The sequence below is a fragment of the Castor canadensis genome, chromosome 15 (assembly GCF_047511655.1).
Source record: "Castor canadensis chromosome 15, mCasCan1.hap1v2, whole genome shotgun sequence".
NCBI classification, from domain to species: Eukaryota; Metazoa; Chordata; class Mammalia; order Rodentia; family Castoridae; genus Castor; species Castor canadensis.
The window spans coordinates 69,333,532-69,477,710 of record NC_133400.1 but is presented as its reverse complement, the minus strand read 5'-3'; the positions used below and the strand labels follow the sequence as shown (position 1 = coordinate 69,477,710).

Sequence of the window (144,179 nt, the reverse complement as noted above, 5' to 3'; positions counted from 1 at the left end):
AGGGAAATGAAGAAAACAGATACTCAGATCCAGACTCCAACAAATTGAAGATAAACTATGCCAAAGAACCCAATGAAGCCCACAAGAATAATTTAAAAGAAGAAATCCTACAGGTAATCACTGAGAATTTTATAGAGATGATACTGGATATGGTCAACCAAAATGTACAGGAGACACTCAAGAAATTCCAAGACAACAAAAATAGAGAATTTGAAAAAGCACAAGAAGAAATAAAAGAAACCATAGAAGCACTGTATAAACACCAAAGTGAAACAAAGAACACGATTAATAAAGAGATAAATAAACTCAGGATGAAAATAGACAACATTAAAGAGGAAGTGACTCAGGATATGGAAAACCTCAGAAAAAGAATGAATCAGAATTGAAAAACAAAATGGAAGGCCAGTCCAGCAGAATAGAACAAACAGAAGACAGAATCTCAGACTCGAAGATGAAATGGTAATTAAAGGAAAAACCGAAGAACTATTAGTTAAATAACTCAAGACCTGTGAAAAGAAAATGCAAGAACTCACTGACTCCATCAAAAGACCAAACCTGACAATCATAGGCATTGAAGGAGAAGAAGTGCAAGCAAAGGTAATGCACAATACATTCAACAAAATAATAACAGAAAATTTCCCAAATCTAGAGAAATCTATTCCCATACAGATGCAAGAGGCCTCCAGAACACCAAACTGACCAGACCAAAAGAACTACCCCACGGCATATTATCATTAAAACAACAAATACAGAGACCTGAGAAAGAATATTGAAGGCTATAAGAGAGAAAAAGACAAACAACATACAAAGGTAAACCCATCAAAATCACAGCAGACTTCTCAACAGAAACATTAAAAGCAAGAAGAGCATGGGGTGAGATCTTCCGGGCACTGAATGAAGATAATTTCAACCCCAGGATACTCTACCCAGCAAAACTATCATTCAAAATAGATGGAGCAATAAAAGTCTTCCATGATAAGCAGAAACTAAAACAATATGTGACCACAAAGCCACCACTACAAAAGGTTCTTCAAGGGATTCTGCACACAGAAAGTGAAACCCAACATAACCATGAAAGGGCAGGCAGCACCAAACTACAGGAAAAGAAACAAAAGAAAGTAGAGAGTAACCTCATCTTAGGTATACACAATCAAACCTTTAAACAACTAAGACAACTAAATGACAAAAATCACCAAATACCTATCAGTACTAACACAACGTTAATGGACTTAATTCCCCCATCAAAAGGCACTGTTTGACTAAATGGATTAAAAAGAAAGATTCAACAATTTGTTGCTTACAAGAGACGCATCTCACTGACAGAAATAAGCATAGGCTTAGGATGAAAGGCTGGAAGAAGATTTACCAAGCCAATGGCCCCCAAAAACAGGCAGGAGTAGCAATACTTATCTCGGACAAAGTAGACTTCAAACCTCCATTGATCAAATGAGATAAAGAAGGACATTCCATACTAATAAAAGGGGAAATAGACCAAAAGGAAATAACAATTATCAACCTATATGTACCCAATGTCAACGCACCCAATTTCATCAAACATACCCTGGAGGACCTAAAAGCATATATTAACTCCAACACAGTGGTCGTGGGAGACTTTAACACCCCATTATCATCAATAGACAGGTAATCCAAACAAAAAATCAATAAAGGAATCCAAGATATAAAATATACAATAGATCAAATGGACCTACTTGATGTTTACAAAACATTTCATCCAACTTCTACACAATATACATTCTTCCCAGCAGCCCATGGAACCTTCTCCAAAATAGAACATATCCTAGGGCACAAAGCAAGCCTCAGCAAATATAAGAAAACAGAAATTATACCATGCATTCTATCTGATCACAATGCAATAAAACTAGAACTAAACAACAAAAGTAAAGACAAAAAACATGCAAACAACTAGAAACTGAATAACTCATTGCTTTATGAACAATGGGTCATTGGTGAAATAAAAGGAAATTAAAAAGTTCTTGGAAGTCAATGAAAATGAAAACACAACCAACCGGAACCTATGGGACACAACAAAGACAGTCCTGAGAGGAAAGTTTATAGCATGAGTCCATATATTAAAAAGACTGAAAGATCCCAAATCAATGACCTAATGCTACATCGCAAACTCCTGTAAAAACAAGAACAAGCCAATCCCAAAACAAATAGGAGAGAAATAATAAAAATAAGAGCTGAAATCAATTAAATAGAAACCCAAAAAAACATACAAAGAATTAATGAAACAAAAAGTTGGTTCTTTGAAAAAATAAACAAGATCGACAGACCCCTGGCAAACCTGACAAAAATGAGGAGAGAAAACACCCAAATTAGGAGAAGCAGGAATGCAAAACGGAGATAACAACAAACACCATGGAAGTCCAGGAAATCATCAGAGACTACTTCAAGAACTTATATTCAAATAAATTCGAAAATCTTAAAGAAATGGACAGATTTCTAGATACATATGATCATCCAAAACTGAACCAGGAGGATATTAATCACCTGAATAGATCTATAACACAAAATGAAATTGAAGCAGCAATCAAGAGTTCCCTAAAAAGAAAAGTCCAGGACCTGATGGATTCTCTGCTAAATTCTATCAGACCTTTAAAGAAGAACTGATACCAACCCACCTTAAATTGTCCCACAAAATAGAAAGGGAAGAAAAACTGCCTAACACATTTTATGTAGCCAGTATTACACTTATCCCAAAACCAGTCAAAGACACCTCCAAAAAGGAGAACTATAGACTAATCTCCTTAATGAACATTGATGCAATAACCCTCAATAAAATAATGGCAAACTGAATTCAACAATATATCAAAAAGATCATTCACCACAACCAAGTAGGCTTCATCCCAGGAATGCAGGGGTGGTTCAACATACGAATATCAATAAACGTAATAAGCCACATTAACAGAAGCAAAGACAAAAACCACTTCATCATCTCAATAGATGCAGAAAAAGCCTTTGATAAGATCCAACACCATTTCATGATAAAAGCTCTAAGAAAACTAGGAATAGAAGGAAAGTACCTCAACATTATAAAAGCTATATATGACAAACCTACAGCCAACATTATATTTAATGGAGAAAAACTGAAACCATTCCCTCTATAATCAGAAACAAGACAAGGATGCCCACTATCTCCACTCCTATTCAACATAGTACTGGAATTCCTAGCCAGAGCAATTAGGCAAGAAGAAGGAATAAAAGGAATACAAATAGGTAAAGAAACTGTCAAAATACCCCTATTTGCAGACGACATGATCCTTTACCTTAAAGACCCAAAAAACTCTACTCAGAAGCTTCAATCAATATATCATCAATAGCTATAGCAAGGTAGCAGGATGTAAAATCAACATAGAAAAATCATTAGCATTTCTATACACTAACAATGAGCAAACTGAAAAAGAATGTATGAAAACAATTCCATTTACAATAGCCTCAAAAAAATCAAATACCTAGGTGTAAACTTAACAAAGGATTTGAACGACCTCTACAAGGAAAACTATAACATTCTGAAAAAAGAGATTGAGGAAGACTATAGAAAGTGGAGCAATCTCCCATGCTCATGGATTGGTAGAATCAACATAGTAAAAATGTCGATACTCCCAAAAGTAATCTACATGTTTAATGCAATTCCCATCAAAATTCCAATAACCTTCATTAAAGAGATTGAAAAATCTACCATTAAATTTATAAGGAAACACAAGAGGCCATGAATAGCCAAGACAATACTCAGTCAAAAGAACAACACTGGTGGTATCACCATACTCTACTTCAAACTATATTACAAAGCAATAACAATAAAAACAGCATGGTACTGGCACAAAAACAGACATGAAGAGCAGTGGAACAGAAAAACCCAGATATGAATCCACACTACTATAACCAACTTGTCTTTGACAAACACGCTAAAAATATATGATGGAGAAAAGACAGCCTCTTCAACAAAAACTGCTAGGAAAACTGGTTAGCAGTCTGCAAAAAACTGAAACTAGATCCATGTTTATAACCCTATACCAATATTAACTCAAAATGGATCATGGATCTTAATACAGACCCCAAACTCTAAAGTTGGTACAGGAAAGAGTAGGAAATACTCTGGAATTAATAGGTATAGGCAAGACCTTTCTCAATGGAACCCCAGCAGCACAGCAACTAAGAGATATCATAGATAAATGGGACTCCATAAAACTAAAAAGCTTTTGCTCAACAAAAGAAATGGTCTCTAAATTGAAGAGACCACCCACAGAGTGGGAGAAAATATTTGCCAGCTACACATCAGAGAAAGGACTGATAACCAGAATACATAGGGAACTTAAAAAACTAAATTCTCCCAAAATTAATGAACCAGTAAAGAAATGGGCAAGTGAACTAAACAGAACTTTCTCAAAAGAAGAAATTCAAATGGCCAAAAAAACACATGAAAAAATGCTCACCATCTCTAGCAATAAAGGAAATGCAAATTAAAACCACACTAAGATTCCACCTCACCCCTGTTAGAATAGCCATCATTAGCAACACCACTAACAACAGGTGTTGGTGAGGATGAGGGGAAAAAGGAATGCTTATACACTGCTGATGGGAAGGTAAACTAGTACAAGCACTTTGGAAAAAAAATTTGGTGGTTATTTAAAAAGTTAAACATTTATCTATTATATGATCCAGCAATACCACTCTTGGGAAATACCCAAAAGAATGTGACACAGGTTACTCCAGAGGCACCTGCACACCCATGTTTATTGCAGCACTATTCACAATAGCCAAGTTATGGAAACAGCCAAGATGCCCCACTACTGACAAATGGATTAAGAAAATGTGGTATTTATACACAATGGAATTTTATGCAGCCATGAAGAAGAATGAAATGTTATCATTCGCCAGTAAATGGATGGAATTGGAGAACATCATTCTGAGTGAGGTTAGCCTGGCCCAAAAGACCAAAAATCGTATGTTCTCCCTCATATGCAGACATTAGATCAAGGGCAAACACAACAAGGGGATTGGACTATGAGCACATGATAAAAGTGAGAGCATACAAGGGAGGTATGAGGATAGGTAAGACACCTAAAAAGCTAGAGAGCATTTGTTGCCCTCAAAGCAGAGAAACTAAAGCAGATACCTTAAAAGCAACTGAGGCCAATAGGAGAAGGGGACCAGGAACTAGAGAAAAGGTTAAATCAAGAAGAATTAATCTAGAAGGTAACACACATGCACAGGAAATCAATGTGAGTCAACTCCCTGTTTGGCTATCCTTGTCTCAACTAGCGAAAACCCTTGGTCCTTCCTATTATTGTTCATACTCTCTCTTCAACAAAATTAGGAGATAAGGGCAAAATAGGTTCTGCCGGGTAGTGAGGGGGTGGGGGGGAGAGAGAGGGGGCGGGGTGTAAAGGAAGGGGTGGGCAAAGGAGGGAGAAATACCCAAACATTGTATGCACATATGAGTAAAATAAAAATTAAAAAAAAAGATGATGCTTTTTGACCCTAGGTGGGTCTGAGCATTATAGGGGGGATTAATGTAGCAGGAAGGAGGACCAGAAGAGAAACAGACAGTCCTGTGTTATGATAAAGTAGCAGGGAGGTAGGGATGGCATAGCAGAGAAATAAAACCTAAGAAATCCAAACATGAAGAAGGTCACATAGCACTGGGGCGGGGATAAAGTCACGTAGCATTAAGGTAAAAATAGCGTATAGGATTGCACGTAACCATATATGAGTTAGACCTTGCTTTTTGCTTCTGTGACCTGCTTTCAAGGGTATATAAGGTGAAACCCCTTGTTCTCGGGGCTCAGCCTTTGGACACGAGTCCACTGAGTATGTGCCAGCACAATAAAACATTGCTTCCTGCTAGACTGCCTCAATGTCCCATATCTCAGCTTGAGATTCCTGCAACAATCTCCTTTTCCTTATTTTGTTATTCTAGGCTGGAGATGTAGCCCAGCAGAATTCTTGTCTAGTATGTGCAAAGCTCTGGGTTTGATTCACAGCACTGCAAAAAAAAAAAAAGCAAAAAAAGTTAGCACTACAAATTTTTTTATTTCTAATAAATAGCATTTTTTTTACCAAAAATTTATCCAAACATGGAACTTCACCTTTATGCTATTCTTTTTTTCCAAAAATAAAAAAAATTTACATGCTATAAACTGAAATCTAAACTGACCTATCTTAATCATTCTTTAAGTCTTAGACCTGATACAGGCATTCATTTTTTAAAGAAAATTTCCATGAATGATAGTCAACAATATTGAAATACATTGCATTTGTATAAGAAAATGGCATAACAAAACCTACTGAAAGCTGTTGACTAATAGGGGATAGGAAGAAAAGGGTAAGGGAAAAGTAATAAAAGGGGTTAATCTGATTAAAGTACATTATATTCACAGCTGAAATACCATTGTGAAACTACTTTTAACCATGAATGTAGACTTAAAAATGAAGGACATGATTGTAAAACAGATCCTATGAGGGGGTGAGTACTTGTGGGAGGGGGGAGGATCAATGGAGGGGATAAAGGAAGGTGAATAGTTGATGTACTTTATATGCTTATATGAAATAGAATAATGAAACTTGTTGCAATCATTTTAAATAGGGGTTGTGGGGAGGGGGGGACAAGAGAGAGAGATGATGGAGGTGAACCTAACCAAGGTACAATGAGAGCATATATGGAAATATCACGATGAATCCCCCCTATACAACTAATATATGCTAATAAAAATGCTTTGATAAAAGTTTCCATGAGTGTTATTTCTGTGGAAAAAAATTAATTTACAAAGTAAAGCAAAACGTGGCCACAGTTGAGACAGTTCAATAGGGGAAGGGAATTAATAGAGGACTCCTAAAGTAAGGGAAAAGAATTATTTTGTGAAAATATGGTATAGGAAGATTTTTATCCCAATCTATTTTTTCTATCTTTTCCTACTTTTTAACTTTATCAAAATTTTAGGATGCAAATATCCAGGAACATATTGCTCTTAGACATTGCTTATTTGTCTAATATATCTATTTATTTTTCTTGTGGGCTATAATTTGAGGGGGTTGTGGACTCTTGGAGGTTTTAGTAATCAGTGATTATGTTGGTGCAAGTTGTTGGTTAGGAGCAGTCCCTTTTGCATAAGCTCATCAAAGAAAAATTTGAAATGAAACAGCTAAGCCTAAGATCCTATTTTAGCTGAGTATGAGGGAGAATGTACAAGATGGTCATTAAGTACTTCTCAATAGATGTGCTTTGAGAAAGTTTCTGGAATGCCACTAGCAGGCCTTTATGGTGAATGACCTCTGGGTAATACAACTGGGCTTGAACTGGGGGCATGGCTCAACTGGTAGAGCTCTGATCTTGCAAGTGCAAGGTTGAGGCATTAAGTTCAATCTCCAGTACTGAAAAAATCAACTGAGCTCTGTTCATTGTTCCCCTTTCCTTTGGATAAGCTTTGTTTGCTGAAGAAGAAAAGAGGGAAGACAGGTCCCTTGTCACTGTTGTCACCTCTGTCCACTGGGCTTCTGCCCAAGCCTACCCTTACTACTACCACCAGCACCATAGACTTCTGGAGCTCCAATATGATTACAAGAGGAAAGCCACACTTGGTAGGACTGGGTCTCCTCTGGGATCTGAACAAACCTTCCATCCCTGTTAAGGGGCCTAGAGTAGTGCTTATTTCTGGGTATGGAGAACTCACTGGGACAGATCCAAGAATGGTAAACAGAAGGGAAGGGAAAAGAAGGGTGATGAAGGATCTATATTAGCCAAACCAGTGAGGCTGTAGTAGGAGGTGGCCAAAGGCTTGCACCCATGTTTCTTACTACTTTTTCCTCTTCTTTTCCTTACAGTCTCTTGTTTTCTTTTCTCTATAGTCTCTTTTTTGTTTGTTTTATGGGTTTTTTTTCTTTCGACCTCTTCTTACTTCTTTTAATTAGTCACAATTTCTCATTCCTTTTTCTTGCTATACCTCCATTAGTATTATCAATCATCTTTTTTTTTCTTTTTCTGGTGATACTGGGATTTGAACTCAGGGTCTTGTACTTGCCAGGCAAGTACTTTATCTCTTGAGCCACACTCCAATCCTTTTTGCTTTAAGTTATTTTTTAGGTAGGATCTCACTTTTTCCCAGGGCTGGCCTAGGACTATAATCCTCCTACCTAGGCCTTCCTCATAGCTATGATGATTGCCTGGCAATCATATTCTTCTTTTTTTTTTTTTGGTGGTACTGGGGTTTGGACTCAGGGCCTCATTCTTGCTAGGCAGATGCTCTACCACTTGAGCCACCCCGCCAGCCCCCAATCATTATATTCTTTTTAAAGACCTACATCTACTAAATTTTTGTTTCTCTGATAAATATTTGGATGAAAGTGGTAGCAATTAAAAGGTAAGTGGTGTTTTAAAGTTACATATTATATATTTAATTTATAATTTAATTTAGCATCAATTGTTGAATTAAAAAATTTGAGTAAGACATTTGATTTTTTAATCAAATAGTTCACACACAAAGAACCTGTGTTGTCAGTGACATGATGCCAATTAGAGTGGGGACAGTTTGGGGTTTGGCTTTCCTATTTGCATTCTAATCTCTTTCTTGGAGACCACTCCATCCATGTAATTTGGGAGGAAGTGGCTGCTTTACTTTTGGGGAACTCAGGGTATAAGAAATATAAGGAAGAGGGGTGTGTGGAGCCTGTGATTTAGTCTTGGAGAATCAGATACTCTCTGGGACTATGAAGGACTATTATGAAACACTCAGAAATTAACAACAGGTTCTTACTATTGCATGAGTTTTGCTAAGAACTTGTTTTCTAACCCCTGAGAGCAACTTTGGTTTTTTGTTCTTTGCCCAAGTTCAGTCCCTCCAGCTTTCCAGGAATTCTCTAAGCTTTTCCAAAAATTCCATTTTACTTAATATAGCCAGAGTTGACTTTTGTTGTTGTGAACAGCAAAAAATCATAGCTGAAATACAAATTACTGCTTCTGATTCCATTACAAAAAATAAAATAAAAAATAGTATGCCAGAGCCAGGTGTGGTGGAGCATACCTGTAATCCCAGCTACCTGGGTGGCAGAGGCAGGAAGGTAACAAATTTGAGGCCTGCCCAGGCAAAGTTAGCCAGACCCTATCTCAAAAACTAAATAGCTAGCTTATTTGCTATCAATAATTTATTTCTACTTGTTTAGGCATGCTATTTCTTCGAGGGAATCATACTGAACATGATGCTATGTCCTCAGAAAGAGAATCTGGAGTGAGCAGTATTATTATTATTGATATTGTTATCATTGTTTTTATTTTACTATGGGGACATTATCCAGATTTCAATTATTTCATTAAACAGAGATGCCACAAATAGTCGAAAGCTAATGACTTAGAGCACAATATGGTATATTTTCAAAAGGAGATCATTTCTCTATGAATTTGATTATCAATTTGAACTATGAGTTCAGCTATGAGTACCAGAAAATCCAAAATTACAGTGGCTTAACCAAAACAAAAGGGCTGGGGGCATGTCTCAAGTGCTAGAGCAAGCTGGAGGCCCTGGTTTCAATCCCCAGTACCACAAACACACACAAAGTATCCTGGTACTCCATGATGACAACTGCCCAGGGTTCTCTTGAGTGGTTGTGTGCATCATTTGTTGCTCTTAGTACTTTATGGAAATATTTAATATTTTAAGCCAGTTTTTACATTTCAAGTAAAATTTAGAAAATTCAGGAAAATAGAAACAATAAGAACAAAAATAGTCTCATCAGCTAACTGCAACTACTGTGAAAAATTATTTCCAAAAATTATCTCCAAATCACTATAGAAATGTTTCTACTCATTCGTCCATCTCTCTATCTAAACATGAATCAGGAAGAAATTTTTTTCACTTGTCTTCCTTGTTCCTTCCTCACTTTTGAATATAACATTTGTAGCCAGTTTTATCAGGATTGTGATCTGTCAATTTAACCATAGACATTTCTACAATATTATCTACTAATCTCTGACATTTTGTTTGTTTTGTTCAATTTGCCGGGGAAAAGTCATTTATATTCTTGGGTTATATGTATTTGGTGGGGGTGGGGTGCAGTACTGGGGTTTGAACTCAATACTTTGTGCTTGCTAGACAGGTGCTTTACAGCTTGAGCCACCACTCCAGTCTTTTTTGTGTCAGTTATTTTTGAGATAGTATCTCACTTCATGCTTGGGTCTGCCTGGACCACAGTCCTTTGAAATTCAGTCTCCCAATAGCTATTGCTTGAGATGGAGTCTCTTGAACTTTTTGCCTGGGCTGGCCTCTAACTGAAATCCTTGTGATCTCAGCCTCCAAAGTACCTAGGATTATAGACATGAGTCACCCCACCCAGCTATGCTTGGTCTACATTTGCCTTTTACTTTCCATGTCATTTATAATGAATAATAAACACCTTATTTGCTTAATACAATAGAGAAAATTTGAAGCTAATATGCGGTGGTTTACAAACAATGTATTCACATGTAAGTAAATGTAAAAATGATAAAAGAAAAAAAAAAACCCAAACCCAAGTACTGGCAAAAAAACCAAAATAAAACAAGGCAGCTTATGTACCTTGTCAAGCTTACTAATGATGACCCACGCTTCTTTTACTGTTGTGTTTCTTATGGAAAGATGTCTTGGAATTTTTCTGCAGCTTTTAAATTTTGATCTACCATGCTATTTATTTTATTTATTCTTGTTTTACAAAAGATTTAAGATGGTTATATTTCAACTAGATCCTATGTATAATATGTTTAGCTAAAGTAGTTGATATATATTGAAACTGATAATTTTCTTGAATTATCATTAGTTGAAACTATGAGATGGCTTCAAAAAATACCAAACATACTTGATAAAAAATTGTTTACCAGAGTAATACATTTTGTTTGAAAATTTATTCACAATAAGAATTTTGTATTTTATATTTCCTTTTGTCAAAATTGTTTGCTTCAAAACAAGTGAAAGTTATATTTAAAAAACACAAAATTCTCTTTAATCCTTTATTACAATGAGAAATGTAATACACAAAAGAACACAAACATAAGTATATCTTAATGAATAATTACAAAGTAAATATACGCAATTACCATAGAAAATTGAGGAAAAAAAAAATTACCAGGCTCCGAAGCAATCCTCTCCAATACAAATCACACTTACTATCAATGAAGCACACAGTCTTTTGAATTCATCAGAACACAAAGTACTCATGACACTGACTTTTTCCCCCCAACTGGATTAGCCATAAGAAATAACAAAGAATACTGATTTGAATTAGCAAAGATTTTTGGCAGATGTGAATTAGGTAGCTCTTTGCTATCAATAACCTATGTCTACTTTTTAAGACATGCTATTCCTTCAAGGGAAGCGAACTTCATATTGAAGGTACTGATGTTCTCAGCAGGAGAAATTGGAGTGAACTGTGTTGTTGTTGTCATTATTGTTGTTCTTGTTATCTTACTATAGGGACATCATTCAGATTTCAATTTTTCATTAAATGCAGATGCCATGATTAGTCAAAACCTAGTAACTAAGAGCACAATATGGTGTATTTTCAAAAGGAGATAATTTCTCTATGAATTTGAGAGTTTACCAATTGGAATTACGTTCAGCTATGACTACCAGAAAATTCAAAATTATAGTGGCTTAACAAAACAGCACATTATTTTCTCCCTGACATTAAAAGATTTGGCAGTTGTCACTCTAGAATTAACATACCATTCTATGGTCCTAGGAGACCTTTTTGTTCTAGCATCCTTAGCACACAGCTTCTACTTTATAGTCTTATGTAGTGTTCAAACACCAGATATTCTCGTCACATTGTGGCCAGAAGGAAGAAGAAAGTAGAAAAGCCATTTCCCTTTTAAGTACATTTTATGTAAATTCCATGTAGTACTTCTTCTTGTATTCTATTGGATAGATGTGGCCACATCAAGCTAGCAGGGAAGTGAGGAAAATAACACTTTTTTTTTCTGGAGATAGGGAGAGCTACTAAAAACAAAAGATTCTACTAAGAAAGAAAAGGAGAAAAGATATTGGAAGAAGCTTCTTTGTGACAGTTTGCTTTTATATTTGTGGCATGCTACAGGTAAATTTTTTCACTATAAACAGGTTAATAGTCCTTCAAACATAAAAATAATTTTCATGTAAAAATATTTAAAAATTTAGCTTAGAATTTTATACATGAAATCTAATTTTCTGAATGTTTTAATGATTTAAGACGACTTAATGATATAAATGTTTCAATGATTTAAGATGGCTTTCGTTTTTTGATCTAGCTGATGAATATTCCTTTCTCTAGAACTATACTCTGTGCTGAAAGAAAGCAAAAGCCAGGCAGAAAACATTTCAAAGGAAAGAATTCTGTACTACAGTTCCATACCACCTGGCTAGAGGACAATACTCATATAAATGCGGAGGCCAGCCAGTGGACTCATATGTCCCTGCTGGGCTGGGCTCGGATTCAAGGACACACACCAGCCTCCATGTGCCCAGTGTGCTCTCTGCCACACAGTTCAGAATGCAGGCCAAGCATGGGCTTAACAGAATATTCCTGCAGAAGTCACATCGTCCTAGAATGATAGTGACCTTTGTTTAATTAGGAAACTGGACACTGATGAACAGAATTATATTTCTTCAAAGCATGAAGAACTGGGTACCTGGTAATTCCAACTGAAGATGGATTAAACTACAGTCTGGCTTCCTTGATCTATTTACCAGGAATTAAACTACAAACAAAATACCTGAATACGCAGGTTTGGAAGTTTTTGTAGAAGTGGATTCTATGATGATCTGATGGAACTTTCGAGTCTGTAAAGAGAATTTGACAGAGGTAAGGACTATGAACTGCAGGCAGTACAGAAACTCCAAGTGGACATAACTGTAGAAAGTATTAGAAACCTCAAGAATTTTACACTACTCTATAAGTAAATTTGCTTTAGCAAAGACCTCAAAATGGGTGCAGTCTCTAAAATCTGAGAGAACAAGAAGCCCCAAGAAACCACTTGCAGTCTTTTCTCTGCTTTGATTTAAAGACAGATAATAGCTAAAGGATGATAAAGAAAACTAAGGCAGTGACAACAATTGGGAGCTGAAGAGTTACATGTGGTCTACCTAGTGACACTATTTATTGGCAAAACAATAACAAGAATAAATTACTAAAGTAGGGCAGAGGATATACCTCAGTGGTAGAACATTTATGAAGCATGCATAAGGCTCTGGATTTTATCCCCAGTATAGGACAGAAAAAAAAAAGACTGAAGAATCATTAATTTGATTAATTTGTACTCACCCTGAGCAAGTGCCCTCCTGGTACTCTGCTGAGGCTGGGAATGGAGCGTGTTGCTCCAGGACTCCATCGATGACAATGGCTTCTCAATGGATGGGCCTTTGGACAAAATAGAGCATATGGGACTGGAGTACTGAGCAAGCAGTAACATACTTAGAAAGAAAGTTTAAAGAACTACCTCCAAATTCTTCCTTGATAAATATTGCCAGTTTACACAGCTTCTAGCATCATAAAAAGCAGGCAAACAGCCATTCACTCACAAGAAAAAACTAATTATTTACAGTATCTTGTAGATACTGTAGATAAAATTATGAAAAGTTTTCAATATAAGAATCAGATCATGGGCTGAGAGTGTAACTAAGTGGCAAAGTGTGTGCTTAGCATGCACAATGCCCTGGATTCAGTCCTTAGCTCCTAACACCCTCCCCGCAATAGCTTTCCTATTAAAAAAAAGTCGCTTACCATTGACAGGATTTTATACAACACCAAGTACTGTTTTGCAAAAAAGAAGTTTGCAGAAAATGTTTGCATTGCACAATGATCTGGATATGCTAGGAATCTGAATAGATGGGGCCTGAGCAACTGCTAATGTAGCACTGTAACTCTGACCTCCTGGGGTTGCATCATACTTTAGTTGGATAACTGGTGCTTCTGTTTGGGGGTGACTTCCTGGCATGATAGGGCCCCAGTGCTTCCGTTTTGGCTCTAGGATGCTCTCTTGTAATATTATCAGGGTTGCAAAAGGAAAACCTAAAATAGGAACCCAAAAGAAATATTATGTTAGTTCTTAATATGTGACTAACACGACCATGATCTGCAAATTACATTGAATATTGTGGTTTTGTGAACAGAGGTTGTTTAATATCTTTGGGGTTATCTGTGTTATTAGTCTGGTTCCTCATTTTATAATATGACATATAGTCAATCTATATTTTAAATTATGTAGTAATAATTCCTTGTAGTGTTTTTTTAAATTGTGGTAAAATATGTATCACAAAATTCACTACTAAAACCATCTTAAGTATAAAATTGAGTGGCATTAATTTATATTCACATGGCTGTGCAATCAGTACCACCATCCATATCTGTAACTTTTTTCATCATCCCACACTGAAATTCTGCACCCATTAAACAAGAACTCTCCATTCCCCTTTCCTCACAGTCTCTGACAAATACCACTCTACTTTTTGTCTCCATTAATCTGAATACTCTAGAATGATGTCTTCAAGTTTCATTCCTATCGTAATGTAGGTCAAAACTGCTTTGCTTACCATTGTATGTATAGCCCACATTGTGTTTATTCTTTTATCTATCACTATACACTTGGTTGCTTCTACATTTTGGCTATTGTGAATAATTCTGCTATAAACATGAGTGTACAGGTATCTCTTCAAGTTCTTGCTTTCTTTTGGGTATATGCCCAGAAGTAGAATGCTGGATTATATGGTAATTCTATTTTTAATTTTTTGAAGAACTGCCAAACTGATTCCCGCAGTGGTTGTACCATTTTACATCCACACTGGCAATGTACAAGGGTTCCAGTTTCTACATAACCTTGCCAACACTTGTTGCTTTCTGTGTTTTGTTTTAAAATAATCATCCTAATAAGTGTGAAGTGGTATGTCATGTGATTTTGATTTGCATTCCCTAGTGATCAGTGATACTGAGAATCCTTTCATGTTTATTGGCCTTTCTTTGGAGAAATGTCTGTACTTTCCCCCTTTTTATAACTTTTTTTTTCCTACAGGTACTGGGGTTTCGTCTTAGAGCCTTAACCTTGCCAGGCAAGTGCTCTACCACTTGAGCCATGCCTCTAGCCCCTTTTGCTTTGTAGTTATTTTTCAGTAACATTCCTGCTTTTGCCTGGGCTGGCCTGGACCATGATTCTCCTACCTATGTCTCTCACTTAGCTGGGATGACAGGTATGCACCATGACATTCAGCTTGTTTGTTGAGATGGGGTCTCACTAACTTTTTGCCCAGTTTGGCCTTGAACTGTTATCCTTCCAATCTCCACCTCTTGAGTAACTGGGATTATAGGTAAGAGCCACTACAATCAGCTAGTTTTTTTTTTTTTGAGTTATAGGAATTTCATTAAATATTCTGGATATTAATTTCTTATTAGTTATATGATCATAGTTTGTTAACCTTAGATAATGACTGAGAAGCAGTAGAAGAATACAAACTTTGTATAAGTGAACAAAACATCTGATAAACAAGTTTTGCTGGGCAAGGAAACAAGTAAAATGAATGCCAAAGTAAAGAATTATGACTGCTCATTTTTATCTCCTTAGTGTAGAGGTCTGGAGTTACCTGAAATTCTGACTTATTTTTCTGAGACCCCCCGCAACACCTACTTCAAAGACCCACCTCAGACAGATGAATGATTTGCCTTAGGCACCATTTCTCAAACTTCCCTCACTTAACGACTTTTGCCATATTCAAGTATCTAATTATTTTCTAACACTTGTCTTTAAATCCACTCAATTTTGAAAAATTAAGTTCATTTCAACAGGATACTTTAAAATCAATACTGGAAATGGAAAACCAGAATTGAGTTCTGCCAGTCACAGCACCTGACAAACACCAGTTACATCTTTGCCAACCAGGGCACCCATTCTGTTGGCCCTAGATGAGCAAGACCTCTCCCTATGGAGCCCAGTCACATCTGCCAGCGTGCTGGGGGTGGAGGGATGGGGAGTGTACTGAACAGAGGTCCTGGTTAATGACAGTTCATATTTGTGCACAGTCTTGTGGCCAGGGATTAGAGATGGCTGGACTCTTAATGTTCTTCCTTACCAAATGTTCATGCCATCCCAAATTTTCTTCCAAACTGTACTTTGGGAAACATTGCCTATAGAACACTTCCTGAGATTTTATCCTTGGGGAAATGCCACAGACTTTTGCAGAGCATAATCTGAGAAAGGGAAACAGAAAAGGGGGAAAGAGGCCCAATTGACCCAGCTGTCAGTCCTTGAACAGTAATTCCAACTCAATTGTTCTCAAACTTTGTGGTCTCAGGACTTTAGTATATTCTTAAAAATTATTGAAGACTCCAAGGAGCTTTTGTTTAAGTGGGGTTTATCCACTGATACTTATTATATTAGAAATTAAATCTGAAAAAAACTGACAAATACTTAATTCATTTAAAATAAACTAATTACACATTAACATGTTTTGATAAAAATAGATATATGTTTCTAAACAAAGCTGGCTTTGTCTACATATTTTGTAAATATCTTTAATATCTGATTTAATAGAACTCAGCTGGATTCTCATGTCTGCTTCTGTATCAAGTCTGTTGCAATATTACAAGTCAGGTAGCCTCCAGAAAGAGAACAAAAATCAAAGTAATGTCAGCATTATCATGAAAAGTTTGGTCTTCATAGATCTTCTGCAAAGACTTTTTTTTTTTGTATATGAATTCAGAAGTTCGGCTGCAGGTTCTGCCCTCCAAACCTACTATACTGTGTACTTCTAAATGAATTGAAGCAGTTTTCAAGTGTGTTCTACCTTATAACCCAGCTATACCACTCTTGGGGATCTATCCAAAGGAATGTAAGTCAACATACAAGAGAGATTCTTGCACAGCCATGTTTATTGTAGCAATATGCACAGAACCTAAACTATAGTAACATAATAGGTGCCCCCAAACCAATGAATGGATAAAAAAAAATCTGGTACCTATACACTTGCTCATCTAGGGCCAACAGAAGGGACATTATTAACAAGAAGAGTAACATATGCCATTTGCAGGAAAATTGATGGAACTAGAGGTTATCAAGTTGAGCAAGTAAATCAAGCTCAGAAAGCCAAGTATCACGTTTGCTCATGTGAGGGATCTAGACCTTAAATGATAATGATGATGATGATGATGATGATGATGATGATAATGGGACATGACCATAAAAGGGGGACTGGCTGATGGTGGGGGGCTGGAGGGGGTGGGAGAGGGTACTGGTGGGGTGAATATGATTGAAATACATTGTATGTACGAAGATAGCATAATGAAACCCACTACATGCTGTATGAAAATGGAGGAGGGGGGAAGAAGACAGAGGGGATAACAGATTATAATACAGGGGTGAATTTGATTAAGGTACATTGCATACCCCTATGAAAATATCACAATGAAATCCTTTGTACAACTAATATATGCTAAAAAAGAATATAAAAGATTATTTTAAGGTGTTGGGTTCCAAAGGGAACAAATAGATCAATAAATGGCAAGAGATTTTTTGGGCTTTCTTTTTGTTTTTGGTGGTACTGGGGTTTGAATTCAGAACGTCGCACTTTTGACCCTACTGCTTGAATCACATCTCTAACTTTGAATTTTTTTAATTCATTTTCATTCAATCTCAGAGTATTTCCTAACATCTCTTGTGATGTCTTTTGTTACCTGTTGGTTAAGTGTATTGAACTCTAGTTTCATTTCATTGTGGTTAGAGAAATTACCCAGTATAATTTCAGTCTTACAAAATTTTTTGACACTTGTCTTGGGGACTAACATGTTTAGTCCATATGGATTTGAGCTACTTTGAGATATCTTTTCCCACTTGTTATATTTTGGATGTCTGCCCTCCAAAATTCAGATGTTGAAATTTAAGGGTAAATCTGAATGTACTAAAGGTTGGACCTTCAAAAGGTGATTAGAACTAGGCACTGATGGTTTATGTCTATAATCCTAACTACTAAGGAGGCAGAGATCAGGAGGATTTCAGTGTGAAGCCACCCCGGGCAAATAGTTCTTTTTTTAACTTTTTTTATTTTTATTGTTTTATTATTCATATGTGCATACAAGGCTTGGTTCATTTCTCCCTCCTGCCCTCACCCCCTCCCTTACCACCCACACCTCCCCCTCCCTCCCCACCCCCTCAATACCCAGTAGAAACTATTTTGCCCCTATCTCTAATTTTGTTGAAGAGAGAATATAAGCAATAATAGGAAGGAACAGGGTTATTGCTGGTTGAGATAAGGATAGCCAAACAGGGAGGTGACTCACATTAATTTCCTGTGCATGTGTGTTACTTTCTAGGTTAATTCTTTTTTATCTAACCTTTTCTCTAGTTGCTGTTCCCTTTTCCTATTGACCTCAGTTGCTTTTAAGGTATCTGCTTTAGTTTCTCTGCATTAAGGGCAACAAATGCTAGCTAATTTTTTAGGTGTCTTACCTATCCTCACCCCTCCCTTGTGTGCTCTTGCTTTTATCATGTGCTAAGTCCAGTCCCCTTGTTGTGTTTGCCCTTGATCTAATGTCCGCATATGAGGGAGAACATACGATTTTTGGTCTTTTGGGCCAGGCTAACCTCACTCAGAATGATGTTCTCCAATTCCATCCATTTACCAGCTAATGGTAACATTTCGTTCTTCTTCATGGCTGCATAAAATTCCATTGTGTATAGATACCACATTTTCTTAATCCATTCATCAGTGGTGGGGCATCTTGGCTGTTTCCATAACTTGGCTATTGTGAATAGTGCAGGGCAAATAGTTCGAGACCTATCTTGAAAACCCCCATCACAAAAAAAGGGCTGATGGAGTAGCTCAAGATGTAGGCCCTGAGTTCAAACCCCAGGACCTAGGGGAAAAAAAGGTGATTAGGGCAAGAGGGCTTGTGAATGAGATTAGATGCCTTTAAAAAAGAACTTGATGTAGGAGGTTCATCTTTTTTTGTCCTTCTGCCTTCCACCATGTAAGGACACAGCATTTTGCCATCCTGGAGGATGCAATACAAGATCTCGTTTTGGAAACAGAGTAGCACTCATTATGAAACCAAATCTGCCTGTGCCTTGATTTTGGACTACTTAGCTACCAGAATTATGAGAAAATAAATTTTTGTTCTTTATAAATTCTCCAGGCTTGGGTATTCTGTAGTAGCAGCACAAAACACACTAGGACACCACCCTTTCACTTTCAATCCATTCGTGTCTATGGCTTCAAAGTGAATACGTTGTAGACAGGATCTAGTTAGAAAATGTACAGGGAAAAAAAACCAACTGTGTTAATTGGAGTCTAGTGCATTTACATTTAATGTAACTATGGGAAGACTTTACCATTTGTTGTTTTCCAAATGTCTTACAAGTTTTTATTGATCAATTCCTTCATTACTCCCTTCTTTTGGGGTAGAAAAGTGTTTTCTAGCACATCACTTTGATTCTCTTCCCCTAATTTTTAGTTATTTTCTTAGTAGTTGCCCTATCTTAAAACAGTCTACTTTGGATAGTCACTTAACTTCAGTGATATATAAAATCTTTTCTGCCACACTAGATACTCTCTAATGTTGCTACTAGCACAGACTACATTGTTATAGTTACCTTTACAAGTGTTCTTTTATTTTTTTTTCAGTGGATTTGAGTTATTGTCTAGTGTTCTTTCATTTTAGGTTAAAGGATTTCTTTAGTATTTATTGTAGGGAAGGTTTATTCATTTATCCCCCCACACCTTGGATGAAGTGGCTTTATTAGAGAAAACAAGGATTACACAGACTTAAGAGCTGGCATTGGGGCCCTTCCTCTTGCCAAAGGTGGGCCCAACATTGACAAAGTGAAGGTTGTACTGCATTCGCTACGTGATCTGGCCAGTCTTCTTGTTTTTCTTCTTCTCATTTGGCCACCTTAGGAGGCTGACCTCTCAATTTTCCAGAATGGGTCCAGGGACCCATGGACTTTGCCTCCAAGTGTGCAGCCAGCAGCCACCTCCAGAGTGGTCAGGGCCTCCACCCCACAGTGGGCAAGAGTGGCCTCATCCTCCAGCGGAGTGCCTGCCAGGAGCATAACTTGCTCTTCCTGGGCGATGCCCTCCAGTAAGTCCACATGAGCCTTGATCTGAGTGACTGTCTCCTGGTCTGTCACCTCAAGGGTGTGTAGCTCCTGGGTGTGGACCAAAAGCTGCATTTGGTGACTGAACTGCAAGCTCAGCAGCTGCTACCGCCAAGATGAAGTCAAGAAAGAGGAAGAAACTGGCAGACGTCCTCACAGCCTGCTGTGTGTCACGTCACTGCTAGGGAAAGTTTAATAGTGAATCTATCTGTTTTTTTCTATTTCTGGAAATGCCTTAATTTTTCCTTTACTTTTTTTTTTTTTTTGAGATAGGGGCTCCTCTTGTAACCCCAGCTGGCCTTGACCTTGGGATCCTCCTGCCTCCCAGATGGTGGAAGGCACACACCCAACTCTCCTTCACTTGAAGGCTAGTTTTGCTGGATATAAAATTCTGGGTTGACAGTTGTTTTCTTTCATTACTTTGAATATGTCATTCCAACAGCTCCCTGGACTTTATCATTTGTGATGAGAAATCAGGTGTGTATTGTACTAGAGAAGCCACTGGTATCAATGTCAAATATTCTGAGATCAGAGAAAAGATTGAAAAATGTTCATTAAACATAAATACAAAGAAATCATTTATAAGTCTGAGATTACTTCTTGGCCACACAGTGGCTCTTACCTATAATCCCAACTACTAGGGAGGCAGAGATCAGAAGGATTGTAGTTCAAAGACAGTTTGGCAAAAAAGTTAGTGAGACTCCATCTCAACAATAACAACAAAAAGTATGGTGGCGCACAGGAGAAGGAAATAGGAAGATCATGGTTTGAGGCTGGCTATGGAAAACAACATAGACCCTACCTGAAATTGAAGCCAAAAGGGCGGGTGTGGTTCAAATGGTAGTGGGTGTCCAGCAAGCACAAGACTTTGAGTTCAAACCCCAGTACACACACACAATAAAGATTATTTCCCAATGTGGTGATATTACTATTTTGAACAGGAAGAGTCTTAACTATAAAGGACCAGCGTATGCATTGATGTGTTTTGTGACTTTGATTGCTCACAATGAAACAGCTGTAGCACCCAAACACCCTCAGGTAGTATCAAAAAACATACAAGTGATAATCAAAAAAACACTGCCACACATTTCCAAATGCCCAATGCCCTGATGAAGAGCCAGCACTTCCTTTTGAAGAACCACTGCCTTGGAAAATCTATTTTGGTTATTTTATGGAGACAGACTACAGTGATCCAAAACATGAATAGGGGAGTGAAGAATAAAACCAGTTAGGTGTCACAGAAGAGACTTACTGGAAGTTTGGCTGAAGTGAGGAAGGTGATGGAGCAGTAATGGAGGTGGAGATGTAGGGTAGAGGAAACGTTTTATAAACACAGAATTCAGATCCAGGCATGGTGGCTCACACCTGGAATCACAGCTACTCAGGATGCTATAGGTAAGGGGATTACAGTTCAAAGGCCTGCACAGGGCAAAATGTAAGACCTATCTGAATAGTAACAGAAAGCAAAAAAAGGCTGGAGGGCATGTTTTGCTTGTCTCACAAGCACAAGCCCTGAGTTCAAACCCTAGTACCACAAAAAAAAAAAAAAAAAACTGGAGAGAGAAATATAAGATTGTCTGGTGCAGTGAGGATCCATTTGATCTTCCTGATCATGAGACTTCAGCTTGCAGCAGCATGTCAGTGCTCAGAGATACTGAGAGGTGACTAGTTGGGATAACTCAGGTTTGAGTTTTGACAGACAGAGCAAAGGGTTTACAGTACAGATCTCAATCTTGTCTGAACTTTAGTATTTATTACCTGGAAGAATTTTAAAAAATGGGCAGTTTGGTAAACCCAGCACTTGTCTCTGCTGTCAATAAATAAGTCAATAAGTAATTTTTACATGCTCTCTCGACTACATTATTTACATTATCCCTGCCTAGAAGTATACATCATGTACTGATCTGTGCTGTCCTGGAGGCTTTTACTCTCCTTTTCTACACGGTAACTTTTGTTGCAGTTGTCTTGTTTTCCTAATAATTGAATTAAGACCACACATCCAGAAACCTGAGAACCCAAAGTCTCTCCTTGTAGTTATGTGTCACAGTTAAAACATAAATAGTAGTGGATCATGTATGTGGCAGGAGACATTAAATTATTTATGCAAAGAGGGTGTGGAGGCACATGCCTGTAATCCTAGCACTTGGAAAGCCGAGACAGTAGGATTGAAAGTTTGAAGCCAGCCTGAGCTAACCTTGTCTCAAAAAATAAACAGAAATTAAATAATTTCACTTACTTTTCACAAACAGCACTGTACTCTCTCAAGCCATATTTAGAGATGAGGAAGCATAACTTCTGAGAATTTTCCCCAGGTAATGAGTAGTCAGTCAGAAACACAGCCAAGACTCTATATTATGCAATTGATTCTAAAACCCATACATTTAACCAATACACTACACTGAGTTTGAAAGGAAGACAAGGACAGAGAAAAAAAATTTAAGAAGTAGGTGAAGATTTCAGGGAATACACCCTTACTTTGTGACCTTTTGGAAATTGCAGCAAAACTTTTAAAAGCTCTTTTCACAATTAGAAGCTTGAGGAATTCTTGATTCTTCCATGAATAGGATCACATTAAAATATTGGTCCCTGCTGGTGGCATGGTTCTAGTAGAGAGAGTGCCTGCTTAGCAGCAAGCTTGAGGCCCTGAGTTAAAAGCCCAGGATAGCCACAAAAAAAAAAAAAAAAAAAAAAAAAGAAAGAAAGAAACCCCCTTGGTCACCTGCAGCCTATGAGCTGATAGTTGTTCTTCTTTTCCTCTATTGGTTGGTAGGGTGTTAATCTACTGGTGAAAATATGGATCTTTTGCTCACTTGCAAACTTGTTACCTCACTTTAGACAGCAATACAAATATTCTGCTTAAGATTTATCACACGGTGTGGTGGAGTAGCTGAAGTGGTAGAACTGCCTAGCAAGTACAAGGCTCTGAGATCAAACCCAGTACCACACACACACACACACACACACACACACACACACACACGCACACACTGCCATACATGCAAATTTATGTATGTTTTCTAAAGTTATCTCTTGCAATATAATATTCACTTACATTATTAGTAATAATCCAGCATTTTCTCATCTTTCTGAGGACAAGACTGGACTACTCTTGCTCTTTTAGAAAACAAGAAGAAACAAGTCTTTTGAGAATTCCACTATTTCACTGTTTTCTTTTTCATAATCAAATATTCATTCAACAAAAACTTATCTGACATATAACATAGAGCTTTCATCCTACTGGGCAACAACCAATAAATAAGTAACATTAAAATTAACATTACTTACATTGTAAATAAATAAGGAACACTATATGGCAAATAGTGTAAGAAAAACAGAGCATGGTGGGGGAGAGATGATGATGATGATGGGATATTATGCAGAATTTTCAGATCCTTCTGACAACTGAGTTAAACAGAGACCTGAAGAAATGATAATGTGAGCCAGGGTCCAAGAGCTAGAGGAAAATAGTGAAAAGCCCCAAGGCAGAGACATGCACAAGTAGAGAGGATAAAGTAGAGGGAAAAGAATAAGCAAGTAAAACAGTCATAGTTTAAGAAGCCAGAGGTAATGTGGATGGAAGCAGTTTACATAGGGCATTTCATATCATTAGAGAATTTGAATTTTATTCTGAGATAGGAAACCATGGGTGAATATTAAGATAGGATTAATACTGACTTGAAAGGGATCACTTTGCTATATGAGAGCAGACCCTGTGGGAAACAAGAAAAATGAAAGATTAATTAGGAGCAAATGATCTGGGTGTAAGGTGATGGAAGTAGAAAACAGATCAGACTCAGGATATATTTTGAAGGAATGCTAGTAGGATTTGTTGATAAAACTGATGTGAATATGAATGAATCAAAGATGACTCCACAGGTTTTAGCCTAAACTAGAAGACTAGAGATGTCATTTCCTGAGATAGGGAAAATCCAAGCATGTCTTATTGAGGGTGGGGGTTAAGATCTGGTTTCGGATATACTGTTGCCATACCTCTTAGCTATTCAGGCAGTGCTGTAGATTAAGTAAAGTGTAAGTGTAATATTTAAGTAACTGTAGAGGGCTAGAGATTCAAACTGTGGGTTTTATCCAGCCAGATGGGGCACTCTGGGATTAGAGGGTGGAAAATAAGGAGAACCTAATAAGGAACAATCATTTAGGAAGAGAAGCAAGAGAGAATAGAATCCTGACGAGCAAGAACAAGGGGCTTTGGGAAGAAGAAAGTCATTAGCTACATCAAATGCTGGTGACTCATGAAGTGAGACAAAATTTACAGAAAAAAATCAGGTTTGATATTATTTTTTTGGCAGAACTGTGGTTTGAACTCAGGACTTCACACCTGCTGGGTAGGCATTCTATTACTTCAACACCACCTCCATCCCTTCAGCTTTGCTTATTTAGGAGATAGGGTCTCATCTTTTTAGACAGGCTGGCCTAGAGCACACTCTGCTCCATTAGTGAGATGGTACATGTATACCACCATGTCCAGCTTTTCTGTTGAAATGGGGATCTGAAAACTTTTTGCTCAGACTGGTCTCAAACCACCATCTTCCAGATCTCAGCCTACCAAGTAGCTAGGGTGTGAGCCATCAGCACCAAGCTTTTTTATTTTTGGTGGTACTGGGGTTTAAACTCAGGACTTCATGCTTGCTAGGCAGGCACTCTTACTTCTTGAGACATGCCTCCAGATAATAATGGTCTTAAGGAGGTTCAGGAGTGTGGAAATAAAGTCTGTATGGGTTTGAGGGACTAGTAATAGTGGAGATGAAGTTTGTTTGTTTGTTTTTTAAGAGAATGCAGATCAGAGAGCAGTAGGATAGTATTTGGAGGTAAATACAAATCGGGAGTTTTTCTTCCCAAGATGGTAGCTAGTATAGCATGTTTACAGGGTGATGGAAGCAATCCAGTTCAGGGAAAAAAATAAGTGGGCAATTCTAAAAGTAAAATGCAATGCAATGCAATAGTCTCAAGTTTGGTCTTATATAGAAATGTGGGTAGTTTATCCATAGACACCCATGTTTCACTATATTCAGATGTAGAAAGGCTGGTAGGTACAAGGGTTAGGAGTAGCCAGAAGTTACTACTTTCTGATTTCTATTTTTTTAATATGTAAAAACAAGATAATGAACTTTAGGTGAGAAGGTATTGGTGGGTTTAAAAGTTCTGGAACAGGTGGTTAGAGGTAGAGTAGATGACTAGAGAAATGTAGCCCGCAGGGGTGGGTGGGTTTAAAGAACATAAGCTAACTTCAAAGTTAACACAGTTGATTTTCTCCACTCAAGTTCAGCTGTTCGGCTGCAAGCATATACTGCAGTAAATTAACTACAGTTGTAGTTTAGGCAGGGAGAAGAATGAGAGTATTTTCAAAGGATTTATCTAAGCCAGGCAATGCGTTAAAAAAAAAAAAGTATAATATCTGACGTGCCATTTAGGAAAGACAAATGATTCTTGTTATTTGTGGAAGCTGTTTGATAGTCATCATGAACACTGAACTGCTTCTAGGGTAAACACAAGGTTAAGCCCCTGTAAGCTTAACATTTTCAGGAGCTCATTAAACATATTAACTTGCTTTTGTTTGAAGACACATTATTTAAAACTTATCTAGCACATGAGTTTTCTCTTTGAGGCTTATCATTCTTACTCTGCTTGGAATACTAGACAGCTGAAACAGTGAAGTCTGAAAAGGACCGTTAACTCTGAAAGCTAAAGTAGTAAGGCAGTGTTACCTTGTTCAGTCTCAACTGTGAACATAGGTGTCAAATTAAAATTTCCACCACTTTGCTCACATCCATGAATGCTGGGAGTACATACTGATTTAGAGCCTTTAAGTTTTATCGTGTAGGTGAATTTGCACATATGGAATAAGGGTCAACTATACAATGCCTGGATTGTTCCCCCACAGTTCAGTCCAGTTAACTGTCTTTTGATCAATTGGGGTATCAGGGATGTAGTCATTCCTTCCTGTAGAAGGAATATTGTTACCAGTTCTGCATGATAATTACATATCATCTTATTGTGCTCTCCTGATTTTTCTTGTGTGCTAGGGATGTGACCCAGGGCTTCTCACATGAGTGCTCTACCAATGAGCTACACCCCATCCCCCTAATCTGGTGTTTTGTCATTTCAGATTGGCAATATTTTTCTTAGTTACTGACAACTTCAGTGGGCACATTAAATAGACTTTTACTGGTTTCCACAAACAACAATAATTTTAACATTTGGCAGGTGGATGTGACAAATAAGACTATGCAATTTTTTTCCAGTCAGTCGTGCTTTCACCGCCTCCCCCTCATCATTCAACTTCTTCATTAGACCTAGCAGTTTTACTTGCGGGATACCAAGTAAATGTTTTTCTTGAAACAGGATCTTCTATAGAACTCGTGATTCTTCTGCTTCAACCCCCAGAGTGCACCACCACACCCATCTCAAATAAATTGCTTTTTGATATTATTTTTTGAAGGGGTCTTGTTTCTTCTGATTTGTATCCTGTGTTGTCTCTCTCTTCTATTACGTTAAGCAGCTGTATATTTACATTTACTGCAAACGTTTTACTAAATTTAACTGAGTTCAGGGCAAAATAATAAATCACTCGAGTACCACCACTATCAAGAAAAGACTGTTGTAATTAACACTTCACCTCCCCGTATATCCAAAATACAATTTGTAGCACACCCCATGCCTTTATTCGCATTCACAACCTTCAAATTAATTTTTTCACCAAAGGACTTCAGGAAGGAAGAGGAACTACAACACAGAAAAATGGGAACTAACGAGAGGGTGGAGAGGGCACGACTGCGAACGGAAAACGTTTTTAAAAACAGAAAGAATGAAGTGTTCAACACTTGATTTCCAGGTCCCCTCTCCCCCTTGGTCTCCAGTCTCATCCGCGGCTTTCATTCGCCGCCCGTAGGGAGCGCCGCGCCCTCCTCAATCCGGGAGCCTCCATTTTGCAGCCGCCCAGGCACGCGGCCTTCTTGCTTTCGGTACCGTACCTCTCAAATCCTCCATAGTCGCCATTTCTCGCCCGGGAAGCCCGCTTTCCTGCACGCTTCCGGGTTGTGCGACTCGCGTCTAAAATGTCGTTGGTCGGGCTCGCCGCAGCCCGTGCTCCGCCGAAGGCGCGGCGCGACCACGGCGAAAGGCGAACGGCAGGTGCCGAGACCAGGGTTCCAGATCCCAATAGCGTGGCTCAGGGCGCGGGGATACGCGCGCCACTGCGCTATAGAGACATCCGCCGCTGTCCACGAGGCAGCTCCGTGGTAACCATCCGCCCATCGCCCAATTAGGGGCTTCCCGACCACCCCGCCCGAGCCCGAAGGGGCGGGGGCCTACGGCCGGAGCTCGCCGAAGGGCACCCTCCGCCCCCGCCGCGCCTCTGGGCGCACGCGCAGCTTCCGCAGCTCCCTTATTTAGTCCGCGATGGCGTCCCTCGCGCCCCAAGGTCCTCCTCCCGAAGACAGCTCCCGCCCAGCGCAGCCCGGGGCCTGTGGGGCCAGCCTCGAGGAGGCACCTGAGCACAACTATCCCTAAACTGGAACCGTAGTGGCCAGACTTGCCAGTGAGGAAAAGAAACAGCAACCGGAAAGGGCTGACAGTCGCAGGGAGGCAAGCCAGGCCTCAGAGGAAGAGGAAGGCCGGAGCGAGCCGAGGTTTGCCGAAGGCGGCGTTCTGGAGCCGCGCGGTGTGGGGAGGAAGGCCGAGGGTAGGAGAGGAGGGGCGCGGCGGAAACTGCCGAGGTTTCCCGAAGGCAGCAGCTCCCGAGTTGCCCGGATGTAGTTGGTGGAGCGGCAGCGGCGGCACCAGCGGCGGCGGCGGGAGGAGGCGGAGGAGAACCAGGCGGCGGCGGCGGCAGCGGCGGCGGGGGGAGGAGGGGAGGAGACGAGGAGGCGGCGGAGCAGAAGAAGAAGAAGGCCGAGGAGGCAGTCGCTCTCCGCGGGGCTGAGCCGGACGCGTCTTCTTACCCCCCCCTCCCCCCGGTTCGCGCTGCCGCCGTGTAGTTGGCGCCGCTGCCCCAGCTGAGAGTGAGCGTGGTGTCGACAGAGGGAGATGGCCCGGGAGCGCCGGCCCCAGTAACGGGGAGGTGCTGAGAGTCGCCGAGGGCTCGTCCGGTCCTGGTGCCGGGGCTTCCCCCCGCCCGCCCGCCGCCGCCGCCGCCTGCGCGCCCGTCCGCCCGCCTGCCCGCCCGTCCGCCCGCCTCTCGCGGCCGCTCCCCCCTCCCCGACACACACTCACAGGCCGGGCATTGATGGTAATGTATGCGAGGAAACAGCAGAGACTCAGTGATGGGTAAATTGTCTTTTCGTTTCGGGCCGGGCCGCAGCGGAGGCGGGGGGCGGCGGCAACGGGGGGGCTGTTCCTCCTTATCTGGAGCTGGCCGCGCCGCCATTTTTGTTGTTAACCCTGATCGGGATCGGGTTGGGGAGGAGGAGCGGCCGCGCGCGCGCGCGGGCGGGCGGACGGGCGGCTGGGCGAGCGGGGAGCCGATTGCGGGAAGCCGGCCGGGTTCGCAGCGCTGCGCCCTCCCGCAGCCCGGTGTGCGAACGGACGGAGGGACGGCGCGTGTGGCTCCGCGCCGGTACGTTGGGAAGGTCCCCGCGGGGAGGGCCGGCCGGGTGGCCGTTTTCTTCCTCTCCTCGCAGTCTCATGTCACCGTCTTTTCTTGCTGTGTTTCAGCTGTCACGACCGGAGGGGGGACTCGCAGCCTTACCAGGTACCAGCCGAGAACGGGGCCGAGGGATCGGAAGGGGCCGGAGGGGGAAGGGAGGGACTGCTACTCGAGCGCAGGCTTCAGAAGTCGCTGCAGGCCCTTCGGTGCAACAAACCCAAAGTAGCACCCGGCCCCTACCTTGACTGTCGGGGTCCATTATGGTTTCCGACGAGGTTAGCGACCTGTTTGACAGGTGGCTCCAGGAAGTTCAGGGGTTTTTAGGGAAAAATGAGTCGCAGCCCGGGAGGCCTGACTGGTTATTTGAGTGTGAAGGCAGCGATGGGATGTAATGATATTGGGTTTGAATGTGTATTTACTTCTTACTGGTAAACTGAAGTTAATGCAAAGGTATTACATTTAGATGAAAGGCCTAGGAGAAAAAGCTAAGTGTTTACAACTCTTAATTCAGTTGTAAACTGTTCTCTTTTCCTGTTTTAATTATTTGTGCCAGTAATTGCCTTGCAAGTGAAAGACTTTGTGTCTTGTATCAGTAAGAATTAAAATCGTTGGCTACTTGGTTAGTTCATTCCAATGTAGATGGTTCTAGGTGTGTAGGTTACTTTTTGTTTACTGCAGTTGTTTAAAGTTTTTAAAAATATGACTGAAGTGGTTCAACTATGGGAGAAGTTTTTAGCATCTAATCATTTAAAAAAATAAGAGCAGGTTTTTAACCTGATATTTTTGTTTTTGTTTAACTAATAGGAGGTGTTAAAACTCCAGTTAACACTAGAACCCCTGATGTCAAAACATTGTCCATTACATTTGTATATGTCAAAAGATTGAACCCTAATAAATCTGCCCTCTAAAACACAATTACCTATTGTAAAAGAGTCTTAAGATTATTTTCCACTCATGTAAGGGTAGATAAGTTAAATAAGAAATTGTTTGCACTAGTACTGTGTTTCTAGTTTTCTTTTTTAAATTGGTGGTGCTGGGGATTGGTGTTTCTCAGATATTCCTAGAAAAATCTGCCAAGGTGCTTAATTTCTTAGGTTTATAAAATAGAATGGGCTTTTTTTTCCCCCTTTAAAAATTTTTTTACATGTTAATCAGGAGTTTTACAATAACTCTTAAGCATTTAGGTTTTGTTTGAATAAGGGCAGAATTGAAAATGGAAATTTTAATAAGCTCATAAAACTGAATGAAGTTAATAAACCAAAATTTGTGACTTAATTAAGGGAGCTGAATTTGAAGTTTCACTTCTTTCTCTTTTTTTGGGGGGGTGATGTTTTACAGGCACTTAAGTATTCATCGAAGAGTCACCCCAGTAGTGGTGATCACAGACATGAAAAGATGCGAGACGCCGCAGATCCTTCACCACCGAATAAAATGTTGCGGAGATCTGATAGTCCTGAAAACAAATATAGTGACAGCACAGGTCACAATAAGGCCAAAAATGTGCATACTCACAGAGTTAGAGAGAGGGAAGGTGGTGAGTAGCTTTCTTGTTGAAACTTTCACATACATTTTTTGACAATATCTATAAAGCAATGGATGTAATATAAAATTTCCAGCTTGAGGAAGTTACTTTGTTGTGTCATCAAAATGTTTTATTTCTATCAATTTTTGATTCAGAAGTTACTGTAGGAATGTGATGGTGACATGAACATGGACTCCAGTGTCTGATAATAGGTAAAGCGTTTATGAAAACTATCTCCCAAGTGTTTATTAATGATGAGAAAGGTGCTAGACATTTATCCAAGAAAAGGAACTATTACCTTTTCAAGTAAAGGTTTCATATCCTTGAAACCTTTGACATCCTTGTTTCTCCTTCAGTTTATTTCCTAAGGGGTTCAAATCTGTTTGCTAATTATAATAAAGTATGCATTTTAAAACTTAATAGGTTTTCCAAGACAGTTCTTAGGTTAAAAAGCCTTTTGTGACTCAAAATTAAAATTTTGGGTTTTGTTGTAGACATTTAAGATCTTGTTTTCCATAATTTCTAGGCCTTATTAATTTAACTTTCATACTGTGTTCATCATAACACTCAACTTTTTAAAAGTTAGCTTTATTCTTTTGAGCAGTGCTAATTTACTTCTGTTACTGCTTTGCTCAAGCTGTTTGAGAATAAATTTCAGACTGGCTTCGCTCAAAATTTGCCAAAATAGCGTTTAATTTCTAAAGCCTGCATTAATGAATAAGCTAATTTCACTGAGGTAATTAAGGTATATTTTCTTCTACTCTGCAGATCTCATATTGCTTAAATAGGTAACATTTGAGTTACATTAATTGAAAACTTCTAGGGAAACTCAATAGAGTAGCATGTGGCTTTTTGCCTCTTACTTCTCAATGCTTTGCTTAGTTTTAAAAAATACCCTTCATTTTCTGGGTTTTTTGTTTTGTTTGTTCTCCTATTATTGTCTGGGTGTTTGTGTCTTGGGGGTTTTTTTTGTCTCTTAGGATAGACTCCACTGTACTCAGCATGATCATGTATTGAGAAACATTGGCCGCCTCTACATAATTATTAGGTTGAAGAAATTATTAATAGTTAGAAGATTGCATTGGGATGGAGTAATCTGGATAGTTGGTGAGGAGGAAAATAGTTCTGTTGAATATTATTTATATTATAAATAAATTTGTGTTATATTTATGTTATAGTAGCATAGTGTTTTATGGTATTTATGCAGGTAAACCAAATAAGAGTAGAAAGTGGGTTTGATTTGATAGCAAGATTAAACTATGTTTTCAGTTTTGTGGGATGCTTTTCCATAGTCGTACATGTAGCCTGAGATAACTATTGATCAACCAGTCTAGTGGATGTCATTTAAGTGTTAGCTCTTGGAGGATAGATTCTAGTTGTGCTGCATATACTATGCTTTATTTATTTTGAAAATTTTGGTTACTGTGACAAAATAGGATGTGGTTCCTCATCTTGAGTTCTTATTTTAGTGACAGACCCAATGAATGTACCCATTCCCAAATCCAGGAAGAAGTCAGTTTAGACACTCAAGAAAACTTCTGTAAAGGCTTTCATCTGTTTATAGCAAACCATGCCCAATCAGTTCTTTTATAGGTGAAATTATCCTATGAATATTCTGTTTTTCATACATCATACATTGGGCATCCACTGTGTACCAACAATTGTGTGATACTCCTGGAAGGCAAGATAAGATATGATCCTTACTATTGAAGCTGTTCTTCAGTACTTTTGACAGTGAATATGCTGCTTCCCTTTATTGTATTTGTTTTCTTCACTTTGATTTTCATTTTCCTTCATGTATGAACTCTCAAGTGTTTGTTGGCTTTTAATATCCATTTTATTTTCATCTTTGCTGATGTTACTTTAGTTCCATCTGTAAGAAACTTGTTACTTACTTTTCTAATCTAGTCATTTGCTAAGTTATGCCCCACTTTCTAGTTTGCTTTGGAGATGCTTGTCTGTCCTCTGGAACCTAAATAATACTGTAACTACATTTTTGTCTACGCTATGTCCATTTTAAAAAATAGCTTTTTCTTTATGCAATGAAGGAGTTATACTATAAAACAGGAGTTCTAGAGTTCAGAGTACATTTTTGAGGTTAATTACACCTTTTAAAGATATAAAATGCTGACTTTTTTCCTACTCATTTAATGCTTATATATTAGTCATTAGAGTCTGACATCAGGTATACACTTGTGTGTATGTATTTCTGTGTCTATGTATACATAGTTTTTTTTTTAATATATATTTGAAGGTAAACTTTTTCAAGTATGTGATTTTTATTAGACATTAATTCCCTTTAATTTTTTTATCTTTAAATACGAATTCAACTATGTATAAATAAATTGTGTAGTTCAAAGCCATTATCAAAAGTCAAATGCAGGGGATTTGTGTTATCTGTGCTTGGGCATGTATAAGCAAACTTACTGTTAGAATAGTTACTATGCTGGGCACCTGTGGCCCATGCCCGTAACCCTGTCTACTCAAAAGGCAGAGATGAGGAGGATCACAGTTCAGCCTAGGCAAATAGTTCTCCAGAACCTATCATGAAAAACCCATCACTAAAATGGGCTCAAGGTATAGGCCCTGAGTTCAAACCTCAGTACCACAAAAAAAAAGGTTCCTGTATTCATTAAATTAGTTACCTTGAATTTTTTTGTGGTTTATGTTCTTTGTTTTTGTTTAAAGACAGGATCTTGCTCTGTAGCCCATACTGCCCTTGAACTTTGAATTAACCCTACCTCAGCCACGTGAGTGCTGGAATTACAGTTGTGCACCATCACAGGTGGCTAGGATTTTTTCAGTCTAATGGTTTTAACTTTATTTAATAACTTAAAAACCAATATGCTATGATGTGTAATTTGCATTTTACAAAGCAAGTTAAACATGTGAAACTTGTAGTATATGTTTTCCTTAGTATTTAGGCATTGCTAGCATCACAGTATATTGTTTCCAGTAAAAACTGGATTTCTTTTTTGGCATCTTGGATTTCCATGAAGTGTTGTTTCAGATATAATGTATATATAAGGACATAAAGATACATTGTCAGAAAGCAAGGATTGAAGAGGATTTTTACACCTGTCTTTTATATTAAAATAATACTGTGATTTAGCATGTACACTTTAAAGAGAGAATTTATCCTTTAGGATTTCTTAAAGTAAATGTAGATTGTTGTAAATTAGAGATTATATAAAGCTACAGCTTGAAAGGCTTCTTGGTGAAATGTTTTCTTAATTTACTAATCTACCTGTAAATATAAAACCTTCTGTTTAAAAGTAACCAATAGCAAAAACAAGAAAAATCTTGAGAGGTTCCCTAGCTCCTATTTCCTTTTTTCTTAAAGAATCAGCCTACATAATTTTACCAAGTAACTTTAAGAATAATTGACAAATGAGCTTAGGAGGAGTGAAGGGTGTCTTATTGTAATAAGAATTCTATAAAGCTGTTAAAAAAAAGTTCAGTCTCTTGGGACTACCCTTTTTTCCCCACCATCATCACTCTCAGTAGTAGTGTAAGAAACTTACTAATATGTTTATAATACTTGTTAGAAGAATTGGGGGTGGAGGGGGCATAGCTCAGTTGGTTAATTGAAGAATATTATTACTGGTTCTTGAATTTGTGAGACTTCAGTAATTTACATTTGAAACTTTAGTGTAAAGGAAAACTACTGAGTTTATAGCTATATAATGAAGTTTTTATCTTGTCAGCCGTATTGCGGGAGAAATACGGAAGTATTTTCATCTCCTAATTTTCAAACATTTTATTACAGGTTGAGCATCTTTTCTAAAAATCTGAAATCAAGTCAAAATGCTCATCTGAAATCTTCAGATGAGGGATGCTCAACTGGTAAAATCTAATCAAACAATCCAAAACCCCAAAATATGGAACATTTCTTGTCCCAAGCATTTTGGGTAACTTAACATTTTGAAAAAAATTATACAGTGGGGACTATTTAGATACACTTTTATAATTCTTAAATAGAATTTTTTGTATTTGATGATAGACTGATAAATTGTACACCATGGCTGTAGTCTGCTGAAATAGCTACATAATGAATACGATACTTGCATTGCTCAAATAATCTACATTTCGAATGAAATACGCTTTGTATTAATAATGGTAGAAAGTACTATAAAAAATTTAAGTCTGGGCTGAAGGTGTCGCATATGGGTGGAGTTTTTGCCTTGTCCCAGTACTGCCAAAAACCCCACAAAAAAAACAAAACTTAAGTCTCACTTGATCCACATGTTGACAATGGAAGGTAGAACAGATGATATCCCTGTTTTAGCAGTTCAACAAATAGCAACAGTCTAGTCCAGAAGTTCTCTGATCTGGTAAATTCACTGTTGGAAACACTTACATACATTGAACACTTACTTTGCAGTGTGTACTACAGTATGACTTAGTTAAACCTTTATCTTTCATCCTCTTAATACCTTCTTCCAACTTCCCTTAGTGGTTATCTTGCCTAATTATAGTACAATTTTAAAGCCAGAACATAGACATTGGTGCAGTGTTTGTGTATAGTTCTAGGCCAAGTTGTCATATGCTTGTGTTCTGTTTTTTTTTAAGTTTTTAATTTGAAAGCATGCCACAAGTTTCACAAGGAAGAAGCTGTTATCCCCCAAAACACACTCACTCACACACACACTCTCTCTCTCTCTCTCCCCCTCCCTCCCTCCCTCCCTCCCTCCACTCCCACCACCTCCCGGGATAAGTCCACTTGTATATAAAGAAAATGCAGTAATTCATTCTTTGTAGTAGTAGGCAGACATTTATATTTTATTTCCATAGGCCAGTTTTTTTAAATCACAGGAAATTGATACTTTAAGATAAATAGAGTAATTGAAAGATTAGCAGTCTGAATGTTTCAGTTCTTTAGTACTTTTTTTTAATTTGTGCAAAATATATCCAAATGTCTATGCATGCAAATTGTGATATTTGAGCCCTTGTACTAAATTGTCTTACAGCTTGTTACCACATTTCAACATTTTTGGTATTTTTAGAGATAGTTATATTGTGTTTATGAATTAATGGTATTTCTGAAACATTTTGGAATGGTTCACTTTGACCATTTAAGACACACATTCTTATTTTGAACCATTTTCTTAGGTATGAAGTTTTTGGTGTAACACAGAATTTTTGGTTAGTAATTCACAGAAAGTTTCCATATTCTAGTTTCTGGTAATGTATATTTTGTTGTGCAAAATGGTTTTGGGACAGTGCATCATTGAACTATGGTGCTAGAAAGGATGAAGATGGAAATGAGCTGGGACATTTGGGATATACAGTAATTGTTGGCGATATTCTCCATTTAATCATTATAAAACCAATTATTTTAGGGTTTGATAATGTATCCTATGAGCAATCTCCTCTTTATGGTTTATATGCTTTATAATTTTCAAAGTCCTTGAAATACACCAATTTTCATTATTCCTAGTGTATTGATGAAATTATTCAATTAAAGTCTTCAGTTTACTATTGTGATACTTGAAAGCCAGAATCTATGTATAAAATTTTATTTCTACTTTCAGGTGTAACCATTTCTCAATATATAAACATAATCATTTTAGTCCTGGTTACCACCTTCTTCCTGGATTCTGCAAGAGCCAGCTGGATGCTATTATTCCTTCTTCCTTTTTGCTTCATACTTCACAAATAGCCAAAGTGATGTAATTTTAAAATGCCGGTCAGCTTATATCACTTGCAGACTGACAACTGTCCAGTGATTCCTTGTTACTTATCAAACGATATAAAAGACTGTAGTCTAAGTGGCTAAATATTTCATGTTTTCTGCCTGCCTCTGTTTCCCTTGTTCTTTTTTTGTCATATGGACCCTGCAAGACAAAAATTGTTTCTGTCTTAAGGGTTCTATATGTCATGTTCGTCCTTTCCGGCACGATCTTTCTGTATGTTCTCCTAGTGTCTACTTAAGTGTCATCCTCTGTGAGAAGCTGTCCCTGTCCTTTGTGACTACCCTGAAACATCATTGTCCTGCTTTGTTCCTTCCTTATACTTCATGTGACTTGATGTTTACTTAGTTACTTAAAAGTCACTGTTTTGCAAAATTGTACAATAGGATTTATAGGAAGTGGAATTCAGGAACCCAGTATTCAGAAAACATTGTCAGTGACAATCAAATTTTTATCAAGTAACTTGATAAAAATTGTAGCATGGTTTTGTATATTAAAGTAGGTAATAACACTACAGTAAATGGCACTTTTATCTTGACAGAGATCAGAATAGGTGCACACTTATGGAAGTGTGCATCCCGAAATTGGGTTACTGTAGAATGATAGATGGAGGATTATCTTGTAATCAGATGTGAAGTTATAACAAATGTGGGTGATGTGACTCATTCATATAATTAGTCAAGGTAGTGATAGATGTTTAAGGTGTATCAGTGTGCTTTGTGAATTCTTGTGCAGCTTTGTATAGCTGGATGCTGGTGTTCTCACAGGTGAAATTGCTCATATATATCACTGATTTGTCACTAGTGTTTGAACAAATAAGCACTTTCCCAATCGTGTACAACAGAACCATGACTATATTTCTGGGTTTTTTTTTTTCCTGTTTTTTGCTTACATTGAATATGAGCTCTACCAGAATAGGTCGTAAGTTTGTTTTTAATTCACCCTTGTGTCCCTGTTTAGAATGGTGAATAACACCATGTACATGGCTAGGTAGAAGAATGTTGAGATTGTTTTGGTTTAAAGGTGCAGTTGTCTGGAACAGTGCTTATCAAACTTGAATGTATGTACTGATTGCCTAGAAAATCTTGATAAAGAGTGTATTTTGGTTCACCAGTGCTGAGATAGGGCTCAAGAGTTTGTCATTTTAAGCATTTAAACTACTCTGCTGGCTTCTCTTGAACAACAAAATTGTAGAGCAACACTGTTGAGTGGGGATGTGATTTTAGCCATAGATGTAAACCATATGTGTATTTACCTTATAGTCTCACTTTAACAAGTAAAAATGAAATGAAATTAATTTGTGTATTTTATTTGGCCTTAGTATATTCAGAATATTCTCACTTAATAAATTATTAATAAGATAACTAAAGTTATTAAGTCTACTGAAAAGTCCTTAAACTCTTTTTTTTTTTTATTTTTCCTTTTTTTGTAGTACTGAACTCATGACTTCATGCTAGGCACATGCTCTACCACTTGAGCCACCCCTCCAGCTGTTTTTGCTCTGGTTATTTTTGAGAAACGGTCTTGCTTTTTGCCCAGGCTGGCCTGGACTTTTATCTTCCTTTTTTATGCTTCTTGCAGTAGCTGAGATGACAGGCATGTGTCACCATGCCCAGCTTTTTCTGTTAAGTTAGGGTCTTGTCTAGGCTGGTCTGGAAGTATTACCCTCTTATGGCAGCCTAAGTAACTAGGATTGCAAGTGTGAGCCACCAGCACACAGCCCAGTCCTTAAATCCTTTCTTTGAGATGTGTTTCTGCTTTTGTTTCTTGAGAAATTCCGGGGTTTGAATTTAGGACCTTGCACTTGCCCTTGAGCCATGCCCGTAATCCTTTCTACTTTATTATTTTTAAAAAATATTTTTTTATGTCCAGGCTGATTTGGACCTCAATCCTCCTGTTTGCTCTTCCTGCCATAGCTGGGGTGATAGGCATGCACCACCATGCCTAGCTTTTTTCCATTGCAGTGGGGGTTTCTTGAACATTTTGTCCAGGCTGGCCTCAAACTTTACTCTTCCAGATCTGTACCTCCCCAGTAGCTAGGATTACAGGCATGAGCCACCATGCCACCTTTTTCTTTTCTTTTCTTTTTTTTTTTTTTTCCCCTTATGGTGTTACTTTTCCTTTCTGTGTTACTATCTTAAATCTCCTTTATCTGAGTTTCACTTTCTTCATACAAATCTTTTAGACAGTGTGTATTTTATATTTATAGAACATTGTTTTGTGCTGGCCAGACTAGTCAGCATTTCATGTTTGTTTGAAGCATGTGATTGGTGGCTGTTGAATTAGACATTGTAATTGTGGAGAATATAATCACCTTGTTGGGTTATCTAATTTATTCCTATTTCTCTATAGAAAAGTACATTGCTTGAGTGCCCCCCATACTGGAGTTGAACTCAGGGTCTCACATGTGCTAGGCAAGCATTGATTTACACTCCAGCTTTAAAAAACATTTTTTTAATGTGTCTGATATCTGCAAAACAAGGTTGAAATTAATGGCTTCGTGAGCTATTTAGTGCTTCTTGTACTAATATTTTTCTTTGTTAGTACATACTCATAAAAAAAATTAAGAAATGCAGAAGGAGGGGAATAAAAATTGCCTCAAATCCTATCATTTAGAGTTACAGTTTTCGTGGGAGATATTTGTATTATACTTTTTGTTTGTTTTGTTTTTGGTGGTACTAAAGTTTAAATTCAGGGCCTTGTGCTTTCTCCGCAGGCACTCTATCACTTAATCCATGCTCCCAAACTGACTCCCCTTTTAAAAAGTTTATTTTTAGTACTTGCACAACAGGCCCAACAGATAATTGGTATTGACAAAACTAATTGGAGGGGACTCTCTGATAGTAGTTCTCAATTAGTGCTTAGAGGATATTAATACCTGCCTTTGTTCTTAAGTAATGAATGAAATGTTCTCTCTCAGTTACAAACTTTCAGTGTTTAAGTCTCAGCTCTGATACTTAAAGATACGTGACCTTACTGTAGGGCTAAATGAAATGTAAAAGCACTTGGGTCAGTACATGGACTATAACAGACTAAATTACTAAGCTTACTCTTACTCCTGAATAATTAAAATTAGCGTCAGATCAGTAGTCCTGGATCTCAAGCTGCATCTTCCTTTAGAGTTAGGAAAATACTGGGAAATTTGAAAATTGAGCACTACATGAGGGAGGTGTAGAAACATTCTGTGGGTATTTCCTAATGAGTAGGATTTCGAAATTTAGAAATTTTTGGGGATAGTTATAAGAGTTAAGAGCTTTGATTAGTTTACAGCAACAGTTCCCAAATTTGGCTGCTTATTAAGATTATTTGAGATGATTGCTATAGGCTGCCTAATACCATCTGAACACTGCCTTAATTTAGGTATTTCTAAACTGCAGGACTAGGGAGATTACACACAGGAACTTTGAACTAGACATTAGGAATGTAGACATTAGGGTGATTATTTGTCAGATTGTGTATTACTAATGTGTTCAGAAAAAAGATTAATCACCTTACTAGATTAATGTACTGATGCATGTTAATGCATAGTAAGTAACCAACTTAATAACCTGTGGTAAAAAATCATCTAATGTCTAGCTATATAGTTAATCTTTGGCTAGAGAAGTTTCTAATTGGTACTAGCAGCATGCAGGCTGTTCTATATACTGTATTTAGTTAGTATCTGCAGCCACCACTGTTAGATAAAATTATCTTAGGCACTCCATGCTCCCAATCATGAAGCTGTCCTGAAACAATTCACTAGTAAGCATCTTGACTTGTGTTTGAAAAATAGCCTTCACCCAAATCTGTGTATTTATGCTGACTTTTGGTGTTAGCAGTTTTATAAGTTTATCCTTAGGAGTATTTGTATTTTAAAAGAAACCTGGGATGTATGATTGATACATTTAGATAGGCCTAAACTTTATGTTGAGTTTTTGATTATCTCTAAATTTGTATTGGAGTATGCCAGAAGAGCATAACATAATAGCATCTTCTGATAGGTTCTGACTTATTCTATATTCATAGAATTATACTCAGAGAACTAGTCAGTTCTGGTAGCCCAAAAAGAAGTTCTTACAAAGTATTTTGTCCTGGAATATTTGGGCTGAGGTGAGGAGAGGATGCATAAAAATTTCTGCATTCAGTGTTTTGATTTATAAGAATAATTTTGCAAACTCTTCCTAATGTCAGAGGAATGTGTGCCTGTTGATGGTGAAAGATTCCATGTATTGAGAAGAGAGCTAGGGAAGTTTGGGAAATGGTGTGAATGGTCAGCATGCTCTCTTTATTGCCTGCAACCTGTGATTTGGCTGGTTTCTGTTCCTGCTGCTTATTAGCTCCTTATCAGTCTTTCAAAGTATTTGTGTTTATCATTCACAGATACTGAATCTCAGTTACCTTGAAACACCTAAATTATAAAGAATTAAGAGTTAAATGTCAGTATTGATTATGGAAAAATACAATGAAATACTTGGCCCCTCAAAATCTCACCTTTAGTTTGATATGTGCCAGTTTTGTTTTGTTTTTAACTGTTGAAACGTGAACTTTCAAAACTTAGCTGTTTACTTCATATTGGATAGGTTTTGATACAGAATTGGAGAGTAATCTTATTTTTTTATTCAAGGCTAAATGTAGTTTCAGTTTTGATTTGTGTTTTAGTACATATCTAAATGAGTTAGTTTTATAAACTCACCAATATTCGGCTTTCCTTTTGTTAAGCTTTAATTTTACTGGCTTTTAGAGTTGCGATGCTTTTATGTTTTTTTGTGGGGTGGGGATCTGAACCCAAGACTTCATACTCCCTAGCCCACTGCTCTACTACTGAGGTATACTCCCCAGCCCTGTAAATATTTTTTTGATTTTTCAAACATAATGTTTTTTCCCTTTGGTACAAACATCTCAGTTTAATAAGTCAACTTTTTATTTAATAATTACCTAACACAAAACTTTGATATTTTTTTTGGTTTTATAAAACCAATAGTATGTAGTATGTTTATTGAATTCTTTGTTTTTAGTAATTAAACCCATCTTCAGTGATCAAAGAATTAGCCTATGTTTGAGTGAAATGTTAGACTGTAAAATGGTTTTTTAAAATAAACATTTTGAGAATTGGTATCATTTTATACTCCTTACAATAAATGGGTCTCTTGTCCCCTGTCTATTTTTTTAATGTGAATATTGTACTGTTAACTTTAAAAAATCATTTTTTTTCCTCTCAGTATTTGTTTGTAAGAATGTGTGCAGTAAAAGCCATTTTCTGTTTTAAAAGCATTAACTTATTTTTGTAGATGCTGCAATGCTGTGTTATAGTGGTTTTCCCGCTAAATAGGTTCAGGATTCAACAATATCAGGTTGAGAAATTCAGGCTTACTGAGAGTTATGCTCAAGTTTTGATTTGTTGGCCAAAATATTTTATGAGATGGTAGATATTACACCTCTTTACTCCTTTCAACATCATTTACATTAATATCAATGGAGGAGGACACAGAAGCATATAGAGTTTATATTTTGTTTTGTGCAGTCTTTTCAGAAGACTCATTGGTTGTTGACCTTTTGGTCATTAACATACAGTCAACATCATGTTAAGGAATGACAAAATAAGATTAAAACTTACAATGTTGAAGGGTTGGGAATGTAGAGTGCTTTCCTAGCATGCACAAGACTAGGGTTCATCTTAGCTCTGAAAAAAGAAAAATAAGGAAAGAAAGAAAATGTTGAATCAGAAAACTGAATACTGATGGGATTCTGGCATCTGAGAGAAAGTTCCTATTGGGGGATGACCATATCTGTTTTTAATTATATGCTACTAGAGATACGTTATTGCTAACTTGGTGACATTTTCTCACTTTGTTGAGTGGAAAAACACCAGACTGGAGATCTGGATGTTGTGGGTTTTGTTTTGCTAGTTTTTTAGCACTTTGATTGAACAAATCATAACAACCTCTTTAACTGCTTTTTTTTTTTTAATCGTTGCTAAAAAATAAGGTTGAATTTGGTAATTACCAAGGTCCTTTCCAAATAAATTGCTTGAGAGCTATAGGAGAAACTTGTGAGTTTTTTTACTTTAATGTCTGCTTTTCAGATATTTGCTGTGTCCTTCTAACTCGTGTTAGCTAAAACTCCTTCCCTGCCAGAGTTAGAGTATTTGTGGCTTCTTTGTGTGGAGAATCTTGAAAAATTTCCTATCAGTGTTCATTTAGTAGTATTAATTAGTTTATAGAGAAGGACAGAACAGCAAAAACGTTACGTCCAGTTTGTTGAATTGAGAAATGAGGCTGTAGTTTAAGAGTGTTTTAGATACAAAAATCCTTTATTGTTTTTACTGTAGGTACTGTATATACTTTTATAAAATTAGGTGTGTTTATATAAAAATGGTAGTTTAGTTTGTAAGCCTAGTTGATACCACTTCCAATTTATTAAGTCTTAAATTGTCTACCAAAAACTGTTCATTTTCCACTTATGGAAAGAGCTATTCATTGTTGAGTCTTAAAATACTGGATATTAATCAAATGGTCAAATACTAATTTCTGTTTTTAGTGGGGGTTTTTTGTTTGTTTGGTTGGTTTTTTTTTTGGCAGCACTGGGGTTTGAACTTGCTTGCTAAGAAAGTGCTCTACCACTTGAGCTAGCCCTCTAGTGGGTTTCTTTAAAAATAAATAAATAAATAAATGAAAAAGACATTTCATATTCCAGAAACTGCTGTGTACTATTGTATTTTAAGTATATGTTTCTTTGTGGTTTTCACTTAAGATACTAATGGTGTGTTAAGTAGAACAAAGACTATACAGTTGTATGGTGCCATTTAAGGTTGAGGAGAGACTTAACTAATTTTAAGTTTAAAGTATATAAGTAGAGTATAAATACTAATAAGTTTGATTATTTTTTGATAGGAATATTTCAAAATGCACATAGCTACAGTGAGTAAATATTTGTAAAGATGTAGGCTTTTGTGGCTGTGGAATAGGAGAACTGAGGTTTGGTGAAAATTTTGTTTTCCACATCTTTATTAACATTGCAATGTGTGAGAGTTTCACTGACACTTTCATAATGCAGATAATCACCCCTTTTTAATCTTTCTTGCAGTGTTCTTAAATCAGTTCCGTTATGACCCATTCATACCTGTGTAAAGTACACTTGAATCATATTCTTCCTCCTTTGCCTTCTACCCCCTCCTGCTGGTGTCTTATCTATGTCCTGTCTTGTGTGTCCCCCTGTCCTGCCCATGCCCCCTCCATTTATTTTCATGCCTTTTTTTTTTTTTAAGATAAAGCTTCCACGTATGAAAGAAAGAGAAAGCCTGTGGCATTTGTCTAAGTCTGGCTTATTTTGCTTAACGTGATCTCTAGTTCTGTCCATTTTCCTGCAAATGATAAAATTTCCATTCTTCTTCATTGCAGAATCTCATTTTGTGTGTGCATATATGCACACACATTTATGTACATATGTGCCACGTTTCTTTATCCATTCATCTGGTTCTATAACTTGAACATTGTGAATAACAATGTGATAAAAATGGGTGCAGTTATCTCTGTTGTGTGCTGGCTTGCATTCCTTTTGGTAGCTCTGTTTTTAGTTTTATTTGAGGAAAGCTTTGGTGAAACTTATGATTCTCTTTGTATCTTGATTTCACTTATTTTATTTAATTTTTGACTCTTTAACCTCATTATCCTTACTGGTCCCCAATATTCATTGTGTCTCCTGTGCTGTTTCTCTGAAACAGTTCATGAATCTGTTTACTTTTTCTAGCTTCAGTGATGATACTTTCTTGCTTTATTAATGAAGTTGTATATTGTCCTTCCTCTTGATTCTCCACACTGTATCCAGACTCACCTTTCACGTAGTCAGTGCCTTTCTGTTGCCCATATGGGAAAAAACAAACATTTCAAGGACCAGCTAACTATTTTTTTTTATGTTCCCATCCCTTATGTATGCTTTAGTTCTTTGTAGTTGTCTTTCCTTAGGTATCTCATAATACTGTTTGTTTGTAGGCTACTTTTCTCCTCCAGTCCCTTTTTCTGCTTTTCAGTCTTCATTTTGGAAGTTAACTTCCTCTAACCATCCAACCCCAGTCTATATTACTTAGCCTATCCATTGATCTCATGCCCAGTTTATTCCTGGTAATTGTATTGTAATGTCTAAGATTGCCGTCTTCTCCCAAACCTGCTTTTCTAGAAACAGCCTCCCAATTGTTCAGGCCAGTAATATTGAGCCTCCTTCCTAACCTTTCTGCTTTTCTACATGTAAGCAGCAATCAGATCAAGTTACTCTGCTCAGATCCCTTTCAAATGTCCTTATGAGCAGGCTAGAAGTAAGGAAAGTTAGGGACTCATATAGGTTGCCCAAGGTTGGCTCAGACCACCTTCACCTGTCCGGGAACCACTCATGCCCCGCCCCAGTCATTGATTATTTGATGGGAATCACCTGGTTCTACCCTTGCCGTGGGTTAGTGTAGGTTTTAAAAGCACCTGAAAAGATAAGTCTGTCAGCAGACTCCCACCTGCGCCCCACCATGCATCCCTTTGTATTTCTTTTCCCTAACATTTAATAAACTCCCTTTACAACCACATATCCTGCCATGGATTTTTCTCAGTGGAACACAAAAATTTGGAATTCTTCTGATCACAGACTACACTAACACTGTTAACAATTATAGTTGCTCACAAGGCCATATACTGTTTGTTACTTCCCCCTACCCCCGCATTAAACCCTCTCTAATTTCTTGTCCCTGGATTATACTCTTTCACAGACCTTGTATTTCCTTGAGCATTTAAGTCACATTCCTGCTTCAGTCCTTGGCTTTCTTAATGTATATCTCAGATATATTCATCATTTAAAATTTTTGAAAATGTTATATAAGAAAAGTGGTTAAGAATAATTATTAGAGGACAATAGTATTGAATTTATTGGAATGGAATAACCAAGAAGATTATATAGTAACATGTGGAAATAATATTTTCTATCCAGTACAGGAACAGATTGTTGAAATGGCTTGATTTATCTTGAATTCCCCACCAGTGGAGAATTCCACTAAATTCCATTTAGTCTTAGAGACTAAATGTAGTGTAATTACTTAAGAGCTATAGAAGTTTTGTGTGTATGTAACAAAAAGTTAATATAGATTATGACGTATTCTGCCAGTGATGATCTTCCTAAGAGTTTTTAAGTACAGCTAGGGATATACTAGTTACCTCAGTTTCAGGGAAACATTTTAGTTTTTTCTTTTTTGGCATGATTAGAAACATTGTACCATTGTCTTTCAGAGTTCGGGTTCAGGATGGCTTGCTGTAGCATTACTTGAGGTGTTTTAGGAATACACTTGAAGTGTTTAGGAATACCATTCATTCCCACAGGTGACAGACTAAAAACTTGTGAGTGTTGGGAGTTGGGACCTGGATGTCTATATATCATGGTCCCATAGTCATGTTGATGATGTATATGAAAATTTGCTAACCATTCTTTGCTATCACAACTTAGGAATTAGTGGAATCGGGGAACTAAGAATTGAATCTGGTAGTATTGAGTAGTGGTAGGAGGTCTGGCTATGTTTAATATTTACATATATTTAAGTATATTTAAAACTTTAAAAACTATAATTTGAAGCCTTGATGATAATGAAACATGAGCACTTTGAAGTCTAGAGAAGTATAGTCATCTCGATGTCCGTGAAGGATTGTTTCTAGGACCCTCCCAGATGCCCACATCTAGCTGTGTTCAAGTCCCTTACGTAAGATGTCCTAGTATTTGCATATATCCTCCCATACACTTCAAATCATCTGTGGATTATTTATAATACCTAACACAATATAACTGTTCTGTAAATAGTTATACTGTTGTTTAGAGAATAATAGCAAAAAAAAAAAAAAAAGTCTAGTATATTCAGAGTACACATAGTACTCCTTCCCCATTTTATTTCTAGGGTACTGGGGTTTGAACTCCAGGTCTGCCGCTTGCTAGACAGGACCTACCCATGCCTCTAACCCTTTTCTGATTTTAGTTATTTTTGGATGAGTTTGTGTTTTTGTCCAGGTCCAGCCTTAGACTATGGTCATCCTACCTTCATCTCTCACGTAGCTGGGATTTCAGGTGTGAATTACCTTGCCTCATCTCTCTGAAATATTGACTGATGATTGATTGAGTCTTCAGATATAGAGGGCTGACTGTATCTTCTTTTTTTTTTTTTTTCTTCCTTGAAACAACTAATGTATTTTGAAACTAGAATAGGGACTGACTTGGAATTCTTAGTACTTTCATACCTTTTAATTCTTGTTGACATTTTACATTAGAGAACCTTCGGAATACTTACTCAAACCGTAGAGACCATGATAACCATAGTATTATGCAAAGATTTTTGCAAACCTCTACTTTAGGAAATACACATTTTTTAATAATGCCTTGGTTGTATTAGACATTTCTAGGTGTCTGTCACAATAGTGAATGGTTTTACATTAGTTTACATTTTTTAGCATGATCTGAATTGGGCTATGGTTAGGAGTATTTGTTCCCTTCCCCCTATACCCCCACCAGCTGAAATGACAGGTGGGTACCCCTGAACCAGCTTTTTATTGGTTGAAATGGGGTCTCAGATTTTTTGCCTGGGTTTGCCTAGAATCGCAGTTCTGCCTCCCAAGTAGCTAGGATTACAAGCTTAAGTCACCATGCCTGGCCAAAAAATTTAAGGTTAATAATTACTGTAGTTTTTTTTTTTTTTTAAATACTTAATTGGCCAAGATTGACTATATTAAAGGCACCCAGTGTGATGATTTGATAAATGCATATATTGTATAATTTACAGATTAACACATTTGTGCATTAGGTCCACAGCAGCAGTTGTTCCTATAACAGAAAGATTGTATCCTTTGGCCAGCATTTCCTCGATTCAACCCCTAACCTTGTTCTGTTTCCTGCTTCTGAATTCATTTGTAGATTCCACATATAAGTGAAATCATACAGTATTTATTTTTCTGTTTCTGCCTTCACTTAGCATAATGTTCTCCAGGTTCATCTATGTTCTTACAAATGACAATCACCTTTATTGTGATGTATAATACTCCATTGTATATATTAGTACATCTGTGTGTTCATCAATGAATACCTTGATCATTTCCATATCGTTGCTATTGTGAATAATGCTGCAATGAACATGGGGTGAAGATAGCTCTTAAAAATATTAATTAGTTTTTTTGGAAATTATGTGTGTATATATATACACATTTAGACACACGTGAGAATTCCTTATGTATTTTGGCCATTAACACATATATTAGACATTTGGTTTAAAGTATTTTCTTATATTCTGTAGATTACCTTTTCAAGTTATTTCTTGTGCATAGAAGCCTTTGGTTTAATGTAGTCCTACTTATTTTTGCTTTTCTTGCCTGTGCGTTTGGTGTCATATGCACAAAATTCGGACAATATATCCTTATGTTTTCTTTGAAGAGTTTTACAGTTTAAAACGTTACATTTGCCTTTTATCCATTTTGGGTTAATTTCTGTATATAGTGTAAGAGTCTAATTTTATTTCCTCTGCTTGTGGGTATCTAGTTTATCCAACACCATTTATATTTGCTTGGTGGTCCTGGGGTTTGAACTTGGCTAAGCAGGGCCTCTACCACTTGTGCTGCACCACCATCTCTTCTTACTTTAGTTATTTTTCAGATAAGGTCTGTTGCTTTTTTCCACAGTTGGCTATTATCAGAGGCTGTGCTACCAGGCCTGGTTTATTTTTGTTGAACTAGGTCTTACTAACTACCCTCGTCTGTCCCCCCCACCCCACTCCCAAACACACACACACACCCTTCACTCTCAAATGCCACCTCCTGAATAGCTGGGATTACAGATGTAGCCATTGCGCCTGGTTTTCTGGTACCATTTATTGAAGACAGTTTTTTTCTATTTCTCATTGTACATTGTTGGTGCTATTGTCAAAGATTAGTTGGCTAAATTTGTGAGTTTATTTAAGGACTCTTGTTCCAGTGATCTATGTGTCTGTTTGTATAATAGTACCATATGTTTTGATTTCTAAAGCTTTATAATACAGTTTTAAGCTACGAGAGTATGATATATTCATCTTTGTTCTTAAAGTGGTTATTTGGCATCTTTTGTGGTTGTTTACAAATTTTAGGATTGTCTTTGCAAAAAAATAGCACTGAAAGTTTGATAAGGATGTCAAGATTCTATAACAGGTAGTTATAAAATTGCTTTTGCTTAAAAAGCACTTATTCCTCACTTGGGCCTGCCAGTGTCCAAATGATAACTCAAATCAGGATAAGAGGTTGGCATCCCTACCTCTATTTTGTGTCTTGGTTTTGCTCTTAACTGTTTTTTATTCAATAGAAATGGCCTTTATCTAATAAAAACAGGTAATGTAGGTCATCACCTAATCTGGCTAGGGTCCTTCTGGTCATGCCTGCCACTTTTCCCCTGAGTCCATTCAAACTCCATCACATGGGTCCCAGAACTCAGATTGTGCTGTAGTCATGCCATCATCATTAGCCAGGCTTGCTGTTACAGTGACAGAGGGCTCCCTAAATGTCCTTCCATCCTTGCCTCACCCACTGCCTTTCCTCCAATCTCTACATTGCCAGTTCTCTGGCCCATTTCTCCTGCCAAGTTTGTATAGTCCTCTCAGGTTCCAGGCTCATCCTAGGGGCTTGCCTGGGGGAAACCAAGTGCACCCTATTCTATTATACTCTCTTACTCACTTTGTCCACTGCCCTTCCCCACCACTGGAATCTATGCCAGGTTTTTTAGTGAACCTTGAGTACCTTGTGAAATTTCTTGATAAACTGTTTGACATAATTTAATGCATTTTCTGTGCCATTAAACACAATATTGAGGCAATGTAATAGCAGTATTATAAAACTGTTAATATTGTACAGTATACAATATTAACTACATAGAGGCTATGAGATTTTCTTTATTAAAATAGCCAAAATCAGAAAGTAAAGGAATAGCTTCAAAATGGTGCTGAATTCCGAAAATTTTCTTTGGGTTGCTGCTCCTTCCTTCCTTCTGTTCCTCCTTCCCTTTCTTCCTTCTCCCGCCCCTCCTTGAGATGTTGGGAATTGGAGGAAGAAGAGAGCCCATAGCAATAGTCAATATTGACAATGGTGACTTGCATTAGGGTAAAAGTAATAGAAGTGAATTATGGGTCTATTTTAAAGGAATCAGCTGATGTTGAATGTTAATAACACCAGACTTTAGCTTGAGCAGTCGTAAGCTGGAATTCTCATTTGTTTGGATGAACAATACAGAATGAAAGGTTTAGGTATGGGGAGAAATCAGGGTTTTGGTTTTTGGCTTGCCTTACATTTAAGAGTCTGGTTTAGTATCCAAATAGATATTTTGAGCAGGCAGATGAATAGATTGGGTCTGGAGTCAAAAACAGATTTGGGATAGTTGGTATTTAAAATAATGGGAGACTTCATAGAAAGCAAATAAAGACCAGGGGTTTTTATTCTTTGTGTAATGGCCGCATAGCAGATTTTTTGGTTTTGCAGTCAAACAGTGCAAAATACAGATGCTTCTTGACTTAGGAAAAGAGTGTAGCCCAATAAGTCTATTATAAGTTTAAAATATCAAAGGTCAAGTACATTTAGTATACTAACCTACTGAATGTTGCAACTTACAGCTCCACAGTACACCATAATGTAGTGATCTTTTATCCTTGGGATGGTATGATTGACTGGATCTGCAGCACACTGCCACTGCCCAGCATTGAGAGAGTCCTACTCAGGAAAAGAATTTGAAATACAGCTTCTGTTAAATGCATATTGCTTTCACATCATTAAACAGAACCATAGTTACTTGGGGAACTTTATACTCAAATCTTCCTTACTGTGCTAAAAGAGCCATAGACAATATGTAAGTGAATGGATGTGATGAGATTTGACCTGCGCGCACCTATTGTACATAGAGAAAAAGTGAGTGCTAAGGACTGATCTTTGTGTTACTGTAATGTTTAGAAGTCAGGGGTATGACAAGGGAATAGCAAAGGAGACTGAGAGTGGCAAGCAGAGTAGGAAGAGAACCTAAAAGAGATTCACCTGAAGCCAAGTAAATAAAGCATTTTGGGATTATGTCTAGGTTTTCCAGTAGATTGGATTAATGTGAGAACTGAGATTTGGTGACCTAGAGGACATTGAACTTGAATTGAAGGCACGATTGAAGTGGGTTTAAGAAGAGGTTAGAAGGCTAAAACAGTGAATATAGCAACATCTTTTTTTTAGACATTTTGGGGTTTTTTTGCTGTGGCTAGTGTAGGATACAGATTAAAGGTAAGGATTCTTTTTGGTTTTCATTTTTTAATGATGGGAGCCACTGCAGCATATCGATACGCCACTAGAACTGATTCAGTAGAGAGAAAAATTGCTGAGAATCAGTTGCTGGAGTAATGCCACTGAAGTTAGTGTGCAAATTACAGGGCTAATCTTTAGACCAGAAGATTAATGGTCATTATTTGTAAGCAGTATTACTATTACAGTATACAGCATGTATACTATTTTGCCATCTACTTCATTATAACTGGAGAAATCACTGTTAGCAATTTTTGTTGGTGGGTATGTGGGGTTGAGTTAGGGCATTGCATTTGTTATGTAGGCATTCTACCACTTGAGCCATCCACCAACCTTTTTATGTGTTGGTTATTTTTGAGATTAGGGTCTCACTTTATGTGACTGAGCTGGCCTGGACTGTGATCCTCCTAATTGTGCCTCCCTAAGTAGTTGGGATGATGGTCATATGCCACCATACCCACTTTTTCTTTTTTGTGTTTTCTTTCTTTGAGACAGGGTCTCCCTAGTAGCTCAGGCTGCCCTCCAACTCACTCCTTCTGCCTTAGTTCACATGTGCTGGGATTATAGGCATGCACCACCACAACTGACTTTTTGTAGCATCATTCTTGCGAAGGTTTATTTGAGGTTGTAGTTGTTAAATACATGTCTCCTTACTGTTTTCAAACTGCAGCCTTGGATATCACCAGTTTTCTGCAGAGGAAGCTTTTCAGGCCACTGTTCAGGGCAAATTTCATTTTGGAGTTTAAGAATTTTTAAAGCCACTTCAAAGTATTTTAGCTTATATTTATTTTATAACATGGTAGATACCAAAGTTAAAACAATGATGTAAGGTGATGATCTGTTATATTAGAAATAAAACATTGTGAATAAAAGGAAGCCCCTTGTGTAATACCCTTTGTCAATCACATACCTTCTGGACCTTCCCTTCCCAGAATTGTCCTGATTATCATTCCCATGTTTTTGGTTTTGTTTATATTTTATTAAAATACATTTTTATAGATTTTGCTTTATTATAAATGGTATTTTTTTTCTCCTTTCTCTTCCTTCCCCCTTTCCCTTTCCTTTTTTTTGAGGGGGGCGGGGCAACTAAGATCTTGCTAGTCTAGAAATCACTATCCTCCTGCCTCAGTTTCCTGAGTGCTGGGATTATAGGCATGTGCCACCACCCTTGAGATATTTTACCTTCCTCCTCCTTTTTAAAGATGCCTTAAAACTATTTATGTTAAGATGTGCATTATTTTCATGGAATTTGATCCTGTGGGGGGAAGCAAGGATCATACAGCTAGGCGAGATGGTGAATGAAATAGAGATTCTTCTTTTTTTGAATCGGGTCTTTGGGAGCAGAGAGCCAGCTAGGAATTGACTATGATATATAATATGCTGTGGAAAATTGAGATATGAATTCTATTTTGTTACTAGATTTTCTTAAAGTTTTTTCCTCAAGGAAAATGACATCAATAAAATTTGGATTAAAATAGCCATCAGAGTTTTGTACAGCATTTTTCCCCCTTGGCAAATGTCTTTGCACAGAGTCAATGCTGAATAATATGATGATTTAATAAGTAATACAAGAGGAAATAGTTTGTGAATTTGATTTTTTTTTTTTTTTTTTTTTTTTGGTGTTACTGGGGTTTGAACTTAGGGCTTTACACTTCTAGCAGATGCTACCACTTGAACCACTCTGCCATCTGCATTTGAATCTACTTTTAAGAAAAACCTCTTAGGAGATAAGTAAGATAGAAAAATGTAATAAAGTTGTTACATTTCATTATAGGCCATGTTGGTATTTGCATTGTCAGATGTATAAATAGTATATTAATGTCAGTGTGAAAGTTAGCATTAAGGCATTTGTCTTCACTTACTAACTCTGTGGACTTGTTGTCATTTGTTTTTCTCTGTTTTTGAACAGTAAAATAAGTTTTTCACCACTCCCCAATGATTTGCTTCAGTAGGAAAGGAAATAATTTGTCTAAAAGCTGTTACTGTTTCTAGCCGTGTATAGGTAGTCAAATTTCTTTCAGTAAGAAACCTGTTTGGGCTCAGGCATGAGGAAGTTACAAAGAATTTTTATTTAAAATGGGGAGTGGTGGTACACATCTGTAATCCCAGCACTCAGGATTGTAAATTTGAAGCCAACCTGGGCTATGTTTTTATACCCTGTCTCATTTTAAAATAACAAACAAACCCTTGTACTTAGTTTGCTCTTTCAGCGTTACTCTCTTCAAGTAAAGACTTTTTCCTATGCTTGGGATATTTAGTTAACAAAGTACCTAATTTTGTATTTTTAATTTTGGCTTTTAGTGAGCTTTGAGAGATAAGTAGGAAAAGAGGGAGACAAATTGTGGCACTTTGAATGGATTAGAGCAAAGTCCTTTACTAGCTCATAATTTTCTTTTAAAAAACATTAAAATTTAATTGCTAAATGCTGTATTTTGTATACTAACAAGTTATGTTTGGGAATTCTACAATATGTCTTGATGTGAAATATCTTGAACCTTTTTTGGCATGTTTCAAATTTATAGCAATTTAATGTAACACATAACTGTATCCTGTCCACTTAAGGAGAATGATTAAAACATTCTTTATTAGAAGCTTACCTTCTGAAATGGCACCAAATCCATAAATAAAAGAACAGAAAAATTGAGGAATAAGAATACCAGGAAAGTGTCATTTTTGGTTCACTGACATGAGTGCCTGATATCAGCTAGAAGGCAAGGTGAATTTTGAAAACTTACAGTTTGCTGAGTGAAATTGTAGAGATAGAATAAGAGTAAGACAATCACAGAAGTAAGATGAGTTTGTAAAAGTGACTAATGTAAATTAATGGATATTTAAGGAATGTGAGAGGGACTAGTTAAGAGCAGTGACAAAAGAGCACCCCCCTCCCCCCCAGCAAATGTATCTTTATGATTAGGGGCAATAAGAAAATAGAACCACACTACCTGTACTTGTTAACAGTCAGGAATATAGAAGAAACAGTCACTGTTGAGTTTTAGTTACAGCTGTATGTTTTTAACTAGTAAACATTTAAGAAATCCCAAAACTGTTAGACTATGACAGATTTGTCTACAGTTACAGAAAATAGTTTAGAGGGATCCAGTATACCTTTCACCTAACTTGCCATAATAGTAACCTGTTCATAACCATAGAAGACTATCACAATCAGGAAGTTGACATTAATATGTCCATTGACCCTTTTCAGATTTTACCAGTTTAAATGCTTTCTGTGGGGTTATCATTTAGCTTCATGTAATTTTATCACACAAATAAAATAACATGACCATTGGTTTGATCAAGATCTCCCCTTGCCTACTCTTTGTTCTCTGTTTACTCTTCCTAATTATTCAGCTTGTTCTCAAACTATAATCTTTTCATTCCAACAATGTTATAAATAAGTGAAATCACATAGTATTAACTATATGAGATTGGCTTTTTTCATTCCCGTAATTCCTGTGAGAATTGCCCAGATTGTTACTTAGATTAATAGAATGTTCTTGGGCTGCAGTACTCTGTGCTTTGGATCTACTACACCCCCCCCCACACACACCATCCAGCCCTTAGATGAGTATGTCGTCCTTTACGCGCGCGCACACTCACATGGAGTTCAGAAGTTTTAACTCTCGTCTTCCCATTTGGCTAAACAGGTGCTGTACCACTTAAGCCACATCCCCTAGCACCTTTGGGTTTTAGTTTTTAGATAGAATCTCCTGCTCTTACCAGATTAGCAGGAGACAGAGCTAAGAGAATCACAGTTCAAGGCCAGCCCTGATAAAACAGGAGACCCTGTCTCAAAAAAACAAGCTGGGAGCTAGGCACTGGGGGCTTATGCTTGTATTCCTTGCTACTCGGGAGGCTGCAATTAGGAGGCTTTAGGTTCAGGCCAGCACACACAAAAAGTCAGTGAGATCCCATGTCAGTAGATAAAAACTGTGAGTGATGGTGCACACCTGTCAATCCAGTGACAGTGGGACTCCTAAGACATGACTGTAATCCAGACCGGCCTGGGCAAAATAACCAGAGCAAAAGGGCTAGAGGCTTAGCAAATGTGAAACACGTGAGTTGGAACCCCAAAAAAAGAACTCCAGACACAAGTATAAAATGGGTATTCTTTGCTTGCAGAAATACAGTGGGAGTGAGGAGGGTGAATATGATGGAAATAGTTCATATGTATGTATGTATGAAAAAATGAAACCCAGTAAAATTGTTTAAAAAGGGGGAAGGAGATAAGAAAGTAATAGATGGAATGAATTTTATCAAAGTATATTATATGCATGTATGGCAATAGCCCAATGAAACCTTTGTGTGGTTAATAATTGCTAATTAAAAATATTTTAAAAAAATAGTTGGCATGTTGTTGCAAGCCTTGGTAGAACTCCAGCAGCCCAGCAACTAAGAGAAAGAATGGACAAATGGGACTACATGAAATTAAAAAGCTTCTGTACAACAAAAGAAATGGTCTCTAAATTGAAGGGACCACCCACAAATGGGGAAAAATATTTGCTAGCTATACATCAAAGGACTGATAACCAGAATATTACAGGGAACTTAAAAAACTAAACGTTCCCAAAATTAATGAACCAATAAAGAAGTGGGTAACTGAACAAAGGAAGATGTCCAAATGGCCAAAAACCACATGAAAAAAATGCTCAACATCCCTGGCCATAAAGGAAATGCAAATCAAAATCACACTAAAATTCCACCTCACTCCTGTTAGAATAGCTATCATGAAGAACACCACCAACAAATGTTGGCGAGGCTTTGGGGGAAAAAGGAACCCCACTGCTAGTGGGAATGTGAGCTAATACAATCACTTTGGAAGACAGTATGGAGGCTTCTTAAAAAACTAAACATAGATCTTCCATATGATCCAGCAGTACCACTCCTAGGGGTATCCCCAAAGGAGTGAGACTCAGGTTATTCCAAAGGCACCTGCACACCCATGTTTATTGCAATGCTATTAGCAGTAGCCAAGCTATGGAAACACCCAAGATAGCCCACAACTGACAAATGGATTAAGAAAGTGTGGTAGTTATACACAATGGAATCTTATTCAGCCACAAAACAATGAAATGTTGTCATTCGCAAATAAATGGATGGAACCTGGAGAACATCAGCTTAAGCGAAGTTAGCCAGGCTCAAAAGGCCAAAAATTGCATGTTTGCCCTCATTTGCAGATTATAGACCTAAAACAAATGCAGTCACACACCAAGGGCAGAGTATGGGAGGAATAGGGAAAGAGAAGGAAACCTAAAACTTGAATGTGGCTGATGTGCTCACTGTAGGTGAGCTAATATAGTAATCTTAAACTGCAGAGGCCACTATGGGAAGGTGACTGGGAAATAGTGAAGAGGTTTGGTAGAGATGAACCAGTGTGGGTTACAGTACACATGTGCATGGAAGCAATGCTAGGAATCTCTCTGTACAGCCATCTCTATCTCTAACTAGCAAAAATGCTGTGTCTCCTTATCTCTTATGTTTTATCTTCAACAAAATTGGAGAACAAGAGGGCAGTGAGGTGGCCTGGAAGTGAGGGGGAGTAGGGATAGGGGGCAGGGCAGAGAGGTGGCCCAAACAATGTCTACACATATCAATAAATACAAAAACAATATAAAACAAATATGGAAGGGAAAAGGGCTTGTTGCAAGCCTGTATTGCAAGCTATGCAGTTCAAAAAAACCCACAAGATTATGTATAAAACACAGTAAAGCAAAAAGGTCTGGGGGTGCTTTGCCTAACAGGCACAAAGCACTGAGTTCAAACTCCAGTACCACCAAAAAAATTAACATTTGAGTTTTATTTTTATGCATGGCTGTCAACATTTCATTTTTGGGCTGGGGTATATATGTGTCTTCTCTTCATCCTCTTACTCTGTGGTTCTCCTTTATCTTTTGTTCACACACTCAAGCCTGTGTGTTGGTTGGTATGGTGCTAGGAATGGAATGCAGGGTCCTATACATATTAAGGGAAGCACTCTACTCCTGACTATCCTTCCCCAGCCTGATTCTTGATATTTTTGTCAGGATTTTGCATTTGGTTATCTTTTCCATTAAATCTGTTTCTCGTCTATAAGGATTATTTAATGTTTGAGATTTTGAAATAGTTTTTCAATAAACATATGCAATTAAGTCTGGCTGTAGATTTGAATTATAGAAGGAGTGTAGAAAGGAAGAGGAAGATAAATTAAAGGTTACCTGTAAATGTGATACATGGTTCCCCCTCCCCCTGCCCCGATCATATTGAGCTTCTGATTTTATTTTTAAAGAACTTTGTAGTAAGGCACTTTCATTTGTTTCTTAATGTTTATGAAATTGTTTTAGACAGTGTGGCATTGTTTACTCTCCCTTTAATAGAAAACTAGACAGACGGTGTCCAGTGTTAGTTTTTTAGTAGTTAACATCCAAAAATGTATACCTTACTGCCTCAACACAGAAATAGGATGACTAAGCATCAGAAGCAAATGGAATTTTTAAGTAAGTGCTGTTTTGTGTGTACATACCTCTTTAAATAATGCAATTAATACTGAAAGTATCTATATCTTTGCTACAATATGCCTAGCACAGACTCGGCAAGTGATCTACCACTGAGCCACATCACAGCCCACTTTTTCTCTCTTTAGTACCACATGTTTTTTGGGAAAACATCCAATTTATGTTATATATGTGGTGGAAGATAGAGTATTTTCCTTAGAAGTATCAAATAATATATTTTCAGTGGATATTTGCAAGTATTGTATGTCTTAAAACTTTTTTGCTTTGTATAAGTTATATTTTGCAGCATGCTAACTCTTACATCCCTGCGTGTGATGGATACTATTTGTCACCTACCTAGATTTTGACAGTAGTCTTTGAAGATTCTCTGTATCATTCGTTTTTAGATGATGCTATGTGGAGACCAGATGTTCCCAGAACATGACTGGACTAGATGTTGATCTTCAGTCTCTTACTGTTCTTGTTGCAGTAAGAGTGGCTCCCATTTTCATGCATTTATTTTATACTGACAGACCCAGGCACTGTTGTAATCCCAGAATTAAGTCTGTGGCAATGCAGGCAAAATCCATGTGCTTAAGGAATTTCTTTTCTAGTGACCGATAAAGTATATAAACATAAAAATTTTTTTATTGTGATTTATGCTATAGAGGGAAGTCAGGTACTGGCAGGTATGTGTGTAGAATACATGCTTTGGTTAAAGAAAAGCTTTTGTATAAGGACAAAATAGTTTCTGCTGCGTAGCGAAGGGGTGGGGGGGAGAGGGAGGGGGCACTGGGGTAAGGTGGGGGAAGGGGGGAGAAATGACCCACACATTGTATGCACATACGAATAAAATAAAAATTTTTAAAAAAGCTTTTGTAGAGGTTAACTAGCAAGTTAACACTTGAAGAATAAATAGCCAGTCATCTAAGGGAAGAATTCTGTGACTCTTTAAAAGTTGGGGGTAAAATTAGAATGTATTTTAACATGCTTTTTCATGATGTCCCTAGTACTAAACAGAAGCCTCAAAACTGTACTCAAAAGTAGGAATTTGAGAATTCCTTGTTAAGCTTTTGTGCTATTGGTCATATTGTTTCCCTTGAGCAGAGTTTATTCTCCATTTCATTGTACCCAGTTGAAATCTCTTGTGTTAGAAGATCTTCATGATTTGTCTCCTATGCTAATACACATAAGATATAAGAAGAGCATAACTATACAAACTTGAAGATTTCTTAGTGTTCATTTTCACCCCTTCTCAGATTGAAGAGCATGTACGATGTGCCTGTCAAAATTGAAATTTGCTAACTTGCTTAGTTAAAGAGTTAGAAGATAAAATTATTGGGAAACACCTATAAGGCATATCAAGTCTTGGTCTGTTCTCTTAGCTGTACTGTTCTTTAACTCTAAAGGCATCTGCTTAAGAGAAGGTAATGCTCAGTTTTTCAAATTTATTGCCTACTTACCCTTTTAGAATCTTATGATAATTAGTAAATTTTCTTAGAACTGACTTAAAATACTAACCTATATTTTTTCTCAGGAATACTTTCCATTACAATAATAGTAATCATTACATTCTTACTGTTACTTAAGACTGGATCTTGCTATGTTGCATAGGGTGATTTCCAACTTGTGGGCTCTAGCAGTCCTCCTGCCTACAGAGTAGCTGGAATTACAGCACATATCATCATGTAATTTTTGCAAGATGGTTTATTTCACTCTGCCAAAAATACTTAGGATACTATTTTTTAAAACAAGCTTCATTGGTGAGTATCGTCATTCATTTATCTCTGCCACTTTTATGTTTGTTCAAACTCTTGGCTAACAGTGCAATGTCCTTGATGGCATTTGTTTGTGACTGATACGAGTGCAGTTACAGCATTGTCAATGATGAGATTTTTTTGCAAGTGACAGATTGGTACAAGTCTAAATTAAGTGCTGTATCACAATTTGCATAGTAGTTACAGTCCTAGAAAATTCACCATATTGTCTTAAGGCAGGATTGAGTTCTAGGCTCATGATAATAAGCAGATATTTCAGACATAGATTGTTTCTTTGGTAAATATCCTATGCACAGTCGGTATCCTCTTTCCACTGGCCATCTTCATTTAGAGCAGTGCTGTCCACTGAGCCATGTATGCAATTTAAAATTTTCTAGTAGTCAACATCTGAACTTAATTATATATACTGTTTAGTCATATATATCCAAAATACTTAATCATGTGATCGGTATATAAACGTGACACTTTGCATTCTTTTTTTACTTTGTCTTTGAATTCAGTGTGTATCTGTTTATGGCAAGTTTTAATTCACTTAGCCTTGTTGCAAGTGTTTAGTAGCTATGTCTGACCTGTGGTTATTGACTAGAGCAAAGATCTAAAAATAAGTATTACGCTATATCTGACTGAATGCAAACCCATTGTTGACATACCTTCTAATCTATTCTTCCTTCAAGAAAGGTTAGGTACAAGTTTTGCTTTTCACCCCCAGTTAGGTGGTGTATAATTATTAAGTTGCAGAATGACATAGGTATATACTGAACTCATTGGTTCATGTGTGAAATTCTGATCCTTTGCAAGAAGGATCAGAACAACAAGTAAGATGATAACTTTCAAATGGGAAAACAGAAAAGCCATGCTGCTGCACAGGACAGGACTTGTACAGAAAACTGATTGGTTTTTTTGGCAGCACAGGGGTTTGAACTCAGGGCCTTGTGCTTGCTAGGTAGGCACTCTCACCTCGTGAGCCACTCCACCAGCTTCAGAAAATTCATTTTTGCTACCTTGTCCTTGCATATGTGTGTGGCAAGTTGCATTTTCTTATGTGTCCATTATAAACAGCATCAATACTCAGTGCTTCATTTCTATGTCCATTTCTTGAGCCCCAGCAAGTCAAGTTTCTACCCTAATTTTTCATATCTCCTGAAGCAGTCTAACCACACTATGCTTGCATGTCTGTACTATTCATGTTTTTGTTAGTGTTGCAGTTCCATAATTGAGCATTTTGGTTTGTTCCTACTCTATTTTTGTTGTGAGATTTATTTTTGTGCCAATGTATAGAATTTCAAAGTTTTTCAAAGAAAACATTATAGCAAAAATATTCATGATGCATATGTGACTTTTTTGGTGAAACTGCTTTATTTTAAAATGTTTATCACCTTTGGTTTAGAGTAATGAGCAGGGTCACAGACTATGGAAGGCAATGCAGCATGTATAGAAGACCCTTGGGAAGGCACTTAGGATGATACCTACTGAGTTTGATCATGATTACCAATATATTTTTAACATTGTTATCTTCTCAAGGGAGATTTGTTGTATGTCTTCTACTATTTGATTTTGTAATCCTGTATCTCACAGAGTGACTCAGAAACTGACCACACCAGAACCATCTTGAGGATGCTGATAGAAATGAAAAAAAAATCTCATTTCAAATACTGTGGATCAGAGTCTCTAGATTCAACCTTGAAAGCTACTTTCTTTTTTAAGCTATACTAGAATCTGAGATCCAATTTTGAACTTTATTCAGTCATAACTCTTGTAGCTTTTATTTGTTTCAGTGCATTTTGGGGGTTGATTGGTTTCCTTGAAATCTTTCACTTATACTTATACCTGTTCCCTTTATTAGTGGAAGGCACTAAGACTTTTAAGTTGGAGGATTTGGTAGTTAATTCTGGTGCTTGTCATACTCTGATATTTTGTTTCTGAGTAGAGTGAAAACTATCATTTGACCTTTTGAGAAGCTGCTTACATTTCCTATCTTCATTTAATCATACAGAATTGTATATCCCTCCTCTGCTTTCCCTCTAATATCCAAATTCTCAATACTTAATGGGAGGATATTTTGCTTAATGTCTGTTACTTCCTTGTTTTGGTATGTATTGCTATACCTTCAGACTGTTGCTCAGAATACTCTCCTAGGGCCCAAACTTTCTCAGGCCATAAGTTACACTCGTCTTAATGTTGAGCTCTAGCTTCTGATTTTACAGATGCTAAGCAGGGATTATTCTGCCCTTTAATACTGAAGACTTTGTTAGTCTCTTGTGTTATTACAGTACAATGGAAACTACTTACATGAACATTGTCCAATCAAGGGGTCAGCAAACTTTTTAAAGGGTGGAATGATACCTATTTGTAAAAAGCACAATCATTGATTGATAACGTATTTTAATAGTTTTTTTTTGTCTTTGTATATGAAAAAAGTGGTTGACCTTTTAAATAGTTCTAAGAAAGTGAATTTGTCTCTAAACTATATAGTATGACTTAGTTTTAAGAATATAGCACAAAGTAAATTATTTGTTACGTTCTTTAGCAATTAGTTGGTGGAGATCCAAGACTTTTCCTCCCCAGCATCATTACTTTTGAGGTTAATCAAATAGAATGGCCTATAAGTTGAGAGAGAATATGTTTAACATGATTGTGCACCAGTATTGGAGAATTGGAGATCCAGTCACTGGATCAGTCACTACATCAGTGTAGTCACTACTACCCTGATGCCAGTTTGATGTGGAGTCCCATTTTGTATCAGTATAACAATTCCTCTCCTGATGGAGCTTAGGTTCAAGTAGAACATTACTGTAATGTAATTATTGTAATGCTGGGTAATATAATAGATCTTTGTTAGGGCTCTATATAAAAGGGGTGGAGATACCTGACCAATGCTTTAAATATAAATCTTTAACCTTTGATAACATATATTAACGTGTGTGTGTGTGTACGTACGTACACATTTGGTAGTACGGGGGTTTGAACTCAGTGATTCATGCTTCCTAGGCAGGCGCTTCGCTGCTTGAGCCACATGTCCAGCCCTTTTTGCTCTGGTTATTTTGGAGTCTCAACATTTTGCCCAGGGTGGCCTGGACTATGCTATGTCCAGTCTCAGCTTTCCCTGTGACTTGTGATGACAAGCGTGCCACCCACACCCAGGTATTGATTGAGATGGGATCTCTTGAACTATTTTCCCAGGTTGGCCTTGCCTCCCAAGTAGCTAGGTGTCAGCCACTGGCACCTGACTTAATCACTGGACTTCTGTTATTCTAAGTCCAAGTTTTATGCATGGCTGTGGATAAGTTATTGTCCAGAAACACTTAACTCTTTCTCTTTGCCTTATTCTCTGCATTGTAATAATAAGAATATGAAACTTGCATTCTTATCCTAAAATACACAAATCGGTCATGGGATTGGATGCAGAAATTTCCAAAGGAAGTTTGTTCTGTAGTACTTTTTGGTATGACTCAAAAATCACAGTACCACCATTGCCCTAATCATGGAAAGGTGTGCATAATCTTTGCTCTTTTACCTGTGTGTTATTGCAGTTTATAATGGACTACATGAAGAACGTAAAAACAAAATATACCTCCATGATGCTTTGTAAGATAATGTAAGATACAGCTTTTATTACAAGAGTTAACTTTGTTTAGGCTAATATTGCCATGTTATTCAGAAATATATCTATCCTACTTTCAGTTCTTAAGGACATCTGTCTGGAATCTAAAGATCTACCTCACTATACCATTCTTCTTGTGAAACTTCTTCTATTTGGATTTGAGTTCTATTTAAAAGTAAAAGTTTATTCTTAGACTTTTATTAAAATCTCCTTATCTTGATTTTTTTTTTCTTTTCCCAAGTTGCGGAGTTTCTTTTTTGTTAAGTAGTCTAGATAAATTTATTCTGGAAGGTGTCTGTCTCTAAAAAATGAGTTCCCTTTTAATAACTGAAGTTTTCTAAATCCCTATGCTAGTGTGCCTTGATTATTACGATTTTTTGCTTACTATGCCATGTCCTCTGAAAACCCTTATTAATAGACCTAATAACTAACTGATGCCTTCTTATCAGGCTTGTGGAGTCTTAGGTCATTTTTTTCCAGAGGTAACAGCTTATTAATTGGAATGCCTGTTGGTAGTTGAATTTTTATTGATAACCACTAAAGTAAGTAGATTCCTGGGTCTTGACCTTGAGACCAGTAGACATCATCCATAAAGTACTTACGTTTGTAAAGTACTTTGCCTGTCATGTCTTTCAACAAACCTTAATTTGATCATCTTATAGATATATGTACAAACCATTTTGTTCACAAAGGTATGTAACTGTCAGAGAAGGTCATCTAGGCTTTTTTTCATATTACTCTGGTTCATTTCAGTCATTAACATTGGCCTTCCCTCCATTATTGTTGACATTATTTTACAGACAACTCTGAGTAGTGTATGAAGTGATCTAGTAGTCCATACTTGTTGTTTCTTGTTTTTATACAGTTGTAAACTTGATTTTAAAAATAAAAAATTGAGTTATATGTGAAAATGGAAACTTGGGGTAAAGCTTAATTAAGATTTTCTGTCTGTCACTTAGTGAGGGTCCTAAGACCACCCGTGCTCAGTCGTTTTCTGTGAAGTCTCATAGGACTCACTCTATAGCCATTATATCATGGTTGTAATAACGCTAAGAAGATCTGAAGCAAAATTAGCAACTGAGAGCCTCCCAGTAGCCTGTAATAAGAATGACCGGCATTCTTTCATCCACAAATATTATCAAAAGCTCAAGGCTTTTAAAATGGATTTGGCTAGTTTTATGGGTACCCTCTGCCTAGCATGTAACAAAAGTTTTGATTCCTAGTAGGAAAACATATTTTATGCATACACAGCTTAGGCATAATGAACAATTCTTATTAAAGTTGTTGGAATTCTTTTGAAATCCAGGTCCCCATTTGCCTCTGAAGGGCCAAATAAGTAAGCAGGCTTTTGTTAGGATAGCAGTCAGTCTCAGGTCTGCTCTGTTCACCTTTCTGTATACCTAACTTAGTTTTGACTTGTTTTGGGGTATTTTTTCCCTCTCATTCTGTTCACTTCTAAAGCATTTATTGTAGGATTTACTTCGTACTATATTTAAAAAGTGGCTTTAGGGTATTTCACATAAATAGCAAAGTGATATAAGTAGACAAACCATCAGGCTTCTCCAGCATCAAGCTTCTTGGGAAATTTTATTGTATCCCCTTCATTGTCCCTTATGTAACCATTGTTTGTACTTAAGTTATCCTTTTCATCTTTTGTGACATCAGTAGCTTTTTTGGATATTTAAATGTGCTTACAGTTTTACTTACAAGAGGACCCATATCCAAGTTTAAATCTTGGTGGCCGTTGCCATTGCTGCCATACTCTTTATCTGCAAGTTACTAGAGGATGTGTATTACTTATAAGGCAAAGTTAAGTCTCCTAATTTTGACCTCTCACGGAAAAGACTTATCCATATACTCTCTCTCTTCTGAATTCTAGTTGTACATATATCTGTTTCTACTTGGATATTTGAAACTTTATAGTCATCTTCTGTCTCATTTTACCTTTTATCCATTGTTTGTTGTTTATTGAAATAAAATCTCACTCATTTCTTCTCTTCCCCATTGTGACTCTGTCTGCTAATTCATGGGCCATGAGTTTATTTTCCCTGACTTTTCAGTTTTTAATTCTTATAGCTAGCCTCCATACCTTGCCAGCTCTGGTTTTAAACTATTAATTGGATTATGTTGCCTTGTGGCTGAAAATAAATACATAGAATGTAATGAAAATACCAGCATTAGACTTGTTTGTTGAATCTTTCTGAATCATTAGCCAGTGAGTTTTTGCAAGTTTGATTTTTTTTTTTTTTACCCTTGGCTTTTCTTAAAACAAAGAGAATCTGTCAATCCTGATGGTTATTGATGTGTAGATTACCCTTAAGACTCAAGAATTACTCTCAAGCAGTTTTTATGCAGAGCTGGCCCTGTTTGGGGAGATACTTGATGTCCTTGGTACTATCTTGAAAGCACTCCCCTACCTTGAGATTATCTTTTTAAAAACTTGATGCTATTTCATTTGAAAAATTGGCAAGACCATTGAAAATCAAGTTGGAATTATTTAAGAACTTGGAATATGATTCCAGACAAATTGAAGATAGTGACTTCTTTTTTATTAGTTGAATTTTTGTGTCCTTTTCTCTGTATGTTTCAATTTTTCACCAATAAAACTTCTTAAACCAAGAAGTTGTTAGAAATGATTTTTGCACATACAGTTTTTTTTCCTTTGGACAGTACTTGTGTTAGAACTCAGAGCTTTGCCCTTGCTGGGCAAGGATTCTACCACTTGAGCCTCATCTCCAGACCTTGTTCATATAATTAAAAAACATTTACCAGCTATGTGTAATGTGTTTTTAAACTCATACTGTCATAAATACTTCATCTAGTATAAAGTATGAATTATAGAGCCTGGTGTGGTAGAGCAGTGTAGCTATAAATCCCAGCACTTGGGAAAGAAGCTGAAAAAGGAGGGTTGACAGGTCTAGTTCAGTCCTAGGCTGCATAGTGAGATCCTGTCTCCAAAATTTTGATTTAAAAAAGTATGAATTACGAATATTCTGATGCTCATATAAAATGTTGTTTTAGTGATACTACAATAATGTGTAGTATGGTTAAAAACCAGATAAAATACAATTACAATTCACTTTGCTCTTTATTTTTTAAGGGACCAGTTACTCTCCACAGGAAAATTCACACAACCACAGTGCTCTTCATAGTTCAAATTCACATTCTTCTAATCCAAGCAATAATCCAAGCAAAACTTCAGATGCAGTAAGTATTATAAACATGTTCAATTTTTTAAAATTTTGCCTTGATGTGTTCATTTAATATTTCATTAGCATTCTTAGAGCAAAATTTTACATTGTTTATCTGAAATACAAAGAACTTCAGACCAAAACTTCTCTAACCAAAGTGGTTTAAGATTTTTTCCCCCATAGTACACCACGTATTTATAGTATGTATTTTACTTTTATTATCTGCTGTGTACTACATACTTCACCAAAAACTAAGGATAAGAAAATCTTGTTCTCAAAGGCATAAAAAAAGCCAATGTGTGATTTTTCAGAGTTATGGTTAATGAAGTAGCTGTTACTTATTTTACGTGTCATGGGTTCAAACGACATTTCTAATATATTCATTTGGCAGATAGTAAGATTCTAAAATCAGGCATATGCTAGGTTGTAAGCAGACATACAGAGCTAAGATACTATAGCCCATCTGAAAGGAACTTTTAGACCTACACTGGAGACAAAAGTAAAACAACACAGTTGGGTTAAAATTGCTTTGGGAAGCACTCAAGATAGAGCTTCCAGGTCAGACTAGTGAAATTCTAAGGTATAAGTAATGCTTCCCAGCAGTTTTGAATATAACTTGACTAACTGAGTTTGTATAGCATACAGAAGAATGAATAGTGCTTAGAAAGACATAGATATGTGAAACAGTATAGCATAATTGGGCCTAGTGACCCAAAGCTATAATCCCAGCACTGGAGAGACTGAGGGAAAAGGATCAGGAGGGCCATGAGTTCAAGGACAGCCTGGGTTCCATAGTGACACCATCTTCAAAAACCACCTAACCAAGCAACAAAAAACACATGTTTAAAGAACTCCGAAGTATTTTGATAGGGTAGAAAAGTAGTAGGAGCTTGGTTTCACTGAGAAGTGGAGGGCACTGGATCATAAAAACATGTCTTAATGAGTATGAGTTGTATACAAAGTCAGAACTATTATTGAAAGATATAACCAGTAAAGCATTCTCAGTTTTGCAATTAAATTATCTCAGGTAGCCCTTTGGGAAGAGAATGCATTATAAGGTAGAAACATTTAGAAGGAAAGCCATCAATATTATAGGTTGACAGTCCAACAAATTTTGCCTGGGATATTTGGTTATTCCTTAATTGGTAAGACTCACATGTTTTACTCTAAGTTTGAGGTATTGTTTTTGTAATGTCATGAAATTTGACACCTGCCATTGAACATCAGTATATTAAAAATTACCTCATAACTTGGAAGGATTTCTTTTTTTCTTAACTCCTGTGGATGGAAATAGTGTGGAGAAGATAGGGGAACGTTATTGGTATCTGATTATAATGTAGCCTGCAACTTATTTTGTTAAGTAATTTGTCAGTTAATTTGTAGTAGCGTAGTAGGCCAGTGTTCTGCAGGTTTTCACTTTGCCCAGGCTGTCCTATAACTCACAGTTGTTCCTCAACCTCCTGAGTACTGGGATTCTTTTTCTCTGGTGGTTTTTTTTGTTGTTGTTGTTCGTTTGTTTTGTTTTGGTGGGACTGGGGTTTGAACTCTGGGCTTTTCACTTATAAAGCAGACACTATTGTTTGAGCCATACGTCTGGTCCTTGTTGCTTTGGTTATTTTGGAGATGGGGGGGGTCTCTCAAACTTATTGCCTGGGCTGGCTTTGAACTGCAATCCTCTGGATATCTGCTTCTCAAGTAGGTAGGATTAAAGGCTGAGCCACTGGCACTTGACCATCTTTGGTTATTTTTTTTTGAGAGGGAGGGAAGAGACTGGAGTTTGAACTCCGGGCTTCACACTTGCAAAGCATACTGCTTGAGCCACAACTTCAGTCCTTCTTTTATTATTTTTAAGATAAGGTCTCGCTATCCCTAGACCAGGCTAGCCTCGACTACTATCCTCCTATTTATGTTTTTCTCTGTAGCGGGACAACAGGTGCTACCATACTTTTACAGACTTTTTACCCAGGGCTGGCCTGGAACTGCAGTCGTCCTGATCTCAGTCTTCCACATGGCTGGGATGAAAGATACACACCATTCATGCCCAGCTATTGTTTGGGATGAGATCTCAGGAGCTTTTTTGCCTGGGCTCACCTTGGACCAAGATCCTCCAGATCTCAGCCTTCCAAGTAGCTGGGATTATAGGTGGGAAGCACCTGGCTGTCTGTGAACTTTTTAAGTGTTCTGAAGGTTACACCTGAATATAAATTTAGTGTTTTTTTTTAAACACTATTTAGTTCAGCTGAGGATTTTTTCACCAAAATCAAAAGTTTTGGTGAAAAACAGTATGTTTATGTATTTTGAAGCAAAGTCCTTATCTTCTTCAGGACAGGTGATAGTTTGCAAATCATTATTTGAAGTACACGGGTTTAGTCCACACTAGTCTACTCTATGGAAGTGTCCATGGTCAGTTACCTTAAAGTCTCATTCTACCTTTCTGACCAATCTGATAACACCCATAAATTTGTGTAATTTAGGTAAGAGTTGGTGGAGAATGATTCTGAATTTGGCCTTTTGTGATTGGTTCCTAAAAGTTGGTTATAGATTACTTCACAAAGGTAGGGATCAAGAATTAACTCCCCACTGCTTTTAGAGCTCTTGACGCTCAGGGCTTGGTGTCCAGTACCCTCATTATTTTGAAATGTAAACACGAGAGTATAAACATACGGCAGAGTCTGTAGTGTTATTCCAATTACCCTCAAAATTATTATGGCATTTCCAGAGTCGGTGTGTTGATTTAATGCAAAAAATCTGTGTTTGGAAAGCAGAGCTTTTTGAGTCTTGTGCCGCTAATTAGTGTCATGTCCTATGGATAACTCATAAATTCAGCTTGTTTGGGGCAAGTCAGTGAGTAAGAGTTTATTTCCTCAAGCTTTAAAATTGTACTTGTCTGCACTGTTGTGAACCCAGAAGGATAGACTGCCATAGTATAGCACTATTTCATTTTAACCTAAAGCTCCTCTGAAAAACTAGTTAGAAGTTCAACTAAAAGAAAAGAGTTTTTACCAGATTTTCTGGGGCTGCCAATAAGGCACTTAACCGTTTTTACTTTTGGAGATTAGTTCTATGAAACTGGATTTTCAAATTTTTCTAATTAAATAACTGCAAGAGACCATATCTGAGAATTTTCGAAAGACCAGCTTTCGTTAGGAGAAAATTAATGATCTGGCTGTGTTTACATGAGACAAGGTTGTAGTTAATACCTGACCCACCTCATGAATGTTATTTTGTTTATTTTTGTGGTAGTAGGCCTTGTATTTGCTAGTCATGGGCTCTGCCACTTGAGCTACACCTATAACCCTCATCTCCTGAATTTTTAAAGGTGAAACAAATTCATGGCTTTAGAAAATGTTGATGTCTTTTTTCCATTAAGGAATAGCAAATACAGGTAGGCTCTTGTGTTATACTGTACTTGGTTGCTCTTGTGCCTTAGAATTTAGAACTGATGATCTCACATCGTATCAGTTAGCTGAGAATTGGTTACCCACCTCCCATACCACTGGGTTTCAGCAGTTAAAATGATAATGGGGAACTACTTAAATTCCTTCTAAAGTCAAGATGGCATTAATTTCACATTTTTCTTCCTGTGCCTCATAAACTAATATTTTTAATCTGCTTCAATTTTGATCTTTTATAAGGTTATACTTTGTTTAAAGGTTTTCATAGACATACAAGTGTTTCGAAATATATATGGAGATAATTAGATTCTAGATCAGGGTTACATATTTTTAATAAGCAATTTCACTTATATATGTTTTGAAAACTATTGATACTCTCAATACTTACTGTCAAGTGATTAAGAATAATTTCTAATTTTAAATGTGTATTTTTAAGCCTTTTGATTCTGCAGATGACTGGTCTGAGCACATTAGCTCTTCTGGGAAAAAATACTACTACAATTGTCGAACAGAAGTTTCACAGTGGGAAAAACCAAAAGAGTGGCTTGAAAGGTATTTGCTTTTAATGTAATTAATAATATTTCTTATTAATTCTACAGGCTAGCATCTCATGGCATTAAACATTCCAATTTTTCATTCCTTACAGTGAGATCTGTTCTTCCCTTCTGAATTTCAGTAACTGGCCCATTAACTATATTTTACATAATTTGTCTCTACTTTTTAAAAAATAAATAAATAAAGCAAGTCTTATTGGGTAACCATTACTGGGGTCTTGTGAGCAGTCAGTACATTTAACAAAATAATGTTTAATGAAATACAGGTATCATCTGCATATGTGGATCTTATAATAGAAATCTTTATAACCTCTGTACATGAGGTGCGGTTGGTTTTTTTTTTTTTGTTTTTGTTTTTTTACCTTGTATATAATTCATAATTGAGAATTCTCACTGTGGAGTTTGTAATATAAATAATTGGTATAGTTTTGCTGTCTGTGAGAAATATTAGTGTTGTGTTTGCTGTATGCCACCTCCCATATCAGTTAATTTACAGATCATGTTCAGCATTTTTCATAGACCATTGTGAGCATTTGGCTAAAGCAGGTACTGCAGAGACTCAAGCCCTCGATGTCATCTTTGAGTTTATTGTTTTACTTTTAGAGAACAGAGGCAAAAAGAAGCAAACAAGATGGCAGTTAATAGCTTCCCAAAAGATAGGGATTACCGAAGAGAGGTGATGCAAGCAACTGCCACTAGTGGGTTTGCCAGTGGAAGTAAGTATTAATTTTTTTTTCTTTGAAACATGATGATAGTTGATTCTTTCCTATCATTTATTTACTTGGTAAATTTATGTGTGTGTTTGTATATATGAAACATGCTTGGGTTCTTCTTATTTTGGATCTGTCTCCTCAATTTACACAAGTTAACTTCCTGAAAAGGGAAAGGAAGCACAGTAGAAAAGTATTTTATGAGTTTGTCACTCCTATAATGGCTGTGTGCAGTTGAATTGGTAAACACTAAGATTTCATGTTTTGAAGGATTCACTTTTATTTAAAAGGAAAAAGACATAAAGACCAATAGATGATCTGTTCTCCCTCAATTGTGTTCTGCTTTAAAGGTCACAAAATTTACTGGGTTTTAATCTAGTAATCCAGTCACAACTATGCCCAATAGTGACAGCAAAGTATCTACTGGCTTAACTGAAAAATTTACTTATCAGTGTATAGGTGGTTCTTGATTTAGGATTTTTTTGCTTTGTACTGGCATGAAAGAATATCCATTCTGTTTTTCATTTCCAGGATAGTGTTCAACAAATTACATGAGATATACAATATTTCATTATTGAAAAATACTTTGTTAGACAATTTTTATACATCTGTGTATTAAGCATGTGTCAGAGAGACAAGGGTAAGCTCTGGTTTTCCGTAGGTTATGTGTTATATGTATTTTAAACTTATATTTGTAACATACAGTAGGTTTATTGGGATGTAATCCCCGTCATAATTTGAGGAGAATCTGTATTTTGATGTTAATTTCACCATTATTATAGATCTATATTAGTCTAATGAGTTTTCATAAAATTATTTAAATGCTTACCATGGAAACTATTCTAGAACCTTTGTTTTACAGTGCTTTTGATCTATAAACCAAAATGTGAACACACCTTAATGTACTCTCATCATCAAATTTTGACGCAAGTGAGACTGTTTGAGTAGCATACATTTATGTTTAATTTATTACATAAATTTAAAGTTTCACTGAAGGTTTGTGGCTTCCCCAAATAAAATTTAAGTAACTTAGAGTTTTTGATTTAATTACGAGATTTTCACAAGAATTTTAAGATGGTGTGTTCTGGAAATTTTTAGCCTTAGGAGTTTGAATACTAAAGGTGTATTTTGGTCTTAGCAAGGGATAATTCTTTAATGGCAAAACCTATTTAGGAGAAACCGGTAAAATATAATTGTGTGTGACTGAATATTTAAAATATGTTACTTGGAATATTTAAGTTTTAAATTGATATTAGTGAAATTGTACCTCTTAGAAAATAGTGACTCAGCATATTGGAATTAGGAAATTAAAGAACATTGTATTTTAAGACTTTGAGACAGAAGGCTTGGGTTCTAGTCTCATTTTGCTTTTTGTCTTAAGTAACTGACTTTGTACGAGCAATTAAAAAAATGTGACAAAGGTTTTCCTCTTCAACTACACAAATAGCACCCAGTTATGGTCCATTGAGCAAATAGAGAAGGGGGCGGGCATAGAGCAGTGACAAATGGGTATAAAAATAACCTGTTTATAAATAAGGATATGAGTCGGAGGATCTAATGTTGTGTGCTTGCTAACTAGAGCATAGAGACAGGCAGCCCTAGACCCTGTAACGAGGCTTATGGTTCCCAAAGAAGAAAAAGAGCGAAGACTAGCATGTTTATTCTTTCTAAAATCTCTCCTATTTAAATCAGTCTTCTCTTCTGATAGAGTAAATGAGGCAAAAATTATGAGATCTAATTCAAGAAAATTGGTGGAGAAAGGAAAATCTTTTTTGTGTTACGTGGTAATCCCATGACCAGGAACATTTTGAGACATAATGCTTTTTTTCTGCATCCTTAAAAATGTGTGTAGAAATTACATGTGTGTATTTTGTGCCAAAAATGAGGTTATTTATTGTTTTAACCCATTCTTTTATTTAATAGTAATTGAGGGATAAGTTTCCATCTTAGTTTATAATTCCTTATTTGTTTTATTGCCTGTACTATATTCCGTGTTTGAATATTCATTTATTTATAAACAATTTGTTTCCCATGAATACTCAAGTGGTCTTAACATTTTCTTTTTGTCCACTGTCAACAAGGTTATGACTCCTATCTGCCCACTTACCTGAAGCTATATTCCTAGATACGCAAATGTTGAGTGAGTGGGTCTGTAACTGTGTTGAAATGTAGTCACGGATCAAGCCCTTTCTTGCTTGAGCTTTTAAGTTAGGATTGAGAACGGAACTGTGCTATATTGCTTTATTTTAAATTGGTCTACTAAGCCATAGATGTTGTGGTAGGTAGTAATAAAGTCATTGAGCCATGTAAGTGTTTAACATTGTCCAGAAAATGTTGGCTATGTTTTTCCTTATGTCCTGTCTTTTGATAGTTTATGGTGTAGTCTTAAAGCTTGTTCCTAACTAGCAATAAAAGGAACAAGAGTGGGATTGGGAAATTTTTATATGTAAAGTGATTATATCAGTGATGTCTACTACATCTGGAAAATTGCATGGCTAGAAATTTTAATTTGACACTAACTGCTACTGGATTGTTTTTTTTCTAATCCATGCCTTCTAGGGTGATTGCTCTTAAATTCAAAGAAACCTTAGTTGGGGTTTCTGATAGCACTAGTGACATTTTTGGATCGGTAATTGTTTAAGAAACTGTTGTAAACCTACCTACACCCAGTAGCAAGCCTTCCTTTCATGATACACAAAAATGTCCTAAGGGTAGAGGTGGTGCAAGTAGAATCACTTCTTTGTGTTGTATCTAAAGTTGTCAGTAGTAACAAACTGTTGCAGCTCCTAGCTTCCTGTAGTTCATACAATGTTGATGTCATTTACTTGATACATATTGACTGTAGCCACATTGTTAAGGAAGTTATAGTTCTGGGCGTTCAAGTGGTAGGTTTGGGTATAGTATTGTTCTTGCTACATCTGTCTTTAAAGGTTTCTGTATAGTAACATCCTCTTTGCATGAAGAACTGCCAGAATAAAGTTTTTAAAGTTTATGTCCATATAAGTTGATAGTTTACTGATGTGTCCAAACACAGATAGTTGTATTCTGTTGTGATGGTCCAATCTTTTTTTGTTAAAATTTTCAAAGATAATATGTATTATGTAACTTGCAACACTGAATTTAACATGTTAGGTAACTGTGAAGACTTGGGGCTTGGGGCAGTAACCCCAGTACTTTCTGTGAGGTTTGACATTGGGCAGTTGTGTAGTGGCAACTTTAAAACTGACTAAACAGTTTTGAAGTTCTTTTTTTCCTTCGTTTGTGTTGTCTTAATCTTTACAGAGGAGCTATGAATATAGCTATATAGCAGTATTCTACAGAGGGCATACTTTGGCAAAATTAGTCATATGTACTTTATTTAATATTAGGGCCTATCTGTACCTGGAGTTTAATTCCTTTGCTACTGAGATTAGAATAGAGACTCTCTGATAAATAATAAATTTGTTAACATTATACTTAAAATTTTTCTTTCATACTGTTCTGTTGAACATTTAAATGGTTGGCCCTGCTTGTTTCTGAGCTTATATTATTTTGTGCCATTAATTTGAAAGATCTGTTACTAATACAACCGCTGGTGATAGATTTTTCTGATTTATGCTGCAGATGAAGGATTTCTCTTTAGATAGCATATACATCATGATTTTATTACTCCTTATACTACAATGTTATTAAATATTAAATTTGTTTATTCAATACACAGTTCATCATAAGTTCAATTGTTTTAAAAAGATATCATTGAAGCCTTAGCATAAACTTACTTTAGAAAGCCTATTAATTAGCTACCTTAATATTAGAAATGTCAGGCTAATAAGGGTAATACTCCTCTGTAGTTGAACCACTGTAAGTAATTCATTTATTTTAAACACATTTAAATTTTTTATTTGAGTAAAATAACATGGTTTGTTTTTGAACTACAGTGTGGTTCTAAAGAATCCTAAGAAACCAATCTCCCACTTGAAATTTGAGAATAGAATAGTATTTATACTTAGTTAAAACTCCTCTTACAGCATTTTAATATTTATATTCCAGTGGTAAAACTGCAAACACTAACTGGGCTTGCAGTTTTTTAAAAAGAAACATAAGTACAAGTATGTTGCTAAATTAGCTGGTTTTAAAGACAGGATTCTAACCTAATCTTTTTTCTTCCCCCTTCTGTCATTCCAACATCTTTTTTTCCAACTGTGAACTAAAGTGGAAGACAAGCAGTCCAGTGATGCCAGTAGTTTGCTCCCACAGAATATTTTGTCTCAAACAAGCAGACACAATGACAGAGACTACAGACTGCCAAGAGCAGAGACTCACAGTAGCTCTACGCCAGTACAGCACCCCATCAAACCAGTGGTTCATCCAACTGCTACCCCAAGCACTGTTCCTTCTAGTCCATTTACGCTACAGTCTGATCACCAGCCAAAGAAATCATTTGATGCTAATGGAGCATCTTCTTTATCAAAACTGCCTACACCCACATCTTCTGTCCCTGCACAGAAAACAGAAAGAAAAGGTATGCAATTATTACTAGATGCTGCACGTGAACTGTAGTTTATGATATATTACATTATCTCCTGACTTAAATAAGATTTAATTATAAATTCTTTTTATGTCTTTTAGAATGTTACTACATAGACTTAGGTCCAGAGTTGGTCATATTTAGCTTTTTCTTTTGATATATAACTGTCAAGACTCAGAACTGTTTCTTGCCTTTGACTCTGGAGTCATGTACTTAATTTATAATATTTACCAGTGATGTAATAACTTTAAAAATCAAATAAGTATCCCATCATAAGCTCATGAAATGGTAATTTTTGTGTTAGTCTTTTTTTAATTCTCAGATGGAAAATTAAATTGAATATTCTAGCCATTTCATGTGTTAGTATGTAATCTTGATAGCTTAGTTTACAAGTTTTAATTTTCTGTTACTTAAAATTTGATGGCCGTACAGATACTTTAAAACTTACTATTTCTCTATAGCATATGTTTACTGGTTTTATTTGTGAATTAGAAAGCTTAAGTCATGAGGATCACATGGTAAAGGAGTGTTAGACCTTAAGTCTGAGGAGTACAGGTAAACATCACAACCCAAATTGTGTTGGTGACTCAGTGTTAATAACCATAGCATGTTCAAAAAAGTTAGAGAATTGTGGTAACAGCTACTTGAGAGGTGACATACAACATAAACAGTGTTATAAGTGTGTTTGCATAGGCCATTTACTTCATAGTGTGTTTTAAGAATATATGGAAATAACTGACATCATGCTCTGAGGGGAAAAAAGAATATAAGGAAATTAAAAGGCACACAGTAAGCAGATTATCCTGAGTAGACCCATTAGCAGACTGTCAGTAACTGTTCAGGAGTGTTTAGCTGTCCTGTGGGTTTAGGAGATGAGTCCTTAAGCCAAATCTATTGCTTGATCCATTGTTTCACATTGATTTAATTTGTTGACAAATTAAATAATGCAGTTTTTTTGCTTCTGATTTTCCCTTTGCTTCTATACACATTATTTAAATGTCCCTTGTTACTGTGACAATTTTGTGTTGCATATTACTAAACTATATGCTTTCACCATACAGTATAAAATATATCAATAGAAATGTTTATTCCAAAATCTGTTAAACATGGTTTATACCAAAATACATTGGTACACATCAGATTTACCCTGTTGAACAATTAAATTTCCTTACAAAATCCTCAAGAATTAAATTGGAATGCATTAATCTCTTTCCAAAGAATATTCTGGATTTTTTTTTTTTAGTTAAGATATTTTATTTGACTATTTGGTCATAGAAAAAGGTTACTTAAAAACCCTTACCAGTTTAAAAAAAAAAAAAGAAAAACCCTCTCAGCTTGGAGCAGCAGCCTCTGCCTCTAGTCCAAGTTACTGCAGGTTGAAGAGGAATTTGAGACTGACCTGATTAACATAGTAAAACCTCATCCCCCTACCCCCAATTAAAAAAAAAAAAAAAAAACCTATGGCCTTGTCCAAGTCTTCATTTCACCTTTGTGTACGTTTAACACTTTTTAGCTTTTTCCTCTTGGATTTTTTTTTTTCTCCTTGAGTTTTTGTGATTCTGTTCTTCTTTAGTTTTCCCAGTTCTGTTCTTTTCCTGTTCCTTTAGTATCATTCAGCCTTTTTTTCCTGTGTTTTGTTCTCTATCTTACTCTATCCTCTCTTTCTTGGTAGTCATTCTTTGTGTCTCATGCCCAAATCTTTAGTTCTACCTCACATTCCCTTGTATCCTTCTCTTTCATAAGTTCTTGGCATTTGTTACATTTCCTCAAATACAGTGTGTTTCCAATTTTACCCCTTCCCCACCGTTTATTCTTAGATTCTGTCAGTATTTGACAGCACTATCCCTCAAACCTTTCCTTGTTTTTCGACATTCTTACCTACCCACCCACCCTCTCTGTTACTCCCACCTTCCCTTTGCCATATTTTGTACTCTTTCTGTATCTCGTTTGTGTATATCCTTTCTCTTGTTGTCACTGTCATTATTGAAACTCAGCTCATTTCTCTGGAAAGAACTTGATTACTGCTATGCCTCTGTCTTAAGTAAGTCTGTCGTCTTAAAGTGGCATTATTATAAAATACTTAGATTGAATTTATCTCATTTCCTTGCTTAAATTTTTTACTGTTTTTCCCATTACACCAAAGGTTAAAATCCATATTTTCTAGTAAGATTATAGCAAATACTTGAAAATCTGGTTGCCATCTTGATTTCCATTCTTACATTCCCCATGTTTCTGTTGTTGTACACTTGTATATTCCTTAGAATATGTTACATTTTGAGCCTTTGAATTTAAAAAGGAAAAGGGGGGGGAGGTATTATTAGAAAATATTTGTATCTATTTTAGAAGTGAGGAGCCAGAAACTACAGTTCAAACATTGCTACATTGGAGGCAATGTTCATGTTCTCCCCCAAACCATGTGTTTGTACTAAAAGGCATCACAAATAATTATATCAATTTGGACATTTTAATTCAAAATTCCTGACAAATCACAGGTGACTCAAGTTTAAATTCCACAAATTGTGTTTGCTAAGCCAAATTTTCTACAGCAATTTTAAACTTACATGAAGAAATTTGACTGCCTTTGAATTGTTTGTTTTTATAGGGAAAATGTGCAGTCTTTTCAAGTGTTTCCCCTTGCAGTTTTACTTCCTTAAATAAATGGTAGAACAGTTTTCATGATTTCATATTATTGTCCAGTTAGTCTGAATTTGTGAAGTGTCCCTTAATTTCAAGTATGTTTGTTTCTCAGTGGACACACTGATATTTAAGTGAAGCTTGCTGTTGAATCTCCTAGTCAACATTGTGATTTTGTTTGTATTTTCCTTAACAGTTACATAATTTAGAACTGGGAATGCAGCTCAGTAGTAGATCACTTTGCATGCATGAGGTGTCCTGGGTTCTACGTGCAACACTGCATACAAACAAAATAATTAGATAATTTATGTTGGTTCAAATCAAGTTGGTCTGTTGACCTTAAGTGTTCATACTATGAGTAATAGTATCTTAAGGATGTTCGTGGGGGCACGCTGCAGTAAATAATATAAGAGCAGGATCTTTGGTTTTCTTTTCCTTATGTGCCTGCCTGTCCTTTGTGCTGTGTAAAATTGGTTGTAGATGGATAATCATTTGCAACACATTCATAGTAATGAATTTGTTGACGGTTATAGAAGCACATGCATTATTGGCCACGGTTTTTAAAATGTATTTGGAGAAAAGAGTGTAATACTCGTTATGCATCTAGCTAAATGGTCCCAGTGATAGATATAGATCTGTTTTATGCCAGTGTGTCATTTGAGAGAAAGAACTTAAGATATCTAAGTTCAAAGTTTGTGCTTGCTTGAGGGACAGAAGTGTAGAGAAACTATGAAGCTTTTTACTTTTGGAAGGAGCAATCTTGGTGTTAGATTAGGGTGAAACAAGTGACCAAACCCAGTACCCCATTTAAGTCTGGATCTGTTTATTCAAGTGACATTTGAGCTTTTCTTGGTGAGATTACTTTTGGATAATCATATCAAAGTAAAAGAGAAAACTGTTACACTAGAAAGTATAAAACTGATTTTTATCAGGTAGTACCCACTACTCTTAAAACTCCAATATTCCTTTTAGATTTGTGAAGTGACAAAACAGGCAAGAAATAAGGGTCCATATTCTTTGCTACAGCCAAATAAGTGTCATTGTCAGAATACTTTTTCATTTAGTAAAGTTAAGACTTAACCAACATAGGTAACTTTGAAAACAAAGTTGCCACAGAAGTAGACCTCCTATTCAGTGACTTCATGCTAGCTGCATGTGTTTTGGGGGGGTAGGGAGAAGGGAGACCAGTCCTTCATTAAGGTGTGAACTGAAGCTTCTCACCTGCTTTAGCATCTACCTCTTGAGCCATACCTCCAGTCCATTTTGCTGTGGTTATTTTAGAAATGAGGTCTCAAAAGCTATTTTCCCAGACTGGTCTTAAACACAGGACTACAGGTATGAGGCACTGGCACCCAGCTAAGACAAGTGTCTTTTATACCTGACATTGAAGTCCATTACATAGAGATGCCCAGTGATCTCTTAAAGCCCTGAGTTCAGGCCTCATTACAGCACACAAACACACACCCTCCCTCCAAGAAGGCCATTGACTGACTTGCTATAGTTGACCAGCCTCAGCCCTTAGTAGTTTGTTGTAAAAATACTTTTTGAGGTTACTAAATCTCCATGAAAAGTCAGAAAGATTGGCAAGAGTTAAGTCAATTATTTATTTAATAACTAAACATTAATTCAGGAATTTATTCATAGAAGTTTAACCACATTTAGTCATCTCTGCAAAGACGACATTTGAGCAGTGGGACAGGAGAAAACTTGATAAAATAATATTTAAAAACAATGCTTATAATTTGGGGTAAAGAAGATCTTAATTAAAACCCAGAATGTGTTTACCTTTTTAAAAGTTGATAGCCGTGCACACCTACCATGTACACCTAGCTACTCAGGAGGCAGAGATCAGGAAGACTAGTTCAGAGCCAGCTCAGGCAAATAGTTCATGAGACCCTATCTTGAAAGAACTCTTCACCAAAAAAAAAAAGGGGGGGTGGGGTGGGGCTGGTAAAGTGGTTCAAAGTGTATTCCGAGTTCAAACCCCAGTACTGTTAAAACAAAAAAAAAAGTTGATAAATTTCACAGTGTAAAAGCATTTAAAGCTTCTGTTTGTCATATAATACCAAGGCTGAAAGAAAACAAATTAGGAGGAAATGTTTTTGGAGAAATACAGTTGCTGGGAATGTGTAAGTTTATACTGCTAGTGTGGAGGTCATTTTAACTATCTGTAAGAAATTGAAAAATATGCCTATCTTTTGTATGCATTAGTGTGAAAAATATTTTCAGTTGAATAAAAATGAAAGTTGTAATACACTTACTTTGTGTTATAAAACATTACCAACATATTCATGTATATTTATAATGCATAGATGTTTTTGAAGAATGTGATTAACATTCATGATATATAATTAAAAGTAAATTAAAATGAAAGTTACAGATTTATAGGTGTTGCTACCTCATTACCTTGTTTTTCCTCTATTACACTTGCATACTTTTTCTTTTTTATCTGCTCCATGTCATCCTTGTAACACTAGTACTGTAACAGAGGAATAACAAACTGCCAGTCGTTTGGGTTCCACATGTTCACGTGCCTTGTTCAGTATAACCATACATGTCAAAACACCACAAGAAATTAATTGAAATGCAGTTATCACCAGTGTCTTTTTAAATCTGATATGTCACAAAAGTTACTTAACATACCAGAAAAATGGAGATTGGAAATAACTTTCAAATATGGTATGTGCTCACCAGAGTGGTTTGGAAGAGTGGTAAAACAGATTTCTGTTGTTTGGTTTTAGGTAGTTTTACTCCCCCTTCTGGCAAAGTTTGGAAATACATGTCGATCATTCATAATTAAAAGCACTAAGGATAGGAAAGTTGTTTTTATCTCTTAAAGCAGATAGTCACAGTTTAATAGCAGAGGATGACCTACTTATTTATGGTTCATATGAAAGAATTGGTTAGAGATCTGCAAGTTACTGAAGTGTCAATTGGGAAATAAAGTTTAAAGTACCTTACATAAAGAACAGTAGATATCCTTAAAAAGGTCATGGGCACATTGGATGCCCTTCTATTTTCAAAGACTGATCATGAAAAAACTATTTAAAGTAGCCAAGGTTTCTTAAATGCTTAGGTAATTTTATGCTGAAGGAATGAGAGTAGAATCTGATATTCTCCAGTTACAGTGACTTTGTAATGCAAAATATATTGTATTCTCTTATAAAATCATTTGTCTTTTACTGTTTTCAATGATCCATGTTTTCTATTTATATTCAGTTTAATATAAACCTGTGGACATTGTATTAAGTATATTGGCTTCCTCCTAACATTATTTATAGCTTAAATGGTTTTAGAAAATTGGAACTTTTAATTAAAGTTAGATACATGTCAAAAGCACAATCATGGTTAATTTGTATATGGAAAAAAAAAGTGGTTGACCTTTTAAATAGTTCTAAGAAAGTGAATTTGTCTCTGAACTATATAGTATTAGTTTTAAGAATATAGCACAAAGTGAACTATTCATTAACTTCTTTGACAGTTAGTTGGTGAAGATCCAAGACTTTCCTCCCCAGCATCATTGCTTTTGAGGTCAATGAAATAGAATGGCCTGCAAGTTGAGAGAGAATATGTTTAACATGATTGTGCACCAGTATTGGAGAATCGGGGATCCAGTCAACTAGTACACTGATGCCATTTTGATGCGGAGTCCCATTTTATACCAGGACTATTGAGTTAAATATAACAATTCCTCTCCTGATGGAGCTTATGTTCAAGTAGAACATTATTGTAATGTTGTAATTATTGTAATGCTGGGTAATATAATAGATCTTTGTTAGGGCACTGTATAAAAGGGGGCATACCTGACCAGTGCTTTAAATATAAACCTTTCTTTGATAGCATTTATTTACTTACTTATGTGGTACTAGGGTTTGATCTCGGAAATTTTTGCTTCCTTGGCAGGCACTCTACCACTTGAGCAACGCCTCCAGCCCTTTTTGCTTTGGTTATTTGAGAGACAGGGCCTCACTTTTAGATCACAGCTCTCCGATTTTAGGCTTCCCACTGATGCTGTGATGATACTTTCTGCTGTTGAGATGGGGTCTTGCAAACTTTTTTGCCCCTCACTGGCTCACATTCGTCATCCTCCTGATTTTAGCCTCCCTTGTAACTTGGGAAGACAGGTGCATGCCATCATGCCCAGTTATTGGTATAAATGGAGGTTTCAAGAATTTTTACCTGGGCTGGCCTCGAATTGCGATCCTCCTGATGTCAGTCTCCCACGTATCTACTATTACAGGCATGAACCACTAATGCTCGGCTGACCTTTGTAATGACACAAGGAAGACTTCTCAGACTAGGAAAAAGTAAGAGTTTTTTATACAGGTACAAGTATAAAGTTGGAGGTACAGCAGAAATCCAGATTTAACAACAGAAACAAGAGCCTAATTTCAAAGAGATTTAAAAATTAATTTAGTTTTTCATGCAGTAAATAACAATGTTTCATTCTGAATATTAACCAAGATGCACCCCTTCCCCCAGGACGGGGGCTAGTGTGTAGCTCAATAGTAAAGCACCTGCCTAGCAAGTGCAGAGCTGAGTTCAGTCCCAAGTACTGCAAAAAGAAAGAATGAAAGATACAAACTGCATGTTAAAAGAACCATGCCAGAGGTGGTGAAGCACATCTGCAAGCTCAGCACTTGGAGGTTAAGGCAGGTGATTTTTTTGAGTTTGAGGCCAGCCTGGGCTAAATAGGGAAACCCTGCCTCTTTTCCACCTCCTTCCCCCAAATAACCTTCAAGGGGTATGATACGAAGAAATCTGCAAATAAAAGTTACATTTCCCTCTTAAAATACAGTAGCTGACAGCAGATCTTTCATTGGGAAAAATTTTATTTCATTGAAGTTTGTTTATATTTGTCTATAAATCCATACATTCAAAACTAGAAATAAATGATAAGCCACCTGTCAGGCTCAAGGACCTTGTGTTGAAATGTACGCTTTATAAAAATGGAGATATCTTAAGCCTTCTGAATTGATCACTGTTAATCATCATGTCTTTGGAATGTACTTAAAGCAGCTGTAAGATCTATACTTGAGAGCTTTTATTTTTAGGTCTTTGACAATGACAGTAGTGTCTTAGAGAGACTGATAAGGGAATCCTTATTCAATAAGCTTGCAGGTAATTGCCAGCTTCTCTGGGACTATGAAGGTTAGTGAATGTTTAATTTCAAGATTTTATTGCAAATTCTAGTAAAATAATTATTACTCAAATGCCATTCTCCAGAAACTTACACATGATTTCATAACAACAGTCTTTAAATTCAGTCATATGACATACATACAGTCTTAAAAATTTGAAGGAAATGGGTACATATGGAAATTGCTTTAACAAATGTTCATATTTAGTCTTTTAATCAATACTGTAAGAGAATATACCTGAACATCATGCATAGTCTAGCCTGACTGTTGTCACGTTGAGGTCCATGTTTCTAATACTCTTTCCTACATTGAAGTCATTCTATTAATAAAATTCCATGATATGAAAATACCAGTTTGTCTTCATTTTCTTGTTGGTAGACCTTCGAATTACTTTTAGTTTTTAGGCCAAAATAATCATACACCACGCTGTTAAGATAATTGTATGTTTCTCTTGATTTATATGTATGTGTCTATGTCAGAGTTTCTCTGAGGGTATAAATCTATGAGCATTTACTGGGTGATGAAGTGTGTTTATCCTCACCCTTTCTAGATGATACCAAATTATATTCCAGTGTGGCTGTATCAGTTAAGTTTTCACCAGAAGTTTTAAGACATCTAGTCTTCATTATTCTTTGTGAACATTTAGAATTGTCATACTTAAATTTTTGCCAAGAAGGTGAGTCTAAATGGATTTTTCTGCTTTATTTTACATTTTTTAGTTACTAATGAAGTTAAGCATCTTTTGTAGTTGGTTTAGTATTTCTTAGTTTTGTTTTTTAAAGCCATCCAGTTTCTTCTGTGAAACATCTATTGTATGTTTTTGATTGTAGGAACTCTTTGAACTATTCATTCAGATTGATAATGCTTTGGGCTTTTTTGATTTTTATAATTGTGAAAATCTTCCTAAGGTCAAAGACATCTTTCCTGTAGTAGCATTAAAGAGTTAAATAAATGTACAAAAGTTAAATCGATAGTAATTTGGTTTTTATTTATCTGGGAAGGCATGTGCTGTCCTCCTGGCTATATGTTCATTTTGTTCAGGAACTTACAGAATCTTCAGGATTTATAATATCAGTTTGTCAAATGCTATTAGGGCTTTGATTGCAATTGCATTGAAAGTAATATAAATAAATTGAAGTTGCCGCTTTCCATGAATGTTTATATATCTTTTATTTCTAAATAATATGAAGTGCAGGAATTTTGTTGGATTCTGCCATTAAAAGGGTCTTTTTTAGTGGTAAGACTCTGTACTGTGTACTTCTGAAACTCAGATTACTATATAATGCATGAAAGTTTTAAAATATTGACCACATCCTCAACTTATGACCTTCAGTGGTGTCTGTCCTGGTAAGATACTAAGGCTTAAAACAAGTTATATAATCTTTCTTGTTCATTTCTCACCAATGAATGGGAATATTAAAAATGGCTACCTCGCATATTTTTAAGGTTCAAAAGAGATTATTTCTATTAGGTACCTAATGTATAGAAGATGTTACCGTGATTTTTGTTTAGATTCCTACATTGAGGTAATGGTTTGAGCCTTATTATCTCCTTTTTATTTAGAATCTACATCAGGAGACAAATCGGTATCACATTCTTGCACAACTCCTTCCACTTCTTCTGCTTCTGGACTGAATCCCACGTCTGCCCCTCCAACATCTGCTTCAGCAGTACCTGTTTCTCCTGTTCCACAGTCACCAATACCTCCATTACTTCAAGACCCAAATCTTCTCAGACAGTTGCTTCCTGCTTTGCAAGCCACGTTACAGCTTAATAATTCTAATGTGGACATATCCAAAATAAATGAAGGTAAACTTCATACTAACAGTTTTTTTTAAATGCAGTTTCATTATACAAAATTAATTTTTATATAATTCACAGCTTAGGAATGATTTTGTTTCCTTAAGTAGAATTGATGTAAAGAGGATTTATTAAATCCTCTTTTTCACATACATTTCTTTTGGATTTTTGTTTTACTTTATTTTCTTTAGGCAGAGTCTCACTATGTAGCTCAGACTCGTCTCAAAATAAAGATCTTGTTGCCTTAGCCTTCTAACAGCTGCACCACAGTAAACCTGTATGTAAATAATTACCTTGAGATTTTAAAATACACGAATAACTAGATGATTTAGAATTCAGGTAGTTATTTAAAGTGTTCAGGCAGTTACCTCAAAAAAGTCTGAACAAAAATGCCTGTGGTTTTAATTTGGAAACCATTCAGATTTAGACATTAAAGCCTAAGAGCTCTGCAAAATTTTCTGGATAGAATAATCAAATTCTCTTTGTGTACATTTTTGCATAGTAAATTTATTATTAAGTGGCTTAATTTTTTGTCCTAAAAGTAGAGCTGTCTTAGGCTAGTTGGTTTTCTTTTCAGGGGAGGGGACTACTAGAGTTTGAACTCAAGGCCTTGTGCTTAGTAGGCCAGGTACTCTACCACCAGAGCCATGCCCTCAGTCCTAGTTTTCTTATTATACTTAACTTTTTTGTATTTTTATTTTATTATGTAAGAAAACTAGCAGTTCTTTGGTTTGGTATGTAAACATGTTATTTAAACAGTTTGAGGAAACAATTACATAAGGATATGTCAATAATAAAAGATCTTATGCAGCAGAAATACAGGCTATTTCTAAGTGCTGGCTTTGTTATATCCATTTTTTAAAGATTGTTGAGATGGATATTGATATGTAGGGTTTGAGTAGTCAACTCATCTAAGAAAGCAGTCGCATGAAATAGCCATTTGTCTAGTAAATTCCAAATATTCTGAGCATTTTACAGATGGACTCTTGGCATAATCAGAAGTTCTAGTGTACACTCCAGTGATTTGAAAAAAATACGATAAATTTCATAATGTAAAGGAAAATACTGGCTTAACTTTATTGTGAACCCTTTAAGTTTCTTTTTTTCTACCTCAGATCATTCACATCTTTAGTTAGGCCCATTATATTATTTCTGTCTTCTACTCTCTTACTTTGAAAGTTCCTGTTGGGAACACTTGTGTTTTTCCTTGGTTCTCTTTGAGTTCCAGGCTGTTTCTAATGCCTATTGTTCTTTGGTTTCATGTGAACTTAGGAAATAATGTGTTTCTAGTTCTTACAGCGGCTGTGACACAAGCTTCACTACAGTCTATAATTCATAAGTTTCTTACTGCTGGACCATCTGCTTTCAACATAACATCTCTGATTTCTCAGGCTGCTCAGCTGTCTACACAAGGTATTCATTCCAATCATTAGCTGTGTCTAACATTGAATCTTTGTTTTGTTTTGGAATTTAAGGGAAAGTTTTTTTTGTTCTGGTTTTGTGTTTGAAGATATTAGTTACAACATTAATTTTATATTTGGTTTTTGTAGATTTGGTATTTACTGTATTATTACCCATCTTTTAAATGTTCCAAGCTTTGACATTTATCTTAAGGTGTTGCCATCAAATCTGTAATACCAGTATCTATTGAATTCAGAATTTAATTTGATAATAAGATTAATTCACTTCACAGCTGAAAGTAAACCATGGTATAACCTCAGTCTTTGTGAAACATTACATTTATTTGAAGAATTGAAGTTTGGTTCAGGTTAATGTTTGCTTATATTTGGAGTATAGGGTGCAGAAATGCTCACGTCCTGCCTTGAATTAGCTATTCCTCTTCTCCTAGAAGGAATCCTAATGGAGAGAAACACACAGGAGTAAAAGGGTCACATTATCAGAAAGCTGATAAAATAGGAATGCCTTGTCTGGAATGAAAATATAAGACACTTAGTCAATGTGGTGTCCAGTGAGGGTGTCACATTTTGATTTATTCAGATGAGTGTTCTTTGGGGAATATGGGGTGTGTAGAGTGATGCAGAAATCTTCATCAAATATATTACAAATTTGAAAGTAATTACTTCACCCTTTTACAGCCCAGTCATCAAATCAGTCTCCTATGTCTTTAACGTCTGATGCTTCATCCCCAAGATCCTATGTGTCTCCAAGAATAAGCACACCTCAGACTAACACAGTCCCTATCAAACCTTTGATTAGTACTCCTCCCGTTTCATCACAGCCAAAGGTATGTCACCTTTGAGGGGAATTTGGAAAAGAAATTACTTACTAGGCTTTTGGATTATTTTTGGAAAATTCATACTTCAGAATTGGCACCTCTGGGAATTGAGGTGGTGATGGAATAAGTGACAGAAGATTGATATCGACTGCAGTGGGGGGAACTTGAATCTGTGCTGATTTCACACTCTTTATGATTCTGTTCTCTCCTGACTTTAGGATTTGTGAGATGTATAGAGCTGAATAGATGGGATATACTGAGTATATAATATTTGTAGAATTTTTAGAATCTAAAACATAAGTCTAGTTTTATAGTAACATCAGAATTTGAAACAGGTCTTTTTGAAATACTGTTCCCTGTGTTTATCGAAACAATCTTAACCCAGAAAATTGCTCATCTATTCTTACTGAACTGCGAACAGGACTTCAACAATATTACAATCAAATTTTGTACCACATTTCAGTCTTGACCACAATTCATGAGTGAATACCAATTGTACTCATTCTATTTTTTTAATATATCCTTCAGTAAAACATTGAGAAGTTTAGAGTTCACTACATATTTAAGTTGTGATTTTGTTTTTTGGTTTTTTTTTTTTTTAACTCTTGATAAATACAGGGAGAAATTTTTTAAGTAGTTGTAAAACAATGGGCTACTTCACACTTAATGCCAAAGAATTCTTTATCAAATAAAATCCTAAGCAGAAGCATAAAAATAAAAATGGATTGAAACTGATCTTGAACATGGTAGTAGGTCAGCCTGTTTGGTCTTGTAGTTGTTCATCTCTTACAGCAATTGATCATGGGTTTTTAGAATCTAGATTGATTAATGTAAATTCCCAGTAAATCTTTTAAATTTTCTCTGAGCATAGCAGAACTATCCAAATTAGTTTGTGGGCTTTTTTTTTTTTTTTTTTTTAAAGATCATAAGCTGCTGGGCAATTCTGGCTCCTTGGGAGGCTGGGATCAGAAGAATTGTGGTTTGAGAACAGCCTGGGCAAAAAAGTTAGCATGACCCCAATCTCAACCAATAAGCTGTATGTAGTGGCTCTTACTTGTGGTTCTAGCTACAAGATTGTGGTCTGAGACTGGCCTGGGCAGAAAAGTTAGATCCTATCTGAAAAGAAAAAAGAAACTAAAGCAAAAACATCTGGCGTCTGCCTAGCAAGCGCAAGGCCCTGAGTTTAAACTCCAGTATTGCCAAAAATAATTCGTTTCTTTATTTTGCTTTATTCTTATTGCGAAATGAGGTATCTCTGCCTGACAATTTATTCCCAATTTGGTACATTTTTTTTCTTTCTTTGATTTTGTTAATACTTTAATAAGACCCCTTTGGGGATAAAAGTGACAGTATAGGACTGAATTTTCCAACATAAAAGGACTGGTGACTTCTCAAATTCACACAGTGATTTAGCTTCAGTGTGCTATTTGTATTATAGTACAAACAGATCACTCAATAAATAGTTGTTTATTTCTCATTAACAAAAACACAAAAGGAGGCTTGTCAATTGAAGGAAGATTTTTGCTCTAAGAGAATTATTAATCATCCAGAACAAAATTCCTGCAGCTTAGGGTACAATTGATTATAAAATGTACAAGTAACAGTAAGCCAAGAGTAATAAATACATCATATTAAAAAGAAAACTGTGCTTAAAATTTTAGAGAACTAATTTCTTCTGCTTTGTTAGTAATGTATTTTTATATGGCCTTAGGCCATTTTACTAAAAAAACTAGGTCAGTGTTCAAAATTTGACTTATCTTCTTGCTGTGTGCCTTTGGCAAGTTCTTTGATTCCATGAAAACTTCAGATTTCAATGTGCTTAAGATTATATACTGCATTTCAAGAGAAAGGTGTAGATTGTATTTGGGAACCTAACCAAAATTTACATAATTAATCTTATATCACTAATCTTACTAAGCAAAGTTAAGACAACTCTGTTACCTGAATCACTGGAGAATGGCACCAATAGGAGAATGTCTGCTTTTCTCTAGTTTCTTTGATATTTGTGTTAATAGAAGCCCATCTCACCAGCTTTTGACATTTCAGGTTAGTACTCCGGTAGTTAAACAAGGACCAGTTTCACAATCGGCCACGCAGCAGCCTGTGACTGCTGACAAGCAGCAAGGTCATGAACCTGTCTCTCCTCGAAGTCTTCAGCGCTCAAGGTAAGTTGATGTTGTATGTTGAGACTACATTATTTTCTTTTAATATGGCATGCTGCACTGTTTGAATATTATTAATATGCATGCGTAATAGAGCCTAATGTTGGAAGAATCCACATGTAACCTTATTTGTTAACAAAATTTTCAAAGACAGATGGTACATACAACAAGTAGATTATCTCTAGTAGCAGAGCCTAGATAGTGACTCTTCTTTACAATTTTACTTACACTAATGTATTGTACTAAGAATATGTGATGTTGTACAAAGAAGCATATGATTTTGCATTTTATTTGTTGGTGCCACATAACTTTTTAACCTCTTCTTAGCAATTTTGATTTGAGCATATGGATAAAACCAAAAGTCTCACTTGGGTTGATGTTTCCCAGCTTGGGGTATCAGGATTTCCTAATAGCTTCACTCTTATAGGATTGCTTTTCATATAGCCCTATATTGTGGTTTTTACCTTTTTTGTTCATTAACCATATAGTTTTAAATAAAATTTGTTGAATTTTCATTTGACTGATTTTCCTAGTTTTATTTCATTCAAGAGGTGGCAAAGTAATTCAACTGTTGTTTTTATTGTTGTTTTCTGAACAAGCATTTCAGAACTTACACATCCAAATGAGAGTTGTGTTCCCTTCAAAATAATCACCTTGGGAAGCTGTCTCCTTCAGCAATGTTGCCATTGCCCAGAACATTTTTGGGAAATACTTCTTTTAAATTGTCTTTAGAGGCTGCAGTATTATTTTAAATATCCTCAGTGATGAAAACTCTTCATCCTTTGGAAGCTTTAGTTTTTGGAAATAACTGAAATTCATTCAGAGCCAAGTCTGGTGAAGCAGGTAGGAAATCAACTTGGGTGATTAAAATTTTGGTTCTCACCACCACATATTCCAAACCATTCAGTTTTAAAAGAAGATAAGCAATCTGAGTGTAATTTTTTTTTGTCTTGTTTTGCCACTGTGCTATCCAATAAAATGTCAGTGTTTGGCTTTACAGTATTGTACTCTCTAGTTGAACAGTTAAAAAAAACCCTTTATCTAGATCAACATTCGGATGTGTCCTATATCTACAGCTATTACATGTGACTATTTATTGATAAATGTTTGTGGTATATACAGCCAACAGGTTCTGCCATCAAATTTAGAGAGTACAGTTCTTTTAAATTTAATTTCAGTGATTATGTTAAAAGGGCTCTCTTTCCCTAAAAGTGTATTGAGGTATATATGATAAAAATATACTTAGGATTGGTGATTCTATTTATTTGGTATTCAAATAAGATTTTTCTTAGGAATTTGGATATCTTTAAATTAATAGACAAATATTAAGAGACATTTTCTAGGTTATCTAGAAACTGTTTAAACACACTATACATTCAAGTCTGTTTTCTCTTCCAGTAGCCAGAGAAGTCCATCACCTGGTCCAAATCATACTTCTAGTAGTAATGCATCAAATGCAACAGTTGTACCACAGAATTCATCTGTCCGACCTACGTGCTCATTAACACCTACGCTAGCAGCACATTTCAATGAAAATCTGATAAAACACGTTCAAGGATGGCCCGCAGATCATGCAGAGAAGCAGGTATGTTTGATTCATGGCAAATTGCCATTGAGTGAGTAGCAAAAATTTCTATAATCCTACTTGTAGGAAATCTCATTCAGGCTCTGGAATTGAGTTGTATTAATTGTGTTATAAAATATTTGAGTACTTTATGAATGATCTGTGGTTTCACAAAATATTATATAACATAATTTTGATACACTATAACAGAGTAATCAGCATTTAGTTCTGTGCTTAAGTGCCTTGTGTTTTTGCTGCTGTTACTAAAGTTGTTAAGCAGTGTAGATAATGAGTTTTCTCATTTTACCATTTCAGCCCCTAAAAACAAATAGGATATCCCAGTGATATCCGGTGATGTGACTCAACGCCAGTCTGCTTTTTCCACTTAGTCACTCTTAATAGTATCAGGATCTGTTAGAACTATGAACCTTTTCTGTTTGGATGTGAGAAACCAGAGAACATTTCCAGTTACTGCCATTTGCCGCATCCTTCCTTAAATAACTGACTACCTGAGATGTTCTGAAGGTTCATAGAAATGATATGGTATATGTCATGACATTGGGACATAGTAAAGCTCTTTTATCAATATTATGCACGACCTTGCAAATTGACAGTCTCTTTTGTTGACTTAGCATCTTTTATTAACCACACGTTTTATTTTGTGTATGTTAATGCTATTTATATTTTGTGTGATCTTTAATTATAGGCTTCGAGATTGCGAGAAGAAGCCCATAACATGGGAAGCGTTCACATGTCAGAAATTTGTACTGAATTAAAAAATTTAAGATCTTTAGTCAGAGTATGTGAAATTCAAGCAACTTTACGAGAGCAAAGGTAAAATAAAGTTTACTTCCTTAAATTATGTGCAGTATGAAATGTACTCCCTTATTTGTGGGAGTACATTCCAAGACCTCCATTCAATGTAAGAAACCATGGATAGTACCAAAGCCAATAATATAATGTGTTTTCCATATTATTTAAGCATGTATCATACTGTGGCCTTAAGTTTTTCAGTTTGAATTGTAACAGCAAAATTAGCCTGATTTTTTTTTTTTTGATAGGGAAATACTCTTTATTAATCTCTGTGTACATTGGGGAGCACAAAATAATAGGTTGGTTAAGATTGAACAAGTTAATTGAATATAGTAGTGCATGCCTGTAATGTCAGAACATGAGGAACACTGGGGCAAGTGTTGAGTTAGAGGCCAGCATGGACTACATCAGAAGACTCTGTCTTAAAGTAAGTCTTTAACATATTAATGGCAAATTTCTGAAAAGTGCACTAAGCATTATGTTGTGTGAAAAACAAGGGCTAGGGGTTGACAGAGGGGCAGAGTGATAGAGCACCTGCACAGCAAGCATGAGGCCAAAAAGGGAACATAGGGTAAGAAAGTAATTGAGGGAGTGAATTTAATCCAAGAACAATTATATGCATATATGGAAATCACAGTGAAACCCCTTTGTACAATATATGCTAATAGAAAAAAGAAGACGTGTTGGTGGGGGCTGGGGGCTTGGATGGGGGAGTGGATGACACTTATTTATGCTGTAAGGAAAGAGCAGGGCTTGAGCTTGCTTAAGCAGTTTTTGAGAGGCCATCATTACTACTGACCAAAACAGTAATGGAGTTCCTGGAGCCAGGCACCATATGATCAAACTTCGAGGAGAGCATTGGCACACACCTGTAATCCCACATTCTAAAGAGGCTGAGGCCTCCCTGGGCTATTTAGTGAGATAGTCTCAAAATAAAACAGAGCTGGTGTGATTCAGATTGGATCACCTGCCTAGCATACAAAAGGCCCTGGATTCAATCCCCAGTTCCAGGGGGGAAAAGCCAGTTTCCCAAAAAACCAGTCACAGCATCCAACCAGCATAAGGAAGCCCCCTACGCTTTTATCTAATTATTTTTTATAGGATTGAGGTTTGAATTTGGGGCTTCACAATTGCAAAGCAGATGCTTTGTCCCTTGAGCCATACCTTCAGTCCATTCTGGTCTGGTTATTTGAGGTGGTGTGTCGCAAACTGCCCAGGTTTTCCTTAAACCTCAGTCCTCCTGATCTCAGCCTCAAAGTAGCTAAGATTATAAGTATGAGCCATTGTGTTTGAGTAAGAAGTTCAGAAATAAGTGAGTGAAGTTAACGAGGACAGGGACCATGTCATCAAGGCCTGTGGATGCTCATCTTGGTTTTGGCTGTCTTCAATTATAATACCAGTCCTTCCTTCTCTTCCCCAGTACTGGCTTGGGGGAATGGTGGGAAGGGAGCTTCCTCACAAGGGGTCCACATCTTGTTTTTAGCTCAGGTGAGTCTTCCTATGTGATGCCTATCACGTTCTGATCCTCCAGAGCAAGCTGAGATAGAGACAGTGAACTTCAAGTTCATTAATACTACACAAGTTCAGTGAACATTGAAATATCTAGGGGGAATTTCTTGCAATGTTGGTTGCTGTTTTCAAAGGGTGAGTATGAATTTCATTTACCTGCTTCACAGTTTCACAGATAGAAACTTCATTCCTACTATAGATCTTCGAAGTAGCCTCAGCATACAATGTTTTTCTTTCCTTATTGAAAACGTCCACCTTTTCACTTAAGGAAGAACTTTGCAGCTTTTATTAACATGATACCAGCTGTCGGAATCACCAGCATTCACTACTCTTGTGCTGTGAGGCCATTATATAATGAAATACAAGTTACTTGAATACAAGTGTTGTAATATTGCAAAGGTCAATCTGATAACCAAGATGGCTATTAAATGACCAATTGGGTGGGTACTGAATACAGCATGCTGTATACTGGACCAAAGAGGGTGATTTCACTCCTCAGATGGGGCAGAATAGACAGATTTTACCATGTCACTCAGAATAACATGCATTTAAATGTAGGATTTTTTTTTATTATTTCAAATTTTTGGACCGCAAGTAACTGAAACCACAGAAGGAGAAATAATGGTTAAGAACAGAACTATATTATCCTAAATTGAGCTAAGGAATATTCCTTATGAATATAATATTCCTCATGAATAATAAGACATCTTGATTTGATTTCTCTGAACTCATGATAAAGACCTTAAGTAGAGTTTTTTAAGAGCTAATTATAAATGCCTCATCTTCACTTAAGGTTAAATCTGTATTATTGAAGGTAATTGTTTTGGTTGAAATTTCAGATTAAACTATTATCCTTGCATCACCCATCAATTCCTTGGAAATAACAGAAAGGATTTTGATTAGCAAATATAATGATGTGTATCTGCCATCTTCTTTTTTTTTTTTTTTCCTTCATTTTAACACCATTTCTTTCATAATCTGGTATTTCACTTAAAATCTACATTACATTAAATAATAGTTTTTAATGTGCCTGTTATGAAATTGAAGATAAACTATCAATAGCTTTGTATCTTGTCTGTATATAATCACTGGATCAGAAGGAAGAGTTATTCTTGTTGAAACTATATTTACTAAATACCAAATTAGGATTTATAGTAAAATTTGAAAAGTAGAGGTTTAATCCTTTTCAATTACTAAAATATTGGAGGTAGGGTTTTTGGTTTTTTGGTGGTTTTTTTTGTCCCCCCACTGTTAATGGGGTTTGAACTCAGGGCTTTACACTTGCGAGGCAGGTGCTCTATCTAATGCTTGAGCCATACCTCCAAGCCCTTTTTGCTGTCATTATTTGGAGTTAAGGCTTGCTTTTTGCCCAGGCTGGGCTGGTACTCTCCTATTTTAGGCTCCCTAACTTTGACTGGGATGACAGGCATGCCACCACCATGCTCATCATTTTTCCATTGAGATACAGAGTCTCAATCTTTTGTCCTGGGCTGGCCTCAAACCACAATCCTCCCAATCTCAGCCTCCCAAGTAGCTAGGATTCTAGGTGTGAGCCACTGGCACCTGTCTTCTAGTAGTATTTTTTTAATATCAATTAGGATTCTTTTACTGTAGGATTGCTCTGGAAGTAATTCAAACATAAAATTTCATTTAGGCTTGCTGGACAGATTATTTAACTTCCAGAAAATTGCTCTGTTTATCATTGAGTCCTAAGAAAACAGTATACACGATCAGATATTAAGCCAGTATTTGATTATGCTTGTTAATTCACTGGTAGTACAGACCATAAATACTATGTAGTTCACAGGAGAGGATTTTATGAAGTCTCTGGAAATCTAATTTAATGGTGGGGTTTGTCTTATGTTTTGAATGTGTAGCATATCAATTCCAGTTTGATTTAGTTCCATTTTTAAAAAGAAAATGGGATGGAGTCTAGTGGATTGAACCCAGTGACTTTGGTGGCTAGTACACAGTCTCCCTCTGATGTACATCTCCAGTCCTATTTTTCATTTTAAATTGTGACATAATTATAAGTATTTATGGAGTACAGTGTAGCATTTCAATACATGTATACAATATATGATGATCAAATCAGGGTAATTGGTACATCCATCACCTCTACATTTATTCCTTTGTGTTGGGAACATTCATAGTCCTCTACTAGCTATTTTGTAATACACAATTTTTGTCTACTGTAATTATCTTGGATCCATTCTTATGTATGTGTATCTATATTGAGTGTTGCACTTATTGTTGTTAGCTTCTTACACATAGTTAGTTCTGGTCTTAGAATGCTGTGAGCTAGGTTTACCCCATGTTTAAATATCTACTTTTTTTAATATGACATTTAATAGAACAATAAGATTTAAATCAATTCTTAAAGTATTAATGAGAAATTATTAGAAAACTAAGAAATGTTCTAAAACATCATCCTGATCCTGTATAACATTTGTTCATAGTTTGATTTTTCTGTAACATTTATACATACACACAGATTCTAATAATTGCTTTTATTTTTCAGGATACTCTTTTTGAGACAACAAATTAAGGAACTTGAAAAGCTAAAAAATCAGAATTCCTTCATGGTTTGAAGATGTGAATAATTGCACATGGTTTTGAGTACAGGAACTGTAAATCTGTTGCCCAGTCTTAACATTTTTGAGCTGCATTTAAGTAGACTTTGGACCGTTAAGCTGGGTAAACGAAATGACAAGGGGTTGGGGGTCTGTGAGTCAATTCAGGGGAAAGATACAAGATTGATTTGTAAAACCCTTGAAATGTAGATTTCTTGTAGATGTATTCTTCTCGTTGTAAATATGTTTTGTAGAGTGAAGCCATGGGAAGCCATGTGTAACAGAGCTTAGACATCCAAAACTAATCAATGCTGAGGTGGCTAAATACCTAGCCTTTTACATGTAAACCTGTCTGCAAAATTAGCTTTTTTAAAAAAAAAAAAATTCGGGGGGGTTAATTTATCATTCAGAAATCTTGCATTTTCAAAAATTCAGTGCAAGCGCCAGGCGATCTGTGTCTAAGGATACAATTTTGAACCATATGGGCAGTGTACAAAATATCATGAAACAACTGTTTCCACACTTGCACCTGATCAAGAGCAGTGCTTATTTGTTTTGCAAGAAATGTTTTTCATTTCCTGTGTGTTTCATTTCCCTCTGAAATCCTTGACTGATTTTATCCATTTTTTAAGGCTCCCTTTTCTCCTTTCTTAAGGCACTGTTGCTATGGCACTTTTCTATAACCTTTTCATTCCTGTGTACAGTAGCTTAAAATTGCAGTGATTGAGCATAACCCACATGTTTGTATAAATTATTGAAATCCATTTGCACCCTGTAAGAATGGACTTAAAAGTACTGCTGGGCATGTGTGCTGAAAGTACATTGATTGCTCAATTATAAGGAAATGGCCCAATGAACATGGTATGGGAGGGGAAAGAGGAAACAAAACTAGTCAGATGTGAATTGTATCTGTTGTAATAAACATGTTAAAACAAACAAAACTGTTATTTTTCTTTTCCTTCGGTCAGTGCATATTAGAATTTGAACTATCTGGGTATTCTTTATCAGAACTGTTCTTGTTGAATATTTATACTTCATTGAAATCATTCCTTTAAGGGAGGTTTTGTTTAAAGCATATTAACAGAAAACTGTGTATAAGATATTTAATGAAATGTGAAATTCAACAAGAATGATTAAGTCATTTCCCAAGTGGTTGTCATTTGTTAAATCCTGGTTTACCTGTCTTGCTATTACGACATTTCATTTTGAAGGATGTTTGTGTTGTAGCTAACTGTTCAAGTCTGGTGCTGACTGCTGTTCTTAGCCATCACAAAACGCTAAATTTGTGTAATTGGAGCTTCCTGCTGTTATCTGGAAATGGTGGGGAAGCTCAGCTTTGTATATTGTTTCCTAAAGTATATTAAAATAAAAAAAGAAACTATTGCTACTATAAAATTACCTTGGCTTTTTTTTTCTTGCTAAAAATATTAGTCACATGACCTTTAAATCACAAGAGTTTATGTATGTAGAAAAATGTTTGATCTTCAAAATCGTATATCTGATGTAGAGTTTTGTTGTAGTTGGCAGATGTGTGCTTCCCAAACTGCCAGCACCAAGGGCCTATTTTTGATGTTTTCCATCAACATCAGTGTTATACTTTTTGAAATATGAAAATGTTCCAGTATAATTGAGAGGAAAATTTTTATACTGGAGGCTGAGTTTTTTCTTGTAACTTAATACTTTCAAAATGTAAGAAAAGATAAATGTCATGAATTGTGATGAACTGTTCATACCTCTGAGGTTGTTACCATTTGCTGAACTTCACTAGTACCTGTAATGAAACTCCAAAGAGCCATGTTAAGCTGAAAGCCTTACAGTATATTTTCTGCAAAGAAGTGAGCAGTTTTTAACAGAAGAATGTTTCCTGCTCACATGGCATCTTGACTTAATGAGTTAGGTAAATTTGCATTTGATTTGCTAATAGTTTGTCATTCTGTTCCTTTGTTGAAAACAGTGCTTATATCCCTAAATGAATTAGTCACATACATTTAGGAATAGACGACTAATTTGAAATTTCTTAGTGATGAATTTGTAAACACAGAAAATTAAAGTTTCCTCTCAATGTTTTTATGTATTTGATCCACTTTTGATTCTGTAGTAGACTTTAAATGTACTTTATAGACATGGTGTCTAGGGAACATCTATCAATATAGGCAACATAACCTGGGATACTCCTTATCTATTTGGCCTGCTGCCACGGATTTGAACATGTACCTTGGTTCAAATAATTGAATGTACAAATACTGCATAGCCCTAAAGAAACTTAGAATTATTTTTTCTGTTTTATAAGATTAGTAGCTTACTCAAACCTTCTTAATTATAACAATATATTTTGTAATTGGAGAGTGTTAGTCTTCTATCTAAAGAGCCAGCTCTCTGCCTTCCCCTTCTACCCTCTTTTTTCTATTTCGTCTAATTTGATTTTCAAACTTGGACACGGTTTTGAGCACAATGAAAACTCCAGACTCATTTTATTAATAGCCCATGTGAATGGCTATATTTTCCTTTGAATCTTAGCTGTTTCACACTTATAAAACCTTAAGGTGGAGGGATTTAAAACCTTGCAAAGAATGGATTTTTTTACCTGATTTCCAAAAGTTTCATGTTCAGTTTAAATACAACCTTATTTTAAGGGACTGCTTCAAACGGGAGAGTACAGGGTTGATAGTTATTCACTCTGTACCAGACTTGAACTTCAGGACTTAAAAAATCTGTAATTTAGATGTTGGATTTAAATACATAGATTTCTTTTCAATACCTGTAAATACAGCTATATTCTTGTATTTGTACGGGAGTGTACAAAATGACACAAAGTAATAAATATGTTTTGATTATATTGTGCAGTTATTTTGTAACTGTGTGGAAATGATCTAAGAATGCTAAGTTTGTATTTGAGTAAGGAAACTTTAATAGATAGCTGCTACAATTTTGTTTCAAGTCTATAACTTGTACTATCTTGCTTAGCATGCAAGAAGCCACAGGTTCTATCTCCAATACCACAAAAAAAATCCTGCCTTAAATTTGGGGTTTGTTAGGGTCTGTTTTATTTTGCTGTAGGCATCCTGATTCTTCAACTTTGAGAGTGCCCCAAAGTACATTCTGCCTAAGTGATGTCTTCCAGGCTCACATGTAAAAACTTCACTCATGTCAGTTACATCTAAATTTATGTCCAACCCTGATCTGAGTTCCCAGCAACAGTTTGGATGCTTGCTTCAATTTGTCAAGTTCTCAAAGGAACATGTGTCCCATTTTTTGTAATCAACACCCTTACTAGGTTCTCACCATTTTGCTTTTTTTTTTTTTTGTCTTAATACTTCAGGTATAAATTCACCCATAAACTGCCTTTTAAAATGTATTTCAGACCTAAGGGTTTGCCACTACCTCAGTGCTGACCACTCTAGTCCAATCTTCAGTTATCTTCTGACCAACCCATGCCTAACATTTCTGCTTCTGCTGTTAAGTACTTCCCAGATTGCCCCACCTTCCACCTGACCTACACACAATCAGTTCATAACAGCTGCCAAAGTGAAGTAGAAACCACACGATGTCTTTGTGCTAATGATAGTGACTTCAGCTCAGAACAGCACAAAGATTGTACCATGGTATTCATGTCAAAGCCTCTGAATATCTCTAAATTCACATCACACCAACCAGTTTCACCCTTGGTCCTTGCAATCCCTTCTCAGTGTTTTCATTTTTTAATATCTTACTGTCCAGTCATTTCAAATCTGTCATGATAACCTGTGTAAAAGAACACCATATCAGACATCCTGAACCCCTAGCCTGCGGAAAGATTCTCCACGCCACATTACACTGAGAAAGCAAGAGGGCTGCAGTGCCACCAGATAACTGGCTCCAAACCTGCTTGGGAGACATTCGGCAGACTTAACAGGTGAGCACCAAGCATCATGTTTTCCTCCAGCCTCCCCTAGGATAAACCAGCATAACCTCTTGGGCAGACTGACCCTCCACTCCCACAAAAAAAAACAACAATAAGCAACTGAAAGCTAACACAAGAGAAACGAGTTGCTGAACGTGCACAAGAAGGGTGGAAGAGCAAGGAGCTGATCTCAGCACCAGCTTTCAATAAAGTCTGGAAAGAAGGGCCAACAGTGGGCAGGTGATAAGCTGCTTCCTGAATTAGGGCAGGTAGCAGTCCACAAAGCTCATCTCCTGAGCCAGTAAGCAACATCCAAAGGCAAATGACACTGCAAAATTGAAAATCAGCAAACCACAATATGCCAACAGAAGGGCTAGCTGACAGATCACTGACCTTGCCCCAGAGAAAGTGGGTGAGGCAAAGAAACAAGCCCCCAGTAATCAAGCACAGTGAAAACCCAACTCCAAAGCAGGACAGCTGGCAGACTACAGAGCTGATGCTGGAACCTGAGGACAACATACAAACTACCACACCCCACTGAGGGAGGAGCTGATCAAGCAGCTTCCTCTGAAAGAGTTAGAAAAAAAAAAAAAAAAACACTACCCAACCACCTGCCGAGACTACCACAGAGCTTCTGTTTTAATACCAACACCAGGATTGGATGCTGGAGGAGTAACACCAGAACTCAAACTACGACTGAAACTATTGTTCCTGAACCTGGAGTTTTTTGTTCTGTTTCTTGTTTCTGGTGTGTTTGTTCATCTCTCCACATTGAATTTTTTGGGGTTTTTTTTTGTTGTTAGTGTTATTATTGTGAATTACTAAATACTGAGTTACAACCAGACCAGGGACAGAAATAACACACACACTTAGCTACAAACCCAATACAGCCACAAAACAAAATTAAACCAAGGGAAAGAAAACAGGTGACTGAAACCACCAAGTAACCTATCAAGAACATAGTTGCACAGTACCACCAAGCACAGTGAGCGATGGGAAGATGAAAACAGGATGGATACCATTCTTCCCCCACAAAAATACAGGATTCAGAGGGAAATGAAGAAAATGGATACTCAGTTCTGGACTCCAACGAAACGAAGATAAATGACACCAAGATACCCAAGAATGCCCACAAGAAATTTTGCAAGTAATCACTGAGAAGAAATTCTGCAAGTAATCACTGAGAATTTCATGGAGATGTTACATGGTTAACCAAAACATACAAGAGGCACTCAAGAAATTTCAAGACACCAAAAAAAGAATACCAGAAGACAGAAACAAATAAATGAATTCATAGGAGCCCCAAATAAACACCAAAATGAAGCACAACACTGTAAATAAATGAAGATGAAAATGGGTGATAATAAAGAGGAAGTGACCCATGATATGGAAAAACTCAGAAAAAAGAATGAAACAGATGCAAAGCACAATGGAAGGCCACTCCACCAGACTAGGACAGAATCTCAGAACTTGAAGATGAAATGGAAATTAAAGGAAAAACTGAAGAGCTAATAGTCAAACAACTCAAGACTTGTGAAAGGAATATGCAAGAACTCACCAACTCCATCAAAAAACCAAAACTGAGAATCCTGGGCATTGAAGGAGGAGAAGAGGTACATACAAACAAAAGGGATTTATAGTATATTCAATAAAATAATAGAAAATTTCCCAAGCCTGGATAAAGCTATGCCCATCCAGGTACAGGAAGCCTCCAGGACATCAAATAGACTTGACCAAAATAGAACTACATCACAACATACTATCATTAAAACAAGCACAGAAAATAGGGAAAGAATATTGAAGGCTGTAAGAGAAAAAAACAAATGACATACAAAGGTAATCCCATCAAAATCACAGATTTCTTAACAGAAACCTTAAAAGCAAGAAGGACATGGAGTGAGGTATTCCAGGCACTAAATGAAAATAACTTCAACCCTAGGATACTCTACCCAGCAAAACTATCATTTAAAATAGATGGAGCAATAAAAGTCTTTAACAATAAATAGAAACTAAAGCAATATATGACCACTGAGCCACCACTACAAAAGATTCTTCAAGGAATTCTGCACACAGAAAATGAAAGCAAACCCATGAGAGGACAGGCAACACCAAACCACAGGAAAAGGAATCAGAGAGTAACATTAACTCAGCTACACACAAACTCTCAAACAAAAACAACTAAATAACAGGAATTACCACATACTTACCAATATTAACACTGAATATTAACAGACTTAACTGCTCCATCAAAAGACACCTTCTGGCAAACTGGATTTAAAAAGATCCAATAATCTGTTTACAGGAGACCTATCTCATTGACAGAAACAAGCACTGGCTTAGGGTGAAAGGCTGGAAGATTTACCAAGCCAATGGTCCCTGAAAACAGGCAGGAGTAGCATTACTTACCTCAAAGTAGACTTCACACTTGCATTGATCAAATGAGATAAAGAAGGACACTCCATACTAATAAAAGGGGAAATACACCAAAAGGAAATAAAAATTATCAACATATATGCACCCGATGTCAGTGCACCCAATTTCATCAAACATACTCTGAAGGACCTAAAAGCATATGTAGACTCCAACACAGTGGAAGTGAATTTCATCAAACATACTCTGAAGGACCTAAAAGCATATGTAGACTCCAACACAGTGGAAGTGGGAGACTTTAATACCACTGTATCACCAAGTGATAGGTCATCCAAACAAAAAAAATCAAATTCTAGAACTAAATTACACCATAGATCAAATTGACCTAGCTGATGTCTACAGAATATTTCATCCAACTTCCACACAATATGCATTCTTCTCAGCAGCCCATGGAACTTTCTCCAAAACTGATCATATCTTAGGGCACAAAGCAAGCCTCAGCAGATACAAGAAAATATAAATAATCCCATGCATTCTATCTGATCACAATGGATTAAAACTAGAACTCAACAACAAAAACAATAGTATTCTCCGCTCTCGCGCAGGCGTGGCAGCTGGGCTGGAGATCTGTGGGGGCTCTGGAGAGGAACTGACACCGCCGGCCACGATGATGCTGGAGAGCGTGGCTCGTCCTGAAGGTACAGCTCCCGGCTTATCTGAAGCAGCTCCCAGTCCCAGAGAGCATTACTGGCTTCACCCAACTCACAGTTTCAGAATGGCTTCGGTTATTGCCTTGGTGTACTTGCTCTTCTTGGCTACCTTGCAGTTCGTCCATTCCTCCAGAAGAAAAAACAACAGAAAGATAGTTTGATTAATCTTAAAATACAAAAGGAAAATCCCAAAGTGGTGAATGAAATAAACATTGAAGATCTGTGACTTACTAAAGCAGCTTATTGTAGGTGTTGGCATTCTAAGACGTTTCCTGCCTGTGATGGTTCCCATAACAAGCACAATGAATTGACAGGAGATAATGTGGGTCGACTCATACTGAAGAAGAAAGAAGTATAATAGTAATAACTTAGGGTTGATTCAATTGTGTGCTGTAAAATCTTACAATATTTTCTCATTGTTTATGTATAGAAAATCTTTGAAATGTTGGTCTTAATTATTACTACTGGTTGAATTATTTCTGCCAATGTACTGTCTTGCTACACTACTGCTTATATTTGATACTTTGTATATTCAGTCATTTATAGAGAAATTGTCAAGCCTCATTCTGACTTCAGAGAATTAATGTATTTTCCAGCAATAAAGTCAATAATTATTTTAATTAATTGGGGATCTAAATTTTGGCAATGGGTCCAAAGCTGTGTCTCTGAATATTAACTCAACAGAATATATTAACAGATTTTAATTTCAGGAGAATATATACTTTTTAAATTTTCCCTACATTTATAATATTGTTTTTCATATTTTGTTTTGACCATTGGAATGCTTTTAACTCCTTTTGATTTTCTATACTCCATTCTTTTTAGTTGAACTAAGGAAAATATTGCCATGAAGAATTACTTGAGTTTACAGAGATAAACTCTGCTTTATAGAGGTTCTTGTCTCATTAATATGAACATCCCGATTTCAGGGAACTGGATATAAAAAGTTCCAGTGAGGAACTCTGTGTGTGTGTGTGTGTGTGTGTGTGTGTGTGTGTGTGTGTGTGTGTGAGAGAGAGAGAGAGAGAGAGAGAGAGAGAGAAGTCTTTAACACAGTGACAGCTGGGGTGGCAACAACCTAAACTTATGGCTGCCTCAATTTGAAGGTCAGTTTGAAATATAGCATATCTGAATTCAGATAAAAATAATAAATAGGTTAGTGATCAAATCTGTCTTTTCTCTGGCCTGGAGGCGTGGCTCAAGTAGTAGAGCAAGTGCAAAGCCCAGTACTTCCAAAAAAATTTAAAAATTGTCTTTTTTCTTTTTAATAGTATAAGCCATTAAAATAAAATTCCAAGTAAACTTACTGGAGAATCCTTAAAACATTGCAATTTTTAGTCTACAATTAAGGCTCTTCAGTTTTATTTTACATTATAATTCTCATATTAATAGCTATCCTTCAGTCTATCTATTAAAGGTACACACCATTCAATTCACTGTTTTTTTATATGAAGAAAGTATAGGAGGCAAACATTTAATCCTTCTTCAAATAAGAAAGCTAATAGTAATTGAGCATCTATAGTATCAGACACTACTCTAACAAGCATGTTTCTTGGATTTTGAATTTATTACATGTAATGTCAGTAAGTTCTATGTGATCCTAACTTTCTCATAATCAACAGCAAGAATTTTAAAGTTAGAGGTAGAAACGTAGCCTGTGGTTTTCAAGAATGTGCATGTCCAAAATTATTGCTATTCCCAACTGTCAGTGGGGAGAAATATAACATTGTCACTTCTAAAGAACAAAAACAAAAACAATAGTAAAAACCATGCAAACAGTTGGAAGCTGAACAGCACATTGCTTAATGATCAGTGGGTCATCGATGAAATACCAGAGGAAATTAAAAGTTTCTTGGAAGTTAATGAAAATGAAAACATGATCTACCAGACACAGCAAAGGCAGTCCTAACAGGAAAGTTTATAGCCATGAATGCATATATTGAAAGGACAGAAAGATCCCAAATCAATGACATAATGCTACATCTCAAACTCTTGAAAAACACGAACTAGCAAAACCCAAAACAAGCAGAAGGAGAGAAATAATAAAAATAAGATCTGAAATTAACGAAATAGAAACAAACAAAAAAAATACAAAGATCAATGAAACAAAAAGCTGGTTCTTTGAAAAAATAAACAAGATTGACAGACCCCTGGTAACCTGACTAAAATGAGAGAAAAAACCCAAATCAGTAAAATCAGAAATGCAAATGAGAGCTAACAACAAACACCATGGAAATCCAGGCAATCATCAGAGAGTACTTTGTGAACCTATATTCCAATAAATTTGAAAATCTTGAAGAAATGGACCAATTTCTAGATATTTATGACCACCAAAATTGAACCAAGAGGATATTAATCACCTGAACAGATCTATAACACAAAATGAAATTGAAGTGGCAATAGAGTCTCCCAAAAAAGAAAATTCCAGGACCTGATGGATTCTCAGCTGAATTCTATCAGACCTTTAAAGAAGAACTAATAGCACTTCTTAAACTTTTCCATGAAATAGAAAGGGAAGAAACACTGCCTAACTTATTTTATGAAGCCAAAACTAGACAAAGGCACCTCCAAATAGGAGAACTATAGGCCAATCTCCTTAATGAACATTGATGCAAAACTTCTCAACAAAATAATGGCAAACCAAATGCAACAATATATTAAAAAGATCATTCACCACAACCAAGTCAGCTTCATCCCAGGGATGCAGGGGTGGTTCAACATACACAAATCTATAAATGTAATGCAGCACATTAACAGAAGCAAAGACAAAAACCACTTGATCATCTCAATGGATGCGGAAAAAGCCTTTGATAAGATCCGACACCACATCATGATAAAAGCTCTAAGAAAACTAGAAATAGAAGGAATGCACCTCAACATTGTAAAGGCTATATATAACAAACCTATAGCCAACATCATACTTAATGAAGAAAAATTGAAACCATTTCCCTTAAAATCAGGAACAAGACAAGGGTGCCCACTATATTCACTCCTATTCAACATAGTCCTGGAATTCCTAGCCAGAGGAATTAGGCAAGAAAGAAGAAATAAGGAATTCAAATTGGTAAAGAAACTGTCAAAATATCCCAATCTGCTGACGACATGATCCTAGACCCAAAAACTCCTTGACACCATCAACAGCTACATCAGGGTGACAGGATACAAAATCAACTTACAAAAATCATTAGCTTTTCTATATACCAACAACAAACAATTTGAAAAAGAATATATAGAAACAATAGCCTCAAAAAAATCAGAATCCTAGGAGTAAACTTAACAAAGAATGTGAATGATCTCTACATGGAAAACTACAAACCCCTGAAGAAAAAGATTGAGAAAGACTTCAGATGGTGGAAAGATCTCCCATGCTCATGGATTGGTAGAATCAGCATAGTAAAAAATGGCTATACTACCAAAAATAATCTACACGTTTAACACAATTGCCATCAAAATCCCAATGACTTTCATCACAGAGATTGAAAAATTTACCTTAAAGTTCATTTGGAAACACAAGAGACTATGAATAGCCAAGGCAAAAAGAGCAATGCTGGATGTATCACAATACCCGACTTCAAACTATATTACAAAGCAATAGCAAAAAAAACAGCATGGTACTGGCACAAAAAAAACCATGAAGACTAGTGGAACAGAATAGAGGACCAAGATATGAATCCACAGAGCTATGCCCACCTTATTTTTGGCAAAGGCACCAAAAATATACGATGGAGAAAAGACAGCCTCTTCAACAAATGTTGCTGGGAAAAATGGCTACCCATCTGCAAAAAAACTGAAACTACATCCATGTTTATCACCCTATACTAGTATCAACTCAAAATGGATCAAGGACCTTAATATCAGACCTAAAACTCTGAAGTTAGTACAGGAAAGTGCAGGGAATACTCTGGAAGTAATACGTATAGGAAAGGACTTCTTCAACAGAACCCCACCAGTGAGCAACTAAGAGAAAAGATAGACAAATGGGACTTCATAAAATTAAAAGGCTTCTGCACAACAAAAGAAATGGTCTCTAAACTGAAGAGACCATTCACAGAGTAAGAGAAAATATTTGCCAGCTATACATCAGACAAAGAACTGATAATCAGAATATACAGGGAACTTAAAAAACTAAACTCTCCCAAAATCAATGAACCAATAAAGAAGGGGCAACTGAACTAAACAGAACTTTTTCAAAAGAAGAAATTCAAATGGCCAAAAATCACATGAAAAAATGCTCACTTTCTCTAGCCATAAAGGAAATGCAAATCAAAACCACACTAAGATTCCTCCTCAACCCTGTTAGAATAGCCATCATCAAAACCAATAAGAACAATAGGTGTTGGCGAGGATGTGGGGAAAAAGGAACCCTCATACACTGCTGGTGGGAATGCAAGCTGGTTCAACCACTCTGGAAAAAAATACGGACGCTTCTTAAAAATCTGAACATAGATCTTCCATATGATCCAGCAATCCCACTCCTGGGGATATACCCAAAGGGATGTGATACAGGTTACTCCAGAGGTACCTGTACACACCCATGTTTATTGCAGCGCTAGTCACAATAGCCACGTTATGGAGATAGCCAAGATGCCCCACTACTAACGAATGGATTAAGAAAATGTGGTACTTATACACAATGGAGTTTTACTAGCCATGAAGAAGAATGAAATCCTATTATTCTCAAGTAAGAGGATGGAACAGGAGATCATTCTGAGCAAGGTTAGCGAGTCTCAGAAGACCAAGAATCATATGTTCTCTCATATGCGAACTTTAGATCTAGGGCAAATGCAGTAATGTTGTTGGACTTGGGTCACACGCTAAGGGGAGAGCACATAGGGAGGAATGGGGATTGGTAGGAAACCCCAAAGTTGAAAGTGTTTGATGTCCCCACTGCAGAGGAGCTAATACAGAAACCTTAAAGCAACAGAGGTCAATATGGGAAGGTGATCAGGAAGTACTGAAGAGGTCAGGTAGAGATGAATCAATTCCGGATGTAATACACTTGTGCATGGAAGCAATGCTAGGAATCTGTATAGCTCAACTAGCAAAAACGGTTTGTCTTCCTTATTGCTTAATCTTCTCTTCAACAAAATTGGAGAAAAGGGCAGAACAGGTTTTGCCTGGAAGTGAGAGGTGTGGTGGGGGAGAGGAAAGGGGTTGGGGGCAGGGGGGAGAAATGACCCAAACAATGTATGTACATATGAATATATGAATAAAGAGAAAAAAATTGGGAAGAATATTTTAATAAAGAACACAATCTCTGCTTCATTCTGGTTTTCTCTTAAAGAATAACACCTAATATATAATAAGCACTCAAATGTTTTTCCTAATATGAAGTAAGCCATAAATGCTTGTTGAAAAGACTATGATTGTTAAACAACTTTAGGCAGAACCAGAATTATTTACAATTTACAAAGGTTGCATTGACATGTTTTGATTTGGGGGCCCTCCTTGGGAAGGCAGGAAAGGAACAACAATGGTTCCATACTAATGGTTTCATTAGTATTGTAAATTAGACTTTACTATTGGTACCAATATATGAAATGTGATCTCTAAGCAAAAGTGAACTGAGCCAGTAACAAAAGCATTTTCTGAACATGTCTTAGAAATAAGAAGTAAGATGCTACTTCCAATGTGATGGTCTTGGGGAAATGTTTGCTTCTGAGGGCGTGTTTAGGTGAAGCGTGAAGAATTGGAGACCCTGTCCTGGTTTTACAAGGTATCACTGATGTAATTCCAACAAAATATCAAGGTATTTTCGTGGAAATTTTATATAATACTTTTTTGCATCTAGATAAATAAGTGTGCATATTAGGAAAATTCTTGATTTAATTAATGGAAGGTATCAAACAGCTTCAAAATATTGTAATATTATGTATCAGACATACTAATGCTACATAAGATGTACAAGTTACATAACTAGTAGATAATGTAATGTAATAGAACATAATAGTGCAGAACAGGTCAAAAATAGAAATATTGATTCAGATACATTGAAAGCATGTCAAATTGTTGTAGAAATGGTAACTATCCAAAACCGGAAAACTAGCCAGCAGTTTTGAAAAGTTATAAATCTGGATCTCAGTCTGTTTTGTACAGTAAGTTCTAGATGAACCAAGTATTTAAATGTTAGAAAATGTAAATATAAAGACATGTTATATTATGTTAATTTTTCATTGCTGTGATAAAATGCATAAACTGAGAAGAGGAAAGATTTATTTTGGCTCAGAGGTTGCAGTGTGTGGTCTTCTGGCTGTATTGTTTCCGGGCCATGCTGAGGTAGAACATCATGGCTAAGGTCATAAGGGGAGGGATGGGGGAGAAGCGATCATTGCAACATTGTTTATAGTAACAAAAAATGACAAGGAATTTGCCTTTGTAGAGCCACACAGTGGAATGCCATGCAGACATTATTGGAAGGTACAGGTCTGTCCTAACAAAGACTTCTAAGACTTTTGGTGAGTGAAAGATGAAGGATGCAAAACTGTGGATGGAGTATGAATTCTTTGGGGGCAATTATAAAGCAGAGACAAAGAGATCTGTACACATTTAGAGAGGCATGTGCGTTGCATATTTGAATACATATGTGAGGAACCATTAATAGTGATTGACATTGAGCAGAATGCCTAGTGAGAAGGAAGAGTTACTTTTATGTAATCTGATTCCATATGGTTTATTTTCTACTGTGGTTTTCAGTGATGTGCAGGAGCTAAGCTTGAGACATGTGATTATGAAATTGTGCATATTTATCCCTAACACTGTGTTTAGTTGGCAATATTGGCAACTAAATATTGGCAGCTTGAAATTGTGTTAATATTTGCACCATGGAAATAGGATAACTCTTAAATCAGAAACTATTGCTAAATATTTACCAGCACACCCCTGCATACACTGCCAGTATTATTGCAGTAAAAATGTTTAAAAGTAATACCTGCTATTACTTTTTTTAATTTGCTGCTACTGTGGATTAACAGAGCCTAGGAAGAGAAATGTGGGTTACATTTAGAGGTGGAAATAGAGCTGCTCATGTGTAACTTAAACTGCCCAACAGACAAGGTCAACTCCAACTCCAAAATAATCATTCTGGTGGTCATAATAGGAGGTGCTCCATGCAAATTACTTAGTTAATTCTGTTTAATACTATGTAAAGTTTTCTATAATTTGTTTGGAGCCTCTGAGATTCTTGGGCAGAGGAAAATTTCTTTCCCCTGAAAGTAGCTAGAATCCAGTAACAGGTCAGTTTGCCCATTAGCTATATGCAGCCTCTAGAAGCCCCACTTACATGGAAGGACATGTGTGGTCTGAATTTTAAAGTTTCCTTGTTTGACATTTGGAATATGCCTATCTGTTCTCCTCACATCTCAGTGAGGCTGTTGATTTTTTAAAACTATCAGCCATATAAAAAGTTAAAAGAATTATACAATGAGTAACTTCGTATTATGTATTTGGATTCAATAATTAATGAGGTCTCTCTGCCACACTCCCTTTTGTCCAAACCACTTGAATGTCAACTCCAAACATTGTGGGACTACTGTGTTAAGAATGAAATCATTATCCTACATACATAACCATAACACCATTATCACAAAAACAGATGATATTGAAGGAAGGACAGCATTAACTCAGAGGTCAGAGCAGGGCAAATTTGGATTTCCATTGTGTAAGTGAGCTTTTAGAATCACTCTTTATAAACACAAAAGTTTTGAGCATGTTCTTTTGCAGTCAGAAAAGTAATGCACAACTTTTAAAGTTGCTGTCAGAACCATTAGCTCTCAGTAGTGCGGTGGAAGGACCTAAACTATCTGCACTCAGCAAGATGATCCAAACTGGAGAGAAGCTCCAATTTTCTCTAGGCATGGAATAAGAAAAGAGCGGCTACAATGTCAAAGTAAATGTAAGAACATCAAGCAGACCCCTGAAGAGACAGGAAGGAGGAAAATGACTGAGAACTTTTTTACATGATCACAATTCCTTTGGAGGGATAGATAAACCACTGTCTTCTTGACACACTAAATTGAAACTCTGCCTCCTTAGAGTTGATTACCACAGACAAGCAACTTGCCCCAGAAAAGGCTTGAATTTGTTTCATCATATGCAGGACTCCTGGCAGGGATAGATGAGAGATACACAGAAAGCCCTTAGCACAAGGCTGGACCCGATGTAAGTATGCACAACATGTTGACTACTGCTTGGATTATTCATCTCCCTCCACAACTGAGTCACTGCTGGCTTTATCCTCCAGAAACCTCTTCTGTCTTTGTCCTGCTCAGCCTGTTTGCATAGCTATTGTGTGCTGGGTGAACAATGTCTCCTTCTGCCAAGATAAGTAGGTGGTCAGCACCCATGTATTCAGAGGAGGACTGAAAAGTCACACACACTACCTGAGCCTCAGAGTGTTTCATGGTATATGTGCACTTATTCTTTACGGAAAGCATTTTGTTCTTGTTGTTCTGAAAACATTGAAACACACCATTGGAAAATACTCAGAAAACACCTACGATTAATGGTGACTGGCAAACCTTGAAGCCCTCTCTGCTTCAGCTCACTCCCTCTTGAGCACCCACACCAACTGCTTTGCCCCTGTTGCAGTGTCAGCCTTTTAAGGAACCTGGGGAGTACTCAAGGTTAGCTGGAAGGCTTATCCCAGTCTGCAGGCTATCACAGAGGCTCCCTGATAGCTCTTGCCACTGCACCTCAACCCAATTTTCCAGCTAATTTATTCTGTTTCCCCCTTAAGCTTTCTTCTAGGAATTCCACTATCTGTACCCAGCATTCTTCAAGAACTTAGCAAATGCTCCTGTTACAGGTGGGTAGTCTCAGAAGACCCATATCCAGAAGATCTCAGGTATTTGTGTCTTAGAACAAAGCAGTGGACAGAAGCACAGATTGTAAAGCAGTAGCAAAGTTTTACTGAAAGGGAAAGGAAAGTATAGGCACCACAAAAGAAAAAGCCAGATGGTACAAAAGCACCAATCTCTGCTTAAAGGGCAATTTATAATTTGTAAGGGCAAATGGTGGGGAAAAAAATCTAGGCAGTCTTTGCAGGAGAGGCCTAGGGTGATTGATAGGTTTGATTGACAAGATCTTGTTATATAACAGAAGGCAATCTGCTTATGCTGATTCCCAGGTCTTTAACTATATGTATGTGATGCAACCAATATTCTTAAGGTCTTAAGTAGAGCTTTACCTGAGAGGTCAAATTGAGGACAGATTTACCTTTACTGGGCATGCACCACTTTCTGGTCTGAACTAGCCAAGAGACTCCTCTGTCTTTCAAGAGAATTTACAACTACAAAAGAATTTAAAACTGCAAACCTGACCATGAAATGACCATTAGAGGAGATGTCCAAGGATGGTTCTGGACAAGGGCAAAGAGGAATTCAGCATGGAATGACCTTTTGCTAAGAACGGTTGAGTCCCATGGTGGCTTTTTTCTTTCCCTGTTACTAGCCTGCTGCACTACCTCTTACCCTAGATTCACTCTGCTATCCCTAACTGCTTCCTCTGCTTGGAATTTTCCCACTTCCTATGTGATTGGCTCTTTCACACATTCTAGGTCAAGGCTTAAATGGAGCCGGCCCTTACAGGAAGCCTGTCTTTCCTTGTCACTCATCATTGCTTTTGTTTCCTCCATGGCATTTATTACTGAAAGATAACATGGATTTATCAGAGCGCACCAGAAAAGGTAATTTTATTTAATTTTCAGTATATTGATGGCTTCTGTCCCACTGCTTGAGTAATCAGATCCACAAGGACAGGGATTTCATCTTATTTGGTGACTGTTAGCATCTAGAACAGAACTGGAACATAATAAATACTCAATAAAGATTATTGAATGAATAGAATTCTCGACCCCAAAACTGAAAGCACTCTGGGAAATTCCCTCAGTTCTTTGTCTAAAACTCTCTGATGATCCTATTTGAACTGACAGTTCTATAACTGTCTTACCATTAGTCCTAGATGGTGAGCAATATCCTCCACTATACTCAGATTTGTGCATATTGCTTCCTCAGTTTTTTCTTTGTTTGTTTGGCTATTTCTTTGGTTTCAGTTTTATCATCTGGCATTTAAGTTACAGAGTTAGAGGTTCAGAGTTGGGAAAGACCCTAGAAGTCACTATTCTGATTACTCTATGGGCATGCCACTTAGACATGCACTTATCAGTGAGCAGTCTAAACAAGTGTCTGGAACATAGGAAAGGATGAAGGAGTAAATTAAGCAACATGGAACCTGCAGGAAGGAGATGCTAAGCTATTGCAGTAAGCTGTCTGCTGACCCCATTTTCACTATTTGGAAAAATTCCAAGGCTTGTGGCTGGAGAGACATACTTCCCACTCACTTTGATCATGCAAACAGATTTCATAGACTGGCTTGGAGAATGCTATGTTTTTAATGTGTCCCCCAAAAGTTTATGTGTTGGAAATTCATATGTTGATGACTTTTTGAAGTAGGGCCTTTGGGAGGTAATTAGAATTAGATGCGGTCAGGAAGGTAGAGTCTCCATGATAGCATTACTTTTATAAGAAGATGAAAAAGACCCCAATTTACATGCTTGCTCCATCTCACCAAGTGATGACTTCTACCATGTTGTCATGCTGCAGGAAGTCCTTCACAAAAACAGGTATCAGTGCTTTGCTCTTGGACTTCCTAGCCTCCAGAAAACATGAACAAATAAACTGCTATTCTTTATAAATTGTCCATTCAATGGGTATTTTGTTATAGCAATATGAAATGGACTAAGACAAAAAAATGTAGACTAGGCTGGTAGGAAATAGGAAAGAGAGAGCTAGAGAAAACTGCCCCATTTGATGAGCTTGTCACTGGCACATAGATGGTACCAGGATCAGTAGTGCAAGTGAGCAATATCCCAAAGTGAATAGTGACTCACCTCTACAGGAAGACGGCAGTCAAAGGGTAATAGTCAGGCTGGTCTTCAGGGGTGGGGAGCCTGAATGGAAAAGGAAAAAGGACTAGGAGACTAAGGTCTAGTTCAACATCCATGCACACTGAGTCAATGCCTCCACTAGGGGCTCCATCTACCAAGGAGCTCACAGTATAGTGGGGTTGGACTCTGTTCTCAGTGAGGTCTGGGTTGAAAGAAGAAAACTAAGGCAGGCCAATCCGATGACAGGATTGAAGACAAGCTGAAACTCACTGACACATGGGTACCTGGGCTTCTTTACATGGTAAATTTATAGGCTAGAGCAAGACGAGTTTAATCTTTACTCTGAATAGTGAGTTTTCAGCCACGACAATGAGTGAAAACATACATAGATGAACCTGAGTGCCAATATCAACTCTGCTGTTTTCTAGCTGCAAATCTACACAAATCCAGTCAGGGAGTGTGAGCTTCCTCATTTGTAACAAGAGGATTTTGTGCCCTCTTTTGATGGTGGTTATGAAAACTAAATGAGCTAATAAATATAAACCATAGCCTAGTGTATGGCACATGAGGGTTACTCAAAAATGGCATTTATTTTATCTGTTATAATTTGGTGAAGAGCAGACATTAATAAGAGAGTGGACTTCTTATTTCTTAGGAGTCAGAGAGACGGGCATTTAGAGAGCTGATATTGGCATAGACCCACTTAGGGTTGATCTTTTTTTTTTATTCATATCAGAGAGGGACAAAAGCAGATTGAGTCAGGAGACATTCAATCTACTAAATGAATCAGCATTTCTCTCTCTTTGCCAAAGGAGAGGCTAATTAGAGAACTGAGCACTAACTAGTAAGTACTGTTCCTGTCTTTGCAAGACTGTCTTAGTTATGGTATCAGTGGCTACTCTATGAACACAATATGGGTGCTCTTTGTTTTTTTACCTTAAAAGAAACAAAGTTTAAAAAAATCTTCCTGAGAGGGAAGAGAAATGAATTAGATTTAGCAATTAACATTTCAAGTTGTTTAACTCAAACTAGGAATGGTGGGGGGGTGGCTGGGGGAGGAAGCATGCATGCTTTGCTCTCTATTGTATTTTCATTCATGTCTTCCAACAGTTAGAAAGCCCGGAGGGAATTAACAGAATTCACTACCCTGTATTTTCGTATCAGTGACTCTCTCATTCATTGCATTTCTCTTATCTCTCAGCTTCCTATGCAGACCAGTTAGTTTATACAGAGCCAGGGCTGCTAGTCATTACTCACATGGGTATAGCTACCATGTGAGCTGATGGCACCCTGTCAGTATTAATGAGCCTAAGAAATGCAGAACCTTATGGTAATGGCAAATATAACTCTATTTCTTAGCTTAAAAGAAGATAATAAACTTCAGTCATTTATCAAATACTGCCATGCATTAGATAGTTGTACAAAATAATCTGTATACTCAACAGTTGTTATTCACCTGAACAAATACTAACTGCGGAGTTGGGAGTTAAACCCAGAACTTTATTTTATTTTTTTTTATTGTTTTATTATTCATATGTGCATACAAGGCTTGGGTCATTTCTTTCCCCTGCCCCCACCCCCTCCCTTACCACCCACTCTGCCCCCTCCCTCTCCCACCCACCCCCTCAATACCCAGCAGAAACTATTTTGCCCTGATCTCTAATTTTGTTGAAGAGAGAGTATAAGCAATAATAGGAAGGAACAAGTGTTTTTGCTGGTTGAGATAAGGACAGCTATACAGGGAGTTGACTAACATTAATTTCCTGTGCGTGTGTGTTACCTTCTAGGTTAATTCTTTTTTATCTCACCTTTTCTCTAGTTCCTGGTCCCCTTTTCCTATAAACCCAGAACTTTAAACCAAAACAAGCTGTTCCACCTCACTGAGCTTTCTCTGATGCTGGATCACATTGAAGAACCTGAATCCAGGGAGTTTGCCTGCCTTTTCTTATATTTTTCTTCCATCTTCTGCTCAAACTGGCGGTACCAGTTTCAGCTTTGTTGGGCAGTGGTTACTGAGATTCATACATACCTATAAAATAACAGGAAGGGTGTTTTTATAGAGACTCTGAGAGTCATGAGGATACAAGAATGGTGGGCCTTCCCTTTGCTCCTTCTGATTGTTTCAGGGTTAGAGAATTTCAGTCATTTAATCTTGACAGGGTCAAAGATTATCAACGTATCAGGTTCCAATTATCAACTTCAATGTATTTCTTCTCTTTTTCTCTTTTACTGAATGAAACTGCTTAGCCACATTTGTTAAATGATCTTTAAATGCTGACTCATATCCCCTTACCAGAAGCTCTTTAGAGCTGAGCTCTATCTAAAAATTGGTATGAAGCCTTGTGTGAATTCATTTTACCTTTTTATTTTAATCAAGTGTTAAGTGTCCTCTGGGTGAGAAGTTAACTTGCTAAGAAAGTTAAGAAATCTTTTAATCATTTCCTTGATCTACTTCCATTCTTGCCTCATTTTCTAAAAAAAAAAAAAAAAAAAAAAAGTAGTGAGAGACAGACTTTCAGTACTTTATGTTCCTGGAAACAATGTCCACCACAGAGAGGATGCATTGTGGCCTTCTCCACAGCAGAGAATAGAGAATCCTGGTTCAAACACTGAAATTCCCCAACAGAAAACACTTCACTCCTTGCATCTATCAAAGATCAGGCTGAAAGATCTGGCATCTATAAAGCATCATGGATCCCACACCACTGGATTCTGACTCCTGCCTCAGGTCAGGCAGGACCACCAGAAGGCACAAATCTTATACTGCTTTACTTGACCCCATGCAGATCAGTCTTAATAAAGTTGAGTTTTAACATGGCCTCCACCCTGCTGTGCACCCCAGTGTGCTGACATGTGTCTTCATCAATAAGTATCTCTGGTCTTCAGCTTTGGGGTCTGGGATATTTGATTTGGGATTTGGACTCTGAATGGTAGATCACCACAATTACAGATAATTGTTCTCTGCAAGGAACCCAGGTCATTTGTGCCAGTCCTGGCACTCCAGGGTACAGTGACAACAATGGGGCTTCCAGATGTGGTGTTCTCAGTTTGGACCTCCATGTTTTAAAGATGGTCTCTGCCATAGTTTGAGTATTGTGTGTCCCCTCTTAAACTCATGATGAAATGGGTTTGCCATGGTGGCAGTATTGGGAGGTGGAGCCTTAAGAGGTGATGAGGTCATTAAGAAGGATTAATGCTTTTCTAGAGGGAGTTCTCTTTTTCATGAGACTGGATTAGTTACCACAAGAGTGGGTTGTTATGAAGTGAGGCTGCCTCTCCTGTTTTGTCTTTTGCATGTATCCACTTGTTCTTCCAACTTCTGCCATGTTATAAAGTAGTATTAGACTCTCACCAAATGCAGCTGCTTAGACTTGGATATTCCAGCCTTTAGAACCATGAGTCTAGATAAATTTCTGTCCATTATAAATTACCCTATCTCAGGTACTCTGTCATAGCAACAGAAAACAAACTAAGGTTGTCTTGGCAGGGCACTATTGACACACCTTCTCACACTTTCTGGGAACTAGAACAGGAGAGTAAGAATGTGGTAGACATGTTGGTGACTGTGGTTGATGAATTGGTAGAGGCTGACCCTGAAATATTTTGAAGGAGCCCATGTTTGGGCAGTGATGACTTGGATAAAGATTGGCCAGTGGATGAAAGTACACATGCTGTAATTCCAGGCTGGCAAGACAGGTGTCATATGGATGACAGTAGTCTCTAGAATAATCACAAGCACTGGATATAGGGAAAAAGGAGATGGGATGAGAAAATCTGGCAGGGTCCTCCCAGTCCTGTATAATCCACTGCTGATTTGACTGAAGTCATTTCCTGTGCTTTCTCTATGATGAATGCTTTCAGCAGGTTGAGGAATCATGAATGGCCCTTCTTGCTTTCCCATTTCTTATTTCCTTTTCCTTTGTAGATCATGACTTTCATCATACAATTCACTTGTGCTCATGCATCTTAGAAAAATTGCTGCTTGTAGACTTGGGCTTAATATTACTCAACCAGAGGGAAGATGTACTGAACTTAAGTGCAGTGATTTCCCTCAGTCTTTGCATTTTATACTAAACACAGCTATACTAACATAAAATGCACATGCCAAGAACCCATCTTTACTCCATCTCCATATCATTCACTCCTGCACTCACTTCTACATCCACTTCAAATGTTTCTTCAGTTCAATCTGTGACAATGGCTGTGAACAGTACAGTCTGCCCTCTACCAGTGTGTAGTATGGGCTTCATATAAAATATATTGACAGCACTTATTGAATGTGTGAGCAAATTCTTTGGTTACACTGAACATATGAGACTGTTAACATCATCTTAGGTATAAAATCTAAGAGTAGGCATTAATGTGTGGTGGAATGCCTCTGAGATAACTATAATGTTCAAAGTATAACTGAATTTCAAAAACTCTTGTACTTAGTACATATACTCATCAGGTGCTCTACCACTTGAGTCTTGCCCCAGTCCTTCCTTAATTCTTAATTATTAACTTTGTTAGGATGAGATTCTAGGTGATACAATGCTGTTTCTACACTTTTGGGGTATATATATAATTCATGGATTGCATGAATGTAACTGAATATAGTTGAAATTATATTCTGTGTGGTCACATGTGCCCATTTGCAGATAGGCCAAAGCCCAGATAAACCCTAATTAATTTTAGAACTCTTTGGGATATGTAAAGCCAATTGAAACAGTTGACTATAAACAGAAGTACAAGGAAGAGAAGGGACATATTTTTTAAACCACAAATGTGTAGAATTTAAGAAAGTAATCATATTATAAAATATGTATGTAACATTTGACCTTGACGTTGATAAGTTTGGTTCTCATTGGGATTGGGTTTGCTTTTAAGCTTACCTCAGTCCAGAAGCAATTTGATTTTACTGACATGAAGGTGGCCTGGTGTTAATCCAGTTTTATGGTTAGATGTTAGTTGAGGAGTATATTACTGAAAGTAGATCCATTATTTGTCATGAAATGTCATAAAATTGAGTCAAGACACTAAAGAATCTGGCATTTAAAATACAGAGGTTTTCATCAATTATTAATATAATGTGAATCACTTTAGATAAACTAGATATATTTAATTAAAAACATAAGGCTATCATATCATTAGTCCTATGGATCATAATTTTAGGAAGCTGACCAAATCTTTATTAGCTATTGAATAGCAAAAGGAACTGACATGTAAAATGGCACACATGATACTCTATGTCACCTGTCTATGAAATCATGCCTCCCCATTAGGATCATTGATACTTTCCTGGTCTTTACTGTTTAATGTCTTGAAATACAGTTAGTGGAGAAGTTTTCTGATTCTAATCTTTAGGCTGTCTTTCCTTTACTCACATTTACAATTCTATATTTCCACATGGAGGGTGGAATGCAATTCTTGTGAATTGGGTACAGACCTGAGAGTCATGAGCCCTGGATTTTGGTTCCAGCTCTGGTTCAGTCACCAAGTACTTGTATCATATTTCCAATAATTTTTCTGAGTCTTAGGCCCTCCTCCTCCCCCACATTGTCATTTGCTATCTTGTCCTGCACTTTGTTATCTTTTGCACATATAGACCCATTTGGTAGGTTGTACTAAGCACTTTAATGTATTATTTTAATTCTCATAATTTATGAGATGTAGCTCACCTTCACTTCTCAGTTGGTAAAACAGACTGGAGAGAGAGTGAATGCCATGTCTAAGGCACTAATAAATGTTAAGTTGGTGGGCTAGAAGTGTAGCTCAAGTGGTAAAGTGCCAGCCTGGCAAAGTCCTGAGTTCAGACCCCAGACTGCAAAAACAAAACAAAACAAAACCTACAAAACACTTTGAAATGTTAGCTAGGATCTGAACATTAATATGATGCCTGGTGGTCTTTAGTTATTACTAAAACTTGACAGAAATTTGTTTTTGAGGAAGCCCATTCTACACCATGTACCCCGACCAAAAACAACAACTGTAGTTATTGTAATTGTTGTTGTGGACCCATGTAGTAAAAGAAGGAAGAGAGCTCAGCAAGAGTTCTCATAGTTGTCACAAATCTAGTTATCCAGTAGAAATACTGAATGCTGTAGCTACATTGGGGTATGATGAATTTTTCCTGGGACTGTGGGGATGCAAACCTGGGCTATTTCTGAGTCTGCCTTCAGTTTCCTCAGTGGCCTTGGGAAAGTAACTTTGGTCAGTATCCTAGAGTAAGATGGATGGCAAGTAGCATCTACTTGTTGAACTGATTTGCTAGGACAGGTGATGTGTGTGTGGGTTAAGGGATGAGACAAGAGTACAATGTTCATATGACAAATCTTATGGGGCAGTGTGGGGTACTGGAAAATTCAGGGATTCTGGAAGGCAGATGAACCTCTTTACCTTGCTTCCTTATTTTAAAACTGGAGGTGAAGTGGGATGGATGGATTGATAACCAGTTCTAAATGCTACTTGAGCTCATGGGAGATTTATTGCTTCCACACACTCTAGAAAAAAAAAACTGTCAAAAACAAACTTACTATCTAGTTTGGGACAAACTTGGATCAGCAACGACTTTTTGCTGACATTGGCCATTCTTTAAAGACAGTGACAGACAGCTATCTAGGAATCACAGCCCATAAGGCAGAATTGCGCTTCAGATACATTTCTTGATTTGGTCTCCTTTCTTTTGAAGCATCTCATATTCTGCATGTAACTAACTCTTTACGTGGATGTGGGGATTAAGACGTTGTGTTAAGCGTCAGCACATCATGGGGCTCTCCTTCACAGCTTTCCCTAGTTTTTTCATAGATTTGTGTAAGGGCTGCTAATGTTGCAGAATTTTCAAGAAATAAATGCATCTCAATTGTTGATGTTTAAGTTCTACACATTTAAGCGGGTGGGCTACCAAGGGGTCAACAGGAAACTTCGAGGTAAATAGTGCTCTTCCGAGAAAGGCCAGAGCGACAAAGACTCACCCACCATTGCGGGCGATACATACATTTTTGCTTTTAAGTCAGTCACAACCGCTACCGGGCTTTGAGAGCAGCCAGCCAAGAGAAAAACCCGGCTAAGCTGCGAGTCCCTCTTCTGGGAGGAGACCTGGACTGCCACACCGCGGTCCAGCCAACCCTTTTCCTCTCGGGGATGACTTGGCTGCTGGGCTCTATAGGTGTGAGTTTGCCCTGCTGAGCTTAAACTGCTTTCCCCAGAGGCGAGTGCACTGGAAACCCTCCAGTTCGAGGAAGGGGATTAACAGTGACAAAGAAAGTGTGTGTGTGGGGGGTCTCCGTAGAGATCTCTGGGGGCGTCCCATGGAGGGCTCATTGGGGCGATCGCAACTCCGCGTCGCGTTGGACTGGGGGAGGGGGATGTGGGGGTCGCAGTGCTGAAGCGGAGGGGAGGAGCGGGCTGGGAGGGGACACATCAGTCTCTTCTCTGCGGCGGCCGGGGTGGGGGGAGAAGGGCTGGCAGCTGTGATCTGCCGCGCGCTGGGACGACCGTCCCGGGAGGGAGGCGGCGGGGGTGACCGTGCGTCCCGCCCCGCCCCGCCCCGCCCCGCCGGAGCGGGGAGCGGCCGCGCCTCCCCCTGCCTCATGTGCGCGGTGTTGTGTGCCCGGCCCTGCTCCTCCTCCTCCCTCCCCTCCCCTCCCCTCCCCTCCCCTCCCCTCCCCTCGCCTCCCCTCCCCTCTCCTCGCCTCCCCTCGCCTCCCCTCGCCTCCCCGCGCCGCCGTCCCCTCCCCCGCGGCCCCGAGTGAGCGCGAGCGCCACACAGCCCCGGGCCGCCGCCGCCGAGCGCGCCGAGACGCCGAACAGGTGGCCGGAGGCTGCGGGCGCCGCGGCAGGGAGAGGCGAGGCGAGCCGAGCCCCGGGCGAGCGAGGGCGGCCGGGCCGGGCATGGTAGCCGAGCGGCCCCCTGGCGCCGCCGCCTGCCCGCGCCCCTAGCCGCCCGCGCGGGTGCAGAGGTCCCACCGCGCCCAGAGTCCAGGCGCCCCGGCCTGGGGCCACTGCGGCCGCGGTCAGCGAGGGGCGAGGGCCGGCCCGCGGCGGCGGCATGAAAGTGACCGTGTGCTTCGGGAGGACCCGGGTGGTCGTGCCCTGTGGAGACGGCCATATGAAAGTTTTCAGCCTCATCCAGCAAGCGGTGACCCGCTACCGGAAGGCCATCGCTAAGGTAGGGGCCGGGGGCGCCCGGAGCGCCGGGGGGCGGGGGACGTGGGGAGGAGGAGGAGGAGGAGGAGGGGGAAGGCGCCGGGATCAATATGGCGCTTCCTGGAAACGGGAGGAGGGAGACCGAGGAGGCGGGGAAAGGGAAAGTGCGGCGGCCCGGCCGGGCCTCGCTGGCGCCCCCCGCCCGGGGCTGTGGGCCACAAAGTTCTCCGTGCGGGCTGGGCCAGGCCGGGCAGGCGGGGTGACCGTGCCGAGCCCCGCTTTGTGACCAAACGACTGTCCCATCCTCCCAACCCCCGTCCCTCTTAAAATAAATCTGTTCTTACTGAGTTACTGTATCAACAGTCTACGCATTCTTCTGTTAAACTACACACTGCCTTGCCGCCGCTTCTGTTTCTCAAACATGACTTTTTAAGAATTACTTAATAGCAATTTGTTATTTTAAAAAATTACTTCAGAGTATGGACAGAAACTTTTGAAAATACGCTTTCTTTTTTTAGCGGGAGTGTTAACTGCTTAAAATCATGCAAGTCTTTTTTTTTTTTAAGAACTATCTTGTATTTGGTATGAACTTTTTCTGTGAATAAATACATGACTGCATGTAAAAATGGAGAGCCAGACTAACAGCACAGATAACCCTGAAGATACTAACCAGCCACTGTTCATAAAACCACACTATTCAATGTAATTTGCAGATTGTGGTTGTTAGTCACATATTAAGAATCAGATTGATCATTTCTTTTGGGTTCTTATTTTAGGTTTTCTTTTTGCAACCTTGATAATATTACAAAGAGCACCTGGAGCGAAAAAAGGAAGTACCGGGGCCCTGTCGTGCCAGGAAGTCACCCCCAAACAGAAGCACCAGTTATCCAACTAATGTATGCTGCAACTCCAGGTCAGAGTTATACTGCTACGGTAACAGTTGCTCAGGCCCTATCTGTATAGATTCCTAGAGTATACAGATCGTTTTTGCAAAACAGTACTTGGTGCTGTACAAATCCTAATCAGTGGTAAGCAACTTTTTTTTTTATAGGAAAAAATTTTTTTTTTCTTTTTTGGTTGGGGATTTAGGATTGAATCCAGGGCACTGGGCATACTAAGTACACACTTTGCCACTTAGTTACACCCCCAACCCAAGAAATCTGATTCTTATATTGAAAATTTTCCATATTTTTATTTACTTTACTTTTTACCAAGATACTGTAAATATTTTTTTCTTGTGAGTGAATGGCTCTTTGCTTGCCTTTTATGATACCAAACACTGTGTAAGCTGGCAATATTTCTCAAGAAAGATTTTGGAGGTGGCTGTTTAACCTTTCTTTCCAAGTGTGTTACTGCTTGCTCAGTACTGCAGTCCCATATACTGTGTTTTGTCCAGAAGCCACGTCCATTGAGGAAGCATTTGTCATCTATGGAGTCGGAAGCGTGCACCATTCCCAGCTTCAGCAGAGAACAGGTAGGACACATTCTCAGGGATAAGTACAAATTAATGAGTCTTCAGTCCCCCCCCACACATTGGGGATAAAATCCAATGCCTTATGCAAGCTACAAAAATTCTCTCGACCAATGAGCTATATCCCCTGCTCTACTTTAGTGACTTACTCTTGTTATTGTTTTGCCTATGAATAGTGTCACTAGGTAGACCACATGTAACTCCTCAGCTTCCAATTGCTGTCACTGCCTCAAAGTTTTCTTTATCATCCTTTAGGTATTACCTGTCTTTAAATCAAAGCAGAGAAAAGCCTACAAGTGGTTTCTTGGGGCTCCTTGTGCTCTCAGATTTTAGAGATTGCACCCATTTTGAAGTCTTTGCTAAAGCAAATTTGCTTATTGAGTGGTGTAAAATCCTTGAGGTTTCTAATACTTTCAAGAGTTATGTCCTGTTGGAGTTTCTGTGGTTCCTGCAACTCATAATCATTACCTCTGTCAAATTGTCTCCTTACAGAATCGAAAGTCCCATCAGATCATCATAGGATCCTTTTCTGAAAAGCCTTCCAAATCTACATATTCAGGTATTTTGTTTATACCTTAAATTCTTGCTAAATGGATCAAGGGAGCCATGCAGGCTGTAGTTTAATCCAACTTCAGAAAGAATTACCAGGCAGCCAGTTTCTCATGTTTTGAGGAAATATAATTCCACTCATCAGTGTCCAGTTTTCTAATTAAAGGTCATTATCATTCTGGGATTGTTACCTGCAAATAGTGTTTTCAGAAGATCTTGGTTCCAAATGTAAGAATCCAAGCACAACATGTGGATGGCATGAGGTAGAATAGCTTTATTGAGGGAAAAGGAGTCACCTGTTCTGCCAGGTGAGGGAAGGGAATAAGAAGGGCCTGGGTCTATGGGTAGGTGGTTTGTATACCACCTTGAACTGAGAGGTGGGGAGACAATACATCATTACCTGGCTCCTCTCACCTGTGGGCTAGGGGGAGGAGCTCTTGAGCCAAGATGGGGAGCAGTCCCAGACTTCCTGCCTCAGGATGATGTGACTGCTGTAGGAATATTCTGTTAAGCCCACACTTGACCTGCATTATGAGCTATGTGACTGGGAGGACACTGGGCACATGGAGGCTGGTGTGTGTCCTTGAAGCCCAGCCCAGCAGGAACATATGACTCCACTGGCTAGCCTCTACATTTACATTAGTATTGTCTTCTAGCCAGGTGATACGGAACAGTAGTACAGAATACATTCCATTTAAAATGTTTTCTGCTTGGCTTCTGCTTTGTTTCAACACAGAGTATTCTTCTAGAAAAAGGAATATTCATCAGCTATATCAAAAAAGTCAAGCCATCTTAAATCATTAAGACATTCAGAAAATTAGATTTCATGTACAGAATTCTAAGTTAAATTTTTTATATTTTCTGTATGAAAATTGCTTTTATGTTTGAAAAAATTCTTGTTTATAGTTAATAAATTGTAGCATGACACAAATATAAAACCTCACAAAGAGGTTTTCTTCCAATGTCTTCTTTTATTTCTTAGTATAATCTTTAGTTTTTAGTGGCTCTACTGCTCTCCATAAAAAAAAAAGTGTATTTCCTCACTTCCCTTGGTAGTTTAATGTGGCCACATCTGTCCAATAGAACATAAGAAGTACTACATGGAATTTCCATAAAATCTGCGTAGAGGAGACTTTTCCACTTTCTTCTTCCTTCTGGCTACAATGTAAATACATGAAGTAGATGACTATGAAGTAGAGGCTGTGGGGTAAGGATGCTGAAACCTGGCCTGTCAGCTTTGGAGAGATCACTTCCGGATCTTTACATGTTGGGGGGTGGGGAACAGTGTGCTGTTTTGTTAAGCCACTTTTACTTGGGATTTTCTGTTACTCATAGCTGAACCTAATTCAAATCCTTAAACTCTCAAATTTTAAAAATATACCATATTATGCTCTAAGTCACTAGGTTTGCGTAATTGTGTCTGACATCTCCATTTAATCAAATACTTGAAGTCTGAATGATGTCCCTGTCGTAAGATGATAATAACAACAATAACAAGCTCACTCCAATTTCTCCTGCTGAGGACATCAGTACCTTCAATATGATGTTCACTTCTCTTGAGGAATAGCATGTCTTAACAAATAGACAAGGTTATTGATAGCAAATAGCTACCAAATTCACATCTGCCAAAAACCTTTGCTAATTCAAATCAGTATTCATTGTTATTTCTTACATCTAATGCAGTTGTAGGAAAAAAATCAGTGTCATGAGTAATTTGTGTTGTATTAAAAAAACCTGAGTGCTGCATTAATTATAAGTATAATTTGTATTGAAGAGGATTGCTTCCGGAGGATTGGTAATGTTTTATTTTCTTCACCTGGATGGTAATTGCACATATTTTCCTTGTAGTTATCCATTAAACTGTACGTATATCTGTGTTCTTTAGTGTATTACACATCTCATCATAATAAAGGATTAAAGAAGACAATTTTGTGTTTTTTAAAAATACCTTATACTTGTTTTGAAGCAAACATTTTGGTTTTGACAAAAAAGAAATAGTAAATACAAAATTTGTATTATTGTGAATAAATTTCCTAATAAAATGTATTAGTTTGGAAAACAATTTTTATCGAATATTTGTGGCATTTTTGTTAAAATCATCAAGTAATTTTTTTTATTCACTTATTCACATGTGCATTCATTGTTTGGGTCATTTCTCCCCCCTGCCTCACTCCCCAACCCTCTTCCCCTCAGCCCCCTTCACTTCCAGGCAGAACCTGTTCTGCCCTTATCTATAATTTTGTTGAAGAGAAGACATAAACATAATAAGAAATATAAAGCATTTTTGCTAGTTGAGTTGAGGATAGCTATACAGAGAGATTCCTAGCATTGCTTACATGTACAAATGTGTTACATCCCAAGTTGATTCATCTCTTAACTGATCTTACACTGGTTCCTGATCCCCTTCTCATGTTAACCTCTGTCGCTTTAAGGTTTCTGTGTCAGCTCCTCTGGAGTGGGGACATCAAACGCTTTCATGTTTTGGGTTTTCTACCTATCCATATGCCTCCTATATGTGCTCTCCCCTTGTCATGTGCCCCAAGTCAAACTACATTGCTGTATTTGCTCTAGATCTAAAGTCTGCATATGAGGGAGAACAAACGATTTTTGGTCTTCTGAGCCTGGCTAACCTCGCTCCGAATGATGTTCTCCAGGTCCATCCATTTAATTGCAAGTGATAAGATTTCATTCTTCTTCATGGCTGAGTAAAACTACATTGTGTATAAGTACCACATTTTCTTAATCCATTTGTCAGTATTGGGGCATCTTAGTTGTTTCTATAACTTGGCTATTGTGAATAGTGCTGCAATAAGCATGGGTATGTACAGGTACCTCTGGAGTAACTAGTATCACATCCCTTTGGGTATATCCCCAGGAGTGGGATTGATCATATGGAAGATCTATGTTTAGATTTTTAAGGAAGCCTCCACATTTTTTTCCAGAGTGGTTGCACTAGCTTGCATTCCCATGAGCAGTGTACGAGGGTTCCATTTCCCCACATCCTCCCAACACCTGTTGTTGGTGGTGGTTTGGGTGATGGCTATTCTAACATGAGCGAGATGGAATCTTAGTGTGGTTTTGATTTGCATTTCATTTATGGCTAGAGATGGTGAGCATTTTTTCATGTGTTTTTTGGCTATTTGAATTTCTTCTTTTGAGAAAGTTCTTTTTAGTTCAGTTGCCCATTTCTTTATTGGTTCATTGATTTTACGAGAGTTTAGTTTCTTAAGTTCCCTGTGTATTCTGGTTATCAATCCTTTGTCTGATGTATAGTTGGCAAATATTTTCTCCTACTCTATGGGTGGTCTCTTCAGTTTAGAGACCATTTCTTTTGTTGTGCAGAAGTTTTTTAGTTTTATGAAGTCCCATTTGTCCATCCTTTCTCTTAGTTGCTCAGCTGCTGGGGTTCTGTTGAGGAAGTCCTTGCATATACCTATTTGTTCCAGAGTATTCCCTGCACTTTCCTGTACTAACTTCAGAGTTTCAGGTCTGAAATTAAGGTCCTTGATACATTTTGAGTTGATACTAGTATAGGGTGGTAGACAGGGATCTAGTTTCAGTTTCTTGCAGACTGGTAACCACTTTTCCCAGCAACATTTGTTAAAGAGGCTGTCTTTTCTCCATTGTATATTTTGGCACCTTTGTCAAAAATAAGGTGGGTATAGTTGTGGGATTCATATCTGGGTCCTCTGTTCTGTTCCACTGGTCTTCATGTCTGTTTTTGTGCCAGTACCATGCTGGTTTTATTGTTACTGCTTTGTAATATAGTTTGAAGTCAGGTATTGTGATACCTCCTGCATTGTTCTTTTTGCTGAGTATTGCCTTGGCTATTCGCGGTCTCTTGTGTTTCCAAATGAACTATAGGGTAGATTTTTCAATCTCTGTGACGAAAGTCATTGGGATTTTGATGGGAATTACATTAAACATGTAGATTGCTTTTGGTAGTATAGCCATTTTTACTATGTTGATTCTACCAGTCCATGAGCATGGGAGATCTTTCCATCTTCTGTAGTCTTCCTCAGTCTCTTCTTCAGGGGATTGTACTTCTCCTTGTAGAGGTCATTCACATCTTTTGTTAAATTTACTCCTAGGTATTTGATTTTTTTTTGAGGCTATTGTGAATGGAATTGTTTCCATATATTCCTTCTCATTTTGTTTGTTGTTGGTGTATAGAAAAGCTAATGATTTTTGTAAGTTGATTTTGTATCCTGCCACCTTGCTATAGCTGTTGATGGTGTTTAGGAGTTTTTTGGTAGAGTTTTTTTGGGTGTTAAATAGGGATATTTGGACAGTTTCTTCACCTATTTGTATTCCTTTTATTTCTTCTTGCCTAATTGCTCTGGCTCGAAATTCCAGTACTATGTTGAAAAGGAGTGGGGATAGTGGGCTCCCTTGTCTCATTCCTGACTTTAGGGGAAATGGTTTCAGTTTTTCACTAGTAAGTATGATGTTGGCTGTAGGTTTGTCATATATAGCCTTTACAATGTTGAGGTACATGCCTTCTATTCCTAGTTTTCTTAGAGCTTTTGTCATGAAGTGGTGTTGGATCTTGTCAAAAGCTTTTTCTGCATCTATTGAGATGATCAAGTAGTTTTTGTCTTTGCTTCTATTGATGTGCTGTATTACATTTATAGATTTGTGTATGTTGAACCACCTCTGCATCACTGGGATGAAGCCGACTGGGTCTTGGTGTATGATCTTTCTGATGTGTTGTTGGATTTGACTTGCCATTATTTTGTTGAGAAGTTTTGCATCAGTGTTCATTGTGGACATAATTTGGAGGTGTCTTTGTCTGGTTTTGGGATGATAATAATACTGGCTTCATAAAATGAGTTAGGCAGTGTTCATTCCCTTTCTATTTCATGGAACAGTTTAAGGAGAGTTAGTATTAGTTTTTCTTTAAACATCTGATAGAATTCAGCTGAGAATCCATCAGATCCTTGACTCTTCTTCTTTGGGAGACTCTGTTGCCACTTTAATTTCATTTTGTGTTATAGATCTATTCAGGTGATTAATATCCTCCTGGTTCAGTTTTGGATGGTCGTAAGTATCTAGAAATCTGTCCATTTCTTCAAGATTTTAAAATTTATTACAGTATAGTTTCTTAAAGTAGTCTCTGATGATTTCCATGGTGTTTGTTGTTATCTACCCTTTTCTGATTTTACTGATTTGGGTTTTTTCTCTTCTCATTTTAGTCAGGTTTGACAGGGGTTTGTTGATCTTATTTATTTTTTCAAAGAACTAGTTTTTTGTTTCATTGATTCTTTGTATAGTTTTTTTGTTTGTTTGTTTCTATTTCATTGATTTTAGCCTTCATTTTTATTATTTCTCTCCTGCTGCTGCTTTTGGGATTTGCTTGTTCTTGTTTTTCTAGGATTTGAGATGTAGCATTAGGTCATTGGTTGGAGATCTTTCTGAACTTTTAATATATGCACTCATGGCTATAAACTTTGCTGTTAGGACTTTCTTTTCTTTGTCTCATAGGTTCCAGTAGATCATATTTTCGTTTTCATTAACTTCCAGGAACCTTTTAATTTCCTCTTTTGTTTCATCAGTGACCCTTGATCATTGAGCAATGTGTTGTTCAGCTTCCAGTTGTTTCCATGTTTTTTACTGTTGTTTTTGTTGTTGATTTATAGTTTTAATGCATTGTGATCAGATAGAATGCATGGGATTATTTCTATTTTCTTATATTTTGAGGATTGCTTTGCACCGTAAAATATGATCAGTTTTGGAGAAAGTTCCATGGTCTGCTGAGAAGAATGTGTATTGTGCAGAAGTTGGATTAAATATTCTGAAAACATCAGGTAGGTTCATTTGATCTATTGTATGATGAAGTTCTAGAATTTCTTTATTGATTTTTTGTTTGGATGACCTATCTATTGTGATGGGGGGGCATTAAAGTCTCCCACTACCACTGTGTTGGAGTATATATGTGTTTTTAGTACCTTCAGAGTATGTTTGATAAAATTAGGTGCTTTGACGTTGGGTGCATATTGGTTGATAATTGTTATTTCCTTTTGGTGTATTTCCCCTTTTATTTGTATGGAATATCCTTTTTTATCTTGTTTGATTGCTGTAAGTTTGAAGTCTACTTTGTCTGAGATAAATATTGTTACCCCTGCCTGTTTTCAGGTGCCATTGGCTTGGTAAATCTTCTTCCATCTTTTCACCCTTAGCCAGTGCTTATTTCTGTTGATGAGGTGGGTCTCCTGTAGGCAGCAGATTGTTGGATCTTCCTTTTTAATCCCATTTGCCAATCGGTGTCTTTTGATGGGGGAATTTAGTCCATTAACATTCAGCGTTAATATTGATAGGTATTTGTTGATTCCTGTTATTTAGTTGTCTTTGTTTTTTAAGAGTTTAGTTGTGTGCAGCCGAATCAATGTTACTCTCTACTTTCTTGCCTTTTCTTCTCCTGTGGGTTGGTACTGCCTGCCCTTTCATAGTTTGTTTGCTTTCACTTTCCGTGTGTAGAATTCCTTGAAGAATCTTTTGTAGTGGTGGCTTGGTGGTCATATATTGTTTTAGTTTCTGCTTATCAAGGAAGACTTTTATTGCTCCCTCTATTTTGAATGATAGTTTTGCTGGGTAGAGGTCTTCAGTGCCCAGAAGACCTCACTCCATCTCATCTTGCTTTTAAGGTTTACGTTGAGAAATCTGTGATTTTGATGGGTTTACCTTTGTACATTATTGTTTTTTTCTCTCTTACAGCCTTCAATATTCTTTCTCTAGTCTGTGTGCTTGTTGTTTTAATAATACGATGTCATGTGGTAGTTCTATTTTGTTCAGGTCTGTTTGGTGTCCTGGAGGCTTCCTGTACCTGAATGGGCACAGTTTTTTCTAGATTTGAGAAATTTTCTGTTACTATTTTGTTTAATATTATGAATTACTTTTGCTTGCACCTCTTCTCCTTCTCCAATGCCCATGATTCCCAGGTTTGATCTTTTGATGGAGTTGGTGAGTTCTTGCATATTCCTTTCACAGGTCTTGAGTTGTCTGACTAATAGGTCTTCAGTATTTCCTTGAATTTCTATTTCATCTTCAAATTCTGAGATTCTGTCTTCTGTTTGTTCTAGTCTGCTGAAGTGGCCTTCCATTTAGTTTTGTATTTCTGTTTTATTCCTTTTTCTGAGATTTTCCATTTCATGGGTCCCTTCCTCTTTAATATTGTCCATAATTCATTTATCTCTCTATTTATGGTATTTTCAGTTTCAGTTTGGTGTTTATGTAGGGCTCCTATGAGTTCATTTATTTGTTTTTCTGTTTTCTCATGTTCTTTATTTTTGTTGTCTGGAATTTCTTGAGTGCCTCTTGTACGTTTTGATTCACCATGTCTAGTAACATCTGTATGAAATTCTCATTGATTACTTGCAGGATTTCTTCTTTCAGCATGTTCTTGTGGGCTTTGTTGGGTTCCTTGGTATAGTTTATCTTTGTTTTGTTGGAGTCAGGATATGGGTATCCGTTTTCTTCATTTCCCTCTGAATCATGTACTACTTCATTTTTTGGGGCAAGAATAGTTTCCATACCTTTTTTGTCTTTCCATCATTCCACTTGGTACTGTTTCTGTCCATGGTCTATGTGTAGTTTAGTGTTTGCTAACTTACAGTAGTAAAAGTAAGAAAACCAAGAAAGAAAGAGAAAAAAGAAAAAGAAACTAAAAAAGGGAAAGAAAAGGAGTACCAAAGAAATCAACAGGGAGAAATGGTGGACAATCAAACAAAGACAAACAAATACTTTTAAAAAAGAAAAGAAAAATTCCTGATTCAGGAAAAGTAGAATCTCAGTCTTAGTAGTTCTGGTATTACTCTTTTAGCATCCAGTCCTGTTTGTCTGTGTCTCATAGGCAGGCTTGGAGCTGGCATCTGGTGGTGCTGGAGCCCCGCTCCTGTTTTCTCAGTATAATGTGGTGGGGAGAAGCTTTTTATGGGCTGGTGGCTCAGGGTTTCGGAGTTTTGTTTCTTCTTTTTTTTTTTTTTTTTGCTGCAGGATAATATTCCATTTGGTCTGCTGAAGGTCTCAGAAGCACGTTTGGAGTTAGTAGCCAGCAGGTGGTTTGTGGCTTGGCGGGCTGGCAGGCAGCAGCATGGTGGGCCTGCTGGGTTTCGTGTGGGCAGTGGCCTGGTGTGCCAGTGGGCCGGCGGGCTGGCTGCAGTGGCATGGGGTGGCAGTCTGCCTGTTCTTTCAGTGTATCGTGGCATGGAGAATCCTTCCATGGGCTAGGGGTTCAGGGTGCTGAGGTTTTAGCTCACCCTAGTGCTTTACCTCAACTGAACATGTCTCCGGCATCTCAGCAAGGTCCTTGATTCATGGAGTTCACGCCATCTGTGTCTGTGTCCCAGTCCTCATTTTGGATCCTCTAATCTAAGTCTTAATGTGTGTACAGGGAGTCCATCTTCTGCATCCAGTACAACATCCGCTCTTTCATGAATGTCAAGCACTGGCCTTGGATGAACCTGTTTTTCAGGATCAAGCCCTTGCTAAAGAGTGCAGAGGCTGAGAAGGAGATGGCCACCATGAAGGAAGACTTTGAGAAGACCAAGGAAGAATTGGCTAGATCTGAGGCTTGCCGAGAGGAACTGGAGGAGAAAATGGTCTCTTTCCTACAGGAAAAGAGTGACCTTCAGTTACAGGTTCAGTCTCTAAGTACTTTCTATCTGAGGATGCAATATCAGATCCATCCAGTAGTTTTAACTAATGATAGTTCTGGAAAGTATCAGAGTTTCAGTAAGTATCAACTGCTGTAGCTGAATCTGTCAGTACATCGGACCCACTTGAAATACAAGCATCTGAGATCTTTTGTAGAACAAAGTTACAATAAATAGCTGAGTAGATCAAATTTTAAAACTTGTAATAAAAAATCTAAGGCATCTTTCCATAAGAAACATGACAGTAAAAAGCATGGGGTATCACTAATATACTTGAACAAGGTACATACGTTTTTTGAGCTTTAGCTCAGTCTGTTTTGTTTTGTCTTGCAAACTGAACAAAACAAGCAAAATGTCATGGATTAGTAGATAATATTGTAGAAATGTCTGGTTGAATTGATAAATCGTAACCGTGATAAAAACCTGTTATATTCAAAACTGGCTACAAATGGGGGGGCAAAAAAACCAAGTGGCAAAAAAGACAAGCAAAAAATTTTCTTCCTGATTCATGTTTAGAGAGATGGATGATGAATGAGTAGAAACATTTTTTATACTGATACGGAGATTATTTTTGCAGATTTTCATAATAGTTGCAGTTAGCTGGTGAGACTATTTTTACTCTTATTTCTAAATTTTTACTTGAAATATAAAAATTGGCTTAAGATGTTAAATATTTTCAATAAAGTATGAAGAGCAACAAATAATGCACACAACCACTCAAGAGAACCCTGGGCAGTTGTCATCATGGTGTACCAGGATACTTTGTGTGTGTTTGTGGTACTGGGGATTGAAACCAGGGCCTCCAGCTTGCTCTAGCTCTTGAGACATGCCCCCAGCCCTTTTGTGTTGGTCAGGCCATTGCAATTTTGGATTTTCTGTTACTCATTGCTGAACCTAAATCAAAGTGATATAAACAATCCAATTCATAGAGAAATTACCTCCTTTTGAAAATATACCATAATGTGCTCTAAGACATTAGAGCACAATTTGACTAATTGTGACATCTCTATTTAATGAAATAATTAAAATCTGAATAACGACTCCATGGTAAAATAATAATGATAACAATAGTAATTATAATAATAATAATACATGCTCACTTCAGTTTCTCCTGCTGAGGACATTAGTACCTTCAACATCATGTTCAATATGATTTCCTCAAAAGAATAGCGTGTCTTAACAAGTAGAAATAAACTATTGAAAGCAAATGGCTAGCAATTTAATTTTTGAGATAGGGTCTTGCTAACTTTGGGCTTGCCTCGAATTTGTTATCTTTCTGCCTGTGTTGCCCAGGGTAGCTGGGATTACAGGTGTGCTCTACCACACCTGGCTCTACTAGAAGAGCTTAGAAATTCCTGGAAAATTGGACAGACTGAACTTGGACAAAAGAACAGAGCCAAGTTGCTTTCAGGTTCAAAAACAAGTTCTTAGCAAAATTCATGCCATAATAAGAACCTGTTGTTAGTTTCTGAGTGTTTCATAACAGTGCTTCAAAGACCTGGAGAGTATCTGATTCTCCAAGACTAAATCACAGGCTCCACACCCCTGCTACTTTCTTACCCCAAAACCTTGAGTTCCGTGAAGAGAAGGCAGACACTTGCTCTCAGAATTACTTGGGGAGGGGGTGGTCTCCAAGAAGGAGGTTAGAATGCAAATCGGACAGCCAAACCACAGATTGTCCCCATGCTTATTGGACTTCCATCATGTCACTGACAACACAGGTTCTTTGTGAACTTTTTGAAAAGGAAATTGAAAAAATCAAGTCTCATTGAAAGTTTTTGATTCAGCTGTAGATATTGTTATAAATTAAACACATAGTAATGTCTTAGCTTAGAAGTATCACTTACCTTTTAATTTCTACTTCTATCCCAGTATTTATCAGAGAAACAAAAATTGGGTAGAAGTAGGTCTTCAAAAAGAATATGATGGCTGTGCATGGTGATGCTGTCCTGTAATCCCAGTTTTATAGGATGATCACAGTCCCAGGCCAGTTCCGGGGATAAAATAAGACCCTATCTAAAAAACAACTTAGAGCAAAAAGGACTGGGGCCAAGGATCAAGTGTTAAAGTACTTGCCTGACAAGTGCAAGACCCTGAGTTCAAACACTAGTACCATCAGGGAAAAAAAAAAAAAGGATTGTTTATATGATTGATAATATTAAAGGAGATATGCTAAGGAAAAGAAATGAGAAATTGTGACTAATTAACAGAAATAAAAAGAGGTCAACAGAGGAAAAAAACCATAAAACAAACAGAGAGAAAAGAAAAGAGAAGAGACTATAGAGAAAAAGAAAGGGAGAAAGTAGTGTGAAACATGGGCACAAGTCTTTTCTTCACTGGTTTGGCTGATATAGATCCTTCATCGTACTTCCTTTCCCTTCTTTTCACCATTTTTGGATCAGTCCCAGTGAGTTCTCCATACCCAGAAACAAGCACTAATCTAGGCCCCTTAAAGGGATGGAGGGTTCATTCAGATCCCAGAGGAGACCCAGTCCTACCAAGTATGACTTCCCTCTTGTAATCAAATTGGGAGCTCCAGAAGCCTGTAGTACTGGTGGTAGCAGCAAGGAGTAGGCTTGGGCAGAAGCCTGGTGGACGGAGGTGACAACAATGACCAGGGACCTGTCTCCCCCTTTTCTTCTTCAGTATGCAAAGCTTGTCCAAAAGAAAAGGGAACAACTAGCAGAGCCCAGTTGATTTTTATAGTACTGGGTATTGAACTCAGTGCCTCAACCTTGCACTTGCAAGGTCAGTGTTCTACCACTTGAGCCTGCCCCCAGTTCAAGCCCAGTTGTATCAACCAGAGGTCACTCAGCACGAAGGCCTGTCTGTGGCCTTCCAGAAAGTTGTTCAAAGCACGTCTATTGAAAAGTACTCAGTGACCATCTAGCACATTTTCCCTCACACTCAGCTCAAACAGAATCTTAGGCTTAGATGTTTCATTTCAAATTTTTCTTTGATGAACTTAAGCAAAAGGAGCTGCTCCGATAGTTTGCAGCGACATAATCACTTGTTATTAAAATCCCCAAAAGTCCATATACCACCTAAATTATAGCCTACTTCAAAAATGAATAGCTGAATTAGAAATAAGCAAGGTCTAAGAGTAGTATGCTCCTAGATATTTGCATCCAGCTCTAAGATTTTGGTAAAGTTAAAAAGCAGGAAGAGGTAGATAGAAAAAAATAGATTGTGATAAAAATCTTCATATTCCATATTGTTCAAAAAATTATTTCCCCTTTAGGAGTCCTCTGTTAATTTCCTTCCCCTATTAAACTGTCTCAACTGTGGTCAAGTTTTGTTCTAGTTTGTAAATTAAAACTTTTTTTCATCAGAAATAATAGTCATGCATGGAAACTTTTCAAAGCGTTTTTATTAGCATATATTAATTGTATAAGGGGGATTCATTGCGTCCCCCCTATTTAAAATGATTGCAACAGGTTTCATTATTCTATTTCATATATGTATATAAAGTACATCAACCTTATTCTCCTTCCTCTATCCCCTCCATTCACCCTCCCCCTCCAACAAGTACTCACCCCCTCAGAGGACCTGTTTTACACTCATGACCTGTATTTTTTTAAGTCTGTATTAATTTTTTTTATAATTGGTACTTTATTATGGAAAATTTCAAATATATAAAAAAGTAGTGTTATGGTTTATTTATTTATTTTTATTGTTTTATTATTCATTTGTGCATACAAGGCTTGGGTCAGTTCTCCTCCCTGCCCCCACCCCCTCCTTTACCACCCACTCCGCCCCCTGCCTCTCCCCCCACCCCCTCAATACCCAGCAGAAACTATTTTGCCCTTATCTCTAATTTTGTTGAAGAGAGAGTGGAAGCAATAATAGGAAGGAACAAGTGTTTCTGTTGGTTGTTATTAATTGTTCAAAGAATTTGACAATGGTATTTCAGCTGTGACTATACTGTATTTTAGTCAACTTAATCCACTTTATTTCTCTCCCTAACTCTCTCCTACTCCCTATTATTCAATAGCTTTCAATAGGTTTCGTTATACCATCTTCCTACACAGATGCAATGTATTTCAATATAGTTGAATATCTTTATCATTTATCTAAACTTTCGAATGCCTGTATCAGGACTAAGACTTAAGGAATAATAAAGATAGATTAATTTAGACTTCATTGTATAGCATGTAGGTTTTTTATTTTTGAAAAAGAATAACACAAAGGTAAAGAGTTCCATGTTTGGATAAATTTTTGGTGAAAATTCGCTATTTATTAGAAATAACAAAAAATAGTGTTGACTTTTGTCTTCTTTTGTTGAAGTCTGGGAATTGAAACAGAGCCTTGCACATACTAGGCAAGCACTCTACCACTGAGCTACATCCCCAGCCCTAGAAATAACAAAACAAGAAAGGAGATTTGTAGACTTTTCAAATTCTACCTAAAAATTAATAATTGATTTGGGAATAAATACTGATAATTGGATATAGTAGGCATATAATGTTTGAGAGAAGGCAATGGTTCTTTTTTTTGTTTTGTTTTTGAGACAGGGTCTCACTTGTAGCTGAGGCTGGCCTTGAATGCAGTGTTCTTCCTCAGCCTCCGTCCTGGGTGATATGTTACAGGTGCACCCTGCTGAAAACAATGGCTTCTAAGGAAATCACAGTAAGAGCTTGGTGATAGTGAGATGGGTTGGTGAAAATTGAGAAGAGAAATCAAAAACGTTTTAATTTTCAGAGAGATCATGCTTTCTGCATGGAGGCAAGAGCTTTAAAGGAGGAATACTTGGGGAAAGTAAGCTTGGATGAATTTCTAGAAAAAGGAAACTGGAGTTAGAAAAATTTGAAAAAAAATCTGGTCTGAGAAAGGGTTGGGGTTACTTGGCAATCAAGAATGCATTTTTATTTGTACAGAAGGGTCATACTGAGGGCTCAGATGAAAAGGAATATCCTTCATTAATACTCAAGGAATGTAAGAAAAATAAATGTAGCAGCTATTTTCACTCTTCTCATTAGCAGACAGAGCATATATCTAAACTATCCAAGTAAATAAATTGCTCTGGTTTCGGCCTAGTGGTGGAAATTAGTGAACTAGAATGGAAACTGGGAACCATGGAAAGGACTTCTATGTGGTAACATGAGTTAACCCGCTTCAGCCAACAAGCATGTTCATTTGCTTCCTTTGTACACAATTGGTACTTCATAATTGTCCTGGACTAGAGTGAACTAGTTGATACACCCTAAATGGTGACATTGGAATGGATCTGGAATGGAAGAGCAAAAATCACGTGATTCCAAGGGACAGACTAGGAGCCTCACAGGTCATTGAGTCCTCAGTGTAGGTTGTTGATGAATGAATGAATGAGTGCCACTCAGTTCCAGAACCTGCTCTCTTGAGTTGTGGCTGCTCCTCCCCTGTCCCTTTTCAATTTGGTAGTCACTCCACTATTTTGTTGATAGTGAAAAGTGGCTCTCGATTCTTTTTTTATAGCCAATAGGACATTAGCAAATATATAATCAGAGGTTTGACAAGTGCCTGTGCACAATGGCTTGCCTTCTGTTGCTGTTGTAGACTCTGCCACTCCTAGTCTCCAAGGAGGTGAAAGAGCCATCCCAGTTAATCCAGCCCCTCCAGATGAGATCCATACTTACAGAGTGAACTCAGAGGACCCCACGTGGAGCAACGACCACCTGAACTGCTAACTCACAGAATTATGAGCAAATAATTGGGTAGAGACATCTTAGCTTGAATCAAAACTCATGTTTTCATGAGTTTCCTGGTAGAATTGCACCCTAACCAAATAATGCCTCTGGTGGAGACTGAGATTAACTTGGATGTCTGGGCAGATGGTGGACAGATTGGCAGAGCACAGGGAGCTACCCCTGTACAAATACATCTTAAACCTGAGTCAGCAGATCCGCATCAGAGACAATATCCCCTTTGCCAGGAAACAAGGGAAGGCTTATCAAAAAAGAGATTGAACAACAGAAATTCCGAGTGCCCTGCAACAGCCCCTGTGCAATCCAATTCTTAGAGTTAAAGAACCAAGTGAGGACTGGAGACTAGTACAAGATCTGAGGATGGTTATTGAGGTAGTCAGCCATTCCTAGTCACCCTCTGGTCCCTAACAGGATGCCCTATTATCTCAGATCCTAGAAGACACTGCCTGGTTTACAGTCCAAGATTTAAAGTATGCTTTCTTCTGCATTCTTGTACATCCAGACTCTCAATACCTGTTTGCCTTTGAGAACCTGAGACTCAGGATAGCTGACTTGGACCATCCTCCCCCAAGGATTCAGAGACAGTCCACATTTGTTTGGACAGGACTTAGGCAAGGACCTATGACAATTCAAGTCTCCAATAAGCACTGTTATCAGTGTGTAGATGACATTCTTCTCTATTCCCCCTCCAAATATCACTCTGAGGAGGATACTGTTAAGCTCCTCAATTTTTGGACCAGAAGGGGATACAGGTTTCTCAACTCTATTTGGAAAAGGTTAAATACTTGGGGCTGTCTCACTAGTACGGGCACCTGCTGCTTGAGTATGGATAGACCGCAACCCAGTCTAGAATGCCTCAACACTTAAGCGGGTTTTGGGGTATTACCTGATATTGCTGCATATGGATGTCTGCATACGAGGAACTGGCTCGGCTCCTTTACCAAGCAGTATAACTTAAAGCAAAATCCCCCTATCTTTCCCGGGGCCCAGAGCACCAGCTTTTGACCAACTTAAAACTGCCCTACTTAAGGCTCCAGTATTAGGACTCCCCACCGACAAAAATTCCATCTGTCCGTGAAAAGGGAGGCATGGTTCTGGGGGTGTTAACACAGCCCCTTGGCCCTTCCAACAACCTGTGTGGTACCTAGGCTGGGAATTAAATGTTGTGGCCAAAGTATGGCTGGCTTGCCTCAGAGCCCTAGCAGCAATAGCCATCCTCATTCCGGAGTTATTAAACTCACCTTGGGAAGAGAACCTATTGTGTTTTCCCTTCATGATGTGCAGGGTTACTAACCTCCAATGGTAGCCTGTGGCTGTCAGATAGTCCCCTTCTTAAATATCAGGCCCTCATACTAAAGGGCCTGCAGTAGAAATAAAAACATGTACAACCGTAAATCCAGCTACCTTTGTTCCAGAGGAAGGACAGAAAATGGAACATCAATGTGAGGAAATAGTGTCTCAGATAACATTCAGTCAGGGAGAACCTATCAGACAGTCCACTCCCGCATGCAGGAAGACTTTATTCACAAATGGAAGAAGTTCCTTTGTGGAGACAGGATATGCTGTAGTGACTGGGGAGGAGGTTAAGGAAAGCAACCCTCTACTGACTGTTGTGGGACTTTGCTAGCTGAGATAGAGGACTCGAGGCAATTAGCAGGAAGCAACGTTTTACTGTGCCAGCATAGACCAAGTGGACTAGTGTCCAAAGGCTGAGCCCCAAGAAAAAAGGGGTCTCACCTTATATACCCTTGCAAGCAGGTTGCAGAAGCAAAAAGCAAGATCTAATCCATATATGGATTTTATTGGCTACTTTATACCAGTGTTATGTGACTTTCCCCTCCCTGGTGCTATGTTACCTTCCTCATGTTCAGATTTCTTACGTTTTATCTCTCTGCTATGCCATCCCTACCTCCCTGCTACTTTCTCAGGACTCAGGCCTAGACTATTTTCTTATGATCCTCCTCTCTGCTACATTATTCTCTCCTTTAATGCTCAGACCCACCTAGGGTCAAAGAGCATCACCTTTATTTAGGGATTTGTATTTTTATAGTGTTATTACATGTAGGGTCATTTGTCATCTTTTTCCCAAGCCCAGTGGTCTCCTATTTTGGTCCCCCCACAAACATAACATGAAGTGACATTTAGTGTCTGGGCTATAGACTCAGCCAGTGAGAGGAACAAGATTTTAGCTTTGCCAGAGATGGGAAATTTACTCTCTATCTCCTTATAAAAGGAGTGAAAAACTTGGTATGAGGAACTCTCATGGGTAACAGTTACTAATTTGAGGAGTATCAGACTCTCAGGGTCAAGACACTTTTTATCTATTTTTATATTAATTACTTTTCCCCATGTTTAATCAGATGGCTTAAATACAGTGAAATTTATAGGGTTACAGGTGCCACAGGTGTAGTTAGGGGCAGCTTTCCCTTGTGAAGGAGGGCTGCATATTTAGCCCTCTGTTAAAACAGATCAGTAATAATAAACAGTAATTATGCATCCTGCCCAAAAGAGATAGAAGAGAGCAAATAAAAACGTTCCACCATGAGATCAATCAGCAGGGGCGGTTTCTGCCAAGCCTATGGTGAAGACTAGGGTTAGAACTACAGCAGCAGATACAGACAAAGGGTGAGAATGCATTACAGTGAAACAACTGGTGTGGAAAACAACTAGTTTTCCCGTTGGAGAGTTGACTCCTCAGGCTTCTGCCATGCGTATACTAGTCAGCTTCCAGTGGTGACTAGTGCAGGGCTGTTGTCCCTTTGTTCTTGGTCCCCTGTTGTTTCCTGGGAAGCAGAGTCCTGCTGAGGGAGGGCACTTAGATTGAAAAGTACCAGGAAGGTCAGTAAGGGATATTGTTGCTGGGCAACCAAGAAAGATAAATTGTAGTTAGGTCACTGTCTGCCCAAATGTCCTTGGCATCCATCCGGGGAGATAAAGGTGAGCCATCTGCAAGGGGGAGAGGGTCTAGTCCTAACATGGCTGTCCATTGTTAACCCCAACATAAACCAACTCTTAAATGGACATGATTCAGTTACCTTAGTAGTTAAAACCCTAACAAAAATCACCAGAGAACACAGGTAAATATTTATGGGGACTAAGTGTGGCGTTAGGAAACATAGTGGCCAAGAATTGTGGCTCAGATGTTGAAAAGGGATCATCTCCCAGATTGTTGACATTAACAGATGGCTCATGACATACAGCAGGATCCCACCAACCTGTAATCAGAGCCCCCTCCCTGCCAAATAACAGGCCCAATCTGGACATCCCAGGGCAAAAATTCCCTCCATCCAGCATGTGGAAGGAGTAGGACTAACACCTTCACTCTGTTGAGTCCATTAAAAACTGGAGGTCTTGACTTCCAGTGTGGTGGTGTTTTGTTTTTTCTTTAATCCAATCTACAGGGTGCACTTTGGCTTTACATAAGTAAATTTGTTTTCACTCTCACATCAGTGCAGCCATATTTCCTGTGCTCAGCTGCCTCTTATTTTTCTGTGTTTTAATAAACTCTTGTTGTCTTGCCAAATTTTGTAGATTAACCTGTTGCACCAAAAATTCCCTGACAGTTATCTTGACAAAACAAAGACCATTTTACGACAATTTTTTTGTAAATAGTACCAAGAACAATACAATATTTTATAGGTAGCCTTGTTGTTATGAGCTTAGAGAATTAAGTTTTTAGTTTAACATGAGTACATTAAATTTTGACCTTACAAAACCTTTAATGTAACTCTTAGATTTTAGTTAACTTAATCACTTACAGAAGGATCTATATCTTTGTAACAACTTAATATGTACCCTCTGGGGAAGCTTCTATTTATCCTTTTTTTTAAGTATTTTTTACCTTTTTATTAAAAAAATCATGTCTTTAATATCATGTTACTTGTTGAAATTAATTTATAAAAAATTTTAACTTAGAACCTTATATTTTTTTGAAAAAAAACCAGAGAGAAAGCAACCTTAAAATTATTTTTTTTGTATAAAAACAATTTATAGAAAGTCCACTTGTTAATAGACCCCTGTATTATAAGAAATAATTAAATTCCAGATTGTGTTTATGACAGAATGAAACATATGAAGGTCATTTCTTTACCCAAATTCCAAGATTTTTGCTGCAAGCTGTGGCTGCCCTTTTTTTCTTTTCTTTTTTTTCCCTCTGGTCTGAGCTGGAGTGTTAACCCCTGAATGCTTGCATCTTAGCGTGACCCGATTGAAATAAGTTTGAAGCCGTGTTTTCTTAAAAAGTAGCAGAACAGAGTAATAATTTTTACATTGCCTCTATAATAAGAACTGTTCTCAAGATGTTTACATATTTATGTGTAAAAAGCCTAAGCAGTTTATAACAGATCCTTAAAATACCCTGATTTTTTTGTTACCTTGAGTATCATATTAACCTTATAGCAGTGTTTTAAGAACCATTTTGAAGATGTTTACATACACACAAACACATACATACACACACACACACACACACACACGCACACACACTTTAAGCATACCATTAGATGGATGCATAATCTGATCAACCATTAGCAAGGGAAACATAAGCATCTCATGACTGGCTCAATAACAGACCAAGCTTACCACACCAACCTTTTGGAACAGTTTTCTTTTTTTAACCAGCAATAGTCAAAGTTCCTCCTTTTCTTTTTACCCTTTTAGGTAAGTTCTCCCTGTTTATGTTCCTTAGAAGTAAAGGTGCTAGCAAGTTCAGTATTTCTGGCATATTTTAATAATCCTAAATTGTTTTTTATTTACTTTTTATTTTTAAGACATAAAACTCAACCGAAGGAGTGTATTAAACCTTTTATTCTTTTCTGTCTCCAAACATTTCATGACATTTTATTTTTCCTCTCTCTCTTTTCCCTCTCTTTTTCTCTTCTCTTTCTCTTTCCCTCTCTCTCTCTCTTCACTTCATCCATGAAGACCTCATCCCAATTTTGTTTCCATTTTTCCCTACATTCACAACCCTTCTGCAACATTCCTTTTCTTTCAAGTCAGACCAGATCTTATGCATCAGTGCAAGTCCATCCTTCATGTGTTAATTTTTGTAAGAGCTCAATTAGTGCTGAGCCTCAGTCCTCCTTCAGGATGCCCATTTTGGGTGAAGATGTGCAAACTGGGGCACCAAAACTACCCATCAAGACTGAAAGACTGATTTCTCCTCAGTCCACCCAATAAATTGCTACCTGAATTTAAATAAACAACAAAGTCTGGCTTTTGAAGACCAATTTTAGCTTCTTGGCTTTTTCCATTCTCCTGGGTTTTAGAGGTTTTTGTTTGTTTGTTTTTTAATAATTACTATGTAAACTTCATTAATCACAGTTTTATCTAGTGACCTTTCCAGGGGCCATCCTACTTCAAAAGCAGGCCAATCTATTTCACAAAGGGCCTTTAGGTTGTTAGGAGTTAACTCCATAGTCTCCATTAAATCACTAAATCCCTTTTTAAAGTTACTAATCATACACTCCAAGGGAGTGTTTTTACTCTGATTTCTACACATCTCCTCCCATTACCAGACTGCCAGACAGATGCAGAGCGGGAGGGAACTCCTCACTCACTTCGCAGCTTGGCTGTGTCTCAGCTCACATTTCATATACTCTTACACACCACAGTACTTCTGTCCTACTCCCTGAACCTGAGAGACATGGTTTCACCCCAAAAAAGGCAGTTACTAGGGTGTCTCATTGGGAGGTGATCAGTATCCCCCTCTGCCACCTGGGGCAGACCTGAATTTGAACCCAGGTTCTTACCAATCTGATGAGCAGTGCTCCTCTCCTCTCGCTGGTTCCTGCACCACACTGGGTTCTGTTTGTCATTCGAGGCCCTCACCCTGACTCTATGGGAGGATGAATCCCCCTCTGGATCAAGGTGTCTGTTGGTGCCTGGTGGGATCTCCTGGCAGTCTGGGGGGACACACCCTGGTGACAAGGGAGGTGATAACTCACTATCTCCACAATCCTGGATAATGAGCCTCCAAGAAATGTTGTGGGAAGTTGCTAGCTGAGATACGAGACTCTGAGGCAAGTAGCAGGACAGACTCGCGAACTCATGTCCAAAGGCTGAGCCCTGAGAACAAAGTGGTCTCATATACCCTTGCAAGCAGGTTCCAGAAGCCAAAAGCAAGGTCTAATCCATATATGGTTATATTTCATTTTATTGGCTACTTTATCCCAGTGTATCTCTGCTATGCCGTCTCTACCTCCCTGCTACTTTCTCAGGACTCAGGCCTAGACTGTTTTCTTCTGATCTTCCTCTCTGCTACACTACCACCCAGGATGAGTGCCCAATTGGCAGGACTAATAGGCCTGATGCAGGCACTGAAGATAAGTGAGGGGAAAAGGGATTAATATCTATATAGACTCCAAGTATGCCTTTCTTGTCCTGGGTGCTCATATGACCGTTTGGAAAGAACAACAGTTTTTGACTGCCACACAGTCTCTCATTAAATATCATAGGAAAATTCAGTAACTCCTACAGGTGGTGTTCCTTGGCAGTCATCAAAAGGGAATAGATGAGGTTTCAGAGGGAAATTGAAGGGCAGATGAAGAAGCGAAGAGAGCTGCCTGAACTAAGGCTGTGGACTCAGACCTCCAAATCCCCTTGGTATGGGAAGGACCTTTGGCAGATTCTAAACCCCAGCATTCTCCCACAGAGCTTGCTGAGGCTTTATTGAAGGGATTTATAGTACAACATTCCAGCTGATTGCAGGATGCTGATGGTTGTCTGCTATTACCCACTGTAGACCAAAGGAAAGTCCTTTAGAGGCTACATCAAACCTTCAACTTGGGGGCAGACAAGACACATCAAATGGCCCAAAGATTATTTGAGGGAACAAACCATCTTAACACTCAAGCAGATAACCTGGAGCTGTGAAATAAATCAAACAGTCCTAATCCCTGCAGGCTGGCTTCTGGAGTCTGATATCAAGGAACTCACCCTGGAGAGAACTGGTAAATTGATTTCACCCACATGCTGAAGGCCTAGGGACTACAACAGTACCTCCTGGTATGGGTTGACACACATACAGCATGT

The 144,179-nt window shown here is 37.5% G+C and overlaps 1 protein-coding gene, 1 non-coding gene and 2 pseudogenes across 9 annotated transcripts; 2 read left to right on the top strand and 2 right to left on the bottom strand.

Moving 5' to 3' along the window:
* Positions 1–26,262: 26,262 nt before the first annotated feature.
* On the bottom strand, positions 26,263–28,287 carry LOC141417266 (uncharacterized; annotated as a pseudogene).
* Positions 27,604–96,218, top strand: Wac (WW domain containing adaptor with coiled-coil). Of its 8 annotated transcripts, none has more exons than XM_020180864.2 (14): positions 27,604–27,744; positions 28,769–28,805; positions 30,039–30,234; positions 65,135–65,241; positions 69,057–69,172; positions 69,778–69,890; positions 74,077–74,385; positions 83,730–83,975; positions 85,257–85,379; positions 86,063–86,211; positions 88,249–88,367; positions 89,763–89,949; positions 90,635–90,762; positions 94,772–96,218. In XM_020180864.2, exons 3-14 carry the CDS (start codon positions 30,096–30,098, stop codon positions 94,839–94,841), a joined length of 1,806 nt encoding a protein of 601 aa, XP_020036453.1. In that variant the 5' UTR covers positions 27,604–27,744; positions 28,769–28,805; positions 30,039–30,095; the 3' UTR covers positions 94,842–96,218. The 8 variants fall into 8 exon arrangements, with proteins under 8 accessions (XP_020036453.1, XP_073912517.1, XP_073912518.1 ...); XM_074056416.1 differs by having other exon boundaries at positions 28,769–28,806; positions 30,022–30,234; XM_074056417.1 differs by lacking the exon at positions 27,604–27,744 and adding an exon at positions 28,233–28,381 and having other exon boundaries at positions 28,769–28,806; positions 30,022–30,234.
* Positions 48,311–48,386, bottom strand: LOC141417682 (small Cajal body-specific RNA 18). The gene has a single exon (XR_012442326.1).
* A 137-nt stretch (positions 96,219–96,355) lies between the features above and the next one.
* Positions 96,356–102,773, top strand: LOC141417498 (CDGSH iron-sulfur domain-containing protein 2 pseudogene; annotated as a pseudogene).
* The last annotated feature ends 41,406 nt before the right edge of the window (positions 102,774–144,179 follow it).

What these genes read in the sequence shown, in the direction of transcription:
- Wac (XM_074056417.1), top strand. Translation starts at nt 28,341, where the DNA reads ATGGTAATGTATGCGAGGAAACAGCAGAGACTCAGTGATGG. An exon ending in CCGTTTCATCACAGCCAAAG is followed by an intron (nt 86,212 to 88,248) that starts GTATGTCACCTT and finishes TTGACATTTCAG; the next exon opens with GTTAGTACTCCGGTAGTTAA. An exon ending in CAGATCATGCAGAGAAGCAG is followed by an intron (nt 89,950 to 90,634) that starts GTATGTTTGATT and finishes CTTTAATTATAG; the next exon opens with GCTTCGAGATTGCGAGAAGA.